Source organism: Panicum virgatum, chromosome 5N, assembly GCF_016808335.1.
Source record: "Panicum virgatum strain AP13 chromosome 5N, P.virgatum_v5, whole genome shotgun sequence".
Taxonomy (NCBI): domain Eukaryota; kingdom Viridiplantae; phylum Streptophyta; class Magnoliopsida; order Poales; family Poaceae; genus Panicum; species Panicum virgatum.
This window is the reverse complement of record NC_053149.1, coordinates 9,952,481-10,092,250: the sequence shown is the minus strand read 5'-3', so window position 1 is coordinate 10,092,250 and position 139,770 is coordinate 9,952,481. Positions and strand designations below refer to the sequence as shown.

The 139,770-nt window shown below is 47.1% G+C and overlaps 12 protein-coding genes, 2 long non-coding RNA genes and 2 pseudogenes across 19 annotated transcripts; 13 read left to right on the top strand and 3 right to left on the bottom strand.

Annotated features, from left to right (window-relative positions):
• The first annotated feature begins 19,136 nt into the window (after positions 1-19,136).
• Positions 19,137-20,431, top strand: LOC120671901 (2-oxoglutarate-dependent dioxygenase 11-like). Its single transcript, XM_039952163.1, has one exon. The coding sequence runs from the start codon at positions 19,169-19,171 to the stop codon at positions 20,321-20,323; it is 1,155 nt and encodes a 384-aa protein (XP_039808097.1). The 5' UTR covers positions 19,137-19,168; the 3' UTR covers positions 20,324-20,431.
• A 6,037-nt stretch (positions 20,432-26,468) lies between these two features.
• LOC120676615 (putative E3 ubiquitin-protein ligase SINA-like 6) lies at positions 26,469-30,909 on the top strand. Of its 3 annotated transcripts, XR_005675921.1 has the most exons (4): positions 26,469-27,711; positions 27,914-28,620; positions 29,292-29,385; positions 30,408-30,909. XR_005675921.1 is itself a non-coding variant. In XM_039957930.1 (3 exons), the coding sequence occupies exons 1-3, from the start codon at positions 27,454-27,456 to the stop codon at positions 29,302-29,304; spliced, it is 978 nt and encodes a 325-aa protein (XP_039813864.1). In that variant the 5' UTR covers positions 26,469-27,453; the 3' UTR covers positions 29,305-30,909. The 3 variants fall into 3 exon arrangements, 2 of the variants coding, with proteins under 2 accessions (XP_039813864.1, XP_039813863.1); XM_039957930.1 differs by having other exon boundaries at positions 29,292-30,909; XM_039957929.1 differs by lacking the exons at positions 29,292-29,385; positions 30,408-30,909 and having other exon boundaries at positions 26,501-27,711; positions 27,914-29,058.
• Positions 30,910-34,161: 3,252 nt separating this feature from the next.
• LOC120676082 lies at positions 34,162-35,733 on the top strand (annotated as a pseudogene).
• A 220-nt stretch (positions 35,734-35,953) lies between these two features.
• On the top strand, positions 35,954-39,543 carry LOC120676083 (E3 ubiquitin-protein ligase SINA-like 10). The gene is made up of 2 exons (XM_039957299.1): positions 35,954-36,585; positions 38,552-39,543. Exons 1-2 carry the CDS (start codon positions 36,448-36,450, stop codon positions 39,242-39,244), a joined length of 831 nt encoding a protein of 276 aa, XP_039813233.1. The 5' UTR covers positions 35,954-36,447; the 3' UTR covers positions 39,245-39,543.
• Positions 39,544-41,678: 2,135 nt separating this feature from the next.
• Positions 41,679-43,284, bottom strand: LOC120671836. The gene is made up of 2 exons (XM_039952090.1): positions 42,855-43,284; positions 41,679-42,760 (listed from the first exon to the last, which is right to left on the bottom strand). Exons 1-2 carry the CDS (start codon positions 43,152-43,154, stop codon positions 41,960-41,962), a joined length of 1,101 nt encoding a protein of 366 aa, XP_039808024.1. The 5' UTR covers positions 43,155-43,284; the 3' UTR covers positions 41,679-41,959.
• A 403-nt stretch (positions 43,285-43,687) lies between these two features.
• On the top strand, positions 43,688-44,518 carry LOC120674531 (annotated as a pseudogene).
• Positions 44,519-49,182: 4,664 nt separating this feature from the next.
• On the top strand, positions 49,183-50,332 carry LOC120674530 (E3 ubiquitin-protein ligase SINA-like 3). The gene is made up of 2 exons (XM_039955697.1): positions 49,183-49,470; positions 49,583-50,332. The coding sequence occupies exons 1-2, from the start codon at positions 49,183-49,185 to the stop codon at positions 50,330-50,332; spliced, it is 1,038 nt and encodes a 345-aa protein (XP_039811631.1).
• Positions 50,333-59,986: 9,654 nt separating this feature from the next.
• On the top strand, positions 59,987-61,521 carry LOC120674529 (putative E3 ubiquitin-protein ligase SINA-like 6). Its single transcript, XM_039955696.1, has 3 exons — positions 59,987-60,087; positions 60,475-60,724; positions 60,766-61,521. The coding sequence occupies exons 1-3, from the start codon at positions 59,987-59,989 to the stop codon at positions 61,519-61,521; spliced, it is 1,107 nt and encodes a 368-aa protein (XP_039811630.1).
• Positions 61,522-63,888: 2,367 nt separating this feature from the next.
• Positions 63,889-64,633, top strand: LOC120675558. The gene is made up of 2 exons (XR_005675391.1): positions 63,889-64,157; positions 64,357-64,633. It is a non-coding gene; the product is annotated as an uncharacterized LOC120675558 (long non-coding RNA).
• Positions 64,634-75,078: 10,445 nt separating this feature from the next.
• LOC120674528 (formin-like protein 18) lies at positions 75,079-75,826 on the top strand. Its single transcript, XM_039955695.1, has 2 exons — positions 75,079-75,384; positions 75,695-75,826. Exons 1-2 carry the CDS (start codon positions 75,079-75,081, stop codon positions 75,824-75,826), a joined length of 438 nt encoding a protein of 145 aa, XP_039811629.1.
• A 13,987-nt stretch (positions 75,827-89,813) lies between these two features.
• LOC120674527 (putative E3 ubiquitin-protein ligase SINA-like 6) lies at positions 89,814-92,677 on the top strand. Its single transcript, XM_039955694.1, has 2 exons — positions 89,814-89,869; positions 91,939-92,677. Exons 1-2 carry the CDS (start codon positions 89,814-89,816, stop codon positions 92,495-92,497), a joined length of 615 nt encoding a protein of 204 aa, XP_039811628.1. The 3' UTR covers positions 92,498-92,677.
• A 10,234-nt stretch (positions 92,678-102,911) lies between these two features.
• LOC120673799 (heavy metal-associated isoprenylated plant protein 32-like) lies at positions 102,912-105,484 on the top strand. Its single transcript, XM_039954809.1, has 3 exons — positions 102,912-103,182; positions 103,294-103,369; positions 104,022-105,484. Exons 1-3 carry the CDS (start codon positions 103,144-103,146, stop codon positions 105,215-105,217), a joined length of 1,311 nt encoding a protein of 436 aa, XP_039810743.1. The 5' UTR covers positions 102,912-103,143; the 3' UTR covers positions 105,218-105,484.
• Positions 105,307-106,484, bottom strand: LOC120673800. Its single transcript, XR_005674851.1, has 2 exons — positions 105,860-106,484; positions 105,307-105,656 (listed from the first exon to the last, which is right to left on the bottom strand). It is a non-coding gene; the product is annotated as an uncharacterized LOC120673800 (long non-coding RNA).
• Positions 106,485-109,673: 3,189 nt separating this feature from the next.
• Positions 109,674-115,049, bottom strand: LOC120672347 (nucleolin-like). 3 transcript variants are annotated; one of them, XR_005674078.1, is made up of 6 exons: positions 114,722-115,049; positions 114,370-114,478; positions 114,112-114,280; positions 111,971-112,780; positions 110,456-110,495; positions 109,674-110,359 (listed from the first exon to the last, which is right to left on the bottom strand). XR_005674078.1 is itself a non-coding variant. In XM_039952688.1 (5 exons), exons 3-4 carry the CDS (start codon positions 114,251-114,253, stop codon positions 111,987-111,989), a joined length of 936 nt encoding a protein of 311 aa, XP_039808622.1. In that variant the 5' UTR covers positions 114,254-114,280; positions 114,370-114,478; positions 114,722-115,049; the 3' UTR covers positions 109,674-110,495; positions 111,971-111,986. The 3 variants fall into 3 exon arrangements, 2 of the variants coding, with proteins under 2 accessions (XP_039808622.1, XP_039808621.1); XM_039952688.1 differs by having other exon boundaries at positions 109,674-110,495; XM_039952687.1 differs by lacking the exons at positions 109,674-110,359; positions 110,456-110,495 and having other exon boundaries at positions 111,791-112,780.
• A 146-nt stretch (positions 115,050-115,195) lies between these two features.
• LOC120672346 (actin-interacting protein 1-2-like) lies at positions 115,196-120,680 on the top strand. Its single transcript, XM_039952686.1, has 6 exons — positions 115,196-115,645; positions 116,339-116,500; positions 117,260-117,446; positions 117,981-118,406; positions 119,117-119,524; positions 120,049-120,680. Exons 1-6 carry the CDS (start codon positions 115,254-115,256, stop codon positions 120,304-120,306), a joined length of 1,833 nt encoding a protein of 610 aa, XP_039808620.1. The 5' UTR covers positions 115,196-115,253; the 3' UTR covers positions 120,307-120,680.
• Positions 120,681-121,973: 1,293 nt separating this feature from the next.
• Positions 121,974-130,147, top strand: LOC120676973 (probable ubiquitin-conjugating enzyme E2 23). Of its 2 annotated transcripts, XM_039958318.1 has the most exons (8): positions 121,974-122,160; positions 123,364-125,398; positions 125,617-125,751; positions 127,018-127,434; positions 128,537-128,606; positions 128,693-128,832; positions 128,964-129,275; positions 129,546-130,147. In XM_039958318.1, the coding sequence occupies exons 2-8, from the start codon at positions 123,416-123,418 to the stop codon at positions 129,813-129,815; spliced, it is 3,327 nt and encodes a 1,108-aa protein (XP_039814252.1). In that variant the 5' UTR covers positions 121,974-122,160; positions 123,364-123,415; the 3' UTR covers positions 129,816-130,147. The 2 variants fall into 2 exon arrangements, with proteins under 2 accessions (XP_039814252.1, XP_039814253.1); XM_039958319.1 differs by lacking the exon at positions 121,974-122,160 and having other exon boundaries at positions 122,285-125,398; positions 129,546-130,062.
• Positions 130,148-139,770: the final 9,623 nt, after the last annotated feature.

Here is a 139,770-nt window from a genome sequence, read left to right as displayed (position 1 = left end):
TATTTATATTATCAGTTTTATAGTTAGTTTATATTTAACACTTTTAATAGTGTTCAAACATCTGATGTGATGGCTATGACCAATAGCCTCCGCGATTTGTGCTCCTGCGGGCTAGTCTTTGTGAATTGTGATCGTGTCCTGCACTTAGATGGCGCCGGAGCCGCAGACAGCAGACCAGCAGTGACTTGGCAGCAACAATCCGTTGAAGTAGGACTGGCGCTCGGGTGCGAACCCAAAGGCCATGAGCAATAAGAGAGCGCTTGGGTGCGAATCCAAAGGAGAAGGCAGGTGCTTAAGGCCTCAACCCTCAATTTTGGTAGATGATGCTATATTAATCATCCGCTAATTATAAATTAACATATCTTATTGGATTCGTCTCACCAAGTAGCCTAGAGTTTCTATGAGTAGTTTTCTACATAAACTTAAACTGGGCGTAAAGCTAGGGCCTTTTGTAGAGAACTTTCCTCTCAGAGAGAGAGGTCGTCCCTCACAATCAAAACTCTAGAGCTATTTTTTAGCTCCTTGGATCCAAATGATCCCATGGTCTGCCAGTGTCGAAGGTGAACCGGACAAGCTGTTGGTACAGGACTTGGAACGTTATGCACTGGTTCGACCGACTGAGTGGAGAGAGAGAAAGAAGAATGGTAGTTTTATGTGGGAAGAATTGTTGTATTAATAATTTTTGTAGGAAGAAAATATGAACATTTATTTATTCGTGTATGAAGATGTTCATAGATAATGGAGGAACTCCGGTGGAAAGATGAACCAAATATACCTTCTAGGGGCAAAAGAACACACAAGTGAAATTTCATTCAAAATGGGCAAATGGCACTATATGGGCACAAACTCTTCTCCAAATTTCCAATGACCTCTAGACAATCTGTGGCGATTAAACATCGAGACAAGTTGGGCCGCTGGCTGCGGATGCTGGAGCCCACCTTAGTTTACTGATTTAGCCCAATAAATGTCCGTGGGACGGTGATAGTGCGTGCTTCTCTTCCTGCGTGTTCCTTCCTTTAATTTGGCTCAGTTTGAGCTTGTTTACATACTACTCGTACCATGTGTTGCATGGAGAACTGCGTGTTCCTTTACTTTGCATTTCCTTTTGGGAATAGTTTGCATGGACATTTAGATTTAGGTTTCATGTGTTGAATAATTCGTAATGCTCCTGCTTGGCGGTGGATTCCCTTGAATCAAATTGAATGTAGTAAGCGTTGTAGTCATGTGCTTAAGAGTAATGAAACTGTTTGCCTACCCTAGTCGCAGGGGCGGAGCCAGGATTGAAACATAGGGGTGCCAATTTAGATCAGGAGATACACACTTTGTTAATGAGCAATATTAGCAATGAGATTATGGGGTTTTACGTGGAGTTGCAACAACGTTAGGGGGTCCTGGCCCTGCCCGCCCCCCTTGTCTCCGCCCCTGCCTAGTCGGTGCCTCATCACAACATAGAGAAGTACTCCATAGGAAATTATCGTACTTTTACCTTCTTTCTTTTTTTATCTTAGACATGAAGTACGCTGAAAAGATCAGTTGTTCCAAAAAAAAAAGAAAATATCAAAAAGGCAAAACGAAGGACCGAAACTGGCGACCAGAGGGGGGGAATGGGAGCCGATCAAAATTTCTCTCGAAATCGATCTGTCGGCCTATATCCCGAAAATCACCACAAGTCCTCGAACCTAGGGTGAGAGAGTAGCTATGAACTAGCTATCTCTAAACAAAAACCCCTAGGAAGAGAAACAGAAGCAATACGTAAAAACTCCCCAAACAGCAGCTCTGCTGAGTCAGACCGGTCTGACCGCTAGCACAGACCGGTCGGGCTGGAATTTTGAATTTCCAGACCGGTCAGACCGGTTACACAGACCGGTCAGACCGGTCGCTCCCAGACAGCCCGCAACCAAAGCTCCAAATGGCAAATCTCGAGCAAACGAATTATAAATCCAGTGAAACTTGGAGGATACCTCCACAACTAACCTGCGAACATATCCCCAAGAGATCTTTCCCAAAAGATCAAAGAATCTTGAGAATTTAAGGGAAGATCAAGAAGTATTGGGGTTTTCTCAAGAACTCAAAAACTTCAATTCGTGAGAACTCGTGATTCCAGAGGATTTGGGACAAGGCTAGGGGTACGGGAATCACTACAAAGAGCTCTATGAACCGTCACGATCATGTGCACCAAAAATGAAACGAAAATCCATTACAAAAGAGCACAAGAGGGACGGGATTGGATTGATTCAAAAGCCCAGAGGGCACAAGGAGGATGGGGCCTCCTTTCCCAATCAAATCCAATACAAAGTCTCACAAATCCATAAGCAAATCCTATTCTAAAGAGAAGAACAGGGGGGAGAGACACAGGGGCGGCGGCCTGGAGGAACAAGCAATCCACTGACAAGTTACAAAAGCTGCAATAACCTAATACAAGTGAAGGGGTATTTATACCCGCGGAGACCGGTCAGACCGGTGCCAGGGACCGGTCAGACCAGTTGGTCTGCAGCATCCCCCTGTACACGATCCCATCTGACGGCTGAGGTTCTTTCTTCGGAACAAAGTCTTCTCCATGATGCCGCCATCTTGATGAAGATCTGGTCCACGGTTTTGGAAGGTCCGTGAAACCCGGGTAGATGGCCGGTTTTGAGAAAATCGCCAAAACTCCACGCGCGGGAAGATTCCTGCCTCCACACCGTGGCCCTAGACGCCATTCCCTCCTCGGCCTCCTGACGGCCCTAGACGCCGCCCGACGCCCGTCACCTCCTCGCCCGCAGCGAGGCCCTAGACGCCGTCGACGCCCGTCGCCTCCGCCAGTCTCGAGACCGACGCCCGTGCCTCCACGACTTGGCGTCTTCAACCGCCATCCGCCTGCTTGGTTTTATGGCGCAAACCAAGTAACCCGCATTCCGTCGTCGCTTGCGCCCTCGATCCAGGAATGGACGCCACAGTTGCCGCCCGGCCCAAGCTTGAATCCCGGCTGCCCTTCACCGCTGTCCACCGCACGGTCCATCGGCCACAGCACCTCCACGGCAGCTCTCCGTCGACACTTGACGCCCATGTACCTGCAGTCCAAAGACCAAGCACACGGCGCAATCTCCACAGAGTCGCGACTACACCACGGTTAGTACATTCCACGTGTTGACCACCCGTCAACACCTAACGCTCCACACGGGCACTGAAGAAGGAAACACAAGAACATAAACAAAACGCACACACAACGGTTAGCCTGACACAAACACAAGCCAAAATCAAGCTAACACGCCAAAACCTCCAAGTCATCACGACAATCACTCATCACAATATATAAGGTTAAGGTACTTGTCAACTTGACCTCTCACAAAACCGCAAAAGTGTCCACCCACTATGTTAAGGATGGATCTAGACATCCGAATTCTTAGAACAAATTTGATATTTTAAAATAGATATGCTTAAAATTTTATGATAATCTTTTTTTATATTATCAAGCATATTATTACACATAAGAATAATATTTTGTATAGATTTTTTTATATATTATTTGCTCCCTACAATTAAAAAGGTGAAAAAAGATTCGAATCCGTATCCGATCCGTATTCGAATTTTTATATCTATTATTTGAGAATATATATATGATAAATTTGAGGTTTAGTTTTTATGAATCTTTACAAGATCAATGTTAAATACAAGGCTATGAATTTACATAGTAAATTATATATCTTTGTAAGCATCTAGGCCCTCAAGGTATGTTTCGGTGATTAATGACAACCATTATTGTGACTAATGAGTTTGTGCAGCTTAATAGATCATTATCGCTCATTTGGTCATATGTCAAAAGAGGCCCCTCAATTTCATTATTCAAAAAGGCGATCTTGGTATTCAACTCAATTATATGTCAAGACTAAGGATCTTTCTAGTCCTAAGTGTCATAAGGTTGAGAAGGACACTTAGGTTAGTATAGGTTTTATAGTTTTGTAGTGATCGCACTATTAAGAGGGGTTAAGGCTAAGTAACTTGAGCATGGACATGGTCATTTGAAAATGGATGCACACTATGGTCACTCAGGTTTTTAGAAGTTCAAATAAGTGGTTCTCAACTCATATCTCAAGAATATTTGGATTTCATTTAAGACTTAAATCAGAAAAGGCAAAATCAGAAAAAGTCTTTAACACCGGTTTAACCGACGACCTCAATTTTCTATACGTCGGTTAAACGAAGTCAGCAGAGTCTGGACAAGTCAATACACCGGTTAAACCGACGTGTTTAAATTTAACGTCGGTGCATTAGTCCAGAGTTGGTTTTTCCAGGGTATTTCATGTTCTATACACCGGTTAAACCGATGATGTTTGAAATGGGACGTCGGTGCAATTGACCAGTGAGATGGTTTTTCCAAGGAATTCAGAAATTGTACTCACCGGTTAAACCGACGATAGGTTTGAGTTAACGTCGGTGCAGTTGTCCAGAGACTTGGTTTTTCCGTTGATCAGAGGACAACTACACTCACCGATTAAACCGATGATACGTCGGTTAATCTGCCCAAGTTGTAACGGCTAGTTTTCAGAAGGGGCAGTTTACATTCATCGGTTAAACCGACGATGACTATTGGAGGTACGTCGGATTAACCGGCGCTACGCAGTTTTCTGGCAGCTTTTCTCCAACGGCTCTATTCGTGTGAGCTGCTTATATATACCCCTCCAATGGGTCATTTTGCTACTCTTGACACCAGGCAACATCCAAACACTCATACTATAGTCAAGAGCCACCTTGAGCTTCATCATTTCACATACTTGTTCATTCAATCAATCAAGAAGCAAGATTAAGGACTTGAGTAGAGAGAAGCTTGTGTGCATCCGTTCTTGGTGATCGGTTCTTGCTCAAGTGAAGGCCTTAGCTTGTTACTCTTGGTGATTGGCATCACCTAGGCGATCTTGGTGATCGAGGTGTTTTCTCGCCGAGCTTGCCAAGGATTGTGGGAGCCCGGAGAAGAAGATTGTACGTGACTTGATCTCCACCACGCCGGGATGGTGAACGGAGACTCTTAGTGAGCGCCCAAGTCTCTGTGACATGGGAGGTGACAAGACTCTTAGTGAGTGTCACAACGTGGACTAGGGGTGTGTGCCAACACATCGACACCACGGGAAAAATCCGGTTGTCTCTTGCACTCTCACTCATTTCAAGCACTTACTTTCATGCAATCTTTCATGTGCTTGACCTTAGAGATCATAGCTTAGCTCTACCTTGCTTAGTTTCTTTTCTTAGTTAGCTTGTGTAGTTTGCTTTGTTTAGCCGGTTGGTGAATTGAGCCTTACTAGCTTTGCATAAGTTAAGGTTGTTTTAACTATCTTAGAAATTTGAAAAAGGCCCAATTCACCCCCCTCTTGGTCCATCGATCCTTACAATTGGTATCAGAGCCTCGTTGCTCATTTGGATCATTAGGCTTCACCGCCTAGAGCTATGGTCAATATGGGTGGTTCGCCGCCTCACTTCGAGGGCAAGAACTTTGCTTATTGGAAAGTTCGCATGGCCGCATACCTTGATGCGATTGCCCCCGAAGTGTGGTTGGCAACTAAGACCGGGTTCACCGGAACTCCCACCACCGAACAACTAAAATGGAATGCTAAGGCTAGAAATGCAATTTTCGAAGCCATTAGTGACGAAATCTTTGCTAGAGTAAATGGCATGGACTTAGCAAGTGATATATGGAAAGAGCTAATTGAAATTCATGAAGGCTCCACAAAAGTCCGTGAACAAAAATATCACTTGTTTAGAGCAAAGTACGATTCTTTTAAGATGCTTGCTCATGAAAATTGCAATGATATGTATTCCCGCTTGAATGTCATTGTCAAGGACATTAATGCACTTGAAGTTTCTAAAATTGACAGTGGCTCCATCAACCGCAAGATTCTCATGCTCCTTCCGAAGTCCAAGTACAATATTATCAATGCTATGCTTCAAAAAGAGAATCTTGATACAATGGAAGTTGGAGAGCTTGTGGGCGAAATTCGCGCTCATAAAATGAGTATCCTCGGTATGACCGAAGAGCCAACAACAAGCAAATCAATTGCTCTCAAAACTAAGGCCAACAAGCACCGCAAGGTCAAGATGGTCAAGCAAGAATCTAGCTCAAGCAATGAAGAAGAAGATCATCATGAAAGCTCATCCGATGTTGAAGATGATGGAGAACTTGCTCTCATGATGAGAAAGTTCACACGCTTGAATGACAAGATCAACAAGAAGGGTTTCAACTTTGACTCTAAAAAGGGAATGTTCCGGCCAATGGATGTCAAGAACAAAATTTGCTACAATTGTGGAGAAAAAGGCCACATCCGTCCAAATTGCCCCAAGCCGGACAAAATAAATAAGGATAACAAGAGCAAGCATCGCCATGATTCAAGCGATGATGAAGAAGAAAAAAGGAAGAACAAAAACAAGAGACTTGGGAAGAAGAAGAGCCATGACAAGAAGACCAAGCTCTTCCCAAAGAAGAAAGGGCACACCAAGAGAAGCTTCTTGGTAGAAAAACAAGAATGGGTGACCGATGTCTCATCAAGCGAAGAGTCAAGCGATGAGGAAGAAGATATCATCACAATCGCCCTCACTAATGAAGAACCATCACTACCTCCACCTCCAATGTGCCTCATGGCCAAAGGTAACTCTAAGGTATGTGAGGGTGAAGATGATAGTGATGATGAGCTTGACCCTAATGAATTTGCTAACCTCATTAATGAGTATACATCCGTCATCAAGAGCATAGTACAATGACTTGCTCAAAAAGCACAATGAGTCACTTGTACTTGCTAAGCAAGTTGAAGAGAGCCACAAAAAACTTAAACAAGAGCATAGGGAGTTGGCTCACAAGTATCAAGAACTTGAATTTGCCTATGAAGCAATTGACCCAAGTCTTGAGAACTTTGCTCATGAAACTATTGAGAAGGTCAATGCTTCTACTTCATGTGATGACCTACTCATTAATGCAAATGCTACTAATGCTTTGCCCGAGCTTGCACCTTCTAGGGAAAAGGAATTGATAGATCAAGTGGCAAGCCTCAAGAGTAGTGTGGAGAAACTCTCAAGAGGAGAATACATCCACAGGGAGATTCTCTTCAACAATGCCCGTGACTATGGCAAGAGAGGTCTTGGTTCATTTCCGGAGCCAAACATAGCTACTACTCCTTCTCCGGAGATCAAGATTAGCTTCATCAAGGAAGTTGGTTCATATTGCCAACATTGCCAAGTCAACGGGCACCACACTAGGGAGTGCACTTTACCATCACGTCCTCTTCCTAATTTACCAAAGAATTACTCATCAATGTTTCAAAATAACCATTTTCTCTTGAGTAAAGTGAAGGGCAAGGTGAAGGCCAAATTCATTGGCAAACTCATTAAGGAGTCAAAGAAGAAGCTCCCCAAGCAACTTTGGGTCCCAAAAGCTCTTGTCACACATGTGCAAGGCCCAAAGCTTGTTTGGGTGCCTAAAACTCAAAAGTGATTCTCATGTTTGTAGGTGAACTACAAAGCCGGTGGAAAACATTGGGTACTTGATAGCGGTTGCTCTCAACACATGACCGGCAATGATAGCATGTTCACCACTCTTGAAGACCCCGGAGATCATGAACATGTCACCTATGGTGATAATTCAAGGGGAAAAGTTTTAGGTTTCGGTAGAATAGCAATTTCTAAAGTTTTATCTATTTCTAATGTTTTGTTTGTAGAAGCACTTAGTTTTAATCTTATTTCAATTGCTCAATTGTGTGATCTTGGACTAACGTGTGCCTTTGACAAGAATGGTGTTGTAGTAACTCATGAAAAAGACAAGTCATTAGTATTCACGGGGTTTAGGCATGGCAACATTTACTTGGTGGATTTCTCTTCAAAGCAAACAAGCACCATGACATGCCTCTTCACCAAGTCTTGTCTTGGGTGGCTTTGGCATAGAAGAATTGCTCATATCGGCTTGAGCAACCTCAAGAAAGCCCACAAGAGAGGGATGATCACCGGCTTGAAGGACGTTACCTTTGACAAGAACAAATTATGCAAAACATGTCAAGCCGGGAAGCAAGTTGCAACACATCATCCCATCAAGACAATGTTGTCTACCTCCAAGCCGCTCGAGCTACTACACATGGATCTCTTTGGTCCAACTACATACAAGAGCATTGGTGGTAACCTCTATTGCCTAGTAATTGTTGATGATTTTTCACGTTACACTTGGGTCATGTTTCTAGGCGATAAGGGTGAAACTCCGGAAATCTTCAAGACTTTTGCAAGAAGAGCTCAAAGGGAGTACAACTCCCCAATAGTGAAGATCCGGAGTGACAACGGCACCGAGTTCAAAAATATGAAGATTGAAGAATGGTGCGATGAAGAGGGCATCAAGCATGAGTTCTCCACTACCTACACGCCTCAACAAAATGGAGTGGTGGAAAGAAAGAACAAGACACTCATCACCCTAGCAAGAGCAATGTTGGATGATTATGGCACGTCCGAGAAGTTTTGGGCGGAATCAATCAACACGGCGTGTCATGCATCCAACCGAGTATATCCCCACCGACTCCTCAAGAAAACTCCATATGAGCTCATCACCGGAAAGAAACCAAATATATCCTACTTTCGAGTCTTTGGTTGCAAATGTTTCATCTATAAGATGAAAAGGCTCGGTAAGTTTGAGAGTAGATGTGATGAAGGTTTCTTTCTTGGTTATGCATCAAACTCCAAAGCATATAGAGTATTCAATCAAACCTCCGGGTTAGTTGAAGAAAAATGTGATGTGGAGTTTGATGAATCTAATGGCTCCCAAGAGGAGATTGTTGGCTATGAAAATGTAGGTGATGAAGAGATTGATGAAGCTTTGAAAAATATGTCCATTGGGGATATCAAGCCGGAAGAGGTGCATGAAGGCAATGATCAAGGGGGAGGACCTTCCTCATCTACACCAAGCACCTCCACAGCACCCCAAGTGGATGAAGATCAAGAAAAAGATGATCCACTACCTCAATAAAATGTGCCAACGCCAACACCCCAAGTCCAAGAACAAGAAGAGTAAAGTGTTCCACCACAAGCACAAGTCACCCATGATCCACCCCAACAAGCATCCACGCAAGTACCGCTAGTGAAGCATGGTCGCATCTCCAAGGATCATCCAATTGGTTAAATCATTGGTAGTCCATCAAAGGGAGTAAGAACTCGTTCTAAACATGCTTCATTTTGCGAACATCACTCGTTTGTTTCTTGTATTGAACCCACTAGCATAGAGGAAGCACTTGAGGACTCGGATTGGGTGATGGCCATGCAAGAAGAGTTGAACAACTTCAACCGCAATGAAGTTTGGGTCCTCGAAGCTCCTCCGAAAGACAAGAACATCATTGGCACCAAGTGGGTCTTTCGAAACAAGCAAGATGAACATGGGGTGGTGATACGCAACAAAGCAAGACTTGTGGCAAAAGGGTTTTCTCAAGTCGAAGGTTTGGATTTTGGTGAAACTTTTGCTCCGGTCGCAAGACTTGAAGCTATCTGTATCCTTCTTGCTTACTCTTCACATCATAACATTAAGTTGTATCAAATGGATGTGAAAAGTGCATTCTTAAATGGCGTTATTAATGAACTTGTTTATGTTGAGCAACCTCCCGGGTTTGAAGATCCGAGGAATCCTAACCATGTTTATAGATTGCACAAGGCACTCTATGGGCTCAAACAAGCTCCAAAGGCTTGCTATGAGAGGCTTCGTGACTTCCTAATCATGCAAGGCTTCAAGATCGGGAGGGTGGACACCACGTTGTTCACAAAAGACGTCAACGGGGATCTTTTCATTTGTCAAATTTATGTTGACGATATTATCTTTGGCTCAACTAATGATTTACTAAGCCATGAGTTTGCTACCATGATGTCTAGGGAATTCGAGATGTCCATGATTGGCGAATTGACCTTCTTCCTTGGTTTTCAAGTCAAACAAATGAAGGAAGGGATATTCATCCATCAAGAAAAATATACTAAAGATATCTTTAAGAAGTTCAAGATGGATGAGTGCAAGCCAATCAAGACACCCATGGCAACTAATGGGCATCTCGACTTGGATGTGGACGGTAAACCGATTGATCAATCCCTCTATCGTTCTATGATAGGGTCTTTGCTTTACCTTACCGCATCTAGGCCCGATATAATGTTTAGTGTGTGCTTGTGTGCCCGCTTTCAAGCTAACCCAAAGGAATCACACCTTTCGGCTGTGAATAGGATCCTTCGGTATCTCAAGCACACCCCTAGCATAGGCTTGTGGTACCCTAAAGGCGCTAGCTTAGATCTCTTGGGATACTCGGATTCGGATTTTGCCGGAAGCCATGTGGATCGCAAGAGTACCTCCGGGGGTTGCCACTTGCTTGGGCGTTCTCTAGTTTCTTGGTCGAGTAAGAAGCAAAATTCAGTGGCCTTGTCCACCGCAGAAGCGGAATATATAGCGGCCGGTGCATGTTGTGCCCAAATCCTATATATGAAGCAAACCCTTTTGGGCTTTGGTGTGAAACTAGATAGGATCCCACTCCTTTGTGACAATGAAAGTGCCGTAAAAATTGCCAAGAATCCGGTTCAACACTCTCGCAGAAAGCACATTGATATTCGCCATCACTTCTTGCGTGATCACGAAGCCAAAGGAGACATATCTCTTCAAGGTGTGAGATCCGAGGAGCAATTGGCGGATATATTCACAAAACCTTTAGATGAGAGTACTTTTGTTAGGCTAAGAAATGAGCTTAATGTGTTAGATGCGGCAAACGTCATGTAAGTTGCCATGTCATATAGGAAAATACATATATATAGGACACTTGTCTAACCATGGTAAGATAGTGATGAGCGAGGGTTTAGCTAGAGGTGGTGGTCCACGTGTTTTCCTCTAGGCTTGTAGAAAGTCTCATCATGAAGAAGCTTTCCGTGGGTTCAAACTTGACAAGTAGATCTTAATTTCTTGTTATGCATTTCTTGTCATATAGATGTGCACTTCATGTTTATTTTACTTTCGCATGTGGTTGTAGTTTGCTTTATCATTGCATGCGTAAGGGTCACAAAGGAGATCACTTGATGAAAATGAGACTTGTTTCATATACAAGATCTTAATTCATGAAAAGTGAAAAGAGCAAAATGTTAGGTACGTTATTGCCTAGTGAGCAATGTCATGATGAGTTTGAAGCTTTCTATCTTCAATATTCCTATGACATGGCTCATACATTTTATTTGGCGTTTTGTCTCTCTTGCGGCTTTTCCTTGTGTTTAAAAAGAAATTTATTTAAGCAAGTGTGCTATCCTATTTATTTTGAGGGGAAAAGTTGCCTATGCAAGTCCATTAACTTGAGTTTATTTGAGTTTTATAAGTTTATTGGACTAAGCATAGAAGAGTGAGCTGAGTGAGGAGTTTTTGGCTTCACCGGTTAAACCGACGTTCAATGGATCAATACCCATCGGTTTAACCGGCGTTACTAAGTTGTGTCTCAGCTCAGTCAAGTTTCAGGCGTTCAACCGGCGTATATAAAAGTGACAGCATCGGATCAACCGGTGAACGTAACACAGTTTTGACCTGTCAATTAACCGGTGTTAGCAGCAATCAACCGACGAGTACAAATTGCATATCATCGGTTCAACCGGCGTTCAGTTTCAGTTCTGCAGGAGTCTCGGGTGAAGTGCACCGACGCAATCAACCGGCGCTCAAACCCTAGGCGTCGGATCGACCGGCGTTAAGGAAATCCGCGGGGTCCACCTGTCATATATCTCTCTTGCCCGCCGCCGGTTCCCTTCTTTCTCTGTTTCCCCCGATTCATCCCGACTCAATCTGCGCCGCCGCCTCTCCATCGCCACCCCCGCTTCACACCGCGCCGCCGCCGTTCCACACCACTGCTGCCACGCGCCGCCATTCCAAGCCGCCGCCGCGCGCCCTCGCGCTCGCCCAGCGCCGCCCGTGCGCACCTGCACCGCCCGCACCGCTGCTCGCCGCCACGGTCGCCAACCGTCGTGAAAACACGCCGCCACTGCAGATCCTCACCACCTCAGCTCCACGCCAGGCAAAGCTCTAGCCATCCCACGCTGCTTCACTCACCCCCACGCCGCAGCCGCAGCCGCAGCCGCAGCGTCTTCTCGCCAAGCGCTCACCAGGTGTTCGAGTTTTTGCCTGATAGAGATGGGTCGCGAGAAGAGGAAGGGAAAGGAAGTTGTGGTCGAGAAGCCCGCTCGCAAGCGGACTCGTGCAAAGAAGGAGGCCGAGAGGGCCGAGATGGTGGCCAAGGCCACCGAGGAGCAGGCATCAGGCCGTGCTCGTCCGTTCCAGATCAGGGAGGATCCCAGAGGCAGAGGCAGAGGCAGGGGTATGGGCAGAGTCAGAGGTGCCAGGGCCACCAGAGCCGCAACAGCAGTAGCAGCAGCGACAGATTCAGATGGTTCCGACTCAGAGGCAGCACAGTCAGAGGGGCAGAGTTCTCCACAGCAGTCGTCTGAGGGAGGTTCCCCGCCAGCGACAGAGCGTCGCACTGGACCGAGGACTCGGGGAGGACACCAGCCACAGGAGACCCGCAGGTCAGCAGCAGTAGCAGCAGCAGCTCGCAGAGCCGAGGCCCTAGAGGCCGAGCGCGCAGTGTTCCGTATGGACACTGTTGTGCGTTTGGAGCCAGGTGTGATGCTCCAGAACTTGACCCGAGCCAATGCGTCCAAGGTCAAGAGGATCAGGTGGAGTGTTGAGGAGGAGGTCTGGTTCCCAGTGACCCGAGACAGCAGAGTCGACAGGAGGTTCTGGACTCTGCTACAGGCCAGCTTCTACGAGACTTACCAGCGGAGGGGCCACCGGATCTTCTCGCACAGGGTTCTTGACTGGGTCTCACTGAGGACAGCCGCAGGGGGAGCAGACGTGAGAGCACACTTCGCTCACTTCAGAGGACTGCCCAGGCTGCTAGAGATGGAGCAGAACTGTTATATCGAGGACTGGGTCAGAGTGTTCTACGCCACAGCTTGGATAGCACCCGAGCGCAGAGCCGTGCACTTCATGTTTGGAGGGCAGGACTTTTGATTGTCGAGGGCGACCATTACTGGTATACTTGGAGTTGACCTGGTCGACGTCTCGCTGCACGAGAGGGTTTACGGGGACTCAGATCCACCCCGCAGGGCGATGGTTGGCGGGATTGCTCCTTCTCACGAGGCGATCTCTCAGTGCTTCCGCCAGCCGTTCCCAGCCTCTTACGCCAGAGTGTCGAGCTTGCTGACTCCAGAGGCATACGCTGTTCACATGGCACTCCGGAGGACTCTGTTACCGAGGAGTGGCTACCCAGAGGGGTTCACAGGTTTGCAGCAGCTCTTGCTCCTACACATCCTCACTCACGAGCCATTTGACATAGTTGACTTTATTCTGGCTGAGATCGAGGATGTGATCACTGATGGGATGGGTGTGGTGCGACAGTTTCCTTATGGGCACTGGATCAGTAACATATGCTCTATGATAGTGCCAGCAGAGTCACCCATCAGCGCCCCTTACCGTCACGACGAGGCTCTCAGGTTCCCTGTCTACCGACCCACAGCTCCACAGGATAGGAAGAGGGGCAGACACGCAGATAGAGCTGCGATGGCTCGACTGTCACCGGAGGTACAGGCACGAGTGGCAGAGGAGGATGAGGCACTCCTGGCAGCGGAGGCACAGCTTCCCGGGGGAGATGATGAGATTCACTGGTCTGAGCTTGAGTCAGACTCCTCCGAGGACGTAGAGTACTTTCCTCCAGCTGCCCCAGCCAGTCACGACCACGAGGCAGGAGGGTCCGGAGAGCCAGCTCCTCTGACTTCAGCAGCTGCTACAGTCTCTGAGTCCCAGGTGACTCAGCCGTCCGAGCTCACTGCACTACTACAACAGCTCGTGACTCAGCAGAGGGAGGACCGACTTGCTCAGGAGGAGGCCAGGAGAGCCCATGAGGCTCAGATTGCGGCTATTCAGAGAGAGGCAGCCCGAGAGCGTGCAGCGACAGAGGAGCATTTTGTCGACCTCATTGACAGAGTTTCACAGAGGACATACGCTCAGTTCCAGCAGATGCAGCAGGGCATGATGGCGATGTTCGGGATGATCTCCCAGCTTTACTCTCACACCGGACTCGCCCCACAGCAGCAGCAGCCCGGACTTCAGGGTGTTGGAGCACCTCAGCTTGCAGTCACACCAGCTCCTCCTCCTCCAGCCGCTACTGCAGCTCCAGCTACTACAGCGACACCGGAGACCACGTTCTCGATGTCCGCACTCTTTGGATCTGCCGGTCGTCCGCTCTTTTCACCACTGCCAGCGACCACACTCTTTCAGGACTCACCGTCAGCAGTTCAGTCGGTCGCCCTCCCTACCTCACTTCAGGCAGCACCTTCAGGGGGAGGAGCAGTAGAGGAGTCCCTGCTTCCACAGTCGACGCAGCCGGCAGCCTCAGCGGTCACTTCTTCAGATGTTGATACTTCTTCTGCTGACCCGGTTACGACTTCTACGGATCCTCTACCAGGCAGTGCCAGCACGAGAGCCTCCACGACAGTCACTCCCCCAGTGAGCTCAGTCCCAGACCAGCAGCTTACGTCTGTCACCGAGGGTGAGGGTTCTCCGTCCGACGACGACGACGACGACCCGGACCGCTTCCTCGCCGTACCACGACAGCACAACCCGTAGCTCGCCTTTTGGTGCTTTGATGCCAAAGGGGGAGAGGTGTTAGGGGGAGCCACAGAGTTAGGGGGAGGGTAGAGCTAGAGAGAGCTCGTAGTTATCAGGACTTTGATACTTTGTATCACATTTGGTGTTAGTTCATGGATATGTACATTTGTCGCTTGAGTATGCCGTGCTTTGAGACATATCTATGGATTTCGTTTGAGCCGTTGAGCTCTTTGGTCCTTTTTCGAGTTTGCTTGTGTTTATCCTGTTTTATCTTTCTCGCTCTCTCGTTTTTTATGTTTGTGTTGTCATCAATCACCAAAAAGGGGGAGATTGTAAGCATCTAGGCCCTCAAGGTATGTTTCGGTGATTAATGACAACCATTATTGTGACTAATGAGTTTGTGCAGCTTAATAGATCATTATCGCTCATTTGGTCATATGTCAAAAGAGGCCCCTCAATTTCATTATTCAAAAAGGCGATCTTGGTATTCAACTCAATTATATGTCAAGACTAAGGATCTTTCTAGTCCTAAGTGTCATAAGGTTGAGAAGGACACTTAGGTTAGTATAGGTTTTATAGTTTTGTAGTGATCGCACTATTAAGAGGGGTTAAGGCTAAGTAACTTGAGCATGGACATGGTCATTTGAAAATGGATGCACACTATGGTCACTCAGGTTTCTAGAAGTTCAAATAAGTGGTTCTCAACTCATATCTCAAGAATATTTGGATTTCATTCAAGACTCAAATCAGAAAAGGCAAAATCAGAAAAAGTCTTTAACACCGGTTTAACCGACGGCCTCAATTTTCAATACGTCGGTTAAACGAAGTCAGCAGAGTCTGGACAAGTCAATACACCGGTTAAACCGACGTGTTTAAATTTAACGTCGGTGCATTAGTCCAGAGTTGGTTTTTTCAGGGTATTTCATGTTCTATACACCGGTTAAACCGACGATGTTTGAAATGGGACGTCGGTGCAATTGACCGGTGAGATGGTTTTTCCAAGGAATTCAGAAATTGTACTCACCGGTTAAACCGACGATAGGTTTGAGTTAACATCGGTGCAGTTGTCCAGAGACTTGGTTTTTCAGTTGATCAGAGGACAACTACACTCACCGGTTAAACCGATGATACGTCGGTTAATCTGCCCAAGTTGTAATGGCTAGTTTTCAGAAGGGGCAGTTTACATTCATCGGTTAAACCGACGATGACTATTGGAGGTACGTCGGATTAACCGGTGCTACGCAGTTTTCTGGCAGCTTTTCTCCAACGGCTCTATTCGTGTGAGCTGCTTATATATACCCCTCCAATGGGTCATTTTGCTACTCTTGACACCAGGCAACATCCAAACACTCATACTATAGTCAAGAGCCACCTTGAGCTTCATCATTTCACATACTTGTTCATTCAATCAATCAAGAAGCAAGATTAAGGACTTGAGTAGAGAGAAGCTTGTGTGCATCCGTTCTTGGTGATCGGTTCTTGCTCAAGTGAAGGCCTTAGCTTGTTACTCTTGGTGATTGGCATCACCTAGGCGATCTTGGTGATCGAGGTGTTTTCTCGCGGAGCTTGCCAAGGATTGTGGGAGCCCGGAGAAGAAGATTGTACGTGGCTTGATCTCCACCACGCCGGGATGGTGAACGGGGACTCTTAGTGAGCACCCAAGTCTCGGTGACATGGGAGGTGACAAGACTCTTAGTGAGTGTCACAACGTAGACTAGGGGTGTGTGCCAACACATCGACACCACGGGAAAAATCCGGTTGTCTCTTGCACTCTCACTCATTTCAAGCACTTACTTTCATGCAATCTTTCATGTGCTTGACCTTAGAGATCATAGCTTAGCTCTACCTTGCTTAGTTTCTTTTCTTAGTTAGCTTGTGTAGTTTGCTTTGTTTAGCCGGTTGGTGAATTGAGACTTACTAGCTTTGCATAAGTTAAGGTTGTTTTAACTATCTTAGAAATTTGAAAAAGGCTCAATTCACTCCCCTCTTGGTCCATCGATCCTTACAATCTTATTTGTCCATAATCGAAGAAAAATGGCCAAAAATCTGACATTCGAATAAACATCAGAATCCATCCTACTGTGTTGCCATTTGGGTCCACCAACTTTTTCCCAAGTGCCTGGAAGTGGGCCCAAGACAAGGCCCACAGACCACAGTACTAGCGGCACTTATGCCAGCTTGAAAGCTTCCTGGTACGGGGGCCACGAGCTCAGGTGGTTTCTGGCTTTCTGCTGCGCAGATAGCCCAGCTCACCACCAAGCAGGGTTTGGCTGCGTTTACTCTTTTTTTATATGTACAGATTTATCTGCTTCTACTCCTGTCGCTTGGTAATGCTGCATTGCTGTTTGTCCTTGATCAATTATTCCATTTTGAGTTTTGAAGTTTCTTTAATTCTGTAAAGTACTTAACTCTCTCTCTCTCTCTCAAAATTCAAGCCATGTTTCTAAAAAATATTCCTACAGTATCCATCACATTGAATCTTCGGACACATGCATTAAGCATTAAATGCAGTTGAAATAATAAATAATTACACAACTTAATTGTTTCATATGAGATGAATCTTTTAAGTCTAATTAGTCCATAATTAAATATTAATTATCAAATAATAATAATATGTGCTAAAGTACTAAAATCTATTTTTTTTTCCGCGAACTAAACACAGTCTCAGTCCATCTGCCCTCTGAATGAAACTCTAATTTCGCTCAGTTAGATTGACTTGCATGTCTCCAACAATAGGAGCACACACTGAAATTAACTCCAAGTCACCCCGAGTTTGTTGTTTCTGCAGGCACATTCAGAGTGCTTGTGCCACCTCAGGAGAAGTCCGACGAGGGGCTGGACGGGCCAACGTACCACGCTGCGCCACTAGATTCTCCCTCCTACCTGAATATACATATGAAACTTGTCCACTCGGCTGCCGGCTAGCGCTCCTTTTTCATTAAGGCCGCGTTTAGTTTCTAAAAATTTTCGCCTCAAAATTTATCTCTTTTTTTAGACACGTGTATGGAGTAATAAATGTAGTTAAACAACAAAACTAATTGCACAATTTGGATGTACACGGCGAGATGAATCTTTTGAGCCTAATTAGTGCATGATTAACCATAAGTGCTACAGTAACCCACTTGTGCTAATGATGCGGTCAAAGACCTCAAAAGATTCGTCTCGCGGTTTCTATGTGAGTTCTGAAATTAGTTTTTTAATTAGTGTCCAAAAAATTCTCCCGACATCTGGTGAAACTGTTGATTTGACAATAAAAAAATTTTGATTTGGAAACTAAACGCGCCCTAAATTACGCACACTCCGCCGGTCAGCCATCATCATTGATCGGGTTAGAAAAGACGGCAACCTTTAGTCCTTTTTTTTTCTTCGCTGACAACGGTTTTCGCGCTAGTTGCCCAATCCATTGCTTGTTTGGTAAGATTACCGGATCTCATTTAGTTTTTTTAAGTGGTTGTCCCATCACATATGAACAAGATTTATTGCCTATTTCTCCGAAAAAGAAACCTCCCTCCTATCTGAATATAAAGGTCTCAGTGGAAGTGTCGTCGACACAATTATCAAAACCAAAAACTTGATAATTGTGCTAGTGGAGTGTCATCACACTCCTCTCACATTTTATAATACTCATCTCTCCTCTCTCTTCATACTATTGATACATGTTAGTAAATTTAATATTCATGACACTCATGTAGTACTCCCTATCAGATGGTCTGAGAAACTTGTCCACTCGGCTGGCGACTGGCGCTCCTGTTTCAAATTATGCACGCTCCGCTGGCCGGTCGTCAACTCGTCATCTCCACTCGGCTGGCGACTGGCGCTCCTGTTTCAAATTATGCACACTCCGCTGGCCGGTCGTCATCGTAGACCGGGTCAGAAAAGGCGGCAACTTTTAATCCTTTTTTCTTCGCTGAGGTCTTATTTGGTTTTTAAGTAGCTACTACATCGAATATTCGAATATTAATTTAATATAAAATTAATTATATAAGTTATAATTAGAGTTCTAGATGAATCTATTAAGTATAATTAATACATAATTACTGGATGATTATTATAGCAATTACTAATTAAATATAAACTAATTAGACTTAATAGATTTGTTTTGTGATTAAGTCATGACTTATGAAATTAGTTTGGTAATAAGTCTATGTATAGTACTTCTAATTGGTGTTTAAATATGCGATGTGACGGGACTTAAGCCATGCTTAGTTCACGAAAATTTTTGGGTTTGAGTACCGTAGGACTTTCGTTGTTACTTAACAATTAATGTCCAATCATGAACTAATTAAACTAAAAAGATTCGTTTTGTCATTAACAGTTGAATAGTGTAATTAGTAACTATATTTAATGGTCTATGTATATACTTGAAAATTCGATATGATGGATACTGTTGGAAATTTTTTAAAAACTAAACATGACCTTACGACTGAAACCAAATCGGGCATTAGCTTGTTTACTACTACGGTACTGTGCTGCTGGTAGGTAGCTAGTGGTATGTTCTATATCATCCATCCATCGCATCGAGCCATCGCTGGATGCACAGATTATTACCTACTCAGCCAGGTCGGCCGGCCGGTCATGGCTGATACATCGTCCAAGCCGCGCAACCTGGGCGCCTCGCTGCCCGTCCCCAACGTCCAGGACCTCGCCGCGCGCCCCGCCTGCCTCGACCACCACGTCCTCCACCGCTACCTCCGCGACGATGACGACGCTCCGGCGGCTCTGTCGCCGTCGTCAACCAACTACGCCGCAGCACTTGCTGCTGCCTCCTCCTCGGTTCCCGTCGTGGACCTCGCCAGGCTGCTCGACCCGGCCCACGCCGACGACGAGGCCGCCAGGCTGCGGGCCGCCTGCGAGGACTGGGGCTTCTTCCACGTCGTCAACCACGGCGTGCCCGACGAGGTCATCCACGACGTCAAGGAGGTAATCAAGGCCTTCTTCCAGCTCCCGCTGGCCGACAGGCAGGCCCTGGCACAGGGCCCCGCCGGCGTCGAGGGCTACGGCCAGGCCTTCGTCGTCTCCGAGGACCAGAAGCTGGACTGGGCGGACATGCTCTTCCTCTACACGCAGCCGCCCGAGTACCGCTCCCTCAACTTGTGGCCGTCCCGCCCCGCCACGTTCAGGGACTCCCTCCACCGCTACTCCCTGGCGGTGCAGCGGGTGGCCACCCACCTGCTCGCCGCCATGGCCAGGAACCTGGGCCTACTGGATCATCAGGACACCGCCGCCGGGAACGGGAATCAGAATCAGATGACGGCCATCGCCGCCGCGCAGGCCGTGCGGATCAACTACTACCCGCCCTGCCCGCAGGCGCACGACAGGGTGCTGGGCCTGTCGCCGCACTCGGACGCCGTCGGGCTGACGCTGCTGCTGCAGGTGAGCCCCGTGCCCGGCCTGCAGATCCGGCGGGGGGGCGCCTGGATCCCCGTGGTGCCGCTGCCGGGGGCCCTCGTGGCCAACGTCGGCGACGTCATCGAGGTGCTCACCAACGGCAGGTACAAGAGCATCGAGCACAGGGCGGTGGTCAACGCCACCCAGGAGCGGGTCTCCGTCGCCGCCTTCCACTCCGCCAGGTTCGACGCCGGCACCTACGGCCCCATCCAGGAGATCATGCGCCCCGGCGAGGCGCCGCTCTACAGGACCATCGCTGTCGAGGACTACGTCAAGCTCGTGCTGTCCAACAAGCTCCAGGGCAAGAGCTCCGCCATCGACGCCATGAAGATCAATTACTAAGGCCCTGTCAGATCTCATAATGTAAAATATAAAATTTTTGTAAATCATTTGTATGGTGTATTAAACGTAATCGAAAAATAAATCGTATTATACAAATGGATTGTAAATCGCAAGACAAATCTAATGAGTCTAATTAGGACGTAATTAGACACTAAATTACTATAATAATGCTACAGTAAATATGCTCTATTAATGAATTAATTAGGCTCATTAGATTCGTCTCATAGTTTACAGACGAGATTTATAATTAATTTTGTGATTAGTCTATATTTAATACTTCAAATATTAAAGATTTTCTTCCAAAAATGTAAAAATGCAAAATGCAAAATGAACTAAACAAGACCTGACTCTCTTGATGAACCTGTTTAGATCAAAAAACCAAAATGCAAAATTTTTGTAAATCTCTTGCATGGTATATTAAATGTAGTCGAAAAATAAATCACATTACACAAATAGACTGTAAATCGCGAGACGAATCTAATGAGCCTAATTAGGGTGTTATTAGATACTAAATTGCTACAATATATCTACATTAAACATGCTTTAATGATGAATTAAGTAGGCTCATTAGATTCGTCTCGTAGTTTACAGACGGGATCTATAATTAGTTTATATTTAATAATTTAAATGTGCAAAATTTCCTTCTAAAAATCCAAAATGAATTAAACAAGGCCTCAATGAATGGCCTGGTTTCATGCATAACAGCAGCAACTGAATGTGCGTGTCTCATCACAACACTTTAATTATACAGATTTGCAGTGGATTTAGATGAGAGAGAGGAGAGTATCCATGTCAAAAATTGTTACAGTATCTTTCTACTATAACAAATAATAAAAAAGGCATGATGAACTCTGTTTAAGGCCGCGTTTGGTTTCTTGTCACATCAAGATTTCACAAAAAGACAAATTTCCGTATGGAGTACTAAATGTAGTCTATTTGTAAAACTTTTTCAGAGACGGATGTAATTTTTTGAGATGAATCTAATGACGGTAATTAATTGATAATTTGCTACAGTGGTGCTACAGTATCCATCCTCTAATCAGGCGGTCAAAGACCTCATTAGATTCGTCTCGCGATTTACACGAGGGTTGTGGAAGTGGTTTTGTAATTAGACTTCATTTAATACTCTAAATTAATAGTCAAAGGACCAAAAAATTTTTGCGAAATTTTTTTGAGCCTTAACCAAACACAGCCTAACTTTAGAAGTAGGCCCAAGACAAGGCCACAAGGGCCATAGTGCTAGCGTACTTTCACAGCAGGTCTGGGCAGATTGCGCAGCCCAGCACGCCAACGCAGCACCACCCACCCATCTCAGTCCAGTTTTGGCTGGTTTTGCCGGGTACTCTCAGCAGTTTTAGTGGAAGTGTCATCGACACAATTACTAAGACTTAAAATTTGAGAAAGTGTCATCGACACAATTACTAAGACTTAAAATTTGAGAACTGTACTAGTGAAATATCATGGTGATGACACTCATCTCATATTTTATGGCACTTCTCTCTTCTCTCTCCTCATACTATTAGTACATATTAGCAAATTTAATATTCATAACACTCCTATAACACTTTGACTGAGATTTACCTCATTCATATTCTCTACAGCTGCATGTTGTCCTTGTCCTCCTTTTTCCAAAAAAGGTTGTCCTTGTCCATGGTGCTGACAGCTGGCCCTAGCACAAGGAAATCCAGCAAGCAACTCTGATACAGGCATGACTGCCATATCAAACAAGGAATAAAATGCATTCATTAGAAGCTCATGAATAAAAGGACGAAAACTTTACTTTATATATATATTCTATTACAATATGTTTGGAAACTGAATTGGAATGATAAATATGTTTTCTTTTAGGTGAAATTTGACGGTCGTTCGTGTGACTACTCTTTTAATCCTGGGTTTAACACCCAGGCGTGGAAACTTTCTCCTCCAACCGATGGACAGCTTCTTCGGCTGGCTTTGGCTCATTAGAATACTCGGTTGGGAAAGTAGATGGCTGGCTTGCTTCGCTCTTTCATAAAATCTTTGTCTAAAGATATGCTCGTAAACAAATTAAATCTTATTCGATGGCCCGGGAGATGTGGGGAGAATTTGCAACTCAGCAGTCATTTTCTCCGGTTTGTTTCAAAAAAAAAGCAGTCATTTTTCTCTGAGCAGTATTTCCTCTTGGAGGAAAAATTAGATTTGTACCATTAAAAAATCCAAAAGTTAGATATACCTAAAAATTTCCCTTCCTTGGAAATGTGCATAGAAGTGAAATGATAAAGCACATTAAATTGGTTCAACTCAAATTTATGAAAAGCTACTGTCTGATCTTAAATTGCCACAGTTAATGGGATACATCATGTCAGCACGGTAGGGTTATCCTACTCGATGCATCACGCCAGCATCGCAGGACAAGAAGGGTTGGTATGATGGGCATCACGGTCATGGTAGCATTGCTAGAGTCCAGTGCATTTTTTTCCAGGGATCAAATCTTTTGTTTCATCTCCATAATTTAGTTCCATTTCTTGGAATTGATTTGATGATTTTTTTATGCTCAAAACAAGTAGGTATCTTCTTGCATTGGCACTTAAAATCACTTTTTTTAATTTGTTTTCTAGGTATACGCCGAATGTGAATCAAACAACCAAAGATTTTGTAAGAACAAATGTATATTGGTGAACCCAACAAACAAAGAGACACAGATGATGCTTTTAACAGCGTATATAGTAGGCCGTGCTCGCGTTCTCGATCCATAGCGACGGCTCCCCTCTTGTTATTCTGTTCATACATAGTCTTTCCTCTTCTAACTTCTAAGTGACATCCTTGTGGCCTGTTCGGAGGTTGTTAATATATGCTAATCCCTAGCAGCAAGAAACCGCGAGGGCGGCGCACGCGGTGGTCAAGCGAGACGTAGAGGAAGGAGAAGTACTATACCGAGCCAAGGAAGTGAGGGGGAGCCTGCGATGACGGCGGTGGAAGGCATGGACGAGGCCCAGATCAACTTGAGGATGTCGGTCTCCTTGTTCCATTGCGGAGCTTGCTTCCGTCCCCTTAAACATGGAGCAATCGGTCCACTAGATGAAGTATAATTACTTTGACTCGATTGCTCTTGATGTCTTGACTATGATCCCGTATCCTTGACTTTACTTGGTGGCCCCTTCTGTCTCTGAGCACTCCCTTCCTTCTCATATTTAGCCAAGAGTTCTTTAAAACTCGGTCTTGTCTTAATTTTGGAGGAGTTCCCAGATTTATTGGGCGCACCGGTCAGACCGGTCCCATGACCGGTCAGACCGGTCGAACCGGTCAGACCGCCGCTATGGCCGGTCAGACCGGTCGACTTGTTGTCGGCCTTCTTCTTGTCTTGCCCCCCGAGTGTTTTTGCACCTTGAGGGATCTTCTGTGTTCTTTTCAGATCTTTCATCACCAATAACTACATTCTTCCTCTTGGTTGATTCGGCTTGACTCGGCCGAACTAGCACTTTAGGATTTTTCAATTCCAACACATGCACTGGGAAAGGATTCTGATCAACCTGCATATTAGGAGTAACCATTCGTCCTTCATTAATGGCCGATTGAATTTGTCTACGTAACACATTGCAATCATTAGTAGCATGTGAAAAAGTATTATGAAACTTGCAATATGCTCGCCGCTTCAACTCTTCGGGCGGCGGTAGAGTATGTGACATCTTAACATATCCAATCCTATATAACTCATCAAATATTCTCTCGCACTTGGACACATCAAAAGTAAATCGTTCATCTTGCCGATTTTTCTGAATCGGCTTAAGAGCAGAACAAGTAAATGGTTTATTCTGAGATGGCCAAGCAAACTCCGCAGCATACACATCATTAGATTCATCGTCCGAACAATTTGAATTGCATTCTAAAGTATGCACACTAGAACGATGATGTCTTTGAGACTCCTGAGGCTCTTTGCTTCGGCTTTCTATAGCCAAAGCTCTTTGATGCACCTGAGTAACGGTAAAGAAATCATAGCCCTCTAATCTTTCTTTAATATGAGAGCGCAAGCCATTAAAAGCCAAATTAGCTAAATCTTTTTCTGCAATATTCACACTAAATCATCGATTTTTTGTATCGCGGAATCGTCTTATATAATCATTGACAGATTCATCACGCGATTGTCTAACCGATGTTAAGTGAGACAATTTAAGCTCATCATGCCCACAGAAAAAGTGCTCATGGAACTTCTGCTCTAATTGTTCCCATGAGCCAATAGAATTAGGTACCAAAGATGAAAACCATGAGAAAGTGGTTCCAGTTAGAGATAAAGAAAATAAACGCACTTTCAACTCGTTTATTGAACCAGCTTCTCCTAATTGGGCAAGATACTGACTAATATGCTCAAATGTACTCCTAGTATCTTCCCCACTGAATTTAACAAACTCAGGCAATCTAAAACCAGCAGGGTATGCAACCGAATCAAACGAAGTAGGATACGGCTTTTGGTATGTGCGGGTTTTGCTTCTAACAGCCACTCCAAAACTTTCTCTAAGCAGATTAGCCAAATCATTCTTATAACCAGTAAGCATTTTATCAAAATTACTTGAAGAATTTGGCTTTGTGGATATAGATACTTCTCGCTGGTTTGAAACAAACTGACCGGATGGACCGGTTGGACCGGTCGGTACGACCGGTCGAACCGGTTGGGGGGAACCGGTCTGACCGGGCTGATATACCGGTCTGACCGGTCTCTGCCGGTTTTGCCAACGCTGCACATATCGGTCAAACATCTCGTCGGAGATAGGACCGGGGTGTGGCACTGAATTCCTGTAGATTTCTGGTGGTGTGTACTGAACAATCTCGTTCGTTCGGCTAATGTTGGCCGAATCAGGAATACTCATAATAGGATCAGTGTATGTGGGTGTAACAGTTTGACCACTGAAATAATTTATCGGCATCCCATATTGAGGTTGACTCGTAGGAGATGCTGCCGATGGTTGAGGAACATAAAATTCAGAAGTAGAAACAGATGGAGGTTCATCGGCTGATTCTGGTTTCTTACCAGCCGATTCCCTTTCCTTAGAGCTAAGCCAATTAACCCAATAAACATCACGCTCAGCTAACAATTTCTGAATTTGTTCCATAACACCAGAAGGTGGAGCAGTTGCAGCAGGTGTTACCTCAGTAGATGCATCCGAGGAGGTAGAAGTGAAGTCGATCTCTTTGATCTTGGTGACCTTGCCACCTCGACCGACCTTGATGCTCGCAAGCGCCGCTTGTAGATCTTCTTCATCACGCTTATTCTTGCGCTCCTCCAGCAGCAAACGAACGTCCTCCGGAAGATGCTCATATAAAGGGATGATGTTCTCCTTGTCGATTTCTGTGTTAGAGCCCATCTTCTTGGAGTAGATTAGATCGGTTTTATTAACCAAGATCTTTCTTCCCCAGCGGAGTCGCCAAAAAGTATGTTGACGCAAATCTCAGTCAACACACGAACGCACTAGATCATGCGGCGCGAGAAAGAGCTCGATGCAGCTCTTCCTGCGTGGAGCGGTCAGACCGGTCTAAGGGACCGGCCGACGAACGCGAACCCGGGAGGGACCCAGTCAGGGTAAGCGCACGTAGGGTTGTTCTAGGATCGGCAGGCCACCTAGAACGCCTTCAAACGTCGCGGAGACGAAGGAAAAACAGCAGAGGGAGTTGGAAAAGCTAGGGTTTGGAGAAGAGGATAAAAAGTAGAGTTTGTATTGATTTTGTTCGATTGTCTTCTCTAATCGGCCGTGACCCTTTATATTTATAGGGTGGGGTGGATTTATCCCGCAAGAAATCTTGTTTACAGATCTAAATCTATAAAAATCTCTAGTTGTACTCGAACTCTACCTAGACCGGTCAGACCGGTCGAACCTACCGGTCAGACCGGTCGGCCCATGCCGGACAGGCCACAGTGCCTCGACCGGTCAGACCGCTCGGTCAGACCGGTTGGTGCCAATTTTGGCTGTCAACGCAAACATACTGGACAAGAGGTGCCCAGAAACGGAGACTTCAGGCCTGATGCCATTGACACTATTCGATCGGGAATTGGACACAACGGTTACTTACAAGTTTGAGCGATGCCTTGCCTGTGCTTCTCCATGAGACATGGGCGAAGAAAAGCAAACATACTGGTGAAGAGGTACCCAGAAATGGTGACTTCATGCCTGAAGCCATTGGCACTATTGGATCGGAATTTTTTTTCCACCGAAAATGGTTCGATCAGAAATTGAACACAATGGTCACTTTTGAGTTTTGAGCTATGCATGTACTGATTTACTGCTTTTATTTACGGTGTACTGCATTCCAAACCTGACTGTTCGTATTCGAGTTGTGTGGCCTGTTTGGAACAAAGGATAAAAGGAAGAAGTTGAAGGGTGATGGGAGTGTAAAATAGATTTCAGAAATTTGAAAATTATATGCCAATAACAAGAATTTTGGAATCCAGAGACATATATCCATATATTCTGATTTCACAGTAGAATTTGGACAAGCCGTCCTACTAAAGTAGAATTATAGGTTCTCCTCACAACCAAGAACCGAAAATCGAGAAACTTCAAGGATCTAAATCCTATGGAAAAAATCTATGATTAAGATTCTGTTTGGATCCATAGGCTAAATTTTAGCCCTCTTATTTGGATACCTAATTAGCCGCAAATGATCCATTGAGATTCTCTCACTTTTGAATTTGAATTCTTTCTTTTTTGAAAGATTAGTAAGATGTTGCCTTGTCATTTAAGTAAGAAGCAAGTTCGGAATTGTATAGTTTTTATAATACATAAATAACCACAGAATTCAAACTCTTACAATAACACATATTTTTTGAACTCTTGTGTATTTTATTTTACACTTAATTAAAAAGTGCCATTCATGTGGTTCCGTGGTGTTTTTGTGATATGCTCTCTCTCTCTCTCTCACTCGAACCATAGTTCCATTTAGCGAGTACAACTAACTTGATCAAACGCTGGAATACCAAAATATCCCCATAAGATTCGCCTCCCCGTGGTCATGTGTCTCCTATAAATGACCTGAGCTGCAGTTCCGCTTCTGCTACCCAAAGGTTCAGAGTTCAGTGTCCAGGCTCCACGCGACTCCACTAGTCCACCGAAAGGTGTCGGCTACCCAAAGAAGAACAAGGTCTCGGCTCTTCCCCCTTGGCCATGTCTGAGCAGAGGAGGGTTTCCACGCCGGAGAGCGGCCACGGCGGCAAGAGGCCAAGGGAGCAGGCCACGCCCGGCGGCGGGATCAAGCAGGAGCGGCGAGGGCAAGAGCAAGTGGAGGCGAGCCAGGGCGGCGAGGGAGTGGGAGCAGTGGTGACCGTGCAAACCATGGAGGAGCTGGAGATGAACATCAGGATCCCCGTCGCACGTCTCCACTGCCACGCCTGCCTCCTCCCCTTCAAGCCCCCCACCTTCAAGGTCAGTTTTCTCCGAGGAAATCTCAACCTTTGTTTCTTCCTGGATGGATGGGGTTTTCTCCTAGGCAATTAACAGCTTGTTTTGGATTGGAGCTTTGTTCTACGAAATCCTGAATCTTTGGACGGAAAGAAATCTGTGCAAGGAAATGTTGATGTCATGATTGACCGAATCCCTCAAAACTGTCTCTGGTTTTTTATTGCAGTGCGAGGCCGGGCACGTCGTGTGTTCCACCTGCCGCGACGGCCACGGGCAGGCCTGCGCCCACGCCACCATCTACACCTCCTGCGTCGAGCTTGATGACATCGTGCGCGACGCCAAGGTGCCCTGCGCCTACTCGGAGTACGGGTGCACGAGCTGGGTCGTCTATCACGAGGTGGCGGACCACCACCGGTCCTGCCGCTGCGGGCCCTGCTTCTGCCCGGGCAGCGACTGCGAGCTCTTCACCTCGCCGGCGAGGCTGGCCGAGCACCTGGGCACCCACCATGCCTGGCCCGTCACCAAGATCGCCTACGGGAAGCCGAGCAAGCTCGCCGTCCCGGGGCCGCAGGGCGGGCAGGTCCTGGTGGGCGAGACCGACGGGTGCGTGTTCCTGGTGTCCGCGTTCGCGTTCGGCGGGGCCACGGCCGTATCGCTGGTGTGCGTGAGGATGAGCGGCGACGCGGCCGCGGGGGTGCCCCAGTTCCGCTGCAAGCTCTGGGTGGAGGTCGACAGCAACAAGGAGAACCTGGTGCTGGTCACGTCCATGGTGGCCAGCAGCGACCTGTCCGGCGGGTTCGTGGCGGCCAACCAGGGCATGTTCCTGGCGGTGCCGCCGGAGCTGCTGCACGACAGCTCCGGCGAGGCGCCAATCCTCAGTGTCCGCATCGACAGGGTCACCGCAGCTGCTGCCGCTGCCGCTGCCGCTGCCAGGTCCCCGTCCGCCACTCCGCCGTCGAGGTTCACCAAGAGGCTGTAGTAATGGGAAATCGGAGACTAGGCAGCAGATTGATTGGTTTCAGCAGTGCCTTCCATCTATTGCGTGTGCATTGGCAACTAGAGTTTCAGTATGGTGGCATGGATGTGTATACTCTGAATACTCTGTCTGATGTTAGCAATCATGGATTATCGACCTGACAAATGTAGTCTGCTAGTATTTTCACGTCTTAACTCTTCAGTATCCATTGGATTGTGTGAATTTCCTGTTGGGAATTTGTTTTTGAGTGCTTGATGGGCCTAGAAAGTTTTGCACTCTGAAATCAAGTAGATTGTGATCACAATTTCACAAGGGGAAGGGAATAGCAATATAGATGTACCTGTATAACACCATTTCTTTGAAGAAGTAGAACCTGACGTGCAGATTAACCAAAACATTTGCAATCTCTCTACGCACAGATCCAATGAGAGGATCATGACTTACAGATGATGTTAACTTAGCTTGTTTGAATGTTTCCTTGGAAGGGATTTTCTCCTCCATTGTATTTTGTGTATCTTCTCTATTAATTGCCACACCCTGTATTACCTTTCGTTATTGTGAAATTACTACTTTACATTTGTTAGACTTTCCTCATTACTTTGCTTGGTGCATACTATTTGTTTTTCAGGCTACCAAGCTAATTGGAGAAGTGCTGCTGCTGTAGAGATAGTATGATCCACTGAATGGATCCATGGAGAAGATTAATAAGGCACTCTGAAATGGTAAGAATCCCTTATTGTTTAAATAAATGTGCTGCTTCCGACTTGGGTTGTTTCATTTACTAACCACAGTAAAATGGTACATACGAATATAATATTCATGCTTATGACTGCCATTCTGAACTCTTAACCTATTGGTTACTGCCAATGTATGGTTTCCATGAAGAAAAAACATGCAGCTGAGATTTGATGCTCCTATTAAATGTTTTTGTTCTAAATTTCATACTGCCAATCTATTTTGCTTTTGTTTTGCCAAGAAGTGCTGGCAGAGAGATCACATATTGTTATGTGCTATCGTTGCCTGTGTACATTTTGGACGTCAAGTTTGAGCTTTAACAATTAGAACTTTTCATTGCTGGTCAGAGCGATGTAGTATTAACAGGGGTACCTATTGTTCTTGGACTATTAGGAGGCATTGTACTATTCCCTTTGTGCTTTTAACTGCTACTTAGTATGGATTTGTTCCAAAAATCATCTCATAGCCTACACCTGAACTGTTGCTCTTTAGAGTTTGAGGTTTAGGGCTTCAAGCATATTGTAGCTAGAAAAATATGACAATAAGTGACCTGCAAATCAACGTTGAAGGTAATTTTTCTCTGTAGTGTTTGAGCAAACAAGGATTCAACTTTAGGATGCAAGTTGTAGTAGGCTGGATATTTACTCTCTTCATGGTGTTCAGCATTCAGCTTTAGCCTAAATGGGCTCTGATTTCTGAGGATTTGGTTGCTCTTATGGCTGGTGTACCAAATGTGCGACCCAACGAATTTGATTATTTTCATTTCGAGACTACCGAAGATGGCATGGTGGCCTATACTATCTCTTAAGAAAGCAGTTATCGCGGCTATGTATGATTTGGGCACGACACCAGATAGCCATGTTATTGTCACTTAACTAGCAATGCACGGTTGGTGACCCCATCTTTTGCAAACAAATGCAAGATCTGTGCCATCATTTGCTTGCTCATTGAATTCAGCGTATAAGAGGAAAGGTTCCAAACAAATGCTGAACCACCCTGTGGACTGCAGGACATGAAATTCAAAGAGCCCCTCAAATGTTAAGTTTGAGAAGTGCACCGAAATTCAGGGGAACAGAAATTTTCAGTTTTTTTTTGGTGAAAACACTGGAGGGATCAAAACACTGACTGGTAATTTTGCATTTTACTGCTCTGCCCTCTGCTCAGCATCAGCCTCAATCGAAACCAATCACGCCCTTCAGCAATCAGCATTTGCCCGTCACCAGCACACCACATGACTCCTCAATGTAGTACATTTTTCTGTGTGGTGAAGCACTAGGTAGATGGTGGTAGTCTTTGCTGGATCAGATCGAAGAACAATGTGGCCATGGCCGTGTACTCCATTGTAGACCGTGATGTAGAATGTACTACTCCACAGTTCTGCTTTTTGCTTGTAACTCTTAACAAGATAATGGTACTTGTACTCTCTAGCTAATATTAATCAGCATCCCATCTCTGTATTCTACATCTAAGCATCCGTTTGTAAGCTGTGGACTTGATATGATCATGTAGTTCGAAACTTCTGTGAAATTTGTTCGTGTGCTTAAATTGGGTTTTAATTAAATTGGGTTCTTAAAAGGTTGCGCTGTGACAAAGGAGACACTGATCTCATGGGAGGAGAATGCATGCGAAGTTACCAGTATTGTGAAGCCACCTCTTAAATTCAATTCAGAAGTTGACAATCATAACGAGATCAGTTGTGCAGAATGCAGACCACCCAGACCATTCGTAGTTTAGTTTTCTTTTTCAAAAGAACGTTATATCTTTCAACATTTCCTAATGGAAAGGATCGTGGCTCATTTTATTTTACTAGTAACTTGTTGATGGTGTGGCTTGTTTTCTCTTTGATAAGCACTGATCATGAACCGAAGGGCGAGACTGAGATGAATTCTTCTTCTCTTTTTGAAGAAAAAAAAACAAGTGAGAGATGCGTTGATCATTGATCGCGATGCACCGACCGCCACCGGTGCTTGAAGAACATTGTCTGCGCATTGTAAAAGCGTGACAGAGTTCCTGCCACAGCGTGTCAGAGTTCCTGCCACAGCAATGCGTTGATCAATTGGATTGTGATCCTCCTTGTTGCTTGGCTCCTGTAGCACTTTGGTCTTTGGATTGTCTTTGGATTGTGAGAAACAACATAAACGTTGATCCAAGTAGTGCAGGACAAGTTCAAAAAAAAAAGTAGTGCAGGACAGCAGGACATGTGAAAACTTTCAGAATTCAGAAATTTGCAAATACTTACCATTCTACATGCATGGTTGCAACTCGGACTGAGAAAGGATGGTCCTTGAATGTTGAAAAAGGAAACTCTTTTACTGTGTTACAGGCTTTATTATGTACCCAGTAAAAATCTTTTATCTAACATTTGTCGTACTCCGCTCCCACGGATTGCTCCACGAAAGTGAACTACAATCGCAGTTGAGGACTCGAAGCTGCAGTCCTTGCGCGGCACCACCGCACCAGGCACCAGCACACAGAAAAGCAGCTTCAAAGCTGGCACTAAGCCTGGTGGTTTCCGCTGGGTAAGTGGGGAGCGGCCCAGCACATCTATCAGCCTAGAAGCAATGTTTTTCCGAGTTCTTCCAGTTCATTGGATGTTTGCCTTTTTTTTCTTTAACTCTTCAATATCTTTTTCTTTGGCCTCACTTAACTGCTAGTGTTTAGTGTCGGATTTTGACTCTACGTCCCTTGATTTGGACCCAGATAAACTTAACAGTAAAGGACATCAGAATTCAAAAGAATAATGAAACACTTCTAGGGCATGTGACTACTCGTATGTGAGAACGTAAGAGGCCGTCGTGCCCCTGTGCTGAACTGCTGCTGAACAGTAAAGCAGCGTTCCCGCACAGCTGACTGCTGTGCTGCCTTCTGATCATCTGCTTCCATCTGCCTTCTGATCTTTCTGCTCCTTAGCAAATGATCCTTCTGATCATTTGCTAAGGACCTATGGAGAGGGCGGACTGTCCGCTTGATCGGACAGACTGTTCGTCGGTCAGAGAGGAAAAACTACCAGAGAGGGGTGGGCTCGGTTGGGTCCTGGGTTCGTCTACGGCGGACCGTCCGGTTCAAGAATGCGGACCGTCCGTCGGTGAAAAGCTGAAAACTTCAAATGTCGGGTTGGTTCTATATAAATTTGGACAATTCTATTGCGGACAGTCCGCTAGTATTTGACGGACTGTCCGCCGGTCTAGTTGGTGGAACAACAAGTTTTGAGAGGGTTTTGGTATAATGTTTGGTACTACGGCTGGAAACACAGAAAAAGTGAATTTGGCTTGGAAGCACAGAAAAAGAGATAAAGCGTACTAGTGCAGCAGTAAAAAAACCGCAGCCTGCTGGAATCGGCCTAGTTCTAGTTCTGCTGCTGCTTTACTGTTCTTTTTCACATCACATTTTTTTATAAAAAATTGCAGAGTCTACCAATTGTTTGAAGAGTAGTAGTAAGAAAGTAAGAAAGGTCTTTCGAAGAAATCTTACTCCCTCTGTCCTAAAATAAATACAATTCTAGAACCGAATACGTAAATCAATATTAGATGCAAATTATCAAATTTATTTTTTGTAAAAGAAATCTAAATATTGGCTTGTATTTTGTACGAGAAGTTTCTGAAAACTATTATTTTTTGTGATTGTTAGGTCGAAATTGCATGTTTTTTGAAATAAATTTTGAACCATAGAATTTGTTTTTAGACGGAGGGAGTACATAACTGGTTGGCACTCAAAATTGTTTCACGTCAACAGTTACTTTACTTGACCAGTAGAATTTCTCATCTTTCCGGTGTCAAAACTCAAAACCTGTTGTGGTCGTCGACTTCCCCGATCAAAATGGTATCCAATTACAATGGCTTCTTTTCCTCTCTCGAACTCTCCAGTCAGCTACAGTTGAGAGAGGCGACCGAGAGGCGCTCTGTGCTCCCGCCGGCGAGAGCTCCGGTCCTCTCTGCCTCCGGTGGTCCTCTGGGCCTCGGATGTGTGGGGGACCGGTGCCTCCTCGACCGGCGGTGTAGATTAGGTCTTAGCTTGTCTAGGTTTTGTGTCCTGGGTGGCGGCGGCGAGACGGCGGCGGCGACGCCACTTTGGAATAAGTCCCACCTATCCTGTCCCCGTTTCACCGGCGTTTACTCCGGCGTTGGTGAAGGATCTGTGTGGGCGGGGTCATCGGGTGAGGAGGGTCTCGCTGGTGCGGGGTTGTCTCCAGATCTCGAAGTCTCCGGCGTAGGAGTCGACTCCGTGGTGTTGTTCACGTCTACGGAGTGGTACAGGCTAATGGCTGCTGGGCTCGGGGTGGTGCGGCGGGTGGTTCTGCTCTTCTTCATCGGCGCTTGCGGGCGGCGGGCGCAGGACCACTGCCAGAGGAGTACGGGGTGCGTCCCCGGCCGATGTTCTTCCACTGTCATCTTCTTCCTTTGCGGCTCGTTCAAAGCCATCGCGCGAAGGTGCTTCCTCTGGCTCTATTGCTCTCGCTCTTCTCTGGTGTTGATGGCGACGCCAGAGGTGAACAGGAGCAGTTCTTGGATTTGGGAGGTGCAAAAGATCTTGTGGGTTCTTCTGTATTTTTCTGGTTGTACAAGGTCTTTTGTGCAAGTTGGTGGACAGCTGTCCCTGTACTTGTTTCGTATGTACCTGTATTTGTACGGTCCTGTGTATGTTCTTCATCTGGTATAATACAGGTTCGCATGCTGATGCTTTCAAAAAAAAAAAAACTCAAAACCTGTTCACTTGACCGCCGTTGGACCCTTGGAATTCACAAGCCACCGAGAACGCAAGACACGCGTCCTGCAACTGTGCTTCTCGACTTGTCTGTCGCTGCCTCGCTGGGACGTCAGTGGCAAAGGGGATGGACGGAGGGAGTACCGAGTGGGATTGCCTGGCTTCGCCGTCCTCGGGCCTGCCCCCTGCGTTGCCCATGAGCGGATCGGAGAGCCCGTCGCCCATGGAGAACGGCGAGCGGAGCAGCGCCAAGAGAGCGAGGGTGCGGTCGCCACCCGGGGATCGGGTGAAGCAAGAGGTGCCGGACGGGGAGGAGGAAGCAAGCGTCGGAGGCACGCTCGTGGCGGAGGATGGCGCCGCCGCGAGGGCGGAGGTCGTGGTTAGGATCGACAAGGAGATGCTCCACTGCCCGATCTGCACCTTCCCGTTGAAGCCCCCGATCTTCCAGGTCTGCTCGACCACCTCGTTCTCTAGTACTAGTACTACTCCAAATCCATTCCTCGTTCTTGCGTTACCGTCGAAATGGAGAGAAAAAAACCGAATCTTTTTGCAGTGCGTGGTCGGGCACATGGTCTGCGGCGGCTGCCACGGCCAGCTTCCCACCAACCAGTGCCACTCCTGCGACGGCGGCGGCGGCGGCTACGCTCCATGCCCGGTCATGGACGCCTTCGTCGCCAAGGCCGTGGTGCCGTGCCCGCACCAGGCGTACGGCTGCGAGGCCTCCGTCGCCTACTACCAGGCCAGCTTCCCACCAACCAGTGCCACTCCTGCGACGGCGGCGGCGGCGGCTACGCTCCATGCCCGGTCATGGACGCCTTCGTCGCCAAGGCCGTGGTGCCGTGCCCGCACCAGGCGTACGGCTGCGAGGCCTCCGTCGCCTACTACCAGGCCGCCGACCACGGGAGCGCGTGCCCGCACGCGCCCTGCGCCTGCGGGGAGCCCGGCTGCGCTTTCGTCGGCTCGCCGGCGGCGCTCCTCGCCCACCTCGCCGCCGCGCCGCACTCCTGGCCCGTGGATAACGTCCGGTACGGCGAGACGATCCGCCTCCGCGTGCCGGAGCTCGAGGCGCGGCGCCTGCTCGTCGCGGAGGAGGACGACGGCGGGGACTGCAGGCAGGTGTTCGTCCTCGCCGTGGGCGACCGCACCGCGCGCACCGTGCCGGTGACGGTGTCGTGCGTCAGGGCGCCCGGCGCGGCGGCGGCGGGGCCGCAGTACACGTGCAAGTTGTGGGCGACGGGGGGCAAGGCCCCGGCCACGGGCAAGGTGGAGAGCGTGCTGGTGGACATGGAGGTGCCGAGCGCCGCGGCGGCCGGCGCGGTGGCGGCGGACGAGGAGGAGGCCACGTTCCTCGGGGTGCCCCGCAAGATGCTCCGCGGCGCGTCGAGGCAGATGCTCCTCAGCGTCCGCGTCGACAGGGCCTCCGGCTGACGCCCATGGGCTGCTGAATTCACTCGAGCATTTTGATTATCGATCGACGATCAACTAGGTCATGCTAGCATAATCTGGGTTTTGTTGGGCAAGTGCTAGAGCATTACATTGTCTGCTACTCGCTATATGTGTTCACTCGTTGAGCAACTCTTCTATGACTGTTCTGATGCTCTCATCTCAACATGCTGAATATTGTTGAAATTCAAGTTGGGTTGTTCTTGGTGCAAGTTCATGAATTGCGACTGCTGGGGCTATTCAGGTTTCTTCCGGATCCAACAATGCTCGGCTCAACGACAGATATGCTCTGATAGTGGATTGGGACATCTCTTTCTGAACAAGCCCTTGTGACTATTTGTTTCTTTCTACAAGATTGATTGGGGTGGTTGTCACGAACATTATGGTTTATGGATGGATAACACACAGCGTACTAATATTATCATTTTGCTTGCTGCAGGGCTGCTTGCACATTATCTCTTTTTTTACGCTACAGATTACAAAATGCCTTGCACAATATAGGGGGGCCCTAGTTTCTCAGTCAGGACTTAGGAACCCACAACTGTGACAATTCTCGTTGGCCACTGTACTTGCAAATATGAAAAGATTATGGTAGTAAATCAAATACAAATTTCGGTGTTATTTGCGATAAAACTTGAGACATTCTGGAGGACGAGTTGTCAGTGAGACATGTAGCAATTTCGGTAGGAGTCATCCAGTAGGGGTAAAATGAGGGGTGGTTCTGCTGGTATGTTGGTGGTAGGGGTACGCCTGCGAATTTCTCGTTCTCCGAGGGCAGTCGCTCAAACCTACACAAGCTTTTTAGTTTCAGTTCCTCTCATCAAACCCTCGTTTTGCTCTGCTCCCATCCAGCCAGTGTAGTTGCTTGTCTTCAAGAGGCACGGCGCCAAGAACGGCGAGTGGAGATGAGGAAGGAGGCGGTAGGAGGAGAAAGAGCGGCGGGTGCGGCGGGGAGGCAGGAACGCGAGATCTTCGTCAAGATGGACTCCCAAGTTCTCGACTGCACCATCTGCTTCGAGCCCCTCCGGCCACCAATCTACCAGGTGACCACCACAGCAACCGCACACCACATTTGTTGCATCTACTGCTTCTACTACTACTGCTTCAAAATTTAAGTATTGTTCCAAATTTGCAATTCTGTATGTGGATGTTAGGCTGCATCTTGTTCAGTCCCCTTCCTGAAAGGTAAATGTAGTTTCTTTGTTGAATGTTGAGGTTAGCCTGGCAAGCCCAGAATGAATAAATAGGGGGAAATGCTGTACTATTTAGCTTATTCGATTGTTCGGACAAGACGAGAAAGGTGTTATTATGGATCTGAATTGTCAGTTTGGGTAGAGAGCTCAGATGATTGGCTGTGACCCTTAATTTTGGCTTGTGCCCAATTCGATACTCCACAAATATTGGTTGGTTCAGTAATCCAGCAATGGACAAGCAAGTACAGAATCAGGTAAGGTGGAAGTATTTTCTATAAAATTTGAAATAAGGTGAGCCACGTTCCTCTGTCCCTAGAAGTTATAAGATATTTTTTTGAAAGACGGAAGTTATAAGATATCAATGCATTGATATTTGGCTGTCATAAGGAGCTTTATACTGCAATTGCTCCATTAGTTGCTTGATCACTGCTTTTCCTATGATGACCACAACTTTTAGGATCCTATTGCTGGTGGCCTCAACACACAAGTTTTGCCCTGGATTTTCCTTAAGGTTGAGTAAACAGCAGATGAAGACCATGTTTCTAACTTAGTGTGTTCCAGACTTATGGTTGTATGCTATAGTAGTCGCCTCAGAAAAGAAATCACAATATATTTTTGGTGTATATATGTTTAAGCAAAAAAGAGAAACTTTAACCTTATGGAATGTGCTGCAATTTGACTTTTCAGACACTAACAGCATTTTTATGTAAACTTGCTTAGCACTCTTGCAGTGCAGGTATAGAATATTAATGCTTTTATGGGGTCCCTTTTTTTGGAAAGGACTAACGATAACGAGGTGTTGCACTTCTTTTTTTATCTACCAATCTTCCATCTTGCTTGTCATTTATACTTGTGTACTTCCGGACAACAGATAAATAGCTGCAAATAACATATGTGGCACAGTATGAGTCCTTATATGTGTCATCTAAAATCTTTTAATGTTGAGATTGGCCATAGTGGGAAAATATATTTGGCCTGTTTGATGATTTGTGGTATGATTATATAGCTTGGCACAATACAAGTCCTTATATGTGTGAGCTTGATTCTAGCAAAAGACATCACGGATGACAATTATCAGTTTTAATTCTGCACCAGAGATGCAAAAGAAAAAAAGAGGAAAACAATAGGGCATACTGATTCCATGTTCAGTAAATGTAGCCATGTAGGCTAGGTTGATTCCAACATCCAACTGAATTGATAAGCAAGTACAAAATTAAGTGATATGGAAGTTCTTTTCTTTAACCTAAGAATTAAGGTGGCTGCGTCTTTATTTGTCCCTTGAAGTATTGAGACATACATAACTGAATCGACATTTTCATGACACAAGGAACTTTGTTACTGCACTTGTTTCGCTTACTTGCTTTGGCTGCTGCTCTTTCCATGATGCCCAACTGGCACATTTTGGGTTCCCATAGCCAGTGCCTCTAAACAGAACATTTATAGCCTCAATTTTTCATGAGATCGAGTACACAACCAAGGAACAGTATGTTTCTAGCCTAGTCTGCTCTAGACTTCAGTTACGTGCCATAGTTGAAAGTTCACTCTGCTGCCTCAATAAAGAAACTACACATATTTTTTTCTCAAGACACATACCTTTTTAAAAGAAAACGAAAGTAAAACATTAACCTTGTGGCCATGTAAAGCTTTGATTCTTAAGGCATGGTTAGCAACCTTTTGTTTATGAAACCTTTAATAGGGTGTTATGAACTGAAAGTACTAAGAAGGCATTGCATTCTTTACTATATATTCAAATTCTGTCATTATCATTTTACTCGGTGGGTGCTGTTGGATAACATGTAACTTTCTTAATCTTCAGTGCGAGGTTGGACATGCTGTATGTTATGTATGCCGTGGAAAGCTTTGCAATACATGCCCGATCTGCTGCAGAGGAATTGGCTTCTCCCGCTGCTTTGCGCTTGAGCATGTGGTTGACACAGTCAAAGTGCCATGCGCAAATGCAAATTATGGATGCAAGCAGTTCATCATATACTACCAGAAAGAGAAGCATGAGAAGACATGCCTGCATGCTCCATGCTTCTGCCCAGAGGATGGCTGCTCATTCAAAGGATCAACAGGATCGCTCCTCGATCACTTCGTCATCGAGCACAAATGGTCGCCGACAAACTTCCATTACAACGAGGCTCAGAGGATCTCCATCCCACGGCACTGCCGGTTCACGCTCTTGGTTGGAGAAGAGGACCAGTCCATGTTCCTCGTGGTGAATACTCTCATCCATATGGGCAATGCCCTCACCACAATCTCCATCAGGCCCCATGAATCCTCTGGGTCATGCTATTCGTCCAGGATCTCAGCTGTCCACTGTGCTGAATCTGACAAAGGGAGGTATGTGTTTCAGATGGATCCTCATGTGGGGAGCAGCTCGCTGCATGATGGGGCTCAGTTGGGAAGCTTCTTCCTGCTAGTACCTCCTGAACTGGTCGATGAATCGACCGATGGACTCACCATCAACATTCGCATTGACAAGATCAAGTGTGTCGTGCATCATTGATCATCGAGCATCATTGATCATCGACGTGGTGGCAAGACTGGTGGCCTTAGACTATTGATCTTGCAGCAACTACACTTTTGATCTTGCAGCAACTAGACTGGATGCTGCTGCTCTCTTATCTAATGTTGTAGGTAGAATTTACCGGAGTTAGGAACCATACCGAGCTATTTCTGTGATAGCAGAGATTATTTGCTCTGAATGTTTGCTCTGTAACTAGTGAACTGATCTGTGTTGCATGTAATGTACTGTATGGCAGATTTGCAAGGATCTAACTTAGTATGAAGCAAACTCGTGCTATACTTGTTCCTTTTTTCTGGATGAAATACCAACAATCGCCCCTTTCATTTACTTTCAGCTTTGATTCAACCGTGGACGCATGATCCACTGATCAGCTGGTCCATGTAGTATAAGTTTTTCTTTCTTTTTATATGGGTCTGTACTACTGTATGGCTGTTTCAGGAGCCATCACAGAGTATTATGTTGCCACGTTGGGTGGGTTTTTTTTTTGAAAAAAACAAGGATGATGGGCGAGTGCAGTAGGCAAGCCCAGAAATCATTGGCTGTCGTTGATCCTTGTGATACCATGACTCTGTCGTTTGAAACCCATCTGAAATTTGGACCCTTCATTGTTTTCGTATGGCGCTGGTCTGATAGATCCAACGTGCTTTGCAGGAGAAACGAAGGACATTTTTAACAACTAATAGGAGAAACAATGAAGATTCAAAGAAACAGCCAGACTTGCAAAGACAAAAAGAGCAACCGAAAAAAGATGTGAGAAATGACAAATCGAAAGATTTGCCCTCAGAAGATTTGGTACTGTACAATGTCGCAAGACTTAATCCGTAGTGTAGGAGTGATACTGCACTAGCACTACCGCTACCGCTTGTAGCAGGTTCAGCATTGGTTTGCTTGCAAATACCCCGTCAAAAGTGCCCAGGTTTGCTTGCAGCACCACGTAAAAGAAATTTGTATTCCATTTGCAGTTTAATTTTGTGATTTTCTTATATCTGAAATGAAATGTATACTTTTAAACAGAGGGGACAAGGACATAGACCATACATAACCTTCATTTTCTTTTGATGAAGATATAACCTTACTTTATCTCTCGCCAGTTTTTCTGAATTGACCAGGCTTTCAGCATTTTCAGCGATCTTTTCGAAATGCTAGACCGTGTTAAAGCTCCGTTTAGTTTCCAAAAAAATTTGCAAAGTCGAATCTTCGGATACATACATGGAGTATTAAATACAGTTGAAAAAATAACTAATTATACAGCACGAACTGAATCTTTTAAGTCTAATTAGTCTATAATTGGACTTTGTCAAGTACCAAAACTCAAATTTTTTCACCAACTAAACACAACCTAAGACTGACTCCAACAAGAGATGGCATTTTGGAGAGGCAAAATGACGTTTGCATCGCGTGAACAGTAGCTGCCTATCCTATTTTCGGTGACGGTCTCCAACAGAGAGGAGGCAAACGCGAACGCCCGCCGAGCAAGAAGACGCCCACCGTTCCGCCGTCGACGGCCGCCGCCGCGCGGCCGCCGCTCTCCGCCACGCCGCCGCGCGCCGCCGCTCTCCGCCACGGCCGCGGCGTCGGCGACGCCCGCCACCGAGCGCGTCCGTCGTGAGCTGCTCCCGCAGCGCGGCGCTGCGGTCCCGGGCGCCCAGCACCGCGACGGCCGTGGTCGAGGGCGGCTCCGCCTGCTCCCGTCGTCCCAGCGCGGCCGACGTCCTCCACGCCACACCATCGGTCGCTCTGTGCGCCGCCCACCTCGTGAACGCCGGCTCCGCCGCTGCCCCGTGCGCAGCCCACCTCGTGAACGCCGGCGGTGAGGAGGCCGCGGCCAGTGCGCGGGTAGTCGAGTCGAAGCCGAGCTCGTCGGAGCTGCAGAGGAAGCCCTACCGCTGCAGGAATGCCGGCCCGGAAGCGAGCGCCGCGGCCAGGAGCGCACCCACAGGAGCACCGCCCCCTTGTTCTTCCGCCTCCCCCTCCATGAATCAGACCGGCAGCAGGGCAGGGGGCGAGACCGCGAGGGGCTGGCCGGCGGCGGCAAGTGTTCCGCTCCCGGCCGCGGAGGTGGTGCCGCCGGCCGTGTCTGCTCCGGCTCCCGCTCCCGCTCCTGCCGTGGCGTGCGCCGGGTGCAGCGCGGACGGTGGACGGGTGCGCCACTGCGCCGGCGGGTCCGACCTCCTCGCCGCGGTGGGAACTGGGTCGAGCAGCTCGGGAGGCGGCCGTGGCAGCACCGGCCGCTCGTCACCGCGGGCTCGCCTCGGCCTGGAGAGGGAGGGAGGCGGCGGGAGGACGAGCCGGCGGAGTAGCACAGCCTCCTTCACGCCTCCCGCCCCGTCGACGAGGTGGAGGCCGCCGGTCCCCGCTCCGGCCGCTCCCCGCCGGCCTCCTTCATGCAGAATCGCACAAGCAAAACCAGATCACACGTCGAACAATGCGTCATGCGATTTCGAATGTGCCGGGATTTCCAAATTACTAGTATCCCCTGAAGCTCAGTTCACATAGCACGATACCAGTTTGGTATGCTAGTTGCCATTGTGCAGGTTCAGAGGCTAGTTCATATACCAGAGCCAAAAACATGATGGTCATAAGCATTCGCAATCTTCCAGATGGATTTGTAACACCTGAAACATCTTCACCCTAGCTAATCTTACTTAAGAGTATCATCCCAGAAGCCTGCGATTTGGTGCTAGCGCTTACTGATCAGCTCTCAGTGATCATCTTCTTGTCTTGAACAGGTGGTTCAGGTCCCGACGAGCGATCGATGCGGACGGAGAGGAGCAGCTCCCTGCTGCCCCCGCACAGCATCTCCCCGGGCACGGCGAAGTAGAGCTCCTTCTCCGGCGCGACGCCGGCGCCGTCGGCCAGCGCGCTGCTCCTCACCGGCACGGTCGCGAAGAAGTACCCCCCCTCGAGGTCCGCCGCGCCCGGGGGCGGGTTCGCGTAGAACGTGCACGTGTACCGCGGGAGCGCCGGGGGGCTGGCCGTGGCCCGGACGAGCACCACCGACACAGCCGCGCCGTCGCCCAGCGGGCCCGCGGCCATCAGGAACAGCGACGCGTCGTCGCCGCGCAGCAGCCGGAGGTCCCGCACCGGGGCCGAGGTCGGGGCCGGCGACCCCGAGGCCGGCGCCGCCGCGGGCACCGGGACGGCGACCGGGAGCGGCGTGCCGTAGGCGACCTCGTGGACGGCCCAGTAGTGGTCGACGGCGAGGTGGGCGGTGAGCGTCCGCGGCGAGCAGAGGAGGGAGCAGCCGGGCTCCGGGCAGTGGCACGGGGCGTGCTCGCACGTGCCCCTGTGGTTGGCGCCGTGGAAGTAGGGGACGTAGGCCCTGCAGCCGTACTCCTCGAAGTTGCACGGCACGCGGAGGTCGCCGAAGAAGAGGTCGAGGCCGGGGCAGTGCGCGTAGGCGGAGGACGCGGTGCCGCGGTCGCGGCAGGTCCGGCAGCGGCGGCCCGGGAGCTTCACGCGGCAGCTGCAGCACGCCAGGTGCCCCACCGGGCACTGCACGCCAACAGGAGACGGCGACCATGAACCACCTGGCAGATTGCAGAGATGGGGGGAAGCTAAGCTTTCACACAGAAATCATGAACCCGACCTGGTAGATGGGGGGCGTCAACGAGCAGGCGCACAGCGAGCAGTAGAGCTTGGCCTTGTCCACCTGAACGGCCGCCGCCGGCTGCTTTTCCGGGGACTCCGATGGGACGATTGCTTCTGCTCCTTGTGGTGCGGCTTCAACCACCAGTTCGTCGTCTTTCCCTTCGTGCTTGACCAATTGGGTGCCGAACAGCAGCGGCCCGTCCCTTGCCCTCTTGCCGCTGCGCTTGATCCTCTCCGGCAGCGGTGGAAGCGGCGGCGCGAGCAACTCGCTGGTCGGGCTATCATCTCCTGCCTCCATGGTTTACCTCCAACAGGCGTTCCAGGCCGGACGCCTAAAGAAAAGGGTTTTCTTGGATGCTCACCGGAGAGGAAAGAGGAGGTTCGACATTTGGATCTCAGCTTGGACAATTTTGGCTTTTAGTGGACGACATGTCTCGTAAATAAACTTTTATTCTATTTTTTGTGCTGAAAATAAACTTTTTATTTGCACCCAAAATTGTGATTGTCTGATGAAGTCAATTTTTTTTAAAGACAACAACAGTAGCAAAAAAAATAGAGAGTAAGATTTCAATTCCCTGTTACTTGAATATTAAATAATTCAAGAAATGATACTAAATAATTTTAAAATCAACATTATTGTATCCTTTTGATGGCAAAGGCTTTCTTCAAAGGGGATTGACCCATTTAAGTTTTCAAATCCTTTTAAAGATGAATTGTAAGCCATTCTTTTTTTTTGTAAATATAGTATACTATTAGAGCATAAAATCAATACCACACAATGCAAGTATGTAAATCCATATCGCTCGAAGAAAGCGAGAGCATCCAGCGCCTATGCGCTGCAAGCTCGCCGTGTGGCTTCCGCGCCGTCGTGGCCGCGTATCCGGCCGTTCTACAGGCACGTCGGTCGTACGCCGCTGGCGGCAGAAGGAGGCCCACGCGTCAGACCTGCGCGTCGTCCTTGTGCGCGGACCAAATCGTGTCCACCTCATTCGTCGCATCTTAGCCTCGCCTCGCTGTCGTCGCCTCGCACGCCGTCGCCTCCTCCATCTCGCAGTCGCAGCGCCGTCGCCGGCCCTTCGGCTCGATCCCGTGTCCCTCCTCCCCTATTGGCACAGCAAGCCGGAGGACGCCCCCAACGCCGCAGCCGAGGGCACCCAGCCCGCGCCCCCCGAGGGATCCGCCGACGCCGCCCCGCCGGCCTCAGGCGCGAAGGCCGCGGAGGCGCTGCTCCCATCGCTCACCATCTGGCTGCCGTCGCAGCGCACGCGCGACGCCATCGTGCGCCGCCTCGTGCAAACGCTCGCGGCGCCCAGCGTCCTCTCCCAGCGCTACGGCGCCGTCCCGAAGGCCGAGGCCGAGCCTGCCGCCGCCGCCGTCCAGGCCGAGGCCTTCGCCGTCGCCTCCAAGTCCGCCGCCGGCGCGTCCCCAGCCTCCGTCGACGAGGGGATAGAGGTCCTCGAGGCGTAGTACTCCAAGGAGGTCAGCCGCCGCCTCCTCGAGCTCGCCAAGTCCCGGTCCGCCGCGGCCGCCGCGCCGATCGCCGAGGCCAGCGCGCAGGAGACGGAGGAATCATCGGCGACCGTCTCCGGCGCCTGACCGTCGCCTAAAGGTGACGGCTGACGGCGCCGACTCGCGCATGGGCAGCGGCGGCTGCGATGGCCGTGTTCGTGCTGTCCGTGCGCGCGCGCGGCGAGGCCACCGCCGTCTCGGTGGCGTGCCTGAGGGCGAACGCGAGGGCGGGGCCGCAGTACAAGTGCGTGCTCTGGGCGAAGACGCCCGCGCCGCGTGGCGCGGCGGGGCGCGCGGGCCGCCGCCTGTGCATGGAGACGGACGTGCCGAGCTGCGCGCAGCCCGGCGAGGCCGCCGTGGAGGACGGGATGTGGCTGGGCGTGGCGCCGGTGATGATGCTCGGAGCGTCAAGGGAGATCCACCTCAGCGTGCTCATCGACAAGCTCTGATCCGGCCCCGGGAGCGGCTCTGCCCATCTCCACTGGGAGGGATTAGTCGTATCTTTAGGTGTAGGATTAGATAGTGGGTTGTCTACCAAATCCGGGGATCGTCGCTGACGGCCGAGGAAACTGTGGTCGACTGTGAAATTAGCTCCAATCCAAGAACTTAATGTTCTCTCTTCTGAAGCACAATTTTTTTTCCTCTGGTGATAGTGTGGTATAATTGCGATTTTTTTTGAATTTATATAGAAGAAATTTCCAGAAAAAATTGCACTTAAATATCTAATTCTTCAGAAGAAGTCGACGAAACTTCTGATGATCAGAAATCATGAAATCTGGATGAACACCAAACCATATCAGAAATACTAAAGGGAAGAATAAGATCCCGTTTGGATCCAAGTGTTGGGTGAAAGAGCTAAACTTTAGCACTAGTATATCTTAAAAGAGTACTAATATAGTGTGGGCTATAGTTTAGCTAAGATAAAATTTTAGCAAAGAGATACAAGATACTAGTATGTGCTAAAGTATTCAAATTTAGCATCTCCGAACAGTCACTAAGACACGGCCTTGGAGAGGAGTGGTTAGTGTACTAGTATATTGGTAAAACTAGAACACCATACGACGATCGGAGATGTACCATGTTGGTCAGTACTTGTTTTTTTTTCCTTGCTTGCAACCGATGTCTTAATCTTAATTGTACAGGTTTGCACGATGAAGAACATATGACTGATAGTTGTAACAATCACTAGGTTCTAGAATTAGCAATGTTGTTGAACATCTTTATCTTATTATTTGGCTAACAAACGGAGTCTTCACGTTCGCTCTCAAGGTCTAGAAATTCCCACGTTAATCGGAGAAAAAAAGAAAAATTAAAATTACCCACCACTGGCATTACGAAAAAATTAGTCTAAAATACCCCTGTGCCTAATTAAAAACCACCCACCAATGCCATTATGAAAAATTAAATATAAATTTTCATTCAGCTATGTATTAGTTACAAACATATACTATTAATAAAAACTAAAGCTAACAACAATCAGTCTAAATAAAACTAAAATATGAATAATTATATGCATAATATTATTAAAGCTCAACAAATCAAATTGTTATTATGGATAGATCATATTAAATTATTTTAATCAATTTATGATAATGAGCAGGATAATAAATGGTAAAAATAGTATTTCTTTAAGTAATGATACAACGGCATGCAAATGCGCGGGATATACGCCTATTTCCATTGATTCAAACTATGTAAGTTTCAACCAGCCGCGCAATTATACGTGCGACACTGGTGCTTTGTGCGTTTGGTGCGTTGGGGTTATGACTACTTGATCAACTTCAATTAAAAAATAACTTATACTACACCGTGCAATTACACGATGAAGATGACGGGGCATCAATGACAGCATCACCGGGGCAGCAATTTCGTGCCTGAACTGTGAAGAAGACAACCATTGAAATTATCATGGACTGGGCTTTCTTTCTATAGGCCTAATGGTCCGTCTCCATAAGATTGGGCCCCTTTTTTTTTTCCTCAAGCAAGATCAGTCAATAATACAACTCATACTACATTCTCAGACAGGACACATCTTCCGCCACACTGACACTAGTTACATTTGAAACCACTTGAATTATAAGCGAAAAAAAAACCAAGAGCACGACCAAACGAAACGACCGCGATACGATTAGCCTCACGGCCACAAACCACTTGTGATACGAGTATCTTGCAAGATGGCACTAATGACAAGTCATGATTTCGCAACATACATGCTTGCTGTGAGTGTTGAAGACAGGAGGAGGTGGGTGCCCTCGGAGGCGCAGGCAAATAATGGTACTCGCTTTATTCGGCTAGTTATGACTTATGACTGGTAGCAGGTGTTGATTTAGAAAAATATTGCTGGCTGGATATTGTCTGGTGACTAATGCTGATTTAATGTGAGAGAAAAATATTGCTAGCTGGCTGACTGACAAGCTAGCTGAACAGAGCGACTGTTTGGATCCGGTAAGTTAAAAGATAGCCTTCTGGAATACTGATATTTAAGAGTGTTAAACGTAGATTACTGATAAATCTATTCCATAATTTCTAGGCTATTTTGCGAGACGAATCTAATAAGTCTAATTAATTTACAATTTGTTTCGGCGATATTACAGTAATTATTTGCTTATTATAGATTAATATAAGTCGTTAAATTCATCTTAAGAAATAGATTAGAGGTTCCGCAAATAGTTTTGTACATGAACTTTATGTTTAATTCCTTCCCTAAAAGTCTTTTGAAAGTGAATCTGGCTATTTAGGAGTATTAAATAAAATATGTGTATAAAACATTTTTCACGGATGGATTGTAAATCGCAAGACGAATCTATTGAGGTATATTGATATATGATTAGCGGATGGCTAATGTAGCATCACTGCTGCAAATCATGAATTATGTAGGATAATTAGATTCGTCTCGCGATTTACAACTCATCTATATAAAAAATTTTGTAACTATAATTTATTTAATACTTCTAAGTAGCAAGATAATTAGATTCGTCTCGCGATTTACAACTCATCTATGTTAAAAAATTTATAACTATAATTTATTTAATATTTTTAAATAGCAAAATTTTCTTTGATGTGACGGGGGTAAAATTTTTAGGGCCGAAACTTTTACACCCATTACATCAAAGAAAACCTTACTGTTTAGGAGTATTAAATAAAATATGTTATGTTTACAAATTTTTTTATACAGTTGAGTTGGAAATCGCGAGACGAATCTAATAAATCTACTTAATCCATGATCTACAACAGTGATTCTATAGTAACCATTCACTACATGTGGATTAATTAAGTTCATTTTGTACAACATATCCGTAAAAAAGTTTAATATATTTTATTTGCAAGATTCTCTTAAATTTTTTTTTGAAAGGAACTGCACCAGTCGTGACCCTCCTGACCCTCCTCTTCATCTGATCTCTTAGGGCATGTGCAACGATCAGCCGAGGTCCGTTTTGTCTCGATCCCCCTAAATAAGTCTTTTCATCGGCAATTAAACAAAGAGAGAGAATAGAGTCATCGACTATTTTGTCTACAATGTGGGTGCGTGCTCCCAGGCGAGCGGACAACGCAGCCACGCGTTGTACGGGTCGATACTGCCCGTCGACGACTTGAAGGATCCCGTGCGGGGGCACCATTTTCCTCACCCCATCCCCTTTCTTCTCCGACGACTCAAACATGAGCACTATAGGTAAGGAGGAGAACTGAGCATGAGCACCATGGATACCCGTCACCCGCGTCCATGTCCCTGACTCCCTCAGTCCCTCCCCTGCGCCATCCGCTTTGAAACCCGACAGGAAGGAAGATGATAAGTACAAGCTAGCAAGCAAGGGATGCTTAGTAATACTTATGTGTTTATGATTTTCTGAAATTCATGGTGAAATAAATATAGGTCAAATGATCTTAAACTTGTTTTGTTGAATCTGTCTTGTTATGCTTTATATTTAAAAAATATGAATACCCATGCTACTGCCATGTGTTTTTATCTATAGATTTATTTGTGCTTGGGTGTTTAAATACATATTAAATTATGTATTGATCCAACATAATGTGAAACAAAGTTTGTTAGACTCCTTTTTAGATTTGCATTTCAAAATTGTAACCTTTACTCTTAAGAAATGTTTTTTCTGATTTTTTCAATGTATTTCTTATTTACTGAAAATTGATGTCTAGTAAATTACAAAAGAATAATAAAATGGCAAAACCACTCTTTTCATCTTTTTTCTTTGTGTGGAATATGAAAAAAATAAGTTTGCTATGTTTTCTGTTAGTTTGTATGCCTTTTATGATTTATTGTGTTATAGGTGGCTTAAAATTTGCTACGAAGAGCTATGCGAATTAATGTTTATATACATTTTATAATTTAATATGTTATAGATATAAGCTTCATGCGAATTATTTGAATGCATTATGCATTCTCTCATCTATGCAACAAAATAGGTAAGAAGATCAGTTATCTACTAGATCACTATGATTTTGTGTGTTAAAAGATAAAATAATCACCCTGCAGGCTACTAAACACATAGCTCATTGTGCTAACAGTCTGTTCAGTTGTCTGTTTGTGATAAAAACATCAGCGACACCAGCTATATGCACTGTACTGTACTTGTCCTTCAAGATTCGGCATTGACGGTTCTTAAAAAAAAAAGATTCGGCATTGACGAAGAGCCAACTAGCTGCCTTCCCAGTCGGCGTATCGGCGGCCGAAGTAACAGGAGCGTGTCACACACAGGTGAAAGCCTCATTTCGTGACTTTCGTTCACGGTCCACCGCTAGTCCTCCACTCCACTCCAGTTCTTGGAGCTCGAGAGGATCGGAGCCTCTCAGCCTCGGAGGAGATGGCTGAGCAGCCCAAGAGGGGATCGCCACTGGGCAACGGCGAGCACGCCCAAAGCAGCAAGAAGCAGAGAGGGCAGGCCTCGCCCACCGCCGTGGTCAAGCGCGAGCTGCCAGAAGAAGGGCGAAGAGGAGAAGAGCTAGAGGAAGAAGTTGGCCAAGGCGGCGGCGCCGGGGCTGTGGCGGCGACGGAAGTCATGGAGGAGCCGCAGCTCGACAATTTGAGAATGGGACTCACCTTGTTCCACTGCCGAGCTTGCCTGCTTCCCCTCAAACCTCCGACGTTCAAGGTGAGTCTGCACTGATCACTGATCTGTTCGTAGGCTGCAAACAAATCTTAATCTGCTCAAATTTATCTATCGTCTCCGTGAAACAAAATGTTTGATTTTTATCGAACTGTAGTGCGAGGCCGGGCACATCGTGTGCGAAACCTGCCGGGTGAGCCATGCCCAGGCGTGCGGCGGCGCCGCCACCTACGCCGCCTGCGCCGACGTGGACGCCTTCGTGCGCGACGCCAAGCTGCCGTGCTGGTTCAAGGAGCACGGGTGCGCGAGCTACGTCGTCTTCTACCAGGCCAGGGACCACGAACGCGCGTGCCCGTGGGCGCCCTGCTACTGCCCGGACCCCGGCTGCGGCGCCTTCACCTCGACGCCGAGGCTGCTCGAGCACTTCCGCGCGGACCACCCGTCCTGGCCCGTCACCGACGTGAGCTACGGGAAGCCGTACAGCATCGAAGTGCCGCGTCCGCCGCAGGGCCTGCACGTCCTCGTCGGCCAGGAGGACAGGTGCGTGTTCCTCGTGTCCTCCTCCGCGCTCGGCCCGGCGACATGCGTGTCCGTGGTGTGCGTGAGGGCGAACGGCGACGCGGCGGCTGGCGTCCCCCAGTTCAAGTGCAAGCTCGGGGCGGACGATACACGGGGTAACGGGATCATGGCGATGCTCGCGTCCGTGGAGAGCAGTAATCTGTCCGGCGGCTTCGCGGCCGTGGAGCAGGGCTTGTTCCTTGCGGTCACGCCGAAGATGGCGCAGAACGCCTCCGGCGAGGAACCTATCCTGAAGGTTCGCATCGACAAACTTGGCCACGCTGCTGCAAACTCCACCCCTTCTCCAGCAGCGAGTTCCTCCGGCAAACAGCTGGTCGCAACAGCGTAGGGGACCAGGCAGCAATCAGAATTTAGCTGTGCGTTTGATCTTTTGCATGTATAAACTACTATCAATGTTAATTTAAGTTCACCATGAGACGATGGATGGTTTAGGGACTCCAATTGTCCAACCAGTGACTGAAGATCTGAATGTTGCTATAGGCTATAAGCATATTTTGAAACATTGATCTGAAATTCTGAATTCTGCTAGTATTTCAGCAAGCTTTCATTTCATCCAAACGTAAGGCCTTGCATGCTTTTTCGAAAAAAAACAAAGAAAGGTCTTCCCTCTTGGTTCTCCAAATTATGTCATGGGAGGCGGTTAAATTAATGACTCCCATTTGCTGATGTGCAAAGCAGTCTATGAAACGATGTACAAGGACAAGTGCAAACCATTCAATACTGAAATAAATTTATAATGAATTGATGCAAGTATTGAATGGTTTGTAGTCATGGCCTACCAGCATCCATTCATTTTCATTTAATTTCCTTCAGAAATTTGATACTGTATTTTGCGTTCATCACAGTCTACACTCAACAGGGTTTGTAATCATTCTGTACTTGCTAGGTTTATTAGAGATTTCCAATCCTGCTGTTCACAAGTTTGGGGAGCGGATAAATGGTCCAGGAACAGAATTCGAAAGCTTAAATGTTGATGATTGGAGCGACAGCTCTATGTATGGAAGAAATGGCGTTTGTTTTCTGTAACAAAAAAAATCAACTACCTTATACGTATTTCATCTGGCTTCGGTTCTAGATCGAGACGGCGATGAACAATGGCAGGGTACAGACGAACACGGTGACATGGTGTGCTCTAATTCCGTTACCGGAATGGCTAGGCTGCTACTGTATATGAGCAAAATCTACAAGCTCCGGGACATAGCGTGCTCATCGACAAGCTCTGATCCGGTGGTTCCGGGAGCGGCTCTGCCCATCTGCACTGCCGCCGACTCCCCACCGAGATCGTGGGAGGGATTCGTCTATGTTTGTAGGGTTGAAAACGGGACGGGAAAATCCCGTCCCGACTTGCGCTGTATTCCGTAAAAACCGATCGTATATTGTTTCGGCAAAAAAACAAGAACAAAAAAAACAGAAAAAAATCGGCAGGAACAGGAACGGAAACAGGAAAGGTCTTTTCCCGACCGTTTTCGCGATTACCGTATTTTATACAGGAATTCCCGTCAGTTATTCCCGTTTTTAGCCTGTAGACCAATTAATCCCAATGCCCACAGCCCAAGCGCCTCCCGACCTCCCCGCGATTTCATCTCAGCCTGGCCCAAAATCGGCAAACTCTAATCCCCAACCAGCCAACCCACCCGCCCCGTCCTCCTCGAGTCCCAGGCTCCCAGTCCCAGCCGCCACTCGCGCCTCGGTATCTCCCAGGCTCCCAGCGCCGCCACTCACCAGTGCAGGAGCGCCATGCATCCTCTCCGCACGGGCGACGACCGACCTCTGCGTGCCTCTGCGCCAGCCGCCAGGCCGCCACCCGCCAGCGCCGCGCGCGCCGCCCGGTGTGCGGTGGCCGGTGGTGCCGCATGCTGCGACGCCCCGGCTCCGCTACGCCCGGACGGCTGGATACACTCCTGAACGAGTCTGCATGTGTGGTGTGGTCAGGTGATGTCTAATGGAGATAGTGACAATACGATGCATGCATCTGTCGTTTGGGTGGAGACAACCTGCTAGTATGATGCATTGATGCTTATTTATCGAATCAATTATCTCATCTATTCTATGTATTGTTTGCAAGTGAATGATGTTGGTTGTAATTATTGTGCCGAGCGGAATGTTTTGAGTGGTTACATGTGTTGTGTTCCTGATTTGAGTTACCGCTTCCCGACCGTAATCGACATATTCCCGACCGATATGTTCCGTTCCCGATATCCCGTAATATCGTTCCCGTTTTCCCGTCCGTCTTTCCCGTTCCCGTTTTCGTTTCTGGCAAATAAAAACAGGAACATGAATGGTTAGGAGGTTTTCCCGACCGTTCCCGACCGTTTTCAACCCAATATGTTTGGGCGTAGGATTAGATAGCTGGTTTTCTAGCAAATCCATGGATGGCGTGGATAAAACTGTGGTCAAGTATGAAGCAAGCTCCAAACAAAGAACTGATTACCTAGTTTTTTTTACTGGTTTTCTGTGTATAGTTCTATAATGTTCTCTCTCCTGAAGCACACTCCCCCCCCTCTGGCCGTGTTTGGTTACTACATGATTTTTTTCCGCGCACGTTTTCCGAAAAAAAATCTCGTATGCATGGGGTATTAAATGAAGTTCATTTGCAAAATTTTTTTAGGGATAAGTGTAACTTTTCGAGACAAATCTAATGACGGTAATTAATTGATGATTTGCTACAGTTATGCTACAGTAATTATCATCTAATCACGCGGTCAAAGGTCTCATTAGATTCGTCTCGCGATTTACACGGGAGTTGTGAAGGTGGTTTTGTAATTAGACTTTATTTAATACTCTAAATTAGTGGTCAAAGGTGAAAAAAAATTCCATGAAATTCTAACCAAACACGGCCCTTAGTGATTCTCTCTGGTACAAACTTTCTGACAGATTTGTACCTATTTTTCAGAAGAATTGGACGAAACATCTAAGGTTCAAAAACCATGGAAATTTGAACTAATAATCTGGATGAAACCAAACCATATCAGGAATACTAAAAGGAAGAATTAAGACGCGGCCTTGGAGAGAAGTTGATCCGGTGTTAGTACTAGTATAGCTGAAATTGAAGCAGGAAACTTAGGTAAAACTAGAACACCATACTTCATGATAGGAGATGTTGGTACCCTGTAGTAAGGATACACACTCTTACTGCGGCAAGACAGGACTCGCATAGTGATCCGTAACTACGCCATAAGGGGCGGAGCAGCCGGGCCCCACGGGTCAGGCTCTGACCTCACCGGGCCAACGGCCCCAGACCCGCTCCCCGCTCTGGGACGGGTCCGGTGACGCCACGTGTCCCTGAGGAAGGGAAGCTCCGAACCAACAGCCGAGGGCCCGGACCCCCCTTAGGGGTCCGGGACCTCCCGCGTCCATCCGGACCTCCCACGCGCGAAGAGCCAACATACCGCCGGGGGGAGTCCGGAGCCGCCACGTGTCCCGCAGGCACAGGCGCGGGCGCAGGGCCCACCCACATGGTGGAGCTCCCACAATCTTCTTCTCCGGGCTCCCACAAGGCAAGCTTCGCGAGAAACACCCCGATCACCAAGATCGCCTAGGTGATGCCAATCACCAAGAGTAACAAGCTAAGGCCTTCACTTGAGCAAGAACCGATCACCAAGAACGGATGCACACTAGCTTCTCTCTACTCAAGTCCTTAATCTTGCTTCTTGATTGATTGAAAACACAAGTATGTGAATGATGAAGCTCAATGTGGCTCTTGACTATAGTATGAGTGTATGGATGTTGCCTGGTGTCAAGAGTGGGCGAAATGACCCATTGAAGGGGTATATATAGGCAGCTCACACAAATAGAGCCGTTGGAGAAAAGCTGCCAGAAAACTGCGTAGCGCCGGTTAATCCGACGTCCCTCCAATAGTCATCGTCGGTTTAACCGATGAATGTAAACTGCCACTTCTGAAAACTAGCCGTTACCACTTGGGCAGATTAACCGACGTATCATCGGTTTAACCGGTGAGTGTAGTTGTCCACTGATCAACTGAAAAACCAAGTCTCTGGACAACTGCACCGACGTTAACTCAAACCTATCGTCGGTTTAACCGGTGAGTACAACTTTTGAATTCCTCTGAAAAACCATCTCACTGGTCAATTGCACCGACGTCTTGATTTAAACAGTGTCGGTTTAACCGGTGTATAGAACTTGAAATACCCTGGAAAAACCAACTCTGGACTAATGCACCGACGTTAATTTCAAACATGTCGGTTTAACCGGTGTATTGAATTTGTCCAGACTCTGCTGACTTCGTTTAACCGACGTATAGAAAATTGAGAGCGTCGGTTAAACCGGTGTATAGACTTTTTCTGATTTTGTCTTTTCTGATTTGAGTCTTGAATGAAATCCAAATATTCTTGAGATATAGTTTGAGAACAACTTATTTGAACTTCTAGAAACCTGAGTGACCATAGTGTGCATCCATTTTCAAATGATCATGTCCATGCTCAAGTTACTTAGCCTTAACCCCTCTTAATAGTGCGATCACTACAAAACTATAAAACCTATACTAACCTAAGTGTCCTTCTCAACCTTATGACACTTAGGACTAGAAAGATCCTTAGTCTTGACATAAAATTGAGTTGAATACCGAGATCACCTTTTTGAATAATGAAATTGAGGGGCCTCTTTTGACATATGACCAAATGAGCGATAATGATCTATTTAGCTGCACAAACCCATTAGTCACAATAATGGTTGTTATTAATCACCGAAACATACCTTGAGGGCCTAGATGCTTACATTGTGGTAGGTTACTTGTCATTTGTTTCTATAGATATTATTGATGTGAACTTATTATGTTTGTGGGTTCCATAATGCTCGTGAAATAAGGGAAGTTCTTGCGATTTTTTCCGTGATTTAATGAAGGACAAGTTACGTGCGGTAGGAGTTAGCGGCCGAGATCTTGCCGACGATGATGACGAATACACGCTCGAATAGCTCAAAATAGGTACCTGGAAAAAAAAAGTGCCTGGAAAAAAAAGTGCGTGTCGCCCCCCCCCCCCACGGGCGACAGACCCTGTCGCCCGAGGGGTGGGCGACAGGCCCCCCCTTTTTTTTTCCTCCAGGGACTTCGTTGCAAATTTGAAGAAAAAAAATTACACTTTGGGCCTGTCGCCCTATGGGAGGGCGACTGGGGTATATTTTTGAAAAATTTCAAAACGGACATATATTTTTGAAATTTTAATTTTTTTTTAAATATAAAAAAGAAAAAACCGCCTCCCTCGGTTCCAAAAGAAAAAATGGTCGGCCCTGGTCGTTCGTGCGCCTCAACGGCGGCGACGTCCTGGAGGAATGGCCAGGCTATCACTGTCCCGGGTGTCATGTGCTTCGGCCCGCTCCCCCAGAAGGACGCCGACGAGCTCTCGTGCACCATGGAGAATCGGAGATGGAGCCTGGAGGTGAGTTCGCTCTGTCGGCGTCGGGCACACCGGCACGGTGTGCCTTTCGCCCCGCCAGCTTGAGGGATTCCTGGCCACGGGGTCTCCCTTCGTACCGGACGCGTACTGGGGCTCCACCAGCACCGTCTCCGTCAGGGTTCGTGTCCTGCACCCGCCCGGTGTTTTCCACAGGGGTTTGGAGATGAAGTGCAATTCTGTTTAATTTCAAAAAAAAAGTGCAATTCTGCCCGTTGTGCTTAACTTGCGTGATTGCATCTAGCTTCAGAATTGCTCAAACCACATGCAGGACTAGTAGTTGTTTGCATTGCATCGGCAGAAACTGTTCGCGCTGCTCTGAAATTTGTACACCTATACAAATTATTAGCGTTACTTCCCTGGGACCATGGCTTAATGATTTTTTTAAGGGAAACAGAAGGAAGAATAAAGGTGAAAACCAATTACAATAAGAAAAGGAGACAAAAAAAAAAGAAAAGAACTAAAATATAAAATGCAAAGGGTTCACTTTGATTACACATGAGCTCTACACAATAGTGATCCAATCTTGAGCAAACCGCTTGCCCTTAACCTCTCGCGAAAGAAAGGAGACGCCGCCGCTGCCGCCTGCGGCCCCCGTTCCCTCGCCTCCGGCCTCGCTGCCGGTGGTGACGAGGAACGGGGGTCCGTCTCTTCAACAGATCGCTTGTCTTCGTAGGGTTTTGTCGAGTCCACCTAGGTCTAGGGTTTGCTCGCCGTCGATGTTCGGCGGTGGAGTTAGGTTTTGCCGGAGAAGTGTGGCTCCTCTGCGGCTTGCTTTTCCTAGCGACGCCGGCGATGCGGAAGCGACGGCGGCGCAGCGGAATAATTTCTCCCAGCCTCTTCTATTCTCCGATGGCGATCTACTCCGACGTCAACGGAGAGGCTGGGGAGACCTGTCAAGGTGTCGAGGGCCGGCACATCGTCGTCTTCTTCAGGTGATGATGTTGTTGACACTGTTAATCTCGAGGAAGATGATCTTTGGTGAAAATCTGAGCTTTGCTCGGGTTGCCGGCGGTGGAATCGAAGGATGCGTCGTGGATACGAGAGTTGGCCGATGCGTCTGGGAGGCAGTGTACTCGGCTGATTCGCCTAGAAGTAAGCCCTCCTCTGCGGCCTCCACCTTGTGGAGTTTGGCTCTGGTGTCCGACAACGATTGGGAAGCGGCTTCGGCGGCGGTGACGAACGGATCTTTGAAGGCTTCGAGGAAGATGAACATGAGTTTTGGACTTCTTTGTAATTTTCCTTTTCTTTGGGGTTCTGTTTGTGAAAGGACTGGTGTAATGTGTTAAGATCAATATATTTTCCTTCTAAAAAAATAGTGATCCAATCTTCCATCGCCTGCACCATGCTCGGTTTGGCCCTCAAGGTTACCAGCCCAAATTCTGATTTGAAGCGTTCTCTACCACTGGGTCCACATTATTGAAAAGCCAATCATTCCTTGTGGTCATTCCAAGGAGAGATTGGTTTTTTTTTTGCAAAGGAGAACAACTCAGGAAACATTAGTTTTGGGAAAAGGTCATTCCAAATATCTAGCCAGAACAAGGTATACTAAGGCCCTGTTTGGCAGAGCTCCGGCTCTGGCTCCAACACGGGCTCCAGCTGGAGCCCTGCCAAACGGGTGCTCATGCTCCGGCTCCGGGGCCGGAGCCCCACAAATCACGCTCTCTGGAGCACTTCGGCAGAGCGGGAGCCAAAGAAAGGTGGCTCCGTGCGGCTCCTCCCGTCCTTGGATGCCCTTGTCCTCGCGAGGCGGTTGACAGCGGACGGAGGGAACGAGGCGCGGCGGGGGGCGAAGGGAGCGAGGCGTGGCGCGCGGAGGCGGGCGGGACCGGCAGCGCGCGGAGGGGGGCTGGACCGGCGGCACGCTGAGGCGGGCGGGACTGGGCGCGCGCCCCCGCTGGAGTTTGAGGAGGCGGCGGCGGGGCTGGGTGACGAGGGAGTCGCGAGGAAGGAGGAGGCGGGTGCGGGCTGGGCGAAGGGATAGGAGGGGAAGAGGAAAAAAGAAAAAGAAAAGAAAAAGAAAGAAAAGAAAAAGAGGAATTTAGACTTTTTACAATTTCAGTCCAGCAGGTGAAGCTGTTTTGCCAAACATTTTTCAAAACGGCTCCAGCTCCACTAGAGAAGCCGCTCCACCAGACGCTGTGTTCGCTTGGCTGTGGCTGATGGCTGGTGCTGATTTGTTATGAGAGAACAATACTGCTGATTGACTGGTAGCTGGTGGCTGGTGCTGATTTAGTATGAGAGAATAGTACTGCTGGCTGGTTGGCTGACAAGCCAAGCGAACACAGCGAGAGTAGCCGGAGCCGGAGCTGTTTTTGAAGGAGCCGGAGCCCTACCAAACAGGCCATAAACTATCCATCCTTCACATTGACTTTGGCCAGCCGGGTTGCTGCGGTTCAATTTACGTGGGCAAAACTTGCAATTATATTCATATGCTGGGATCTTGCGATGCAGGGAGCAAGATGGACATCTTGGTGAATGCGTTTGATGGCAATAACGTTGGCGGTAAATAGCCTTTACAAATGTAGCAGCTAGAAAAGCATTTGCAACAAAAAAAGAAGAACCATTCACTTCTAAAATCGTGCGCATAATAATAGTTGCTTGATATGAATAAAATATAGGAGAATTGCATAAGGGGGGACATAAATGGTTTGTTGTAGTTTATTGTTAAGTATTCCCTCTGTTTTAAAATATAGGTAGTTTTGATTTTATTAGATTTATAAATTTTGTTATACACATAGACATACATTATTATATCTGGATGTATAATAAATACTAAATACTATAAATCTGAAAAAAGTCAAAATGATCCACATTTTGGACTAGAGATAGTAGGGATAACTAAATCAGAGGAGCTTATTGCCCATGGTCGTGTTCATGGTTGCTGTATTTACTAGTTACCTTCAAAAAAATTAAGCGGGCAGCGTCCAGTTGGGATGCTCGTGTTCTTCCCGCGATTCCAATCCAGCACGCGAGCGCCAGGGAGCGTCCTCGCGCTCGATTTTCCGACCGCGGCCCTGCGTGACTCGCCGTCTGTTGCGTGTATAGCATTTCGTGACTTTAATTTCTTTCCTTTCATGAGTCCACGTGATCAAGCAAGGTACATTATCTCTTTTTTTTCTCTTAACCATTTATCTTTGTCCTCCTCTTTAGACTCGGTGGGAGGGAGCGACACAGGTATTTATTTTCTTTTTTCATTTCTATTTTTTTCCTTCACATTCCATTGACAACTTTTGCATGAAAATCATACTAAAAGATTATACCGAGACTTGTGTTCCGAAATTGTATGATAAATTTGAGCGTAAAAAGTTATACGAGAAATCTTCCAGATAACATCTTTATACAATTTATGCTAAAATGTTGTCCTCTGTAAGTTATATTTATAAAAGTATACATTAAGTTATATATGTATCATGAAAGTTGTGCTAAAAATTGTATTTCAAGTTATTACGAAAGAGTTGTATGTAAAAGTTATGTACACCATAAAAAGTTATGATGATAATTTTTCCTTTTCAGTTGTTCTCTTTTTTTTTATGTTCTATTATGTGTTGAAGTTCTCTTGACAACTTTTTTTTTATAAAAATTGTTGACTATTTGTACTCAAAAGTTGTATGATGAATTTCATGCGTAAAAAGTTGTATGATGAACTTGTGTAAAAGAATTTGTACGAGAAGTCTCCCTGATAAAGATAACATTCTACAAGTTATGCTAAAAGTTAAGTATAAGTTGTACTAAAAAATTATTCCTCAAGTTGCTAGAAAAAAGTTATACGTAAAAGTTATGTATATCATAAAAAGTTATGATGATTATTCTCCACTGAAGGCGCGCAAAAATTATACTAAAAATTTATATTTACAAATTATAAATTTCCAAAAATAGAAAAATGCAGAAAAAAAAACTTTCCAAAAAAGGAAAGGTCGCTGCTGTCGGAGATCACGCGCCAGGAAGCCTCCTGGGGCGCGCGCGGACTAGCATGGCCCTGTTCTTCCACACCGTGGCTTTGAGCAAACACAATATGTGCCAGGGATTTCCAGTGGTTAATTGAGCTTGATAAAATGTTTCCAGGAATTAGCTTAGCTACATGCCTTGTCGATCGTGCCGTCTCATGATTTGCCACGATACTCCTAGGAGCGCTACAGTACCGTAATAATCCTAGGATTCTACTGCCCTAGATTTCTGATGGGGTCGGTCATATCTTCTGATTCTGATTGATGCATGTTTGTTCAGAATCAAACGGAATTTGGAAAATATTTTTTAAAAATAAACGGAATTTGGAAACATACCAGCATGAATGGAAACCATATATTACTTGGCAAAAACAGAGCCCATTTTTCGAACGGGATAAAAACAGAGTCCTTTGCTGACACGGGAAACAGGAAAAGAGTCCGAGATGGAATCCTTTCCGGAAAATCAGGAGTACTTATCTTATCCGCCACGATCTCCTTCAAAAAACCAATCCGCTATCTCCAGGGACCCGGGCTATAAAACCTCCAGCCCGGGCGAGATCTTCCTCCTCCAAAACATCAAACCCCTTTTCGCCAGCCGGGGGCGCGAACGATCGAGACGCCGCCGAGATGAGCATCATGGACGGCGAGAACCGGAGACCCTCGCGCTGGGACGGCCCCGCGACCAGGCGCAGGCCTGGGAAGGCGAAGCGCGACCGCGACGTCCTCAGGTCGCCGTCGTACCTGGCGTTGTTTAACCATGGGGTCTTCAGCGACGACGAGGAGGGCGACCGCCGCAGCCGCAGCCGCAGCCGCAGCCCCAGCCCCGCCCGTAGGCGTGCGCGTACCAACCGCTACTTCGACGGCAATGGAGATCGTCGGCGTGTTAGCCGCACCCCCAGCCCCAGGCGTCACCGTGCGCGCTCTAACAGCTACCGCGGCGAGGAGGACGAAGACGAATCAGACCGCAGCCGCAGCCGGAGCCGGAGCCCCAGCCCCAGCCGTCGTCGACGTTCGCGGTCCAACAGCTTCCGCGGCGAGGACAACGAACCAGATCGCCGTAGCCGCAGCCGCAGCCGCAGCCCTAGCCCCATTCGTCGCCGTGCGCGCTCTGACAGCGACCGGGACGAGTACGACGAGCCGGATCGCCGCAGCCGCAGCCCCAGACGTGGTCCCTCGCCTCGGAGTTGCCGTAGCCGCAGCCGAACCCGCAGCCAGGAGTGCGAGGACAGGGGTTGCTGCCGGCCGAGGCCAGCAGACGTCTACGCGCCGCCACAGGACAACGACTTCTACGTGCGCATCGAGAGCCCGGACCGTCTGTTCAAGTGCGCCCGTTGCCGCGACCTGCTCTCCTCTACCGTCTACGAGGTGACCCATCGATCCAAACCACCATGCCTTACTATTTCTAGATAGATTTTCTCATCTTTCCTAACCGTCGTGTCGTCGTCGTCGATTTGCAGTGCGCCTCGGGTCACGTCACCTGCGCCACCTGCCACGGCTCTGCCAACGGCGGCGAGGGCGGCCATCACAAGTGCAGCCACTGCGGCTCGCCGGACTACGGCCCCAGCCGCGCCGTGGCCGACTGGCTGAGGTCCGTCCGGTTCTCGTGCCCCAACTACGAGCAAGGCTGCCCGTCCTTCCTCCGGAGGCACGAGATGGAGGGCACCCACAAGGCCACCTGCCCCTACGCGCCGGTCTTCTGCCCCGTCCGGAACTGCTACTTCCACGGCGGCCCGGCCGACGAGCTCGAGCGCCACCTCACGTCGCACCACGCCTGGGACGTCGTCGCCTTCCGCTACGACCAGCCGTTCAGCGTGCGCGTCCAGCCGTCGTGGTCCCTGCTCCGCGCCGAGGACGGCGAGATCTTCCACATCCGCGCCGAGGTGGAGCGCGGCTGCACCGCGCTGTCCATGATCCGCATCCGCCCCGAGAACGCGGCCGCGGCGGAGTTCACGTACGAGCTGAGGACGGCGGCGGCGGCGGGGCTGCAGCACCGGCTGCAGATGCAGTCGACGGTGTGGGCCACGTCGCTGGGGCAGGGGACGGAGGGCACCAACCCCGTCTGCGTCACGGTGCCTGACGACATGCTTGAAGGACCCGAGCAAAACTCCGTCGAGGTGCGCGTCCACAAAGTGGCGCCCGCCCCTGCCCCTGCCAGGGACTAGTTAATTAGCCATGTTTAGCCAGCATCATCTCGCATGATTCATCGATTTTGCTCTGAATTTACCCATAGCAACTTAAATATCTAAGTTAGGTCCAGTTTGAAACACGATTTTTTCTCTATTCATTCATGTGAGAATTCAAATGTTCTCATCGAATTACTATTAAAGTTTTTTTCATGCTTCCAGTTCAAAGCCTATTCGTGCTTTTTTTTATGTGTAGCTGTCTCAGTTTCTTTCATCCCACTATTAAAGGAAAAAAAGACTTACATACCCGTGTGGATTGTCATGGTTCTAACCTGAATTCAAAAAATTCCAACTTTATCTTGAAATACAACATTTCTAACATTCAGGCTGCAAAAGAAAAATTAATCACGAAATCAGAATTTGGAGCTAGAAAGAACCCAGTGAAGGGTTATCTTGCGTAACAATAATCTGTGTTCCAAACCGAGTTTAAAAACTGCCAACTATGATTGATATCACGAAACTTAGAAGAAAGTTTAAAAACTTCCAACTATGATTGATATCACGAAACTTAGAAGAAAAAGCTAAAGATATGTTATTTATCTAGGGGGTGCATATGCACCCACGAGAAAATGAAAAATCAGTGATTTAGGGGCTGGTCGGCCCGTACCTGCCTACCTGGGAGGGGGCCTAGGGCAGCCGCCCCGCTCGCCCCCCTCAGGGCCGGCCGGGCCTGCTCTTGATTGGAGCAAGAGCTACGCGCAGATTGGAGCAAGAGAGGCAGCATGAGGAAGGCCGAGCCATCCTCGCCTATTCCAAAGGGCACTCACATCAATTAAACCTACAAGCTGTGAATCACATACTACCTGCTTCCTTTTTCATTGTCAGGTTCTTTTTGCTAGAAATAAATTTCTATTAGAATAAAATGTGATTAGATCTGATTCATGTTTAATTAAGGTTCTGGATGCATGGTTAGATCTAAATCATGGTTAATTATGTTTCTGATCATGCAATTAGATTTAATCTAATTCGGTTTAAGTCAAGTCTTAAATGCAATCATGCCTAAGTAATGCATCAGATTAAGTTAATGTCATGATTAAGTTAACTAATTAATATTAGGGTTTACGATTGCTTATTGTTTTCCCCAAATTAGCCCACTGATTAAGTTAAATTCAGCAAAAATTAGCACTTGATTCATGCCTAAGTAATGCATGATTAGAGTAATGCATCAGATCGCATCAAGAAATCCCCAAATTTCATGAACCCTAACCCTAGGTGAATCAGAATTTGGAGCTAGAAAGGACAGTTCTTTTCAGTGAAGGGAATTTGGAGCTAGAAAGGACAGTTCCCCAAATTTCGTGAACCCTAACCCTAGGTGAATCAGAATTTGGAGCTAGAAAGGACAGTTCTTTTCAGTGAAGGGTTATCTTGCATAACAATAATCTGTGTTCCAAACCGAGTTTAAAAACTTCCAACTATGATTGATATCATGAAACTTAGAAGAAAAACTCAAGGTATGTTGCATTTAGGGGGGTGCATATGCACCCACGAGAAAATGAAAAATCAGTGATTTGGTCATTTGGATCAATTTTTCATATATGTACCCCCTGTTCTAAGTTTATGCATGACAAATGCACCCCGGCTAACTTCCTCTGATTTTGCTACTGTGCATAGCGGCCCCATGCTTGTTGAAACTGAAATCATTCTAGACCATTACTAACTTTAAATCTTGTATTATTGGGATAAGTACATTGATGTTATCTAATAGACAGTCTTGTAAAATACCACATAATTTTAAGATAATTTAATAGAAAACATATATAATAAGTTGTGTTTTAAGTTGTGTCGAAGTAATTATTCAATCTCTTAATTTTTGTATGGATAAACAAACTTGTATAATGGTGAGAAAGTGGTGAATTCCTAAGTTTCGCAAAACAACCACATTGTTTTCTCTTCTCTGTATCATCAAAAATTCTATGTTAATCTGCACTGGATAATCTATAAGACTATTTGCTAATCTACACTAGATAGTCTATAAGACTATTTATGTGTAGCCATGTACTTGATATTACAGATCGTGTTGAAAATTCTCTCCCTCACTTTATATTCAAATTTCAATTTCAACTTACTCGTATTGTTTGAATAACAGAACAATCGGTTTTTTTTCTCGGATAAGATAAGAAAAGGTGGTAAGGCAAACGCGTTAGCGTCTTTCGAGTGGCAGCAATCCGTTGAGTATGGCGTGGCCGCTGCCGGGCCTTTTGGGCCATCGCGGGCTGTGAAAAGAACGACGAGGCCTCGTTGGGCTAGATCTTAGGTTGCATTGCAGATTACGGCCCAAAATAAGCATATTCAAACAAGCTACCGGCTGGTACTGTCGATCCTTCCGTCCTTATCCTCTACCTACATCATATCGAGGCGGAGAGGAGGCGATTGGCTTCTCGGCGTCGATTCCGCCGGTGCCTCCTCGCCTCCGGCAGCTGTTCCGGCGCCGGAGATGGGGAGGGGCTGCGGGGTCGGTGGCCGATGTATATTACCTATCCTATTACCCTAGGGCTTGCTAGGTTAGGGTTAGTATTCTTTGTTTTGGTGCTGTCAATGCGAAGTCTAGTTTCCCTCCATGGTGATGTGGATGAAGGCGACGGAGGTGGCGGCTTCTTCTGCATCACAGGTTGGAGGTATGTTGTCCACTTATCCGAGGAATAGGGTTGGTGTTTGCTTTCTCGCTGCGGCGGTCTTTTCCCCTTTTGGGTTGCTCTATCGGCCGATGACTCGGGGTCGCCTGCGTCGCTTGAGGCGGCTATTCCTGGAGCTTTCGGCGATGCAACGGCCAATGGCCGTCAAAAACTGCCTGTGCGTTCAACGTTCCAAGTGCAGATCGAAGCTTTCGATGTGCCAATCGTTGCGGCATCAAAAAACTTTAAAGCTTCTTCGTCGAGATGGGGACCGGTTTCAAGATGCAAGCTCGTCGTGTTCATCTGTCAGCAGAGGTGGCCCGATGAGTGGTGGCTCCGATCGTCGTTGATGAAGATGACTAGGTGGAGCTTACAAGGACCTACATGTATGTTTAGTTTTACCTGGGGACGTCTTTGTAAGCAATGGAATGTAGCTTGTTATATAAATAAATGAAATACAACTTGGTTTCTAAAAAAAAGCTACCGGCTGGTCTTGCTAGCGATGCGCACGTGGTCTGCTCGTGCTGCCGCGCCAAGCTCCGGGGGACAGGTGCCATGTTGGAACCAATGATCGACGAACGATCACAGGAACACGAGACATATACACAAGGATTTCCGGCGACGAACGCCACGGCGACGAATGCCAGTATCTTGGCCTGTTATTCACTCATCTCTGCTCGGCTCGAACCGAACGAAGTGCATACATGGTTGTTTTATAGCCGCAGCTCCTGGCAACTAACTCCTGCGATCACGCGTGCGCACGTACGCACGAGCTCCTAGCGATCCGGTCTTCTCGTACGTGAGCCACTGCTACAACCACAAGACCTGGACGCCCTCCAAACTGATCGTGAGTGCATGCCTGGATGCTCTGCAACTACCTCACGCAAACACCGCAACTATCTGCATGCCTACAACGCACTAATCTACGGACTAAACCATGCAACGCACGCACACGCTAACTATCAAACTGACTCGAAACAAACTCAAGTCATGATTATCCTAACAAACTCCCCCTAATCATGACTTCCATTGCCGGAGTTGCTGCAGCTCGCCGTCGTCTTCATCGCCACCGGCCGCCGCTACGGCCGCCCGACCGGACTCAGCCATCGCTGCATGCCTCATCTCCACACGTACGCCGCAACCTTCTTTTCAGCGACACACGCTGTTGTTTGTTCTCCAGCGGCACACGCCATCTTCCGCAGCACCCACTCAGTGTCGCCATGAGCCACTAGCTCGCCCGAACGACGCGGCCTCCTCCATGCGGATCGACGCCACGCACCTCCATCTTCTACCTCAGCGACACACGCTGCAATTCCAGCTCCGGCGACACAGACGCCACTGACCGCATCAGGCCGGGCAGGATCGACACACGATCCACTGCCACAGCGCCACCATTGGCGATCACGCACAGGCCGACACACTGCCCGGCGACCTCGCCTCACTGCCGCAAGCGCGCTCCTTGCTGCGCCAAGCCACCGCTGCCTTGCCGGTAGCACACACCGCTGGCCGGTACGTGTGCCGCACCCGCGCCGAGCATCACACGCACGCCATGTCGCAGCCCTCCAAGCCGCCTCGCGCCGCCGCTCACGCCGTGCGCCACGCCTGTGGCGCCCGTGCCTGTGCCCACGTGCCGCCACCGGCGACTCGCAGCACGCCGCGCCCGCGCCCTGCAGCGTGCTGCAGTGCAGCCCGCGGCTCTGCTGGACGCCCCGCCGCCGGCCGCCTCCCCTCTTCTCAACCAAGATCTGATACCAATTGTCATCCCAAAACCAGGAGAGTTGGCCCAACCGGGCGCACACCCGGAGGAAGTCCTGCTACATCCCAAAAGCTAGACCAAGAGCTGAGAGACTCCCCCTACTTTTATGTTGGTTCAACTGTCCCCCCACAACCAATGTGGGACTAATCCCAACAATTGTTGGAACCGAGGATCGACGAACGATCACAAGAACATGACGAACACATGCAATTGGCGACGAACGCCCCAGCCACCGAACGACCTGTATGTTGGCTGTTCTCTATTACATTTTGACTCGGCTCTTGTGATCGTTCGTCGATCCTCAGTTCCAACAATTGGTATCAGAGCTGGGTCCGCAATCCTCTGTCCCCATGCACACTTGGGTGGTGTAGGCCCGAAGCCCAGTGGACCGTGGGTGTGAGGCCCGTGTGTGCTCGTGTGTCGGGCCGGTCAGTGGTGGACCTGCGGGTGTGAGGCCCATATGTGCTCGTGTGTGGAGCCAGTCACTGGTGGACTGTGGTGTGGGCCCAGTCAGTGCTAAGGGGCACCAATGTGTGAGGGGGAGATTGTTGGGATTAGTCCCATGTTGGTTGTGGGGGGAGAGTTGAACCAACATAAAAGTGAGGGGAGTCTCTCACCTCTTGGGCTAGCTTTTGGGGTGTAGCAGGACTTCCTTCGGGTGTGTGCCCGGTTGGGCCAACACTCCTGGTTTTGGGCTGACATGCCACATGAGCTCTGCCAGCCCGGCCACCGCGTGCTCCACCCACTGCCGCGCGGGTGAATGGAATACCTAGAATTTGTTTCCGGAGTTCTAAATCCTTAGGTACCACCAGCCGGTTCTTAAACCATAAAACACCCTCGCCATCTAAATGGAAGCATGCCACTCGAGGGTCATTTTCTCTGAGTCTTTGCCTAATCTTTTCCATGCCAATATTGTCTTTCTGAGCCGCAAAAACTTGATCTCGAAGAGTTGGAGTGAGGACAATGTTAGCAAGAGTACCCTCAGCTACAATAGCCAAATTCATCTTCTCCATTTTGTGACACAAAGTTTCATGCCAAACTGTAGCTGAGACGCAGTTGCAACTTGCCTTGCGACTCAATGCATCGGCAACAACATTTGCCTTGCCCGGGTGGTAATGAATCTCCAGGTCATAATCCTTAATTAACTCTAGCCACCGTCTCTGGCGCAAATTCAGCTCGCTCTGGGTGAAGATATACTTAAGACTCTTGTGGTCTGAGTATATATGAACATGATTGCCAAGAAGATAATGGCGCCAGATTTTTAATGCATGCACCACTTCTGCAAGCTCCAAATCATGAGTAGCATAATTCTCCTCATGCCGCCTGAGGGCTCTCGAAGCATAAGCAATCACCCGCTGTTCTTGCATAAGGACGCAGCCGAGGCCCGTACCTAATGCATTACACAAAAATGTCCAGGCCAGAGCAATATCTGGCTAAGCCGAAGGCAGGAATGAGAACACGGCCAAAACTCGTACCTGATGCATCACAGTAAACACCAATAGGACGAGTAATGTCCGGCGGAGCCAAGACAGGGGCCGACGTTAAAAGCTTTCTCAACGTCTGGAAAGCCTGATCACATTTGCCGTCCCAAACAAATTTCACCCCTTTCTTAAGCAATTCTGTCGTGGGCCTAGCAATTTTGGAGAAATCCGGTACAAACCGGCGATAATAACCTACTAGCCCAAGAAAACTCCGGATCTCTGAAACAGGCTCTGGAGTCTTCCAATTCAATACGTCTTGAATTTTGCTGGGGTCCACAGAAATACCCGCCTCAGAGATAATATGGCCCAAGATTTGAACCTCCTTGAGCCAGAAATCACATTTGCTGAATTTAGCATATAACTTGTGCTCTCTGAGACGCTGGAGAACAATGCGAAGGTGCTCAGCATGTTCTTTTTCATTCTTGGAATATATAAGAATGTCGTCAATGAAAACCATGACAAACTTATCCAGCTCAGGCATGAATACCAAGTTCATGAGATACATGAAATGTGCCGGAGCGTTTCTTAACCCGAAGGACATCACCAGATATTCATAAAGTCCATATTTGGTAGAGAAAGCCGTCTTATGAATATCTTCGGCTCGGATTTTGATCTGATGATAACCCGAGCGGAGATCAATCTTGGAAAACACTTTGGCCCCGAATAACTGATCAAACAAAATATCAATCCGAGGAAGTGGATATTTATTCTTAATTGTGACGGCATTCAGAAGTCTATAGTCCACACACAACCTGAGGCTTTGATCCTTCCTTTTAACAAAAAGTGCTGGACAGCCCCAGGGCGAAGTACTAGGACGAATATAGCCTTTGTTGAGAAGCTCTTGCAATTGCTTCTTTAATTCCACCAGTTCATTGGGTGGCATCCGATAAGGTCTTCGGGAAATTGGTGCCGTTCCCGGTTGCAATTCAATTGCAAATTCAACATTGCGATCCGGTGGCATCCCGAGTAAATCCTCCAGAAAAACATCCGGGTACTCACACACCACTGATATGTCAGCCAAAGCCTTGCCCTCAGTGTGATTCACAGTGGAAGTGGCTAACTCAAGGTTCTTTAAAGACAAGGTCATAGACCCATGGTCAGATGGTTTTATGTGCACAGAATGTGCATTAGTGTCTAAAAGGACTCCTTGTTCCTTCATCCAGTTCATGCCAAGTATAATATCCACTCTTTGAGTTGGGAGTACTATAAGATGTGCTATAAATTCTTTTCCTTGTAACTGGAGAGGCACTCGCCTGACAATTTGGTTGGTAATTAATTGACCCCCGGGCGAATGAATATTGTATGGATTTGGCATGTTTTCTATTTTCAATCCAAGTCTAATGGCGCACTCCTTGCTAATGAACGTATGAGATGCCCCAGAGTCAAACAATATGGTGACGGGATGATCGTTTACAGAAAACGTACCCGCCATCACTGGAGCTCCCTCAGGAATACCCTCGAGGGTGGTGTAGTGCACTTGCCCCGGCTTGAAATGAGTCACATTCTGCTTCTGGCTCTGCTGACCGGACTGCTGGCCCTGCTTAGGTGGCATCGGACAGTTCCGTGCAAAGTGACCCGGCTGCCCACAGCTGTAACACGGAAACAAATTAGGGCGCACCCCCAGCTGCTGCATCCAGACCTTCTGCTCATTCTGCTGAGGGGCAGGAGGCCTGACTGTCCCCTGTGGCTGAGTGTACTGAGGGGGCATGTATCCCCACTATTGTTGTGGCTGGTGCTGAAAGGGGCACGCTGCGGGCCCGACTGCACTAGGCGGAACCACTGAGGAGCACTGCTAGAAGACCCCACTGCCGGTGACTTTCTCTTCTTTTTTGCTTTATGAGCTAGATGGGCGTCCTCCTGAACGATAGCCCCATTGACTAGCTCACTAAAAGTGTTGAATTGGAACATTGCTAGGCAATCTTGGAGCTTGCTGCTAAGCCCCTGCCTGAAGCAAGCCTACTTCTTCTCATCCGTGTCCACGTGGTACCCGGCGTACTGTGAGAGCGTGTTGAAATTCTGGGCATATTGCATCACGTTACTGTTGCCCTGCTTCAGAGCCAAGAACTCTGTAAGATTCCTTCTGATCACCCCTGCGGGAACATGATGTGCCTTGAAAGCTTCTTTGAACTCCGCCCAAGTGAATCGAGTGCCAGCAGGAAACATGGCCACGTGGTTGTCCCACCACGTACGTGCGGGACCCCTGAGCTGCTGAGCTGCAAATGCTGCCTTGTCCCCCTCATTGTATAGGTACAGAGTCAACTTGGACTCTATGGTCTTAAGCCAGCTGTCGGCCTCCAACGGCTCGTCTGCCTTGTGAAACAGTGGCGGCTGGATCCCCAGGAACTCCTGGTACCCAGGAACAGGTGGCGGGTGGTGTCCTGGCCGTGGTGCTGCCTCCTGCTCCACAAGCTGACGGAGGAGCGCCGTCTGCTCATCACGCCCAGTAAGTATGGCCGCAATAGCCTGAACCAAATCAGGAGGGTTCGGGGGTGCCGCCATTCTGCATTTAACCATGACAAGATTAGTTCCATCATTCAGTTTAATTAAAACAATCCCGATAGTAACTAATCTTTCTATTCATGGCACAATGCAGAATGTAGAGCTTCAAAACAATTCTGGATGATGCTTGCAGGCGGGGCCAGGCGGTCCGACTTGCTCAGTTCAATCGGTCTGACCGGGTTGTCCTGGTCCAGCCGAAAAATGTATGGCAGACCGTCCGTGGTACAAGGGCGGACCATCCGCAATGAAAGAATTTCAGCTCACCGGACCATCCGCTGCCACTTCAGCAGACCGTCCGCTTCACATTAAATCTACCCAACTCAGTTTCAAATAGGTCTGCGTATTTTTCCTTAATGTCCGGCGGACCGTCCGCGGGTCACGACCGGACTGTCCGCTGAACATGTTTTGAACTACCAGACAGTGTCTTTGGCCCGGCCGACGATACTTCTGTAACACTTCACAGCAAGTCTATGAAACCTTACGACCCGAACTTCGTCTACAAAGGTCCTTAGGGCCATAAACTCGCACTCCCAACAACTCCTACGAGACAAAGCCCAAAACACAACAAAAAATATGATGCATGCTGTCCCTACGCAAAAACTTCATTTTTATATTTTTGGAAAACTTGAAATTAGTCATGCCTGTACCACCCTCAGTGCGTTTCGGCTCTGATACCAGCTGTGACGGAACCGCTAAATTAAAACTCTAATTAAACGTAATGGCCGTCATTTGAATACACCCGGCGCATTAGGTTAACGGCTTAATTTGGCGATTCTTTCTCAACCCACGTCCCGGTCGAAATAACACCGATAGTCCCACGCGAAGGTGGACACAGATGGTACAAAAACGACATACATTTGAAAATAAAACAATATATACAAGACTCAACCGCAAGTTTTACAACCAAGTTTAAAACATACATAATTTACACACTTTGTGTTACTGAAACTAGGGTTCAAACAGAGGTAAGAGTCAACGACTACCACACTTATACGCCGAGGCGACCCCTAACTAAGTGTCTGGCTCCACAACCTCCCATCCCTCTGCATCCCGACGGATGAACTTGATGCAACAGGGACAGAAGTCTACGACTGAGTGCCCTGAAATAATATTTCAACAAAAGCCCTGAGCAACTAATACTCAGCAAGACTTATCCGACCAGTGGGTATAACCTAGCCCACATATCTAGACATGCAAGGCCTTTGGCTGGTGGTTAATTTGTATAAAATAGCGACTAAAGTAAATCCTTAATTTCTATATTTTAGCTCCAGATTCTATATAAATTAACTATAGTCCAGTATTTGCTCAAACCAACTATAGCAATCATAGAGATGCAATCCATAATAATTCAATATGTTAATTATCATATGTATAAAAATATACTCATCATTCCATCATAACACTACGATACAACGCAGTGATCAAGGTGCCCATATCCGAGAGCGACTGACGGCGAATCAATTCGATTTAACCTTGTAAGGTGGACCTAACCAACACGGCACGCAAAAGCCCCGTCGGACCCCACGCACCAACCCTTCCCCTCCACGCCTCGAACTACAGAACCGCCCTACCTACATATAGTCAGCCGAGCTCAACGAGAGACCACAAAAAGTAAACATATGCATTCCGTTTCTCCACGACTACTCGACTCACCCTAAGGGGTGGTGATGAAGTTCTGTACTTTCGAAGCGAGACAGTACTAGGCTTACCGGTTTCGACTATCTCCTACTCCCGGCATGCGGTTAGTACAGTTCAAACATGATCAGCAGGGCCGACAACGGCTCAGTCCTTAACCGACACAGGCGGAACTACACCTCTCCCGCCCGGTCTCAGATTCTATTCTTCCTTTCATTCCATGACTTCCATGCCAAGATGAGTAACTCATATATGGAAACATAAAAACATCCTATATCTCGCGAGTAACCAAAAATTACTCGACTTCTACCGAACCCGATTTAGTATAGCATTTCTATCGTCCTATACATACTAGTATAACTCAAGGAAACCTAAGGTTCATGCAACTAGGGTTTCAAACAACTCTTAAACATAATGCACAAGTAATAAATACATATCTAGGTGTCATAATTTAAATTAATAGGATGTGCACCGGGGCTTGCCTTCAGGCTGCTGCTCAGAGCTAGGGTTAGATGGGCCTTGGGCCGGGTTCTCACGCCTCTCCTCCTGGGCTTGCTCCGGCTGCTCCTGCGGTGCCGCAATCACCTCGAACACGACGTCCTCAAAGGCGGATGCTACACGAATGCATATGAAATATTTGAGTGCAACTCAAGGATGCAACTATTATACTTCAACTGGAATGCCCTGCGGACTGTCCGCGCCCAAGTGGCGGACTGTCCGCAGTACAACTCTATCGACCCACTAGAACCAACTATCTCTCTGGACAAATTTCAATCTATACGGTGGACCGTCCGCTCCAACATAGCAGACTGTCCGCAGTTTAACTTTGCAATACTACCAGAGGCAACGACGCCCCTGGACAAATTTTAATCTCTACTGCAGACCGTCCGGCCCTCCTTGGCGAACCATCCGCAGTTCACTCTGCCAATTCCACCAGAGACGATAACGTCTCTGGACAAAATTCCAGACTATACGGCAGACTGTCCGCTCTCCAATAGCGGACTGTCTGCAGTTCAACCCTGCGAACCCCACCAGAGACAACATCGTCTCTGGACAAATTTTGATCTCTACGGCGAACTGTCTGCTCTCCAATAGCGGACCGTCCGCAGTTCAATCCTACGAAAACACCAGAGACAACATCATCTCTGAACAACTTCTAACCTGACCGGCGGACTGTCCGGCCCTCCTAGGCGGACCGTCCGCGACTCACTTTTGCAGACCACCCGACAGGCGGCAGTAAGCACGGTGGCGGCGGTTCACCGGCGCCGGCGGCGCACAACGGGAGGGGGAAAGAGGCCAGGGGGCACAAGTTACTCACCACGAATCCATTCCCGCGGTCGATTCGGGTGGGGGATGACCGGAGAAGCAGATCGACGGTGGAGCAAAGCTTCAAGTGCCTCCAATGGTGACCGGCGGTGGTTGGACGATTCCGGCCGGGGAGAAGCCGGGCTAGGGGTTGGGGAAGGTGGAGGAGGTGCCGGGGAAGGTTCTCGTGCGAGGAATCAAAGTATGGTGGCCGGAGGAGGGAGATCGACGGAAGGGGGCGACGGCGGCGCGAGCGGACGAGCTGCGCTCGTCTCTGGTTGAGGTGGGAATGAGGAAGGAGGAGATGACGACTGGGCCCACATCCAGCTAAATATCTAGCGTTACTTTGGCGGACCGTCCGCCGCTCCCTAGCGGACCGTCCGCGAGGGTGTTACAGAGGTGGCGTCGGGGTTAGGCGCGTCGCGAGGGAGGACCGGAGGAGGGCATCGTCTGGGGAGGCGCCGTCGTCGGGAGAGGGGGATAAGAGAAATCGATGGGAGGGGATGCGAAGAAGGAAAGAAACGGAGGAGAGAGGTAAACAGATGAGCGTGCGGCGTGATTCGCGGGAGGGACCGGAGGTAATCGCGAGGATGGGTACGTAGGGCGGGTAAAGCAGATTGTGGTGACACAAAAATTTGATTTTGGGCAGAAATATTTTTTTATGATATTTTGTGGTTTGGTCAAGCACTAAGATCTTTCATGTGGATCTAAGAGAGGTATTTTGTGAGAGAGATGGGTGGGTTAGAGTGGGCAACAATTGTTTTTAATTTTTTCATCCTTTATAGTATTATAGATATAGATACTGATAGGGGTGTCGAACTCTCGCATCCTCTAAGCAGTAGCGTTTAGTTTCAAGTACACCACCAATAAATAAGTGGTTATTTTTAATATTTGGTACTGTATATTCATCAGTAGCTTGATAAACGTGTTTTGTCGTAACAGACAAGAAAAACCAATATACAGATTGCAAACTACTTCCACTTGAAATTCCGGTAGTTTGTGTGTCTGGTGATTAGAAATGCCTTACACGGCCGATTACTAGAATCTCCCGTAAACCTGGAATTTCATAGCATTTGTTTGAAGTGGTTCAAGTTCTTTTGCCTCTTGGGCTCTTGGCCCAGCTTCACGTTCACTCTCTACTTGGCCCAAGACACACCCTGCGGGCTGCGACCCGACAGGAGGCGCCAATCCTAGTATCTTTTAGAAGTTTTTTACTTTTACACGTCACCAATAATATTGGCTCCCCCTCAAAAAAAAAACCAATAATATTGGCTGGCAACAACGGAGAAAAGACGCCAAGCGCGTGTCGCACATGGGTTGGCCGGTCATATGTCAGGTTCTAAATAGCTCATGGATTTTTTGGAGCATAAATGATATTCTTTCTCTAACCATGAATTATTTTTTGAATCTATTTTAACCACCGTGTTGTTGAGAATTAATCATACTAATATGGATATATTTTGTATTTTCTAAAAAAATCAATATTTTAAATGAACTAGTTCAAAATTCTTAATATATTAATTCAACTTTTACAAGTAAAATGTTGAATTTTCTTATTCAAATGGTTGAATTAACTATTATACATTATTGAATCCAAGTTTAAGAATATGTAGAATGTATATCGGAGTGTCACTGTTGTCATATAAAATCTTAAATCTCTCATTTTAAATTGTCATAAAAAAACATGAAAACCTGCTTGCCCAGTTAAAAAAGTCTTTCTTATTAAATTCAGGTCGCAAATGCAAGATACATGCTGGACTATAGTTGTCAATGCAGCCCGCAGCCCGTTGGCCCGGCCCAAGCATGGCCCGGCCCGCTCTCCACCGTGCCCGGGCTAGCCTAGCCCGTCAACCGTGCCCGAGCTTGTGCCGTCACCGCAGCCCGTGGGCTGGCACGGCTCGGCACGAAATTAGTAGGTCGGCCCGATATTAGCCCACTAACTCCAATGATCTACCGTCTACACAGTCACACCGCCCATCCCATAGGCCACATGCCACAGTGCGGCAGCGCCCCCCTCCCCCCAAGCAGCTAGGCTCCAAACCCTAGCCCCCAAGGGCGGCTCCGACCTCCGAGCCTCCGACCCCGTCCGCCCAGCGGCCAGCATGGCAGCGCCCCCGGCCGCCCCCCTCCCCCCACGCAGGCGGCACAGCTTCACTAACCTGAGCCGGATTTCAAATCCGATCTCACCGCCGCCCTCCAGATCCACGCGCCGACACCGATCCCCGGCGGCGCGGCCGCAGCGTTCGGCATGGAGGAGACGCCGCCGGGGCAGCGGCCGCAGCCGCAGCCAGCGCACGCGTCTCATCCCTTCCCCGCGGCGCCCTTCACCCCGCCACTGCGATCGCGAGAAGGCGACCGCGAGTCTGCAACCGGCAGCGGCGCCGCAGACTCGCCCCCTCCCGCTCTCCTCTGCGCTTCTCCGCCGCCGTCGCCGGTCCGCCGCCCCTCCCGCGGCCGAGTACCGGCGCCCCCATCGTGGGCTGCGGGGGAGGGGGGCGAGGCCGACGAGCAGGCTGAGCTACACGGGCAGGCCCGGCACGAAACAGACCCGTGGGTCTGTGCCTGGGCCGCCGGTGCAGCCCATGGGCTGACTCGGCACGGCCCACTAAGAAATAGAGCAGGGCCAGGCATGACCCGGAGGTGACCGGGCCAGGGCGGGCCTGGACTCGAGCCGGGCTGGGCGGCCTGAATGGACATCTATATGTTGGACCACGTTGTACATCAGTACATGAGCATCTTTTAACTGGGCAAGAACGTGGCCAGAAAAAATGGATAAAAGTTATCTGCAACGTGTTGAGCTATATTCTTGCTAATTGGGTTTTACTGGGCTTTACTTATATATATGTCTTAGGCATTTCCGGTAGATGCATAGCGACCCCGGCCGGAGGAGACCAGCGGCCGACGCCGACCGTGCGGCCAGTCCCCTCCACCTCCGCTGCACCCTCCTCTCCACGCTGGGACGTGACAGGAGAACGGAGATCCCCGAGGCTGCGTAGCCGCAGCGTTCGTCCGAGACCACCATCGGTTTGCCGTAGTTCCGGTGAGCAATTTTGTGTTATGAGTCTAGGATCGACTAGTACACGGATCGAGCGGGTATTTTCTTTCTCTTTCCTTTTCATGAGTACAAAGGGGGCCTAGATCTAGAACAAAAGGGATGGAAGAGTACACAGAGGGAGAGAGGGAGAGACCATCACCACCAGCGCTTGAACTCGATCCGGCGGCCATCTCTGGTTCGCTGATGAAGATCTGCTCTAGGGCAGCGGCGAGTGACGCAGCAGCTTCACGGTCGCGGCGGCGTTGTCGTGGACGGCGGCGCCAACGACGACGAGTCGAGGACGATGGCGGCGGCGGCGGTGGAGACGCCAGTGGAGTCGAGGATGACGACTGGCGTGGCGCAGAGGCGGCGGCTTCCCGTTGCTTCTGCGCACCCTCAGATCGGGCTAGGGTTTTTCGGTGGGTTTGGCGGCTCCCGGCAAACCTCGTGCAATGTGCCGCCGGCCTCCACCTCTCTTTATAGCGCAGCGCAACGGGGGCCCACCAACCATGTGTTGGGTTGGGCGCCCCCGATCAGGGCGCGGATTAAGGGCCTAATAGGCCGTTGGGCCTATTAGGAAAAAGATCAATCCAACATTCTCCCCCTTGATCTCACGTTTTACTTTAACTTTATACTTTAACTTGAAACTTTTTCCTTTAGTTGTTCCATCACAGATTAATGAATAGAGCATGCTTTATCGTCACGGTCCAAGACCGATAGACTCAACAGCTACCACACACATCTCTGTTTTGAAACAAATTCTTTATCTTTTGGGCCCTTTTATTCTCCAGAAATCACAGGCTTTCCCTTAAACCCATACCGGCTATGTGTTCCACGAACACATTGGGTGGTAAGCCTTTAGTGAGCGGATCCGCAATCATTTTCTTTGTGCTTATATGCTCGAGTGTAATGGAGTGATTCTGGATTTTCTCCTTCACAACATAAAATTTTATGTCAATGTGTTTGGCAGCACCACTTGACTTATTGTTGTGAGCATAAAACACTGCTGGTTCATTGTCGCAGTACATTCTGAGTGGTCTTTGAATGCTGTCTACCACTCTTAAACCGGGTATAAATTTCTTTAACCATTCAACCTGCCCCGAGGCCTCATAACATGCCACAAATTCAGCGTACATCGTCGATGATGCAGTGACGCTTTGTTTGGAGCTTTTCCACGATATAGCTCCCCTGCGAGTGTGAACACATAACCGGACGTGGACTTTCGGTCATCGATGTCCCCCGCAAAATCCGCATCTGAGTACCCTTCTATCTATAGGGAATCGGATTTTCTGTATGTTAGCATGAGGCCTTTTGTGCCTTGCACATAACGTAAAGCTTTCTTTACCATGATCCAGTGTGTCTGTCCTGGATTACTTCGATATCTGCCAAGTGTCCCGGTAACAAATGCTAAGTCAGGGCGTGTACAAACTTGAGCATACTGTAGGCTTCCGACAGTTGAAGCATATGGAACCGCTTTCATTTGATCGATCTCATACTGGTTCCTGGGACATTGAAATTTCCCAAATCTATCGCCCTTGACTATTGGAGCAGATGAAGGCTTGCACATATGCATACTGTACTTCTTTAGAATCTTTTCTAAGTATGCATTTTGTGATAGCCCTAATACCCCATTTGTTCTATCTCGGTGAATTTCAATTCCCAAAACAAATGAAGCTTCACCGAGATTTTTCATATCAAAGTTTGAGGACAAGAATTTCTTTGTCTCCAATAGTAGACCAACATCGCTACTAGCAAGTAGAATGTCATCCACATACAGGATTAGGAAAATAAATTTTCCACTTCTGAACTTTGCATAAATGATATTGTCCTCCTCATTTTCTTTAAACCCAAATTTCCTTATAGTTTCATCAAACTTTAAATACCACTGCCTAGAGGCTTGCTTTAATCCATAAATGGATTTCTTTAAGCGACACCCCATATGTTCTTTTCCTTTCACGACAAAACCTTTCGGTTGTGCCATGTAAACATTTTCATACAGATCCCCGCTAAGGAATGCCGTCTTTACGTCCATCTGATGTAACTCTAAGTCATAATGTGCCACCAATGCCATTATGATCCTGAAGGAATCTTTACACGAAATCGGAGAAAAGATTTCGTTATCGTCTATCCCTTCTCTTTGCGTAAAGTCTTTTGCCACGAGTCGTGCTTTGAACCTTTCTACATTCCCTTTGGAGTCATGTTTTATCTTGTAAACCCATTTACAGCCTACTGTTTTGGCTCCTGAAGCATCCCCTCATAAGAGAAGACTTAAATGTGATACAAACATCAGTCCTAGGAGGCTGATGACACATTTATTACATCAGATGGTTCATTACCGTACAACTCTACGCGGTAGTTAGCAGAGAAACGTCACTATCGCGAGGATTACAATCCACACACACGCAATGATATTAAATAAAAAAGAAAGTCATTAGAGTCTTGCGCCATGCAGTATCTCTTGCGGGTGACCCTAATTCACAGGCAAGGCTGGGTGCAGGACGGTACACCTACTCAACGTCGTCGGGTACAAAGTCTGGATCTTCTTCTATAAAAATAAATAATGGGGTGAGTACAAACGTACTCAGCAAGTCCAACCACACCCACGGAGGGGGTATAACAGAATATAATGCACAGGGTAAATCAAGGATAAGGTTAGGGTTTACTTTTGTGGAAAGCAATATTTTATGCAAGGGTTCATTTGAAAAACAAGTATTTCTAAAACCAGTTTTATTGTACCGAGTAACACCAAAGGTTGATCCTCACAGGATCCAAATTTTAAGACTGCTACTGGACTCCTCATCCGCCGTAGCACACGGCACAACTGCCGGACACATCTCCAAAACAACTCACGCCAAACCATCCCAAAGTAAACACTAGTTGTGAGACCACACCGTAACTCGCCCAGTACCGTGGGCACGGCTATTCGAATAGATTCTTAACTCTGCAGAGGTGTGCAACTTTACCCACAAGCGGGGTACCGCAACTCGATCACCTTAGTGTCGGTGCAGATCCCAACAAAGCCATTACCCACCTTAGCTAGACCTGACTAGCCATCACGGGATGCACCAAGGGGTCATCGACCATTCACCTAGGTTTAACCGGGGCATAAGTCACTCGGGGCTTATCCCTTCTCCTTAGTCACCCGTTGCTCTCAGCTCACCTGATGGCTATCAGACTAACTAGTGGGATTTATGCTAAGCCATGGCCCATACAACGGTCGAGTGGTTTGCACGATAGTGGAGTTAGGTGAGATGTAACACCAACTCGGTCCTTAGGGGTGACAAGATGGATATCTCCCTTCATTGCCCTGCCACACTGGCACGAGCACACCAAACGGCAAATCACACTGAAACGCCATCAATCCCGTATAGACTCATCTTTCGAAAATCCACTTTTATCCCTTCCCACACTCACACACCTTTTCTTTATAAAACAAGTTGTATAAAGTAGCAGGTCCTAAGCGTTCTAGTATCGATTAACGTCCAAGCAAAATCTAGGTGGTCAAGGAATGGTTATCACAAATCAAGGGGTGGCTATCCAACCGTGTTTTCATGCAAGAAAAACATATGCAATTTTGTAAAATAGGCCAATAGGTTGTGTTTATAAAAACTAGGACAAGAACATGCATCAAAGGATGGGATTGAACTTGCCGTCTTCGTAGCCTTCGGGGAGGTCTTGTCCTTCGGGCTCGAGGTCACGGAACTGGTCCTCGTTCACCTGCTCGCAGTACTTCTCGTTGGTGGGCTCTCCTTTATTCACACCGTGGTCTATGACGCATGCAAACAAGCACACAGTCAAGACACAGAAAAATAAAAATGTATCGTTGAGCTCGAATCGGAAGCACATAAGATATGGAGTGCGGAGTAATATTTTCGAACGGTTTCCTAATGGCTTGGTCAAAACTAAGTTATGAAAGTCGTGGTAAAGTTTCGGGTTGATCAGAGTTCATTTGGTGCATAAAATGATAGGTTTTATAAAGGTTTAGGGGCTAGATTAGGAATCAGGGACCTAGTTGTAATTATTCTCGAGAAGGCAGGGGCCTGTTTATAATTTTTGGAAACATCTGGATCATTCTGGAAAGGTCAGGGGTCTATGTAGAATTAAGTTTTTACTAGAGAGGGGTTTATTTGCGAACGTATTAAGGGGTGGGGGTGTTTCTGTAAAAAGGCCATAATTGTGGAGGGTTTCCTTAACAAATAAAGGGGAGGCTAGGGGGTTTTGGGCAAAAAGCCCTCTCTTCTTCCTCCCCCTCACGCTAGAAAACAGGGGAGGTGTAGGGGGCGCCGGCGGCTCTGAGATCCGACGTCCCAGGCCACGGCGACGGCTGGAGAGGAGGGGAAAATGGGCAGCGTGGTGCAGGGGTTCGATTCCCCCTCTCACCTTGGCCTGAGGTGCGGCGAGGAGGCGGGGCAGCGGGAGCAGGCGACAGCGGCGCTAGGCGGTTCCTGTGGCGGCGCTAGGGAGCTCGGAGAGAAGAGGCACGGGGTTGTGTAGCTCGGAGTGGGGGTCATGGAGCTCAGGGGTGCCCCTCGGCCCCTTTTTATAGGCGGTCAAGGCGGTGGAGGTGGGAGCGGGGCGGTGGCCGGCGGGGCAAGCTCTGAGGGCGGCGTTAAAGGTTTAGGGCGGGTGCTGCCGGAGTGGTTACATCGCCGGGGTGGTGTAGCGTTGACGCGGTGAGTGTGCCGAGGCGAGCACAGGTGACGCGACTCCTCGGGCAGGCGGGCGTGGGGTAGGCGGCGCTGTGCCAAGGTCGCCGGTGTTGTGCGTGCACAGGGTGACGGCGCGTGAGGCGAGGCGGGATGGGACGCGTCGGGCAGGCGGCGACCGGCGCAGGCGGCGTTGTGCAGGCGTCAACGGCGGGCAGTATGTGTGCGTGCAGCGGTCCGGTGCCGTGGCTCGGTGCGCCGCGGCGCGGCGAGCGCGGGCACGCGCACGCGTGCGCACGGCCGGCCTGGGCGCGAGGTCGGGGAGCAGGGCCGGTTAACGTTCGTGTGGGTGGTGCGCGTGAGGAGTGGCGTGGTGCGGCGTCGTGGTGCACGCGGTGAGCGCGTGCACGGGGCCGAGAGCGTGGGCGAGCGGGCGGCCGGTGCGAGAGCTGAGCAAGGGCAAGGCGCGGCTCGGGTGCAGCAGGGGCGCGGGCCAGAGGGAGGGGAGGCGCACGTGGGAGTGGAGGCAGGCCGGGAGCGGGAAGCGGCTCGGGCGGAGCGCGCGGTGGCGAGTTGCACAGCAGCGTGTGCGGGGAGGAGAGAGGGGCGGCGCGCTGTGCGGGCAGGCGACGAGGGGGGGGGGGGTGCGCGGCAGAGAGCAGGGAGAAAGAAGAGAGAGGGAAGGGAGGAGGAGGAAAGAAAAAAAAGAAAAAGAAAATGGAAAATAGAAAAGAGAATAGAAAAGATAATGGGAGAGAGAGAGAAAGGGAGGGCGGGATTCACGCCGATCGCGGCGCCGACCGCGACTTCACGCGCACGCACGTTGGTCGGGCGTGGCGCGGCGGTCGGTGGTTCGTGACGCGCGACACAGGAAAAAGAGAGGGCCACAACAGGGATTGGACATCGGGATGTTCGGAACAGGGAAGGCTCCCGAAATATTAGGGTTAGGGCTTTAGGGAAAAACTGGAGCTCAACGATGAAAACGGTTTTTGAAAATATTAAGCGTATGATTTGATTTGGTGAATTTTTGGGATGTTACAGCTCCTTTAGGAATTTCCTCTAAGTCCCAAACACCATTGGAACTCATTGATTTCATCTCATCCTTCATAGCTTCCAGCCATTTAGATGAGTGAACACTTCTCATGGCTTCTTCATATGAAGTGGGATCACCCTCCATATAAACTTCTTCTGTATTATAAACTTCATAGTCGCTAGAAATAGCCGACCTTCTTTCTCTTTGTGAACTTCTAAGGGCCACTGCTTGTGGCACATTTTGTGCCTCAACTTTTGGCACATTTTCCATAGGGGGCTGTAGCTCCTCCTCCTCATGACCAACCGCGGGTTCAGGCGGTTCCTGGATGACAGGTTCCAAACCTTCGCTCACTGTTGGTATGGGTGGAGTTGCGACAGGTGTTGTCACCGTAATATCTGGAATAGTTAGCGCAGCAACAATCGAAGAAGGTATTGGCGTCACTATTTCAGGAACTTTTGGTGCAGCATCAACAGGTAGTGAGAAAAATGGCTCTTGAATCATAGGAGTAGGCACATACACCCGCTTCTCCTCAAGGTCAATTTCTCTAGGTACCATGCTCCCCCTGATCATTTCATTTTCTAGAAAGGCAGCATGTCTCGTTTCTATAAACTTTGTTTGTCTGTCTGGATAGTAGAAACGAAAACCTTTTGACTTTTCAGGATAGCCGATAAAATGGCAGCTTACAGTTTTGGAATCCAATTTTCCAATACTTGGATTAAACACTTTAGCCTCAGCTGGGCTCCCCAAGACCTGAAGGTGAGTCAGTGAGGGTTCTCTTCCTGTCCATAGCTCATACGGTGTTTTGGGCACCGATTTGCTTGGCACTCTGTTGAGAATATAGATGGCGGTTTTTAACGCCTCCATCCACAGACTCAATGGCAGTGTGAAATAACTCATCATACTGCGCACCATATCCATCAGTGTATGGTTGTGCCTTTCAGCTACTCCATTTTGTTGAGGCTCCCCCGGTGTGGAATATTGGGCAACTATACCATTTTCCTGTAAAAATCTTGCAAGAGGTCCAGGAACTTGTCCATAAGGGGTATGTCGACCGTAGTACTCCCCTCCACGGTCTGATCTTACTATTTTAATTCTTTTGTCAAGCTGATTTTCAACCTCAGCTTTGAATATTTTAAATTTATCCAATGCCTCAGATCTTTCTTTAATTGGATAAATGTAACCATAGCGGGAGTAGTCGTCTGTGAATGTTATGAACGAATCATAGCCATCCACACTTTTCACAGGAAACAGGCCACATATATCAGTGTGGATTATTTCTAATGTTCCTGCACTTTGTTTGACACCCTTTTTAATTTGCTTTACAAATTTTCCTTTAATGCATTCAACGCATTGTTCAAGATCAGAAAACTCTAGCTGAGGAAGAATTTCACTCTTCACTAATCTTTCAATTCCCCCCTCGAAATATGGCCTAAACAACAGTGCCATAATTTCGATGAAGTATCTTGAGTTCTTTTTCTTTTCTTTGGTTCTTTCTCTGATAAGGATTCATTCACATTCACATTCACATCACACACAAAATGTACTTTATCACGCATAGATAGTAAATAAAGATCATTGTAAAGGAAAGCATCACCAATACAATTATTATCAAACCATAGTTCACATTTGCCATTCGCAAAATAACAACCAAAACCATCTGTGTCTAAGCGTGATACACTAATCAAGTTTCTTTGAAGCGAAGGGACAAATAAAACATCTTTTAATACAAGCATGAAACCATTAACTAGCTCGAGGGAGATATCGCCAACAGCTTCCACATCTGCTTGTACTCCGTTCGCGACTTTAATGTGACTTTCGCTTCTTAGCGTAGTCCTTGTCGAACGGAATCCCTGTAAAGAATTTGCAACATGCACAGTTGCACCAGAATCAATCCACCAAGTAGATTTAGAAAACTGTATATACAGGGATTCATTAACAAATGAAATTACATTCTCACCATTCTTTGTCATTATCATCTTTAAGTAGCCGGGACAATCTGCTTTACGATGCCCCTTGTCATGGCAGTGGAAGCACTCATCTTGAGCTGGAGGGCGCTGTTGCTGATACTTCTGTGGCATAGGGGCTTTGTCTTTAGTTTTAGAGGAAGAAGCAGCAAGGAAGGGCCTTTTCTTGTTATTATGCACAAAATTGATAGACCCACCATTCTGTTCCTTGAGTCTATCTTCCTCTTGCGCACACATGCCAATTGCCTTTTCCATATTCCACTTCTCTGGCTATGAGTTATAGTTTACAACGAATGTTGCAAACTCTTTTGGCGGAGAGGCGAATACCAGGTGCACCATAAACTCTTCCTTGAGATCCAAGTTCATTGGTTTGAATTTGGAGTTCAAGGCGCACATCCCCATGATATGATCTCTTATAGTACCGTCATTGCCATAGTACCTCTTTGTGACCAACTGCTCTATGATCTGTGTGGCATAATTCTTTGAAAAACCAGTAAACTAGTTCTTTATCTTTTCAATGTACTCTGCAGCTGAATCGCACTCTCCAATTGAACCCAAAATGTTAGGATCAATTGTGTTCTTTATCACTGCCACACATTTCTTGTTGGCATTATTCCACTTTATCTTTTGGAGATCATAAGCCATCTTTAAAGGAGCATAGTCCCTTTCCTTTTCCTGCCACTCAGCATCAGTGTCAGATTCTCCTCTCACTGGAGCTGGTGGCTCAGTGGGCTTTGGAGTGGTGATCATCTCATCCACCTCTCCATAGACGAAAGCAAGATCAACCTTCTTGATCCATTCACCATAGTTGTCTCCTTTTAGAGTTGGGATGTGATTGATGAATCCCATCAAGTTCATCCCCGCTGAAAATTTCAAAAAATAGTGAGAACATAATAACAACAATTGCATGTAATAATTCCAACGTTGGTCAAAATAGAACATACAATTATTTATGCAATTAAATCTATATCGCCGTTGGGCAGAAATAGAAATAAATGCACAAGAACTATACCAAAAATTATAATACTGCTATTAACAACGTTGGTCAGAAAATAACAATATCATAATTCACTTCTCAAGAAAACTCTTTAAACATGCTCTTAAATTTAATTGTCTCGTTGGTTCGAATTAAATTAAAGAGCAATAACTTTAATCTTTGTAGCGGAAACATAAAAATTACATTTATTCAGAAGCAATATGACTGTAAAACTTTGCTTTTCTCTAAGACAAATTATCCCGTTGGTTCAAATTTGAATAGAGATCAAAAGACTACAAAAAACATCAAATGAATGCTTCTGAAAAATAACAAAAAGAATTAAATCTTGCACTGTTGAAGCGGCCTGGGCGAGAAATCAGCCCAGTCCACTCAGCGCGCGCGCCACTCGGGCCTTCGGCCCAACAGCCGACGGCCAGGCCGCCAAACCGGTCCGGCGCCGCACCCCTCTTGGGCCAAATCTGGCCCTCTCACCGCCGCGTCGCCCCCTTGCCGTCGGAACTGAATCCGACGGCCGCCCGCGCGCGTCGCGCGAACAAAACCGGCGACGGCCGGCGCTCCCCGAACCCTAGGGTTCATTCTCTCCCTCCCCCTTTCCTCTCGCACACGGCGGCGGCCATGGGTGGCCGGGGGGAGCGGGCGAGGCGGCGCCACCGCGGCTTGCTCGCCGGTGCGCGCGCTCGCCGGAGGGGAGCGTGCCGCCGTCGAGCCGGCCGTGGACGGAGCCATGCTCTCGAGCCCCGCGCGCGCGACCCCGGCGTCCCGGAGCAGCGAGCCGGCGGCTCCTCTGTGCCGTGAAGTCCGGCGAGCGGCGGCGCAAGCGCGTCCCGCGTACCGGCGGCGGCAGTGGCGCGCGAACCAGGTAGGTCCCGCGCCATTTCATCTCTAGGGTTAGGGTTAGGGTTTGAAATTTCTTTTCTTTTTCGATTTGCATCGATTTGCCTTTTATGTGCTTTATTCCTTTCGATTCGAGGATGAATCCGTCTTTTCCCCTACTGGATCTATGCGCTAGCAAGGCGACTGATACCATTGTTATGAGTCAAGGATCGACTAGTGCACGGATCGAGCGAGTATTTCCTTTCTCTTGCCTTTTCATGAGTACAAAGGGGGCCTAGATCTAGAACAAAAGTGATGGAAGAGTACACAGAGGGAGAGAGGGAGAGACCATCACCACCAGCGCTTGAACTCGATCCGGCGGCCATCTCTGGTTCGCTGATGAAGATCTGCTCTAGGGCAGCGGCGAGTGACGCAGCAGCTTCACGGTCGCGGCGACGTTGTCGTGGACGGCGGCGCCAACGGTGACGAGTCGAGGACGATGGCGGCGGCGGCGGTGGAGACGCCAGTGGAGTCGAGGACGACGACTGGCGTGACGCAGAGGCGGCGGCTTCCCGTTGCTTCTGCGCACCCTCAGATCGGGCTAGGGTTTTTCGGTGGGTTTGGCGGCGCACGGCGAACCTCGTACACAGGGGTGGATCTAGAGGTGGGTCAAGGGGGGCTCGAGCCCCCCCTACTGCCACCGGAGCCATGGAGCCCCCCTGGAGCCCCTCCATGGATTTTTGGCCTAGGTACAAGCATTAGGGGAGGCTGGAGGGGTCTGTCTGGAGGTAGAAGACGACTGGTCGGCCGTTGGGGCGTCGCGTTGCTCAACGAGTTAGTCATCACGGCTCCGGCCCACTAAAAATTCCAGCCACTTAAGCCCAAGTGTCCACCTGCTGAACTGCCAAGGCCCGAGGCCCAATCGCACAAGCACAAGGCAGGGATAGAGCGACGACAGGGGCAGGCAAGGCGAGTGGCCCGCGGCCAGGCGCGGCTCGCGCCCAGCCGGCCAGGCGGCGGCTCGGCGAGCGGCAGGCGGCCCGCGGCCAGCCGGCCAGCAGGCCAGGCGCGGCGAGCGGCACGCCCGTGCGTCACAGCAGTGGTGCTGCAGCCTGTAGCTGCAGGGGGCCAGCCGGCCAGGCCGCCAAGGCGAGCACCGAGCAGTGCGCTAGCATAGCAGGAGAGCTGGATTTTGGAGAGGCAGAGCCGCAGAGGCAAGAAATTAGGTGAATAAAATCCTTGTTTAGTTTTTTTCTTATTATCCGTGAATCTGTAATTCAATTTCCATTTTCAATGATTTAATATATTTGATTAGTACGATAGACTTCATGTCGAAAAGAATCGTACACACATAATTTTCAAATTCAAGTGCTTCAACTCCACATACTAATGAGAGCACATCTCAACCAAAAAAATCTAGAGCAGAGTTTAGTCATTTGGATTTAATTGGGGACCTTGAAAAGTGCAAACCTATTGATGATTAACAACATGAAATTAGAGCTGAAACTCCACCGTATGTTATTGCCTAAAAAATTAATGGTAGGCTCTGTTCTATTTTAAATTCATAATTATTCATAATTTGGAGGTCCATATATGTTTGACTAATTAATTATGTCTATTTCTATAGATTGCTTCTTAGGATGAACAATGGGTGTCACTGACACGGTGGCGTCTAATTAGTTTCATAATTTGGCTTTTCGGTTTGAATAAACTACATCCTTTATTTTTCATGATGTATTTTGTGATTTTCATCGTCCATCGATGTTTTAATATAAAACTACTTCAAACTATCATATTTGTCTTTGTGGGGTGTTTTTTGTGGGATTTTCATTGTGTCTTTTTTTATTTCAGCCCCTCCTAAATTTTTTCTGGCTCCGCCACTGCTCGTGCAATGTGCCGCCGGCCTCCACCCCTCTTTATAGCGCAGCGCAATGGGGGCCCACCAACCATGTGTTGGGTTGGGCGCCCCCATCTTGGCGCGGATTAAGAGTCTAATAGGCCTATTAGGAAAGAGATCAATCCAACATTTTGCACATCACATTGCGTCGCGCTACACCCTGTACAAGCTGTCGTACCATTGATTTTGTTCTATTTCTCAGTGGCCGCAAAATTTGATCCTTTTCCTCCTCCGGCCTCGCCGAGTTTCACCGCCGCCGCACTTCCCGTGCCCCTCGGCGAGCAGCTCTTGCGTGATCGGTGGGTTTCAAGCGGTTGGGAGATGAGCGACACCGCCCCGGTAAACGAAGAGCGGAACCGCAGCAAGAAGAGAGTTGCCGCAAGAGGAAGGATGGCTCCCCCACCAGCGTCACTGTGGAGCTAGAGGTCCTGGACTGCCCCGTCTGCTATGAGCCCCTGCGGCCTCCAATATTTCAGGTGCATTCGTTGTGCCCTAAAGTAATCATCAGCTTTTCTTTTCCTTTGTTGCAGTCTCCTTTCGTTAGTGGTCGCACATTAAGACGATAGTTCTCTGAACCTTTTGGTCAATTTGATAATGCAGTGCTAAAAATGTTTTCTGACCATTTGATCCTATTTGACCATGTCATTCTTGCACAATCTAAGCATCATTAACAACACATTGTTTTGACGATATACTATTGGTTTGCAACTTCCATAGGTATGGGGCAAAATCCCCCTTTCCAGATAGGTCCTACTGTTTTGAGAAAGCTACTAAACTTTGGACTGGGTAGTAGGCTTCATAACCTCCCTATTGATGGTGCTATGCTAGGGATGCTATAATCAGAACAACTCAGGGGTATCTTACCCTCAGCTTGCATTTTTATCTTCAATGCTCCTACCTACTTATTAGTTTGAGCGTATGACTAGCAGTTAAAAACGAATGTAATATGCTTACCACAATCTTTTTGATATATGGGGGCAAGTTCAGTTACATGCAATTTGAAGCCCATTATATTTATTGCACTACAAGTTTCTCTACCAATAAGTGCATAAATGAGTTCTACTTGTTCATCCATGTTGACCTTGCATTTATAGTTACTTTGTTCATTACATATATGATCTGCTTGAGTCTTCTAACTACAAACCTTAGTTACTTCAGCTACGGTAATGTTTATATTGATATATCTTTAATCCTCAGTGTGATGTGGGGCATCTCATATGTTCATCCTGCTGTGGCAAGCTCCCAAGACCTAAGAAATGCCACCACTGCTCTTGTGAAAGTGACTACAACCGCTGCCATGGGATCGAAAAAATCATTGGATCTATTCAAGTTCCTTGCTCCAACACCAAGTATGGATGCTCCATGAAGACAAGCTACTACGAAAGGGAAGATCATGAGACAACATGCCCACATGCACCATGCTTCTGTCCTGACACCGGCTGTATCTTCACCGGATCAACTGAAATGCTCCAAGAAACATTTCATTGACGAGCACCAGTGGCGTTCCACCAAGTTCAGGTATGGCCGGTGCTTTTACACCAACATCCAGGAAGGGGTTCATGTCATCTCTGGCGAAGACGACCAGTTGTTCCTGCTCAACATTGTATCAGAGCCGTTTGGCTGTGCCATCTCGGTGTTCTGCGTGCAGCCTCATGACACGGACCTGAAATTCCGGTGTGCTCTGTCCTTCACCTTCTGGAAGAACAACTCGTACCATGCCCAGTCTTCAGAATTCCAAGTGCCAAGCTCGACACTCTCTGATGGGCTACCAACGGATTGTTTCCTGTTCATTGTGCCCAAGTTTTATCTGGACGAGGACAGCAGAATCTGTGTCACTATGAAGAAGCCTTCAGCATGAAAAACCTGACTCCACGCCCTCGGTGCTCAATGTCACATGTACTTATATTGAAGCAAAAACTTAGATCTGCTGGATGTTACTTATATTCTAATTTAGATCCTTTAACATGAGGCTTGAGATCTTTCAAGCTGGCACCAATGGTTCGTCCAAAACAAATCAAGTTTTCATCTGTCATACTACTTTTTATAAGCGCCTTAATATAATTGTAGCTTTTTTATCTAAAACATTTTTCAAACTTGTAGATTTCTAAAATGTACTTCCTTTATGTTAGATTTTTTCTACCCATCGGTTATTACTTTGCTTTTCTATCGGATTATAGTATGGAAATAACTTGGTGTTTTTTCAAAAACAATGGGCATAACTTAGTCGGATGCAGTAGATGTATTTGGATGAAAATACGATATGCACATCTCCAAAATTGCCTTTTCTTTTTCTTGAGAAAAAAACATGCTTTTCTCTCTCTTTTTTTCAGATTTGAAGGAAAACTTTTTTTGAGAGGGAGAGGAATCGCAAAATTCTGGCCGGCCCGTCGAGGCCCAATTCAACAATTCTTCGATTTCCGGCCTCCTACTGCCTTCCCTTCTCTCTCTTCTCCCAGTTTCGAAATTTTCCTTGATAAAAAAAAAAGTTTCGAAATTTTCCTTCCGCGGCGCCGCCATGGAACACCCCTTTCCCCAGAAGAAGCTGGTGCTTAGGATCCCCCGAAGGGGGGAGGCGGAGGACGAAGCCACAGAAAAAGCAATGGCGCCGCAGGAGCCGGAAGGAGGCGAGCGCGGCGGCGTGAAGCGGCGGAAGGTGTAACAGCCATCGGGCCAGATGGGCCGGGCCGAATCCCGGGTTAGTCCCATACTGAGGAGAGAAGGAAACCCAGACCAGCTTGAATACCAGGCGTCGGGTAGTTGAATAACTCCGGTTGCAACCTCTTGTGCGAAGCGAGTACGAAAGCGCAAGAGAGTTATTTAGCAGGTGTGACTTACTCAATGTGCAGAGTAGATCTTAGCCGTTATCCCGGGTCAGGTCGTTACTCTGGTATCAGAGCCGACTCTCGCGGTTTCACACCACATACGGGCATAAGTGCGCGGACATGAGCACGGGAGCGTGGTCGCAGATGCCACCGGCATGTGGGCGGGCGCGTGTGGGCACAGATGCGCGGGCATCGAGGATGCGCCGGCACTGGACGCACGAACGTGGTACATGAGACCGTTAGCACTAGACGTATGGGACGTGGCCAAGAGAGGAGATCCTGGTGGTATTTAGGTTGGTCTGGTACTCGACAAAGACGTCGAGTCCTAAGGGGGTGATTGTAACAGCCCACGGGCCAGATGGGCCGGGCCGAACCCCGTCCTAAGGGGGTGATTGTAACAGCCCACGGGCCAGATGGGCCGGGCCGAACCCCGGGGCTACTGTAGCTTGGCTACTGTAGCTTGGCTACTGTAGCTTGGCTACTGTAGCTTGGCTACTGTAGCTTGGCTACTATGGTGCCGAAAAATACTGTAGCGTCGGAGGTTTAGTCTGCTGAGGAGAGATGGAAACCCAGACCAGCTTAAATACCATGCCCAGGGTAGTTGAATAACTCCGATTGCAACTTTTTGTGCGAAGCGAGGACGAAAGCACAAGAGAGTTATTTAGCAGGTGTAATTTACTCAACGTGCAGAATAGATCTTAACCGTTATCCCGAGTCGAGTCGTTACACAAACCCATCGCGGCCACCGACGTGAGCATGGAGCTCGGCATCCTCAACTGCCCCGTCTGCTACCACCCCCTGCGGCCTCCGATTTTCCAGGTACACGCGTACATACATCGAGTTTACTTTGCTTGATATTTCGCCACGAGTTCATCGGCGTTGTTGGAACCTGACATGGTGGATTTGTGCGATGTAATGCTGTTGCCCTAGGTTACCGCGCAGGATTTCACTTGGATAATTAAGTATATAGCTTTGTTTGATTTCTTATTATATAATAAATAACAAACTCTGCTTGTATTTTAATTTTGGGTGTACTACACTACTACTCAGTTAGAATGAGCGCTCCTATCATCAACAGATTCTTGGTTATCTTGGGGATGAATATAATAGCCTCATATGATTCGAAGAAATTTTGTGGGATTCAGAATTTGGTTCAGTATATTACAGATTTCATTGTATTGTCCTGCTTAACATTCGGCACCTTGCTTAGCTGTTGACCAAACTCGAGTAGGCTACTGGAATTGAGCGTTCATTTAATTTGACCGATAATTTCGTCTGAAAATTAATTGATCAGTATATGGAGCAGGGATATATGTGTGTTACAGACTCACATTGTCAGTGTCCTCAAGTTTCTTTGTAGCAGTAAAGTGTCATTCGAATTTCGTCATTATGAATAAGTTAAACAACAGGATTCAGAATTGTTTCTTTGTCCTAAGAATTATACGGTCCAGATTGAGCAACATGATTGCCCAAATATTTTGATTTTCTTCTGTATGCAACTGCTCATAGGTTTCTACTCCCTCCGTTCCAAATTATAGGTCGTTTGACTTTTTCAACTCCAAATTTGACCACTCGTCTTATTCAAAAATTTGTGCAAAATATCACTTCTTTTGTTGTGGCTTGCTTTATCAATATAAGTATTTCAAGAATGACTTAAATTTTATTATATTTGCATAAATTTTTTGAATAAGACGAGTGGTCAAACTTGATGTCAAAAAAGTCAAACGACCTATAATTTGGAACGGAGGGAGTAACATTGAATTGAGAATGATATGGTTGTAGTTGCAATAAGAACTGACATTGCTTGCCCCACATTGACTGCATCTACTGTTCAAGTCGATTCAAATTCAAAACAGCCTAAAAATTCATGTGTTTATGCCTTGCAGATAGCTAAAATTGGAGTAACAATTGTGTTTATGACTCCACTAAAGTTTCTTGCTTCTATGGCGACCTTGGATGCACTAAAAAGATTACCTACTACGAGAAAGAAGACCATGAGAAAGTGTGCCCTCATGGGCCGTGCTTCTGCCCTGAAACTGACTGCTCCTTCCGCGGATCAACTGTGATGCTCCATGAGCATTTTGCTTCAGTTCACAAGTGGCATTGCGTCAGGCTTTCCTACAACAAGGCATTCCGATTCCGCATTGCCCAGGGTTCAACTGTCCTCCAGGGTGAAGATGGGCACCTGTTCTTGGTTAACATGGTACTGGAGCCCGTTGGAGGTGTCATCTCAGTTTTCAGCATCCAGCCTAGCATCAATGAATCAAAATTCATGTGCAAACTGGCAATCTCATCTCCTGAATTGAGCTACTCGCAGGTTAGTCAGTTCCAAACGAGAAGCACTAATCTGTTTGATGGGCTACCGAAGGATTGCTTCCTGTTTGTTGTGCCAAAGGTGCTGCTCCGAGATACCGGTACAAATGCCACAGCCAGTGTGAGTGTGACACTCATCCCACCATAAGTATCATGCACAGGTTACAGCTTATGATGTACGTACCACTGCCTGTTCATAGCTGAGATATGATCAGGGTGTCTTTCTGACCATTTACTAGGTCTAGGTCTTCTTATGTACAAAAATTGAAAAAGTTGATTGAATGTGGATGCTACATTGCTACCAAAAATGAGAGAAGAGACTTGCGTATTTGTGATGTCCTGGGATGTTTTTTTGTCGGATATGCCATGCTTCTTGCTCTGATCGTCTAGATGCATTCAGAGCAATTTGGTTTCTTTGTTGAACATTGACATGACATTCTTGTCGAAAGGAACAATATGAACATCTGTGTGGATGGTGAAGCTGTCCTCAGTCCTCGCTGCAAATTGGAAAGCACCATATAAGCTTACTGAAAAGTGAAGGATGTTATGCTCCCTGTCCTTTTTGGACCGGTTTTTAATACTTTGATTTGGATCCATCATGTTCTTTTTCAGGTTCATGGATTTTAGAATTCTCCCCAAGTTGTAGCTTTTGGCTGTTCCACTAATTTTGCGTTTATTTGCCCTTGTTGTTTCTCTTCCTTTTTGATAGAATGATACATATCCTTCGCCTAATGTGAAACTTCACTTCACCATGTGCTCTCTGGATCATCCAGCTCTCTGAATTACAGTAAGCTAAGAATGTGATAGTCAGTATAGAAAGTGATGCATATCCTTCGCTACCGGCTGCCAACTTTTGTCCCAAAATTAAAATACACGCCGGAATAACTAATCCAATAATCCCTCTGTCCCACAAACATTATTCGTTTAGTCTTCAAATTTTATTCCACAAAAACTGTTTGTTTAGATTCTAGTGAAGTTCATCTAATTAAAACAATATTAAATACCAAGAAAAAATTGCATAGAGAAGGGCATGAAGCCAATCAAATGGTTAGTAAATGTTATTTTTCTAGTTCCAATGCATCTGCATTGATTAAGGATCTAGAAAACCATATAGATCATCACAACTGCTATGTTTAATTAGGGGTAATATGATTATTTTCTACTTCTCGTAATACTCCCTCTGTCATGAAATGTAGCTCGTGATTGGTTGGTCATTGATGGGACTTTTGCCACCTGAATGCGTAGCGTCCAGCCGTTGCCGTTCCCTAGGGGGTCTCTGTCTTTGGTTTTTTGCTTACCAGAAAAAGTATCGTCATTAAAGAGTCTAGTGATCCAATGAGACGAATCGTGTTGAAAATGGACTGAAGTTGCTGTGCTCACACTTTTACGCGGTTCATTTCCTTGCTGTGCGCCTGTGCTTTTGGTACGCTGCTCAGTGCTCACCTGTTGGACATCTTTTTTTGGGCTTCGTCAAATTAGGTTTCGTGGTTGGCCCGGCTTGCCAGGGCGCCGACTCGCTTCGAAGCCCAAAACGGCGGCCAGCATCCCGGTGGGCCGTGCTGTTTCCTGTGCTCACCGGGATGCCAGGCCTCCTTCGATCGAATTGGGCCACCTGACATGTGACGGGTGCCAACGAATCCAAGTGGCCGCTTCCATCCGGCCCGTCCTATCGGCGGGCCTCAACCGTATGTTACGGCACCGCCTCGCCGGCCGTTGGCCGATCATGAGCGCGCCCGCCTTTTGACGCCGGCCCAAAGCAAGCATGCCACCCGGGCGCATCCCTGCCGGCTACCGCAACAGCATAGCAGTGCCTGCGGGCTGCTGCCTCGCTGGTCGCCATTGGAAAAGCTAGCGGTGGCAGCCTGGCTGGCGCTCCATGGACGGTTGCCGGTTGGATTGGATTTGGCCGCATCATGACGTCGCCGCCCAATCGCGAACGCCCGGCCGTCGCGTCGCGCACCGAAAGCGAAGGACGGGCGAGGGGCCGAGGAGGTGCCGGAGAGGAAAGAAAGCGACGCCGACGCCGACGCGCTCGCCGGCCGGCACGCCTGCGTGCACAAACCACAAAAGCCTATATCTGCTACGCGCAGTATACTAGCACCGCATGCAACAGTGCGCCTCAAAGCCTCAATGCTAGCCTCGTCCAGCTCCCCACCTACCTTCCTACTCGTGCTCCTACCACCCGGCCGGCACAAGGACAGAGACCTGCCCGGTGCCCACGTGCACTGCCTTCCTCCGTGACCTCACCGGCCTGTCCGCACGCAACAGGGCCGGGCGTCGTCGTCGTCGCCGCCGTCCCGTCGATACGGGCGCGCCGCACGCGCGTACGCGTACGCATGTCGTCGCCGCCGCCGTCCCGCCGACCCGGGCACGTACGCGCCCACATGTCGTCGCCGGCGTCGTCGCATCCTTCCTCCAGCCCTCTGCCGCTGCTGCCGTGCTGTTGCAATCACACACACGAGGGGCAAGTACAGCAGCGCGACGTGTTCGACGCCTTGATGGGGCGGCCCGGCCACGAGTGACCGACCGCTCGGTCGATCGCGCCACGCCACGCCTGGTTCGTGCAGCGCCGTGCAGCGAAGGCAGCAGGGGGTGCGTCGGTTTTTGTTTGTACCGCGGCCCTGCGACGCCACCGGTGCTGCACCTGCACGTCGTAACTGTGTCGAAAAGACCTGTGCATGGCAGCAGCACCAGTAAGGCTGCGTTTAGTCTGTGAAAAAAATATGTCACATCAAATTTTCGAACACATAGATAAAGTATTAAATACAGTTAAAAAAATAACTAATTAAATAATTTAACTGATTACCACGAGACGAATTTTTTAAACCTAATTAATCTAAAATTATATATTAATTATTAAATAACAACAAAATATACTACAGTATTCAAATCTAAATTTTTTCACCAACTTAACACCCCCTAAACAAAGCGTAAAAGGCGCCGTGTACTTGGGATCTCTCAAGTCGAGTCCTTTTGGCTTGCTTGCTACAGGGCGCTAGAGGCAGACGCGGCCTCCGCTGTCACGGATGGAAAGGGCTACCGGCCTAGGCCAGCGAAATTTAGGCCTTGTTTGGTTCCAGGACTTTTTTCAGAAGTCCCTATCACATCAAAAGGAATCTTACTATTTTATAGTATTAAATAAAATCTGTTTATAAATGTTTTTTGACAGCTGAGTGCTTTTTTGCGAGACGAATCTAATGAGCCTAATTAATTCATAATTTGCTACAGTGATGCTACAGTAACCATTCGCTAATCATAGATTAAGATACCTCATTAGATTCGTCTCGCAGTTTAGCCCCAGGGTTCTGCAGTTAGTTTTATAATTAATATTTATTTAATACTTCTAAATACTAAAAAGTCTCTAGGACTTTTTTGAAGTCCCTGTTCCTAAACACCCCATTACTTTGCATTGCTCTAAGAATTCTCACGGCTCCCGTGCAAATTCCACCTAGTTCTACAAATAGGCTCAAAACCAAACTATATCCACACCAATTCATTCTCATTAGAGAAATTAATATTACCTACATCACTCCAAACCACCACCACAAACCAATCCAACCCAAACATTTCAGCTCATGATATAATAAACTATTAGTCAAACTATGATTACAATCCAAACTATTAATCATTTTGAAGTTGCAATCTTCCTGCACGAGGTCTCTGGGTGAAAACTCGGTCCAGCTCCTAGACGAGCGACGGCGGCACCTGTGGACGTCGTGATCTCCTTGGAGGCGTCGTCTCTAGAGACACCGTTCGGCGCGATTTACTTCGGCCAGTGGTGACAAATCTGTCGGAGGACGTGCGGAGAAGGGGTTGCCTACCTCACGCCAAGACGCCTGCTCTTCTGTTGGTGGCCAGAGGTCATCACTCGGCTGTTGTTCGCCTGCTTCCAGCATTCCGCGGTGCCTGGAGCTGCGTGGCAGTCTCCAGTGCGGTGCGGGACAGCGTTTAAAGGACGGCGCTAGCGGCAACGACAATCAGTGACGACTTGGCCTGCAGCGGATCGCGGCGGGGTGCTCAGCACGGCTGAACCCTTCTGGTGCGGTCTGGCGGCATCGTCGGTCTTCTGGCTCGAGGGCGGTATCTTCGTGCGAGGGAGAAAGTAACGTGATGATTTCGAACCACGGCGGTGGTCTGGCGGCTTGGTTCAGTTCCCGGGAGCGTCGGGCACCTCTTCTTGTTGCCTCGACGGCAATTCTTGAAATGAGTACGGAGCGTGGTGCCGTATGGCGGGTTGGAGGTCCCCGCACACGAGAGAGGCGTGCTGAGTGGCGGATTGGAGGTCCCCGCGCACGTGAGAGTGACGTCCAATGGCGGAAGTGGCGAGGCCCCCGCGCGTTGGGTTGCTCCGGACTTGGTGTTTTTCATGCCATCGGGCGGTCGGTTTGGGTGCAGCAGCACTGCGGTGTTGGGTCCTGCACGGCAGTGGCCTCGTGGTGTGGTGGTGTCTGTCTCTTCTGCTCCTCTATCAATGCTAGAACACTTCAGTTGTTTCGATATCCGCAAGAGTGTGATGGTAGGTGAAAGCTGCGGTTGTGCTTTTTCCCCTCTGTCGTCGTTGTGAATAGAGTTTGGTCGTGTTGATGTCCCAATCTAACCGGCTAGTGAGTATAGTTGAGCGGTAACCCGTGTTGACGTCACAATCCAATCGGACGAGTTTGATGTTTTCTTTTCTTTTTGTTTCCTGTCTATGGCCTCCCAGGGCCGCAATCTTGTATTTTTCTACTATATCAATAGAAACGCACTCGTAGAGTGCCGTTCGTTAAAAAAAACAATCCAATAAAAACCCGTTTCTCCAAAATAAATTATAGTGTAGATTTTGCCACACCGTTTTGCACAGAGTAGCTGTCAGTTATACTGAGTCATCTCCAATAAATTTCGGTTAATTTTGATAAAAATTTATAGTGTGAACGCGAGGTTTTATTTCTAGGGTCCGGCTCTTGACGTGTGACTCATGTGTAATTCTAGCCCACTATTTTGCACAAAATAGCGGCTAGTCATATCGAGCCATTTCTTACAAATTTTAGTTGATTTCGATAAAATTTTATAATGTGAACCCGATGTTTTATTTCTAAGGTTCGGATCTTACGGACCGATATTTATATATAATCATACTGTTTTGTTTTGTATAAAAAATCCATTTCAGCCCACTTCAAACCACTCCAATTCATATTTATATAGAACACACTCCACCTCACCCCATTAGTTGATACAACTCATTTAAATCCACCCAAACACAATTAATATCAAAACCCAATCCATTAAACTCATTTCAACCCAAACTATTAGCAGGGTGAATTCCACCAGTAGTGATGACAGCATGTGTGTTGCAATTTTTTTCTTTCTTAATCGCCAGCACTCCAATCCTGTACTACTCCTGTAGCAGTGACTCCGACCAGCTCCAAAAAAATTCGTTAGAACAAAGCAGGGTCTACGGAGTGCGGGAAAACACCAAAAAACCGTAGGCCACACACACGCTCTCCAAATCCCAACAGCGACGTCGCAGACTCGCAGCGGCGCCCACGCTCCTACCGATGCGAACGTGCCATCCGTATGAAGAGCTACCATGGATGTTGCGGGTGCCTACGGTGTAGACTGTAGAGCGCTGCACGTGTTGCGTGCGGCATCTGCATCTCCATGTGGGCACCGGGCAGGGCGCTGCCCCCCGTACGCTGCCACTGTTCGGCGCTGAGCTCACTAGCTGGCTAGCTGCTCTGCTCACCTCAGGCTGCGGACACGCTACTACTGTGGGGGCGACCTCTGATCGACGATTGCGTGCGAACACGCCTGATGTTACCGCAAAAATGTTTCACCTGATTGAACACGAGCGGTGTTGTACGATACAGTAAAAAGAAACACTGCCACTTCACAGGCAAATGTCCAGCTATTGGCGGACGGTATTTTTTTTTAAGACCAAAGTGCCCAGCAAGAGCAGACGGCATCAACGACGAGCACACCCTTGAACCGAGGTTGAGAGGAGAGACCATGCATTATGATCATGGTGCTTCTTCGTCTGAATTGTTGCTGTTATCCTCCTGCGAAGCCGAGACCCTCGGTCACATCGACACCGAGCGAGAGATCACGGATCAGAACCTCAGCAATCGGTCCCATCGGCTCTGGAACAGCTCGGACGGGACTGCCGAATTATACGCGCCAATGGCTGTGTTTACATCTTGAAAATTGACACTGTTCTGAATTGAAAAACACTGTAACACTTTTCTTTTATTTATGATAAATATTTTCTTATTATAGAGTAACTAGGCTCAAAAGATTCGTCTCGAAATGTACATCTAAACTGTGAAATTAGTTATTTTATTTACCTACATTTCATACTCTGTATGCGTCTTTTGGTATATTTAATGATTCGATGTGATGGAAATTTTAGAATTTCAAGTCAAATTTTGGAGATGTAAACACAGCCAATGGAGAGTACTCGTAGCTTCGTGCAGGATGCAGGCATGCTGTGGCGTCTTTTCAGCAGGACTTATTCGCACAAAACGAGTCTCACACTGGCACGCTTCCCTTCGTCCCAGATCGACACTCCTGCAACTGCTGACCTTTCAAATCACCTTCAATTCCCCGGCAACCAAGTTCAGAGAACCAGCGGCTGCCCGTGCGCCCGGTGGTGAAAAAGTGAGTGCTGGCTTCCTGCAGGTCGAACCAACATCACCTCTGCAATCGACTAGCCAACAGAGTAGAGCCTTTTTGTTTTCCCCCGGATCAAAACATTAAACACCAGGGGTTACCAGCCATCCATGGCATGCGTGTCACACGGATGGCATGGCATTCTGCAGGGGGGGTCCGAACCCGGGATTACGAGAAGCCGTTGCCCCGCCGCGCCGTGCCACGGGGGGACAGCCCCTCTGCCGAGCTGTTGGCTCGCCCTCGCCGCCGGCTCGCCCCGCCTGCACGGCGAAACCGGCCCGGAGGCAGGCCGTGTCGGCACGCGCTTGTACGGGCGCGGGTAATGGCGGGGACGGGCACGATACAGAAGCAGAGCCCCCTCTCGTGCAGTCGTGCGCGGGCGCGGCCAACGGGGAGACGCCAAGGGCGAGCCCCGAAATCCAGCACGAACTCACTCGCTGCTGTTGGGTGCTGTCACGGGCCCTACGCGCGCGGCTGCACGTCCCGGGTCGTCCCCCAGCTCGCTTTTACCCTGCCCTCCCTCGGCTTTCACCGCCCCGGGAGGGGCAGGCGGGCAGCCCAGGGCACGCGCAAAGCGGGGGCAGGCAGAGGCAGCCGCGTCGGCGACGGGCGGTGGCTGCGCGGCGCGAGGACACGGGCAACAGCTAGCCGTCATTGGAGGTAGGCGCGGCCGGCCGCGCGCCGAGGGTCCCAGCCTCCCAGGGCTCCCTGCCGCCGCCGCGCCCTTTTACCCGTTGGAGGGAGCAGGGCGCTGCCCATCTAGCATCGATGCAGGTCGAGGCTGCAGTGCGGTAGGAGCGGCTGGCTGATCAAGGAGTTTGGATCGCCCTCCCGTCGCCGGCACGCCGCTGTGGCGCGCCAGTGCCGGAGCAGTGACGCCGGCCTCGTCCACTCCTAGCCGGCTCCTAGCCGTCACGGCCTCGCCTAGTCGCCTTTGCGCATGCACGCATGCATTGGAGTGGAGCGAAATGGCATGGTGAGCGTAGGGTTGGTTGTACACCTGGCAAACTTCACTGGAGGAGATACTACTGCAGTTATCCGCTTCAAAACAAAAAATGGAGGGAACAGTTATCCGTATGCGAATTCTTTAGACCATGTTTAGTTTCCAAATATTTTTCTACTGTACTCATCAAATCGAATCTTCAGATATGCATGAAGCATTAAATGTAGTTGAAAAAAAAACTAATTATACAATTTAATTGTAAATGACGAGACAAAATTTTTAAATTTAATTAGCTTATGATTGAATATTAATTGTCAAATAACTAGAAAAGTGTTACAGTACTAAAATCCAAAAAAAAATCGCAAACTAAACGTGACCTTACCCGAAACTCAAGTGCTTGTGTGCACTTCCTTCCCTGCTGGAGTGCTGGCTGCTGCATTAGTATCTCCACAGAAATCTTTCGCAAACCAAGGCAGCAGGCCGCCGCTAGCAGCTGCTGCTGGGAATCTACGGTTCAGCGCAGTACAGTAACAGTACAGCGGCGCGGATCGGATCACGTTTCGTTTTACGACTCCCCAGACCCACCCAGAGCATTTACCGCGAGTTCACCGGCGCCCGCAGCCCGCAGATGCGTCGGGAGATCCATCTCCGAGGCACGATCGATTGCGATGCAGATGAGCAGATCCGATACGGTGCAGTGCAGGGCCGGGCGAGCAGCGGCCTGAACCCCTGCTGCCTGCATCTTCAGTGGCGTGAAGCAAAGATCTGGGCCGAGGCGAGGGTCACCGTCGCGTCGCTGTTCGCTGGCTTTCAATTCCTCCTCCCCTTCTTCCCCTCCTCGCTCACCGGCTGTCCCTTCCCCCTAGCTCCCCCTCTCGTCGGTATTAAACGTCCGCATCGGCCTCCTGCAGTGCTGCTCCCTCCCACCACCACCTCCTCTCTCTGTACTCTCCATGCAAAGCAAAGCAGCTCACTGCACCCGAACAGTGAGCTGCGAGGCATGGCTACTGTTCCGCGACCGACACGTGGGCCCACGTTAGTATCCCCCGGCGTACGTGCGCCCTGTTCTCTACTGTTGCCGTCGTCGTCGTCGTGCGGACGACCTTGCATTGCATTGCATTCCATGGCTGCGTAGCGCGTACTGTCGAAGAGATCGCATACTGTACGCGGCAACATGCAATTTATGGAAAATGCAGCAACGCGACAGCTCCATGGTTGTTGGCTACTTGGCTTGTCTCGTTGCTCCCTGTAAATGCTGGGGCATCGATTTGGAGTACGGTTTTCTCCGAGGACGATGGCATGACTCTGAAGTCTGAAGAGGAGAGGGCAGATGAGAAATAAGATGGATGGCTGGCTGGCTGGCTGCACACTGGCTAGAAAATCTTGGTGTGCCGTACTATACGTTTAGCACAAGTAATACCCTACCTAAATGTATAAATGGTAGTACTACTGTACCAGCACCATCTTCTCATCTACAGTACTGCTACGGCGAGCATAAAGCCTGCAGCTATGGCAAAATGGCAAGGCAGGCTATGCCGCTATGGCGTGTTCTTTCTTCTTCACCGGAAGCTAATCAGGGAGAGTGTGATAGCCTATTTATTTGAGCTACAGCTTTTGAGTTTTTTTTACCCGCTGCTGTTTTTTTAATCCAACACTAGTTTTTAGAAGATGTGATTAGCTTACAAAGCTCACAAACTAAGCTTTCTTCCCATATAAACTCAGTTTTCCTAGACTTTCAGCTTTCCCAAAGCTGCATGATAAATTCGCTTTTTGTTTAAGCTTCTAATTTTGCAGGCTAAGAAGCTGTTTTAGGAAGTTCAAACAACAAACAGATCCTGGGACGCTACTGGTACCGTACAGCATGCAACACTTGCAGCTGAAAAAAGGCTGAAGAGAAAACAACGCAGCAGATAAAAAATACGGTACTGTAGTTTGTTGGCTGGACCGTGGTGCTCCGTGCTCCCTCCCTCCTTGGCCTCGCTTTTCAGATACAGGCAGCAGCGGCATACTTTTCGTTTTTGCTGCGGAGCCCAAACTCCGACGCGCAGGCGCAGGCCTCCCTCCCATCACGCACACACGCGGAGACACGGCGGCAATCCAAGGACCACGTCACCACCCTCTCCACAAAAAAAAAAAAGATCACGTCACACTCATCGCTCGGACGGGTTTGCCATGCGCGCGCGCCCATCGGCTCTATTCCCCGTCTGCTTCGAGGAGCCTCACCACGCCAAGTCGTCGGGAAGGGAAGGGAGAGCGCTCGCAAAGTCGCAAACAGAAGCAGAACCAGCAGCGGGAGAAGCTGACTGGTGGTACGTGGCACGCTCGCAATTTCCACTAGGGGTGGTAATGGCTCATGGCCCTAATGGTCTTTTCACAGCCCAATAAAACCTTTAAAATTTTTAGTTCAAAAATATATATGTTTAGAGCCCGGCTCTTTTAAAATCCGATCTTTAGATTTTCTAGTTCAAAATGTTGGGCCCTTTACCACCCCTAATTTCCACCCTACTTGATGGCCACTTGGCAGTTTGCACCCTGCTGAAAGTTAGTGGTAGACTGGTAGTACTTGGAATTTCCAGGCGCGTATATTATATATTATTATGCAGGGGGGTCCCTAATGATGAATTAGCCTGCAAATCGCACGCGCGCTCTGGAGTCCGAGTCCTGGAGGGGCTACAACGGCCAGGTTTTACCGCACTTTTTTATTCCAGCGAGAGAGGAGGGAGGAGACCGCACGATGGGCCCAGGGCATGGAGGGCGAGGGAGGAGAAGGCCACGCCGGGCCATGTGGGTGTGGGTGCGAGCGAGAGTGAGGTCAGTGAGGTAGTATAGCGAGAGCGAGCCAGGGCCCAGGACAGGAGCGACCGTCACCGTCTGACCGAGCCAAGCGAGGAGCGGGGGGCGGGCGCACGGCGCATGCAGGCAGTAGGGGAGGAGCCAGCCAGACCAGCCCAGCCGGCCTCCCATTCTTAAATGCGGGAGGGAAGTGAGTAGGAGTGGCTTCTCCTGCACCGCAACGGCACAACAAGAACCACCACCACCACCTCCATCACTCTCCAGTCCTCCCCCACCCCGTCCACTGAGCCACCGCCGCTGCTGCTGCTGCGAGCTCGGCTGCAGCTCCTCTACCTCCTCCGGCCCCCCGCCCTCTCTCCTCCCAGCAGCCTTGCACTTGCAGCGACTTGCTAACAGTGCGCTCCCCGGGCAGAATGACCAAAGATGAGGAGTTCAAGCTGGTCAAGATCCAGGTTCCTTTCTCCCTCTCCTCTCCTCTCTCCTTTCCGCATGTCAACATGTGGCTTCGTGAGTGAGAGCTGACGCAACTGTTCTTGGGTCTTCGCCTTGCCCGCTCTTTGCAGAACCATGTGCTGAGGGTGAACATACACTGCGACGGGTGCAAGCACAAGGTCAAGAAGCTGCTTCAGAAGATTGAAGGTACTTCTTCCCCATTCTCTCGCAAGCACGCCCCTCAGCTTTGCTGTTTCGCCGTCCCCCCATTTCTTTGCCTCCTGCAGAGGAGCGCTCGCTCTCTCTAAGCTGGTGCTAGTGGTAGGTGCTTGTTTTTTCAGTTCTCCCTTTTCTTGACACAACCACTTTACTGGAAATTATCTTTCTTTCTTTTTTCCTGGCCGGACATAAAAACTGAAGGCTTTGTCCACTTGCAACTGAAGGCACCACCCTGTGTCTTGCTCAATGCGTTGACACGACAAGAAATCCCGGCTTTTCATGTACCACACGCACCAAATGCCCAGGCCAATTTGCTCACTGCTAGTATTGTAGTTCGGAGGAAAAACAAAGAACAGAACGGATCAAAACCTTGCTCGCCACTTCGTCTGCTTTGAGCTGATGTGCATTTTTACCGACACCTGTGGTAAATAGGCCCCGGAGTTTTACCTCAGGTTGAGGTGAAATTTCCAGCCAATCTTTCAAGTATGCGGCGTGAAAGGACTCTGGATCGCAACCCCACTCACCGCACAAGCCACGTATCTTGTGATCCCTAGCTATAACGTTATAGGTGGCCAGTGCTTGGTAATTTACCGTGGCTCACGAGCCGCCTGTGAACCAACCTCTGTTGCATCTCGTGCAGGCGTGTACTCGGTGGCCATCGATGTGGACAACCACAAGGTCTCGGTGACGGGGGACGTGGACGCCGAGACCTTGATCCGGAAGCTCACCAGGGGTGGCAAGCACGCCGAGCTGTGGTCACAGCACAAGGGCGGCGGCAACCAGGGCCACAAGGGCAATAACCAGCAGAAGCAGCAGCAGAACCACCACCAGCACCAGCAGCATCAGCAGCAGCAGAAGCAAGGTGCCAATCTGAGCAAGGATGGCCACAACAACAAGAACAACAATGGCGGGCAGAAGGAGCAGGGCAAGCAGGGGGGAGGAGTTGGAAGCCTCATGCAGGGCCTCAAGGCGTTCAAGAGCCAGCACAACAACAAGCACCAGCTTGCTGACCTCAGCTCCGAGGATGATGACATGTATGATGATGAGGATGACGAGTTCGACGATGACTATGAGGAGGAGCTCCGCTTCCTGGGGGACAAGATGAGCCAGCTTGGGTTCCACAGCAATAACCACCACCAGAACCAGAACAAGAACGGCAACAATGCGGCTGTCAACAATAACCACAACAATGGCAAGAAAGGTAATGGCGGCGCTGGAGGCGGAGCCAATCACCACCAGAATCAGAAGAATGCGAATGTGATCAACATGGCAGCGGCGAATGCCAAGATGGGTGGTGGCGTCCCGAACCAGAAGAATGCGAATGTGATCAACATGGCGGCAGCGGCAGCGGCAAACGCCAAGATGGCCAATGGTGCCCAGAGGAACACCGGTGCCATGTCTGGCATGCTGGGCCTGAGCCATGGCCTGGGAGCGGGCAATGCGGCTCCTGGCATCCAAGGCTACACAGGCTTCAACCATCCGTCCTATGCTGCTGCCGGCTATGGAGGCCTTCAGCAACAGCACCACCTCCAGCAGCAGCAAAACAACAACCTCATGGCGAGCATGCAGGGGTACCATCATCACCCAGCGGCGACGGCGGCGATGATGAACAATTTGAGGGGCCTGAACAGCAACATGATGATGATGCATCAGCCCCAGCAGCAGCCGCAGATGATGTACCACTCCTCTCCCCAGATCAGCCCCTACACTGGCTATTACAACCCTTACAACTACTACTACCATCCCCATCCTGGCAGCGCTGGTTACCCGGCCAGCAATGGGGATGTGGAGACCATGTTCAGTGATGAGAACACCAAGGGATGTGTTGTCATGTAGGGATGTTGCTACAAAGCTAGAATCTAGAGGTTGTTGATGAAGGATGGTAATGGTGATGCAGTCCTGCTACCTTTTCTTTTCTTTTTTCCTTTCCTTATTTTTCTGCTCTTCTGGTTTCGCCTGTATCAAGAATGAATCATGGTGTTGACTTAGATGTGCTGTTCAAAGTAGGGGCAACTTGAGAGGGTGATCAAACAGTGTAATGTAATACCTTTTACTGCCTAGTGCTTTGCCCTGACTGGCTTGCTATAATTTGTATATTGTATATCTGGTGTGGACTTGTATCCTGTGGCATGTGATCGGTGATCATGGCATCAGACTAACAGTGGAGAGGTTGAACAACTGTTAGCAGTCAAACATTGGGGGTGATGTATTACTGGCAGAATTTGTCCATCACCACCCTGCAGATGGTCATGGGCTCATGGCATTTGGAGTGGAGCTGGTGAGCGTGCCATGTGAGGAGAAAGTAAACATTAACTGGCTAGCTAAGCATAGATGACTTGCGAGTTTTTAGGGCATGACACCATACTTTAGGCAGCACAATTTCCCATAGTAGTGTTTTAATGTTGAAAATAAACATTAGGAGAATAGACATACATATTGCAAATGGATTTCAAGAACCAAAAGGGGAAGGTTGCAAACCTGTAACACTGGGTGCAGTTTTCCTTGCAAGAAAGCTGTGAGCCTGCGGAACCCAAAGATGCCAACCATGATCAAATTCCATGATGAAAGTGTAAGCTGGTAAAGGTAGTTGAAAATGAATGCGCATCATAATGGTTGTGGCTCACTTCATGACCGCATTGGTCCCTAACGAAAATAAATTCTGATTTCTCACCAGTCCTCCATACCACTTTTGACAGACTATAGTACAGATACCATAATGCATCCAGACATATAGTAGATAATTGATAACTGTTGAGAAAAAAACAAATTCAGAAACGCTGGTACTAAGATTTTTATTATACTACAAATGGAATCTTTGTGACTGAGGTGAGCATGGCACAAAAGGTGGAATGCACAAACCTACATATCCCTGTATTTATATTCTTAAGGATTCCATGAACTTTTAGCGCACAGTTTATCCAGTTTTCAACTAGTTAGCTAACTGTACGAACATCAAAAGGCAATACTTTTGTGGTGCACAGTAGGCAGTTTCCCCACTTGATCACATGTATAAAGAATGTATAGGATTCTCGGGAAGGGAGGTTGGCAGACAAATGGTTTGTTTATTCTTCCATGGATGGGTGGAATGGTTGATGTGTGTATAAGGCTGGTTCCAACGGGGTCGGTACCGACCCCCGCCGGTCGGTACCGACCCGGCTACCGACCCGCACCGGTCGGTAAGCGCGGAAACCGAGAGCGCGGGGCGGTAGCGCTACCGACTGGCCGGGCGGTCGGTACCGACCGGCGTTGGAGCCGCGCGCGGTCGGTACCGGCCGGTCGATACCGACCCGGCCAGTCGGTACCGACCCGGCGTCCGGTCGGCTGCCACATGGCGCTCTGTGATTGGCCAACGGCTACCACGTCAGCTAGCCGTTGCAATTAGCCATTTTTGACCGTTTGAACTCCAAAAAATTCGAAAAAAATTCCAAAAAATCACAAATTTCGTCCTCGATTTTTATTTCGAAATTTTATGTAATTTCCGAATTTTTAAATTTAATAAAATGAGGTTATTGTGTCCATTTAAATTATAAAAGAACGCGTTCTGAAATGGTTAAGTCTGGAATGGAAAAGCTGACGTGGCTGTGGGCTGAGGCTGCAGGCTCACTGATGGAGCGCTGGGGTCGAGTGGGCTGGCGAGAGCTGACGTGGCGCTGATGCGGCTGTGGCTGCGGGCCGGGGCTGCAGACCCACCGTTGGAACCAGCCTAATACTGCAAACACTTGCAGGGGGCGTGCGGCAACCCCGCCTGCACGGCTGCAGTAGCAATGATGGTCAACTCAATGCAAGATCTTGATGGATCGTGCAATGCAACAGCAGCTGAACCTGTGAGGTGCAGATTAACCTGCAGGAAAAAGGAAACCCATGAAAACTGGACTATTGGAGTTGAAATGCACGGAAGTATGGAACAAGAGTTAGGATGCAGCCATGCAGGTATGCAGCTTTCAGCGAAAAATAAACATGCACGGTAACAAGCACATTGACCCAATGCGTATGCATAAATTAGTAGATCGATTTTCCACCAAACTAATGGTCCTGAATGGCTGAAGTGAAATGGCCAAGGACAAAGACATATGCGGCCACCAAGCAAGCCAAATCTGGATCACCACCCAGTTTTCTTTCCGTCAGGAATGTAACTAGGGCTACGTGCCCCTTGCCGTATTGATACCCAACACACCAGCTTTGTGGAAAAGAGGTTTTTCCCCAACAGAAAAAGCTGAGAGAGACACTAAAGCAGAGCCAGTACATCATGCTAGTGTAGTTGAGATGATGCTTTTCTCCACTTCAGTCTTCAGTCAACATCTCTCTCTTGCACACACATGCACATTTGTGTGTGTGTGAGACAAGGTTCACCTTTTCGTTTTTCTACCGAATCCCGCCCACTACCGGAAACGAAATTTCGGCCGAAATTTCGCCGAATTTCGCTAATTCCGAACGGAAAGAGAATTCAAATTCAAAAACCGAAATTTCGGTGAATCCCGACCGAAATTTCGGTGATTCCGACCGAAATTTCGGTTATTTCCACCGAAATTTCGGTTTTGTCACCGTAAAATGATGCAAATTAACAGAAAATGATGTGTATATATGGAAAAATTGAAAATTTTGGCAAAATTTCCCCTGATTATGTGTATATTGACAGTTCATAATGCATAACATATATATAACTCCACAAAACAATGACAAATACACCATTTAACACATAACTCATGTCCAAAGTCCACACATACAACGTAATACATCCAAAGTCCATTAGAATTATTACACATAACTCATGTCCAAAGTCCACACATAGAACGCAATACATCCAAAGTCCCTTAGAATTATTACAATCGAAAGATACAACAGAGGCAAAGACATAGTCCAGAATAATCCATGTAGCATATTCTCTGCATTTAAATATTTATGTGAAATAAATTGAATAAGTAGAGGAAGCAAAACGTATAGATAAGTTCTGTTGATAGGATAAGTACCTGCATTCTTCAGTTGTATCTTACACTACGTCTGGCATTATCCTACAATTACAGAAAAATAGCACGATGTAAGTTCATGAATATCATATAATAACATAATGCAAGTCCATATATATAAATACTTTTATGGTTACATACTATTCTATATCACTTACTACCTAGGTGACATGAATCAATCGGCTCTTAATTTCATCAGTAATATTGAATACAACTCATATCCAAAAGGTTGGAATAATTTTTTCTATACATTACATTTCACATTGTCGCTAGAATATCAAAACAACTAACAAATCCTAACATTCCCTCTAACCCTAGCTTCCCCATTGCAAAAATAGTATGAAGTTCATCATTTATCAAAACTAACTCACTTAGATCAACAACAACAAGCTTCACCATCACAAAATAACATCTCATACCTTTTTTTCCGGTGTCCGCGGAAAAATCCGGCCCGAAGGGGCGGTTTTCCGCCGGGATTTCACCGAAATCCGCCCGGGATGTTGGCGGAAAACCGCCGCGCCTTCCCGGCCCAGAGATCCGGTGGATACCGGTGGATACCGGCCGAAATCCGCCTCCTTACCGCCGAAATTTCGGTCCAACTCGCCGGAATCACCTGCTTCGGCGGCGGGCGGCCTGGGAAACGCAGGAGCGGCAGAGCTGAGCGACGAGGGGAGTGGGGAAAGGCTGTGGGCGGAGTCACGGGCGTTGGGTAGGTTAAAAATGTTAACGGGTCTCTTAATTGTTAACGGGTCCGAACCCATTTAGTCAATTTAACCAACCAAATCAACTTATATTTCAATTATTTCAAGTGCTACTCGCTCAGAAAAATACCTAGTTTTTTATCATATTTTTTACATATTTTTTTACAATTTTTTTTGAATTTTTAAATTTCGAAACGAAAAATCCCGAAATCTACCGAAATTTCTGTTCCCGGTGTCTAGCGAAAACGGGAAAAATACCGAAATTTCGCCGAAAACCGACCGAAATTTTGAACCCTGGTGTGAGAGTACTCCAACAACCATGTGAAGCTGAGTATGTACAGCACTACAGTAGCAGACCTCTAAGCGAGGGACGAGCTATGCAATGAGGACTGAGGAGGGACCAGAAGTCCAGAACACAGGGAGCGGTGGACAAAAGCTGGAACGCAGCTGAGCTGCTGAGAGCATGGAATGCCATGCACAGCAAACTATAAACACAAACGACCATCTTTAGACTTTATCAAGCAGCTTTGGTATATAACTAGAATAAAATTGATGCTTGCTTTTAGTACAAGGGAGTATGATGACGGGTGGAAGCATGTAAAGGAGAAAAAACAAACTGTTCAAGAAAGAGGGAGCTCTGTGACGGCAAGCCCAGAGCAGGGGCATCATGACTTTTTGACCTGCAGGTGTGAAGCACAGTGAAATGGTGCTTGCAACTACCAAGAAAACTTGGCCCCTGCGAGATGAACAAGCGAGCAGAGAACCATTGGGAGAGGTGATGAGATTCTTTTCTGGAATGCCAGCCTTTTGATTCAGAGCTTTGGTATTTGGGTGATGTTTGCAACTAAGTTGTATATTAATAAACATAAAAGAATGATTTGCAGTTTCAGGGGTACTTACCTTATTTTGAAGAAAGCATGGCTTGTTCATCACGAATAAACATATCCCCTGGGTTCAAAGTACCTTGCCTTTTTGTCAATTAAAAACCATAGATGAATCCTTGCTGTACGCAGTATGTTCGCTGTCTTATTGCATATTTTTTGGTTTAGCTTTATGTGAGTAAAAGTGGAAGATGAAACTTTATGTTGCCAATGGAAGAAGTCTGAAAGCTTACAATAGATCATTAGGTTGTGGAGCCAGTCAACTACAATACTCAAAGGGAAACTTCAGCAGTGGATGCTTTTAACTTCAGAAGTGGATGCTTTTCAGATCGACTAATAGCATTTCAGCAGTAGCAACAGGTTCAGGAACTTTAATATTGATCAGTCACCAATGCTTCTAGATAAGAAACTAGCCCAGCGAATCTAATAATTCTGTTCGGCAGCAATTAAATAAGAGCAGAGCTATAATTGAGGAGAGATGGATAATAAAGTAAAGATTAACTACAAGTTGAGCACGAGCATGCTCACCTGCATGATCCAGCAAGAAGCTTCCTTTCCTTTGATCTTCCTGAAAAGGAGAAGTGAACAAAAGAAGGTAAATTATTTGCAAGACACACTTTCACAGTCCCAAGCACTCCAGATCAAATATACTACAAGCAATTGTGTTTCAAAACCTTTATGCTAAAATGGCAACTTCTCATAATAAATCCTTGTGCTAGGTGGTACAAAATAAAGGATGCCATGCCGCACCAAAAGTTTGATGGCTTTGTTGGCACAATATTTTGATGCAAATCTGTAACCTTTGGCTAGCTTAGTTTTGCGCTCAGTTGTGTTTGGCACAAGAATCAGATCCAGCCAGCATGATATGCAGGGTTTTAGCAACCATGGATTGCTCTAGAACAAATTAAACTTTTCAATATGCAGGCTGAATCTCCAATTTATCAAAAATAGGTTAGTGGAAAGACAGCATTAGTCTTACACAACGATTGCATTAATAATAATCTATTATATGGATTACAAATAAAATGGGTAACCTTAGATCATACTTCAGTGAACAAACATCCAGAAAAATGTTGTTTGCCATAGGATCGACAATCGTTGTATGACCCTCCAAGAGCATAAGCGTACTACATGGGACAAATAAAAAGGCCAAAAAGCCAGCAGTAACCAGTCAGTTTGAAACAAGTCCAAAACAAGTCACTGAAGTCCAGACAGCTACAAGTCACACCTGGACGGTAAACATTGTACCAGGGGATGATTTCAATTGGTTTTGACATAAACTGAGTATTAATGTTTATGAAAGACCAAACAAACATAATATTTTTGAGAAAAGATATCACTGCATAATATAATACAGAAGTAAACAACGGGATGTAAATATAATTCTGCTCATTTGCATGCATCTGCACAAGCACACTCAAACAATACGAAGAAACAAATTTACGTCCATGAATCTATTATGGAAGATAAACAGTTAGTAATGACACCAGAAGGGAGAGATGTAGAAAGCTTCTATTAATATAGCTAATAGGTTATACAAGTCTGCAATGTAAAGTCTGACCACCATAACCCTCACTTCCTCAGTCAACCAACACTAACTCAGCTAGTACTACTACCAAGGTTACTGATAAATCTGTCACTGTAATACTAAAGCTGATCCCACTAATATACATTGTGAAGCTTTCAAAGGACATTAGTTATTCGTGTCAAATGCAAGAGAACTATAAGCTATCAACAATTTTATCATTTCCTCCCACGTTCCAATCCATAAAAAAACGATGGACAACATCAAGACAGTCATGTGTTGAAGAGTGAAGAGAGTAGAGGTCTGATGAGAGTTGCAGAGTAAATTCGCATCACTCATGTGTGAATGGACAATCATAGTCCTGCTTCTTACTGAACTTGGATAGACTACGCAATCCAGAACTTCTTTAAATAGCCAAACAGAACAGACATCACATGGGAAGATATGAACATTCAGATAATACATCTACCATCTGAAGAAAGCATTCTGATGAGAGGAAAAAAAGATGAATACATTACAATGTACGATGTCAGCTCAACGCCTGTCATTTTTTCTCTTCCTTGCTTTTGCTTTCTGCCACTTTTTCCTAGACACTAACTTACTCTTTGGTTTTAACTTCAACTCTGGAGAAAACTTGAAATTTGGGTCCCTCATGCGTGCTTGTATATCCTTAAAGAACTGTATATTGAGCTTTTTTGGTCCACCCTCCCGCAGCTCTGCATATTCTGGTCCTGAAACAATATTCTCAAATGCTCCAATAAGGATATCTATATCAGTGACAACATCAAATACATTAATGTAGCGTCCATCAGGGCCTTGCTTCAACTTCTTAAGAGCATTTTCTACAGCAAGTTTTCTAGCTTGCTTTCCTGGAGATAGCTCTGGTGGTTCATTCTCCGCTTTCAACAGCTCTGAAATTGTGCGGTACTTTGGTGACTCATCAAATTCAAACACCTTATCAATATATGAATCGCTGCGTTCACTGGGATGCGCCTCAGAGGGAATATCATCGTCGTCATCGTCTTCACTGCCACTCCAAAGAGTCATATCATCTTCATCACTCTCAGGGCATATGCTTCTTAACTCATCACTGTCATCAGCATCAATAAGATTTGCATTTTCCTTGGCTTGCCTCTTTACTTTCTTAATTTCCCTCCCTAATTTTGTATCACTCTCTTCCTCCTCCTCATCATCATCTTCACTACCTGTCCACAAGCAGTCCTCTTCATCAACATCCTCTTGCCAAGCTTTTCTGAACTCTTCATCCCCTGGTCTTCTTTTACCAAACAGATCGTAGTGTGAGCGATCATCGGCAAAGTATCGTGTTCCTGGACAAAGAAGATGCCTTCAGTATAAATTATACTCCTCCAAGGTTCATTCAGACACCAAAACTGCACTATTCTAGACTGATCGAATATGAAATATCTATTAGTTGCCTCTACAGCCACCTTAATATAATCTAATGCTCCTTTTATTAAATCAATTTACCATTTGTCAAGTTATCATTCTTTAACTGAAGCAGTGGAAGATTTCAAACAAATTCCTTACCTTCTGGAGCATATGTAATGGCCAATGAATGACAATATTATAATCTCCTGAATTTTATAACCCATTGTGCACATAGGTACTATCTCTATGCATCAACAACCTAGTACTTCAAAAGGAATAGAACAGGGAAAAATGCACTACCGAATAACTTACAAGCGCAGGTAATTGATATACTACAAGTAGTGTAAATCCATTCCACCCAAAAGGAAGAAAGTGCTGAGGTTTATTAATGACGTATTCCGAATTTTAAACTTGTGATGTGCATATATATGTTCTGTTAATTTTTTTCCATCTTGCCTGGAAAATAAGTCCAACATTCTGTTGTCTTAAAAAAAAAATAGAGTCATTTTCTCCACAATTGGGAATGTACAGTCTAGAGTTTCAGACTTTCAGTTGTATAGCATCTTTTCCCAAATTAGGTAACCAAAACGTAAGCAGCCACATAACTTTGGCATGCACTGAGCACACAGTAACGTAACTAAGCATAAAGCCCCAATCAATAGTCTCAACAAAACAGATTTGATACTACACAATTAGAGTTTAGGGTTTAGGTGATTTTCTGTACAGAATACAGTTGTTTTTTTTTTGGCGAAATGTTATGGAGCAATTCCATACGCAGCACCTCATTTTACAGATTTTTAATATGTATATAAAAGAGTCAAAGTATGTGCAGAAAAGAAAACAGAAAAAGATCAGACTATAAAATTGTTTCTAGACATTGAAAAATCAGAAGTCTAAGTTCCTCTCCAACTCAGTGCATCTGGAGTACCACTTGTTCATTGAATTCACAACCCTAAGGTCATGACTAACGCTGGAACCTTCTAAGATTTTCCCATTTTGCATTTTCCATATTTCCCAACTAGCTGTAATATAGATTTCCATGAAGAAAGGAAGCTGGACAGAATTCCTGGTAAAAATTGTTCCCCTATGATTATCAGCAACATCAGTCCATTGAAAACCCCAAGTCACTATGCAGGCAGTTTCAGGTGCACGTAATGGCAATGATACATACGTCCCCTGGTGCTTCATCACACTAAAGTCACATGATTCATCGCCACATGAGATTAACGAGGAAAGAAGGTGGAAGTGGTCGAATTTGAACAACGCGCACCTTGGTGCGCCAGAACCAGAGAAGACGACGGGCCGACACAGCGCGTAATCATGCCCAGAGCCGGTGGTGGAACAGGCAGGGGCCGCGGCGCCTGCAGGCGCAGGTGCGGGAGGAAGTGGCGCGTGACGAAGCGGCGATCCATGGATACGAGGGGGTCCTGACACCGCTACTGAAGTGGAGAAAAATCATGGCAGGAATCAGGATGGAGGATATGGGTTGTCGTAAATGGGGATGTGGAGCGGGGGCGTCGATCCTTACCTAGGTTCCCCGACGGCTTCAGGAGTTAGCAGGCGAGTTATGATGGCGGCGGGTGGTCGGCGCTGTGGTGGCCACCTCAGTCCCCGTTGGGTCGTTGCCAGTGGCGAATCTAGGATTTAAAATTAGAGTGGTCCAACAAAGCAAAAAAATTTAAATACTACAATCCCTTAGTAAATTAACAATCCTGCAATAAAATGACGCAAGAAGCTACAAATTGCAATAAATACTAAGGTGGCTCAATTACTCCTAATGTTACCATAATTAATTGGGCTACCAATCTAGAACTAGCAGGTAAGAATTGCAATTTTGTAGTCATTTTGTAGTATTGCAGTGTAAGCAGCAAGCTAATTACCTTGCCTCCGTGGCTGTGTGGCAGTGTGGCTCCGACGAAGCTTGCACCTTGGCACCGTGCAGTGGCAGGACGCGCTCCGGCCTCCGGCGGTGCCGCGGTGCTCGCTGGTCGCAGCACGCAGCTCCGGCCTCCGTGCGGCCGTGCCCTCCGCAGACGCCCGCCGCCCGCGTACTCCCGGCAGGCCGGCTCCGCGTTGTGCGCGCGCTGCAGCCTCCAGCGCTGTGTTCCTGCGTGCCTGCGACGCCAGCAGCTCGGAGCAGCGCTGCCGGCCTGCCGCAGTGTCGCCGGCCGCCGCCCCCAAAACCTAGTAGGCGACTCGCGAGCAGTCGCGAGGGAAACGGTCAGGCCGTCAGGGGCGGCGTGTCAGGCGGAGGCTTGGGCTTGGGAGTGCTGGGAGGTGGGCCATTTCTTCGCGGCCCACTCGGCCCACCCTCTAGAATCTAAGATCCGCCCATGGCCCTCCACTGCTCCACCGCTACCCTTTCCCTCTCGCGACCTCAGATCACGCGAAGAAAAAGGGGAAGGGAAAAAAATGGCGCAGCTGGTGGAGACGTACGCGTGCTCGCCGGCGACGGAGCGCGGCCGTGGGATCCTCCTGGCCGGGGACCCGAAGACGGACACGATCGCCTACTGCACCGGCCGCAGCGTCATCATCCGCCGCCTCGATGCGCCCCTCGACGCCTGGGCCTACCAGGACCACGCCTACCCCACCACCGTCGCCCGCTTCTCCCCCAACGGCGAGTGGGTCGCCTCCGCCGACGCCTCCGGCTGCGTCCGCGTCTGGGGCCGCTACGGCGACCGCGCGCTCAAGGCCGAGTTCCGCCCCCTCTCGGGACGCGTCGACGACCTCCGCTGGTCCCCCGATGGCCTCCGCATCGTCGTCTCCGGGGACGGCAAGGGCAAGTCCTTCGTCCGGGCATTCGTGTGAGTAGAAACCGTAGATGCTCTTCCTGCCCTTCCACCTCGATCTCGTTTCAGGATTTATTAGGGGTAGGGGTGGAAACCAACGGTGCCTCCCATTTCGCGGTAATGCGGTATGGCTGTGATCGGGATTCGGATGAGAGCATATCAACCATTCTATGGTTCGAATTGGGATTGGCCATTGCCTGGTGATCTGGCAGTATGAGGTCGTTTGGGGCATGTATTCTATTAAGTGCTTTACAATTAGGATAAAGGTATAGCCTTCGTCATCAGTAGTTCTTCTAGTGGAAATGAATTGTTTGGACTTCTGTGAATTGGATGAGCTATTTGATGAAATCTGGCTGATTTTATGGATTCGTCATGATCAAACTGTTTTGAGCAAAACTGTAACCTGAAAAACAGGAGTACAGGACTACTGGAGCCTATCAGCTTTAGTCCATATTTTTTTTTGTCTCATTTCGTATAACCTCCTCACTTCCTAAGCCAGAAGGATAATTTTCAACTGGTTTTAGGTTGGACTATGCATGTATTTTTGTTTGTTTGAATGATGATGATTTGGTTGGAATTTAGTGCAACATAATACTTAATTGTATAACAATTCTTCCTCATAGGAACAGGCACAGGCTTGGACCGTAACGATTTTGTCTTGTAGTTTTGACATGTTATATACTTATTCAAGTTGTCTGCATTGTGTAGGTGGGACTCTGGCAGCACAGTTGGTGAGTTTGACGGGCACTCAAAGAGGGTCCTGAGCTGTGACTTTAAACCAACACGGCCATTTCGCATTGTTACATGTGGTGAAGATTTTCTGGCTAACTTTTACGAAGGACCACCGTTCAAATTCAAGCATTCCATAAGGTCAGTAATGATTGCTGATTCGTGGACCTACTTAACAATGTGCTGCTGTTACTCTTCTGGCATATTTGTTTGCTTCGTTCTCCTTTTGTTTTGCAATGGACTGGATATATTCACATGATATGGTTTGCGTGAATCAAAACCTTCATTTGCTTCTGTATCAGTCATGCATTCATGTCTTTAACAGAGGTTGGTATCTACCAGAATGGCATAATTACTTCTGTTTTGCATCTGCTTACAATATAACCTATACCAATATAGTTTTACCTTTTTCTTTATTCCTTTTGTCTTGTTTTGGATGACACTATGTGATCTTTATGACTTTGCGTATATGGGGCTGACTGATTAAGAGAAAAGGCAATCGGAACCTGACAACATGTCCTGAGCACAGATTTTGATTACTGCAGGATCTGTTTTGAACACTATATGCTATAGCAATGTCTTTTTCCTTTCCGCTTTACTTTTTGAGCTATATATGTAGAAAATAGTGTATGCCTGTAGCCGCGAACTTACTGTACATTCTAGTGTGGTAATTGAAGCTGATACAGTGGAATGACGGGTACGTAGAATTGCTCTTCAGGCATTTAAGGAGAATGTAATTCCTGATGTACATGCTTTGTAGGAATAATGTTCGCTAACTATTTCACAAGCACTTCTTTTAGTTGTCATTCATTATACACTTATGCATCATCTTGTAACATTACTTACTTATGGTACTTCCTGCAACATATTTCACATTTCCCTGTTCACTCTGAATTTCAGGGATCACTCGAACTTTGTTAACTGTATCCGGTATTCTCCTGACGGAAGTAAGTTTATCACTGTGAGTTCTGATAAGAAGGGTTTGATATATGATGGCAAAACTGGAGAAAAGATTGGGGAGCTTTCCACTGAAGGCGGTCACACAGGGAGCATATATGCTGTTAGCTGGAGTCCTGACAGTAAACAAGTAATTTTATATTAATTGATCTCTGTTTTTCTTTATTGTACCATAATACTAAACATCCTTATTTATGGCTTGTCCAGATTGTCTTGGGTTTGATGTAGAATTCTTTGTTAAGCACGATTGATGCACACACAAATTCAGAAAACACCCTTCCTAAAATGTAACATTGTTGATTGTATAGCATGATCCACCTATAAGGGTATTGGATCATCTATAAAGTATTTTTCGTTCAACAGAGATGTAGAATGATCTAGCCTGTATATTACAAAAATTCTTTACCTTGAATATGCATCATCTCATCTCTCAATGGAACTCTTGTCTGTGCGACTTTTAGATTGCATGGAACTAAAGCCATTTAGCCCCTTTTCAATGGATATTTGGTCCCCATAACTCATGCATGTTTATCTAAGCACCTTCATTCCATTGCAATGGATGTTTGGCACAGATAATCCTTGTACGTCTATCTAAGCAACTTCATGTGATTGACGATGTGTATCCACTTCTAATGGTTTTCTCTTCTTTAATTGGTGTTTTTAGGTTCTAACTGTTTCTGCTGATAAGACTGCGAAAGTATGGGATATCATGGAAGCTGCAAGTGGGAAATTTAATAGAACTTTGACTTGTCCTGGTACAGGAGGTGTGGATGACATGCTTGTAGGCTGCCTCTGGCAGAATGACCATCTCGTGACAGTCTCTCTTGGTGGGACATTTAATGTGTTCTCTGCAAGCAATCCAGACAAAGAACCAGTTACGTTTGCAGGACATTTGAAGACTATTAGTTCTTTGGTTTTGTTCCCTCAAAGTAGCCCAAGAACTATATTGTCTACAAGTTATGATGGGGTCATCATGAGATGGATACAGGGTGTTGGATATGGTGGCAGATTGATGCGCAAGAACAATACCCAGATCAAATGCTTTGCTGCAGTAGAAGAAGAGCTTGTTACCTCAGGGTATGATAACAAGGTAAAAAAAAATCAACAGGCTGTGCATATACCTATCGTTTATCTGAATATTTAATAGGATATAAACGTAACTTTTTTATCTGGGGCTTGTTTGGATAAACAGTGATTAGACTAGTCACTAGTTCCTTCATTATAACTGTTTCCAATTCCTTCTAATTTGAAGGCTTTTAGCTTATCCTTAACTATCCAAATAAGATCGACTGCTTCCTTTTGATGGTAATGGTATTGTAAGTTTCAGTCCAAGGTGGTGATAATTTGCGTGTGTGCTTTTATATGCTATAGGTTTATTGAAGTATCATGTCTTAGCTTAGCTCATATGAACGTTGATTGTTATCTAATTTGGAAAGTGCAAGTAATACCTTTGAACCTTTTGAGTTATCACTGAACAGTTGTAACTTGAAATAGCTTTTCTCGAACACGTAACTTGAAATAGCTACAATCTCTATCATTCTTTAAGACTATATTTACATGAGTGCATCTCTAGTCAAGACACGATGAGAGGCATCTAATTAGATGTTTAGCAATTTATTTTAAATCCTGTCATGAGAAGTAGAGAATGGAAGTGTGTTTTTTAAGTATGTCTAGGTAACACTCATGAAATCAACTACTGAGTTTGAAGTTTTGAGTGCCATCTTTTCTTTTCGTTTTAATGGTTGAAACATGGTTAGGCTCAGTTACTATGGGCAACTTACAGTTTTTCCTCAAAAGCAGGTGTTCAGAATTCCTCTCAATGGAGACCAGTGTGGAGATGCTGAGTCAGTTGATGTAGGAGGTCAGCCAAATGCTTTGAACCTTGCAATTCAGAAACCTGAATTTGCCCTGATTACCACAGATTCTGGGATTGTACTGCTGCACAACTCCAAAGTTATTTCTACAACAAAAGTCAATTATACTATCACTTCTTCTTCTGTTTCTCCTGATGGCACTGAAGCTGTTGTTGGTGCACAAGATGGGAAACTGCGCATATATTCCATCAATGGGGACACAGTTACAGAAGAAGCCGTGCTTGAGAAGCACCGAGGTGCTATTACTTCCATACATTATTCACCAGATGTTTCTATGTTTGCTTCTGCTGATGTCAACAGGGAAGCTGTTGTGTGGGATCGGTCAAGTAAAGAGGTAATGCCAGTTTTCAACTAGATCTTTTTTCAGTTGTTAAATGATGAATATTGCACTCCCCAATTTCTTCTTACCTATGAGTTTATGTTTGAAAAATGTCCAGTAATGCACTATGTAGTGTCCACATTATATGTTTGTTGTTAGTGACTTAAACTCATTAAAACTTCATGCTCCTGTACTGCCATTTTTGCTGCTTTTCCATCGATTTATAGTTTTCTGGACTCCGTGTGGATATTTCTTTTGGTAAACACACTCATGGTTAGGTACACCTTACTGTGCTTTGTTGTGTCACATGAGCTGGAATTATAGCTTTCTCTTGATTATTAATTTTGTTCGTCACGATTTCATAACCATATAATAGTTGCTAAAGTAAATAGAAACTATGCAAGGCTCTTTATCTAATGAGAGGTGGGAGGCTATGTGCCCCTTGTACGACTTCCATTTGGGCTTTTCATTCAGTTGCATAGCAGTTGTAGTCTATTGGGATGAGATAAGTTTAATTTGTATTTTTTTTTCTTGAGCAGATCAAGCTGAAGAACATGCTGTACCACACAGCTCGGATCAACACCGTGGCCTGGTCACCTGACAGCCGTTTGGTTGCCACTGGCTCGCTGGACACCTGCGCGATTGTCTATGAGATAGACAAGCCAGCAGCCAGTCGCATCACCATCAAGGGAGCACATCTTGGTGGAGTTCATGGTTTAACCTTTGTCGACAATGATACTCTGGTGACTGCCGGTGAGGATGCTTGCATTCGTGTCTGGAAGGTGGTGCAGCAATAGGTTACTCTCCAGTCTTCACTATGGTGTGCATTGAGCGTGTCTTCCCTATTGATTGGAATAAATGTTTTTTTTTGTTTACCTTGTTGGTATGATGCTTGTTACTCACAGGCCATAGCATCATGCTGCCTTCTTTGCATCCAGAGTTTTAAGTTTGCTGTACAATTCGTTTTGAGTTGTATTCTTCCCCTGGTTTTTCGGGAAAGGTGTTTTTTGTAATTGTATCCCTACATCTGATTTTGTTAGATACTGAGAATATAGGGATACTTATTGTTGTTGCATTCCCCCCTGTCATTGGACTAGTTGTTAATAACTGACTTATGTGGTGCTGGAGCTTTCATGAATCATGAATGGCTGGATGGTTGTGCTTTCGGCAACAGATTGCTAGCTGGGTGACCTTATTTCTACTGTTGTTGTTTTCAACCATTTGTTCGTTCGAATGTAACTGGCAAGAAGTAATGCTTTCTGCCTAGCAAGTGGAATATCTTTATTTTACTTTTGTGAGAGAATACAGGAAAGCCGTTAACTGTGGCAAGAATTGGTGTGTCCGTGTGTGGCTTTCAGCCTATCGAATGGAATAACTTATTTTGTGTGAGAATACAGGAAAGCCGCTGTCTGATACAGATAAAATTCTCGCAAACGAAAGGGCAAAGGAAAGAACATCAGTTGGTTGGACTGCAAGTTTTTTTTTTTTTGAAAAGTTTTGGACTGCAAGTTATGCCGGCTTCTTTTCCCTCCACACCCTTCTGTCCGTGCGCTTTGGTATTGCGCCAGTACTTGCCCTTCATTCCAGAATCAAGTTGACCTTCGTTGCACAAAGATGTGGACCTCCTATGTGACGTGATGTTGTATTGTTACAACTCACCACTTCTCAATCCAACGAACACGTCTCGTCTTGCTTGCAGGGCACTACCCTTGCAAATTGTAGGCTGTATAGTTCTGTTCTAGACCAAACTTGACTAAGTTTTATTATTAAAAAAACTTGACCAAGTTTATAAAAAAAATTCACCGATATCTTCAACATCAAATCAGCATGATTAAATTCTTATAAAATATATCACCATGGCTTGTCTGTTTTTGGCTTTTTCCGATTTATTCTCTCACAGAACACTATTGAATTAGCCGGTTTTTCCCACTAGGCTATAGGACACTTGGTATTGTAGATGATAAAATCTTTTTTACATAAATCTATTCAAAGTTAAAGCTGTTTGACTTGCTATAAACTTTAAATGACCTACATTTTGGAGTTGCGGGAACATTTAGCCTATGAGTTGAGTGATCGTTGCATTTGTACGATGCTAGTCGCTAAAATAGTCTGCACATTTTTCCGCAACATAATGTAGTGTGGATTCATGCCTTTAAGGGCAAACAAACAAATTAGAATTATCGTGTACCACGTATCTGGGTATAAAATTTACCCAATGCACTAGTGCGACGCAAATTACAATTCGTGCACAGTCGATTTGTATCGAACCCGTTTTACAATCAAGAGCGCACCAAAAAAAACCCGTCACCGTCAAGGTGCGAACCGGAACCAGCCAGTCGGACCGGCGAGCGAGCGCCGAACCGCTTCGTGGATCTTGGTACTCGGCCCGGACTACAGTCTCCACTCTCCAGACCTTTCTCCGCCCGTTTCGTGTTTTGTGTTCAGCTGTGCTTTCCCATTTTTTATTAATTAATTATTATACGTTTTTCTTTCTTTTCGTCTTCTGCGCAGCTCGCCTCGCGTCCGCTTCGACCTCCCTCCCTCTCTCTCGCCCGCCCCCGTCTCATCTCCTCTCACCTAGGGCACGCGCGCCGCCTCGCCGCCGCCGCCGATCCGGCCGCCGTCGATCCCCGCGGCTCCGATCGCCCGAGGTCAGTCCAATCCCCTCCCCAGCTGCCTCCCCCCTCGCCCCCTCCTTATCGATCGCTTCCGGCTTCCCGGGGTTTCCCGGCGCTCCCGCCGCCGCGCCGCCCCTGATCTTCGCGTGCAGGTTCGCGGCTGGGCAATCCTATACTCGGCGAGGAGGACGCACGCCGGCGGACGAGGTTTATATCCGCGTCCCGATTCGGCTTCCGGCGAGTGCGGCGGTCGCCGGAGCTGGATGGATGGCCAATGGGACTGTCGCCTCCGGCGCAGATTGGTTGCGTCACGACGGGGGGCTGCTGGTCCCTGTGCGCTGGATTGGGGTTTCGTCGGGAACTAGATGGACGGTCGCTTGTTTGTCCTCTTGATTCCAGCATATTCGTTGCGTGCAGAGTTCCCTAATACTTGGATTATAATCGCGGTTATGGATGGCTCTTTTGATTAGGATTGTCAAAAAGAATAAGCACGAAAGATATGAACCTCTGAGCTCGTCCAGTATGGGCACCTTGCTAGTAGGGGGGTCCTCCATTTTGTTAGGTTGCTAGTCGCAGTTTGTGCTTTTAATGCATATTGGTGAATTATAAGCAATATTTATGGTTCCAAGTCTTCAACTTACTTCTATCTGGTTCTTGCTGAAATACGCCATCCTTCCTCTCCATACAACTCTGCATCAGCAATTATCCAATTCACCAGTCATAGTTATAAAACTGGCTATTTGCATGACTAAAACTATACTTTGAGCTTCAGTTTCTGAATCAAAAATACCCTATTCCTATCTATTTCCCTGGCTGTAAATGTGATTGATCTTCGTGAATGAAGTTATTCACATGTTTGAAGTTCAAAAGTTCTTTGATGACTAGGAATTAGGATAATTCAAAACCAATAAAGTAACGTATCCTATTTGCCCCTGAATTATTTACTTAACTCCACTCTGTCTATATACTTTGATTTAATGGATTCGTGTATTTATGGGAGCCAGGTCCTTGCTTATTACATGCATTCCACTGGTGATACTGTTCCTTGTGCTGAGGAAAAGCAGTGTTTTTTAGGCAACTAGGTAGTGGCGATCCGAATGATTTTGTATAATTTAATGGCAGCCAATCATAGATGGGCAGGGGGTTGCATATGTTATGATTTTTAATCTATTTTTTCTTTGAATGTTTCATGCTTGGCCTCCTGTTCTTTTCTGAATCATGTTTTATGGGTTTCAGTTGAATAGGCTGCTTGGTTGTTGGGAATATACTTTTACAGTTGGCTCCAAGCATGGAAAACCTACCAAATGGCTCAGCAAATACTGCTGAGCATAACCAGGAAAATGAGAAGTCCATGGATGCTAGTGAGCCTGAAGGAGTTCCAGATGTTTTTGTTTACAGAGAAGATGTTGTCAGCTTGAAGTCCAAGGAGGATGCCCGTGGATTAGTGTTGGAGGTAGCTGGGGAATATGATTCTGAAGGTAGCATCACTGACGATGATGATACAGATACTGAGAAGCATGAACATAAGGCTGCTCGTGGGGCTGAAAACAGTGGTCCTGATGGTGATAATGCGAGTAATGGAGCTGAAGTCGACAGCCAGAGTTCTCTGCCTGATAACAAAGTTCGCGTGTTATGGATAGATGGTAGTGAAAAGACAGAAGATATTGACGATGTAGTTGTAGTTGACAGAAGTTTCCTTCATGGAGATTTAGTTGCTTCTGCTTCAGACCCAACTGGTCAGATGGGACTTGTTGTGGATGTCAATCTTGTGGTTGATTTACAAGTTCCCAATGGAGATCTGATAAAGGGTGTATCCTCTAAGCATTTGAGACGAATCAGGGAATTCAATGTGGGTGATTATGTTGTCTCTTGTCCATGGCTTGGTCGAGTTGATGAAGTGCTAGATAATGTTAATGTGTTGTTTGATGATGGCTCTGTCTGCAAGGTGAACAAGGCAGATCCTATGCGCCTAAAGACAGTGTCAAGCCCAATTCACCCGGATACAGCTTGCCCCTTCTATCCAGGACAGCGTGTGAAGGCAGTGTCATCATCTGTTTTCAAAACATCAAGGTGGCTTAATGGATTGTGGAAAGCAAGTCGTCTTGAAGGTACGGTTACAAAAGTGGAGAGTGTTGCTGTTATAGTCTACTGGATTGCATCTGCACACTTTGCAGAACAGCAAGCTGTTCCTTCGGAGGAGCAGAACCCAAAGGACCTGACTCTTTTGTCTTGTTTTTCATATGCAAACTGGCAATTAACTGACTGGTGCCTTCCCTACCGATACACTTCATGTGCTGATGATGCTGTAGCTGAAAACTCAGAGACAAAAGAGTTAAACTCAGATGAGCATACAGGAAACAAATGTACATGCTCAGAGATCTCAGCTCTACTGTCTGATATTCCTGAATCTCAAGATGATTGTAAGACTGAACAAGATCGAAGGACTGATACAGATGCAAATTGTAGGCAGACAGATGTTGATTCTTCCGCTGATGGATTGAGCATGTCAGATGGGGATAATTCTTGTGTAGCCAAAGAATCCGAATCAGGAACTAGTGTATCAGCCATCCCAAAGGAGAGCTCACAGGACTATAGAAAAAAGTTTAGGAAAGTGTTTCTTAAAAAAGACAAAAGAACAAAAAGAAGAGATGAGAGCTTCGAGCGAGCTCTACTCATAGCAAATACATATACCAAAGTCGATGTAATCTGGCAGGATGGGACAAAGGAATGTGGAGTAACCTCAACATCACTGATTCCTATCCACAGTCCAAATGAACATGAGTTCTTCCCAGAGCAGTATGTCGTCGACAAGGTCACACATGATGTCGATGATTCTGCTGAACCGAAGCATGTGGGTCTTGTTAGAAGTGTTAATGCCAAGGATCGAACTGCATCCGTATCGTGGTTTAAGCCCTCGCTACACCCAGAGGAGCCTAAGGAGATTCAGTCTCATGAAATTGTGAGTGCATATGAACTGGATATCCATCCAGATTATGATTATTGCTATGGAGATGTTGTTGTCCGCTTGCCATCTGTATCACCTCTGATTGAATCAACCAATAGTGAGGACAAAATGGAACTGGATAAGAAGTTAGATTCATCAGAAGGATTGGCTGCTTCAAATGTGGCACCCCCTGACGCCAGTGCAGATGAACAAGTTTTACAGAAGGAATCCTGTTCGCAATTTACAAGCCTTTCATGGGCTGGAAATATAGTTGGCTTTCAAGATGGTGAGATTGAAGTTATTTGGGGTGATGGATCGACTTCAAAGGTATTTCACAGCTCTTGAGTGCACGACACACACATTTACTTGAACTATAGCATTAGGAGTTTCTTGCTTGGATCAATTGCTGCTGGATGCTTGTCATCATCTTTTTTGTTTGGTCAATCTGGAGCTGGAGGCTTGCAACTTTTCCTTATACCACCTCACCTTAGCCTCACCTAACTATTCATGCACTATCTTATCTTGATGATCTCCTGTTATTTCAGGTCGGACCTCATGAAATATATGTTGTTGGTCGTGATGATGATGGTGGCTCACTAGACGATGGAACTGCCTCTGACGGTGCTAGCTGGGAGACTGTTGATGACAATGAAATAGATTTACTTGATGATTCTGCTAAGGTATTTTCTACTGCTTGAGTGTCATTATTATTTATGAGTAAAATGCACTGTGGGTACATGAACTTGTAGTGCTGTGTCAAATAGGTCCATAAACTTAGAAACCGGACATCTAGCCCCTCGAACTTGCGAACCCGTTCACCCCAGGTCCAGTCCGGTTTTGCATGGCTTGCATGGCACTGTGCGCCCGCGATTTGCTACAGTAAACCCGGATTTACTACAGTTACCGCGGTTTTGTTTTTTCTTTTCTAATTTATTTCGGCTGAATCTTTGAAAAATCATAACTCTTCGATACAACATCGGATGAAGATGATTTTTATATGAAAATTGTAGCCCTCGACGAGATCTACAACTTTCTAGTTTTGAGTTTTTTCATTTGATGAAGTTAAGTTGCCCAAAAAAATTATAAAAAAGTACAACACCATAATAATCACGTACTTCTGCTTGTCGCACTAGAAAATTAATATATTTTTCTGTTTGTTGTCAAATGAAGACAATTTGTATACCAAAATTTTAACACTTTTAACGATCTAGATTCTTGTAGTTTTGAGTTTTTACATTTAAAGTTGTTAAGATGTTGATAAAATAGTATAAAGCCTCAACGTCTTTTGCGTACTTAATATGCTGCTTTATACTGTTTTATCGACATTTTAACATCTTCAAATATAAAAACTTAAAACTCTAAGAATCTAGATCTTTTAGAGTACTAAAATTTTAGTATACAAGTGTCTTCATTTGACAACAAATAGAAAAATATATTAATTTTCTAGTGCGACAAGCAGAAGTACGTGATTATTATGGTGCTTTACTTTTGTATAATTTTTTTGGGCAACTTAACTTCATCAAATGAAAAAACTCAAAACTAGAAAGTTGTAGATCTCGTCGAGGGCTACAATTTTCATATAAAAATCATCTTCATCCGATGTTGTATCGAAGAGTTATGATTTTTCAAAGATTCAGCCGAAATAAATTAGAAAAGAAAAAACAAAACCGCGGTAACTGTAGTAAATCCGGGTTTACTGTAGCAAATCGCGGGCGCACAGTGCCATGCCAGCCATGCAAAACCGGACTGGACCTGGGGTGAACGGGTTCGCAAGTTCGAGGGGCTAGATATCCGGTTTCCAAGTTTATGGACCTATTTGACACAACACTACAAGTTCATGTACCCAGAGTGTATTTTACTCATTATTTATTATTCTGATTGGTTATCTCAGAAGCACCTTTTAGTTTCCTTCTATTTTATTTAATGATTCATGTACCCTCTTTCAGGATGATTCACAAAATGTGCATGAGAATAGTATTGAAAGGGAAAACGGTTCATTCAGTTCCCAGGATGGTAGTTCTGTTGCAACGGGTCCCCTATCTGTTGCTTTTGGCTTTATGACCCGATTGGCGAGTGATCTTTTGGCTCGAGGTAGAAGGCATTTAGATGGATCAAACTCAGATGTTATGGATGAAGTTGAGTCTCATCAGTCTAACGAGGTTTTAGAAACTGGTGATGACAATGATGAGGAGAATCATGTCGAAATGGCCGAGCATACCACAGATACAGCAAATGATTCTTCTGCTGACAAGACTGTAGATGTGATTATGGCTGAGAGTCCTACAGATTCGGAATGCTTCAAACAACACTTCGATGTTCTGCAATGTCCTCCAGACCATCACTACCTTGAAAGCACAGCACAGGTGAAGTCTTTTATACTGCTGTGCATGGATAATACTTGGTGTACACATGTGCACTTGTTTTTCTGATTGTGAAGGCAATTATTCTATCCTTTTTTTTCTCATTGTTAAATCCTTGAGGGGGGAGACGTTAGTCTAGATGGGCAAGTGGTGGTCCAGAAGGATACTTTTCGGTATTTAGGATCGGTGCTACAAAAGGATGGCGACATTGATGAAGATGTTAGGCATAGAATTTCAGCTGGCTGGTTGAAATGGCGGCAAGCTTCTGGCATCCTTTGTGACAAGAGGGTGCCACAAAAGCTAAAAGGCAAATTCTATAGGACAGCAATTCGTCCGGCGATGTTATACGGTGCTGAATGTTGGCATACAAAAAGGCGACGTGTGCAGCAACTGAGTGTAGCAGAGATGCGGATGTTGCGGTGGTTTTGCGGGCACACAAGGAGAGATAGAGTCCGGAACGAAGTTATTCGGGATAGGGTCGGGGTGGCACCAATTGAGGAGAAACTTACTCAGCATCGGCTGAGATGGTTTGGACATGTCCAGCGAAGGCCTCCTGAGGCGCCGGTGCGTAATGGGGTTCTTGAGCGGGTCGATAATGTAAAGAGGGGTAGAGGTAGACCTAAACTGACGTGGGAGGAGTTGGTTAAAAGAGACCTTAAGGATTGGAATATCTCTAAAGAGATAGCTTTGGATAGGAGCGCTTGGAGACTAGCTATCAATGTGCCTGAACCTTGAACTTATTTCTTTCGGGTTTCATCTCTAGCCTACCCCAACTTGCTTGGGAAAAAAGGCTATGTTGTTGTTGTTGTTGTTGTTGTTGTTAAATCCTTGGTCATAAACAGATGGCTTCTTTGGTTTGGTTGCATGCAGCCAAAGTAAATAAATTTTGACCATTGGAATGTCTTTGTATATCTAAAATTAACATTTTAAAATGATAAGTAGACATGTCTAGAAGATTAGTACTTTTGCTGTATCTTTTAAATATATTAGAACAAGGAATAGTGGCCAAATTTTTGGCAGCTTTTATTGGTATTTCACTGCTGTATTAAAATACATTTCTGTATGAGGTTTATTGCTTACATATAGTTAAACAATGTTCTCGCAGGGTACGGGTGGAAGAAAATGGGTCAAAAAAGTACAGCAGGAATGGGGCATACTTGAGAAGAACCTACCAGGTCTGTTGTTACTCAATACAAATGCTAAAAATGGCTAAGGACAATAATTTTGTGGTTCGCTGATGTTCCTTTCACGGCAATTGCAGACTACATTTATGTCAGGGTATTTGAAGATCGCATGGATCTCTTAAGAGCTGTGATTATTGGAGCAAGTGGAACACCGTACCAAGATGGCCTGTTTTTCTTTGATTTCCACATTCCACCCGAGTACCCGCAAGTTCCTCCGGTAATTGCAATAATTTTGTCATCCTGTTGTTATGGCCTGTTCTTTGTTTACATTTAAAAGCTGTGGATGAACCCATTTGTCTGATTTTGCTGATATTGCTGCATTTGTCATCTGTGTTGTCAATTGTGCAGTCAGCATATTATCATTCTGGTGGTTTGCGTGTAAACCCAAACCTGTACGTGGATGGGAAGGTTTGCTTAAGCCTCTTAAATACTTGGACGGGCAGAGGGAACGAAGTGTGGGATCCATCATCATCAAGTATTCTCCAAGTACTAGTTTCACTTCAGGGATTGGTTCTTAATGAAAAGCCCTATTTTAATGAGGCTGGGTATGAGAAGCAAGTTGGTACTGTTGAAGGGGAGAAGAATGCAGTGCCCTATAATGAGAACACGTACCTGCTGAGCTTGAAATCCATGCTATATATCATGAGGCGACCTCCTATGGTAATGCAACTTCCCTTCTTGAGAATTATACTGCATCTGTGCTGTTACTTAGTTATAATCCAGTTTGCCTGTGCATTCCTTGTCTAGCAATTACTAAGTTTGTATTGTGTCATTCTCTCACGAAGTCTTAAGCATGTAATCAAATCATGAAAATTGCCATGTTGCATATACTGGTCATTTTTGTGTCGCATTATACCATAAAAGCATTGAAGAGTAACACCTACTTCATATTTATATATGTTCTGATTGTTTAATGCATGATCACTGCAGCATTTTGAGGATTTTGTGAAGAGCCATTTCCGGAAGCGTGGCCGCTACATCCTTAAAGCTTGCGAGGCTTATTTGCAAGGGAATGTGGTTGGCACGCTCACTGACGATGCCTGCACCACTGACAGAAGCAAGGAGCACTGTAGCTCTGTTGGCTTCAAGCTTGCATTAGCAAAGATTTTACCACGGTTGATCACAGCCCTGAAGGAAACTGGAGCCGACTGTGACCAATATGAGCACCTTGGGAAAACAGAAACTGTTCGAGAAAGCTGATCTCACGCATAGTGGCTTCGACTTGGATCCTTTTTTTTTTTGGGTTTCAGAAAGATGGTGTCTCTACCACCCACTGGGCCTGTTTCCGTATAAATGTACATTCAACATTTGTTTCAATTCGTACATTTGGAAAATGTGGTTCCAAATGAGTTATTCTGAACGTGGAACTGAGCTACCCTGTACAGTTGATGTCTTTGTTTAAGCTTGCAGGGTTATTTCGAAGATCAGGGTAGCCTTATGATGGAAACCAAGAGTAGACACTCTTGGATGGAGGTGTGGATGTTGTTTTTGGTTTCACAAATTCACACCTGTTCAAGAAATTTGTCATGCAATTCCTTGTGTTCTTTGTTGTGAAAAATATACAAATGCTATTTTTTGGAAATAACCTTTAGGATACTTTGTTATTCCTGCCTAAACGCTGAGTTGGGATGAATAAAAGGCCAGACTCGGTGGGGAACAATCCCAGAGGCCAGAGCTGATCTTTTTTATTTTTTTTTGAGAGGAGCCAGAGCTGATCTAGTGTGCTGTGGTGGACGCACTCCTGCAGCCCAGTACACATAGATATGGAGCACTACTAGATCAGCTCCTGCAACACGGCCCGAACAGTTTTCCTGCTAGAGAGCCGCCAACAAATACGAAGGCCCAAAATCCCAAACCCCCCGGCCCACGGCCTACGGCCCCTGATGGCCCGATCCCTCTTTAGTTAGCGCGCCTCTTTTTTATTTTTCTATTTTTTTCCCGCCCGCCCGCCTTCTCTCCGCGACGACCGCCGCGGCCTCCGCCCCGCCCAGCTGGCCCGCTCCTCCCCGGCTACGTCAGATATGTGTTCCTCCACACCGCTGATTTCGTTTTTTTTTGCCGGATCTGCCGTGTCCTGTCCATGCTACTTCGATTGGCAAAACTGGTTGGCGCCTGTGCAAGCAGGCAGCTGGACATGCACCTTCAGACTCAGTTCAAACAACTGCTTTCATATGCTCCAGCTAACAGTATCATGTTCATCGAATTGACGTGGGCTATGAACTGCACATAAACCTGTCCATTGGCTAACATGTCTTCAGGTGTTGCCAGCACCCAGTTTGCAATCTACAGTTGCAAACAAGCCATTCAATCAAGTTTATCAGCATCGTTTAGGGCCGGGAGAAAGCAACGTGATTGCATTCGGGAACTGAGAGTTCAGACCGCCCAGGCCAGGCGTCGAAGAACTCCAGAACGCCGGCGCGGCGCATCCGTGAGCAGACCGCATCGAGCGCCGTGGTGACCTCGGCTGCTGCGTGGCGCGCGAGCTGCTCGGCCTGCGACGCCCACGCCACACCCTGGGCGCGCGGGGACTCAGGGTGGCGTCTCCGATCCTGTTGACCGCCGAAAAGACTTGCAACACCACCGCGAGGTCCGTGGTGGGGGAGCGCAGCCCCCACATCGCCCCGCCGGTGTGGCGGCCGGACGGCCTCGGCGCGGTCTCCTTCCCACGCCCGCAGCAGCGCGCCGGTGTCTTTGTCCCCCTGGAGCGTGGTGCTTCCACTGCTGCGCCGGCGTCGAGCTCTCTCTCTCTCTGCCCCAGGATCTGCGCGTGCCGTGTAGTGCCGGCTGGCGACCATGGTTTGAGTTGCGACGTGTGATGGAACGGGGCGTAGAAGACGTCTGGGTATTTCCATTAGTTACTATAGCTCTGGAAGAAGGTTATCGAGCACAGTCTAAAAAAAAGTGACAAGTGTGATCCAAAACTAGTTTGAGTTCATGCTTAAAAGGTCGACCATGGAAGCAATTTTTCCTAATACGACAATTGATGGAGAGATATAAGGAGCAGAAGAAGGACTTGCACATAGCCTTTATTGACCTCGAGAAAACGTATGACAAAGTACCAAGAAATGTCATGTGGTGGGCCTTGGAGAAGCACAAAGTCCCAACTAAGTACATTACCCTCATCAAGGATATGTATAAGAATGCGATGACGTTTGTCCGGACATGTGGTGGCGACACCACTAACTTTCCTATTAATATAGGCCTACATCAGGGGTCGGCATTGAGCCCTTATTTATTTGCTTTGGTGATGGATGAGGTCACAAGGGACATATAAGGTGATATCTCTTGGTGTGTGCTCTTTGCTGATGATGTGGTGCTAGTGGATGAGAGTAAAGCAGGGGTAAATAGAAAGTTAGAGCTGTGGAGACGCACGCTAGAGTCAAAAGAGTTCAAATTTAGTAGGACCAAGATCGAGTATATGATGTGTGATTTCAGCGCATCTAGATATGAGGGTGGTGATGTTAGTCTCGATGGGCAAGTGGTGGCCCAGAAGGATACTTTTCGGTATTTAGGTTCGATACTACAAAAGGATGACGACATTGATGAAGATGTTAGGCATAGAATCTCAGCTGGCTGGTTGAAATGACGTCAACCTTCTGGTGTCCTCTGTGACAGGATGATGCCACAAAAACTAAAAGATAAGTTCTATAGGACAGTGATTCGCCTAAAAAAGGCGACATGTCCAGCAACTGAGTGTAGCCGAGATGCGGATGTTACGGTAGTTTTGCGGGCACACAAGGAGGGATAGAGTCCGGAACGAAGTTATTCGGAAAAGGGTAGGGGTGTCACAAATTGAGGAGAAACTTACCCAACATCGGTTGAGATGGTTTGGACATGTCCAACGGAGGCCTCCAGAGGCACCGGTGCGTAGTGGGGTGCTAAAGCGTGTTGATAAGGTAAAGAGGGGTAGAGATAGACCTAAACTGACTTGGGACGAGTCGGTTAAGAGAGACCTTAAATATTGGGATATCTTTGAGATGTTAGTTTTGGATAGGAGCGCTTGGAGACTAGCTATCAATGTGACTGAACTATGACCTTTATGTCTGTTGGGTTTCATCTCCAACCTATTCCAATTTATTTGGGACAAAAGACTATATTGTTGTTGTATATACTGGTGTCTCTAAATCCCGGTATCCAGCATGGCGACTCAAAAGGCCGACGCGGAGGGCGGCGGGGCTGTCAGCTGTGCCTGCTGCTGTCCTGTCCATCGGCGACCTGGTTCGCGACGGCGCCGACCTCTCCCTGCGCCTCGCTCTGGCCAAGCTCTAGGACGCCCGATCGAGCTCGCGCCGAGGACGCGCTGAGCGCCGTGGGTACGTGGGTGCTGCGGCCACTTGGGCTGGGCGCCGCCAAGGTGCGGCATTGCAGCTAGTTCATCCGGGTGTCCCTGGCGATCACCGCGCTCGAGGGCGCGTTGTTGCAGGCGGCGGATTGATCGGCGCCGCAGGCGATGCTATCGCCTTTGTCTTTGACTCTTTGCCAATGTCAACCGAGCGCGTCGATTATTCCGAACGAACAATCTGCGTCGGTAATTGGCCGCGTGCGTTTTGCCGTAGACCTGTGTCTGACCGTCTTGATCAGTTCATATCTTGATGTCAAATAGATGGGAAATGGAGTGATGAACTACCCAGCATGGTTAACATTGAACTCTTATGTGCCAAACGCTGTGAACATCTAGCTGTTATGTGCCAAAAACAAGGTTCTAAATAGCCGGTTATATCCACTGCTATAGCAGCTTTTAGTAGAGGAGAAAATTAGAACATCCGTCTCTTAGCTCTAAAAGACTAAATCCACTAATAGCGGACTATACCCCGCTATAGTCGCTAAATTAAGAATTATTTTGCCAGCTAAATTATATAATTAGTCTTTATTTATTATTATTTTAGTATTGAATTTTATCATTTATAAAATTTAGTATTTCGTCAATGATATAATGAGAGAATGAAGTTCAAGACGTACTTCAGTTCATGAAATTTTCTGGATTTCATGTTTATATGCAAAATTACTCAGAGATTTATGCATGATGTTGAAGTAGAAATGTATAATTGTGAGAAGCTCCTAGAAGATTAGAGAGAGTGCATGAACTATGGTCACCATGCTTCTTGGTGAAATATGTAATACTCTAGAAGTTAGATATTTGTATGGTTAGATAAGTATGAAGAAAAGTCTAGGATTAGATATTTGTAAAGAAGTGTGGAGAAGATGAACATATGAAAAAACCATATGAGTCATGGTGTCCTATAAATAGGGTACCCCTCCTCTCTTGTCATACCATGGCATAAGAGGTCTCAAGTAGGAGATGGCAAGGTTGTCATGTAGTGTAGTGGTGTCATGGTATAGTAGCTACATAAAGAGTGCAAGAATCATGTGTTGTACTAAGTTATGGTGAATAAAGAGTTTTCATATAGAGTTGTTCTCTCATATTAGTGTTTATGTGAATGTCTTCTTGGTGTAGTGTCAGCATAGGGTCCACGGAAGAAGTAGTATCAAACTACTTCGGTACAACTTCTCGTAAGTCGGTGTCAAGGTTAGGAGCGCCGATTTCTCAACACATGGTATTTACAGAAATGCTAAATGGATTAGCTAGGCTATAGCCCACTATAGCCTTTCTTAGTCTCTACAAACACCAAACACTAAATGTTTTAGCCCGCTATTTTAAACGCTGGCCAAAAATAATGAAAATCATATGGGGGAGCTGTTGACCTTCAAAAAAATATTGAACTCTTGCTAACTGCTGCAACTTCGATGCTTTTAACGGGTGATGTTCATGTATCTTAAATATGTAGTAGGACACTAATCCTCGCTACCTATTCATACAGGGATAGTATATACGTACTTACATATTACTATATTTCTAGCACAATCTAGTATTCTAGTATGAAGAGAACAAAAACCACATGACTGGTCCTCTCGCCAAGGTCGATCGATCTCCAGCAAATCTGACTGATATTTATGTACGCCTTAAGTGGGGAGCGCCATGATCACTGTAGTCGATTCACATGCATGTGGGTATAAACTTCAATCAAGCAGAACTAATGTGGCGTGACATGCTCATCAGCTGCTTCCTGCTAGGGGTCGGCAGCGGCGACGGCGGCTGCTGCTGCCTGCGGTTGTGGCCGCGGCGGGCGGTTCCTCCTCGGCAAACGATGACGAAGAGCGGGTGTGATCGCAGGGCACCCATCGTGCAAATGCTCCACCATGCGATTCTTGGGGGCGCTGTGGAAAGCATGCAGCTGGTGGCATACCAGGCAGTGGTACTTGCGGTCGCGAATCAGCTATCCAAATGCCTCCGTCGTGTGCAGAACCTTCTTGGATCTCGCCATGGACACCGCCACCTCAGGACTCCTGAATTATGTGTGTGCATGCTATCAATACAAATTCTACAGTTTCAGAAAAGAAAATGGTGCATAGTTAGAAATTTGCACTGACCTGTCTAGCGTCGGGAAGTAGACACGCAGGTAGTCCTGTATGTATCTCGATGTCTAGTCCGTCTCATCAGGTAGGTCTCTATACCAGACATAGAAAAACACACACTAAGCACAAGGTACAATCACAAATCTTCACTTCAGCACAAATTATTAGCAGAGTGTAGGGTACTTACAGCTGAGTAGCAGCCCCTTCCCCAACGATAGTGTCCTGAAGGCATGCGAGAAGGGTGTCCAAGTGAGGCATGCGGTGGGCGGCGCGGGTCAGCTCAAAGATGTTCTTGGTGAAGTACTTCTGCGCGCCTCTGCCTGGTTGCCGTTGCCCAGAAGCTCCAGCACGTGCTGACGGCGCGGCAGCACGAAGAGCTTGGGGTGAGCACGGACCATGTCATCGGGGGGCGGAGCGTCATCCCCATCCGCATAGGCCACATCAGCTTTCACCTGCTAGCAGTGGAATCTAAGGCCCCTCTGTAAGTAACCTGCAACATCCAGCTAACGTCCTGCAGCAACAAGAAACTCCAGAGTAGCTAGGTTGTTCAGGGCCCCCATAGGAACAAGCACCCTGATTAACACATGGTGAATGATCATCAGCCGTCAGGTAAACACACAGTAACATAATATAGTGGTACTGAACTCAACTGCACTAGTATATATACCAGCTAGACTAACTTACTCAGGATTGTCTCCCACGCCTATCATGTAAGGCCAGTAACATGCTGACCATCCTTTCTCCTCAGTGAAGAGCAACCTACACCAGTAGGTAATGCATGCTTGCATTGTTAGAATTAGCTCAACAGTTAAGTCATGCACGAATAAACTAATTAATTCCATACATTCATAAATCTGTTAATTTACATTTCATTCAATCTAGTGCTGCAGTAAATTATGACTTTGCATATTTGCCAATAAATCTAATAGAGCTTTAATTTCTCTGAATGCATCTCCATGACCACCTATCGAATTTCGTCCTCAGTGAATTCTTCTTCCAAGGACTCTAAATTATGACTTTGTAGATTCAGCAACTCCCAATTAAGTGTCTCGATTCTTTCTGCAGCCTGAACCAAAATGCCCTCAAAGTGTTTCAGCACCTATCTTTGCTATATCAATTTTTTTTCTCCTTCTACCATTTACTCCCTGAAAGGAATCGGGTGCTCGTAGCCTAAGAGGGGGAGGGGGTGAATTAGGCAAACTAAAAACCTTAAACTCAAGCTCCAACTACTTGCACATAAATTAAACTAAGATCATGATATCTAGATGTGCAACTAGTGTGAAAATCCTCATCCCAAAAGAGTTATGCAACCTATAGCCAATCCTATCAAGATTCTACTCTAGAAAGTAAAGGCAAACAAAGATTGCAATAAGTAAATGCGGAAGCTTAAAGAGGGAAGAGAGAATGCAAACTCTTGTGACACGAGGATTTATCCCGTGGTTCGGTTAGCCACAAAGGCACACCTACATCTATATTGTTGAAGCACTCACAAAGAGTATTGCTTCTCAGCCACCAAGTCTCTTCCGTGAACACTCACGGTCACCTTGGCCCCGGGTTCCACTAAGGAGCTTCTCCACCAAGGAAGGGGGTCTCCACGTCCTCCGCACAAAGCTTGTCGTCGCCGCTCCACACCAAGCCGGAGGGTCGAAGACGTGCCGGTGAGTCACTAAGACTCCAAGGATGGCCGGCTCACCGAGATCTTCTTGTTGGCTCACTCAAGAACCAGCCACAAGGTACAACACCTTGCTACTACACTCACTCATGAGCTATCCTAGCACTCTCACTTACAAGGATGTGCTAAACCTAAAGAATTTGATCACTTTGTTCTTGGGTTGTCTTGGAGATGTTCTTCAATGTGTCTAGGTCTTCACTGAACTCCAGCAAGCTTCAAATGATCGGGGGAACCCATATATATAGCCCTCAAAGTTAACTAGCCGTTTTAGAGCCGTTAATCTTTTTCTACGCAGGGCGTCGGATAATCCGACCAGGTAGCGTCGGATCATCCGGTCACTCACAACCCTGGGTTAGCCATTGAGTTTTCAAACATTGAAAACTACTGACGTGGAGGCCGTCGGATAGTCCGACCCATTACTCCGACGGGGCTTCTGATCATCTAGTTCTGAAGGGTTTCTCTGATGCCCCTTTGACATGCTCTCTGGTACACGATCCGACCCTTTGTCCGACGCTCATCCATTTGTACACGTTGGATCATCCAGTGCCTCTTGGCCTTCTCCAAACAGGTCCTGCAAATTGCACCGATGCCCCATGGTCGGTTTATCCGGTGCCAACCGGATACTCCGGTGACCATGCACCGGTTCATCCGGTGCAACTCTGCGATTTCTTCAGCTGGCGTCTGAACCTTGTCAGAGTTGATCTGGCTCCTTTGGTCGGATAGACCGACGCTACAGCTTCGGATCATCCGGACCTACTGTGTTTTGCAGAACTCGTCTAATTCGGCATTTCTTTGAGTTCTTTCTTTGTGTTTTGCTTGGCTAGGGCTTTTTACTTCATTCTAGGGACCTGATGAGATACACTTGACAAATACATTAGTCCCATTGATTGCGTTGTCACTTGATCATCAAAATCACTCGAAATGGCCTAAATGGAGCCATATTCGCTACAATCTCCCCCCTTTTTGGTGATTGATGACAACACAATCAAAGCAAGCATAAATTTGCAAAGATTAATAAATTGAACCACTTACACTTGCTTGGATGCTTACCACCATCTAATGTCGGCTTGGTCTCCCCCTTAATCCATGATTTCCCCTTTTGCTTCTCCCCATATTTTTCCCCCATTTGGAAGACATCCCCCCTTTGGGAGATACTTGCTTTGAGCCACATTTCTCCCCCTTTGGAGTCAAATCACCTAAAAAGGCCTTGCAAAATAATAGAGCTCAAAGGGAAAAGTTAGTAGCCTATGGAGTTAGTTCCATGAGTCATGATCCATGTGTATGATATCGATGAAGATACCACTTGAATGATTACTAAGGTGGACCACAAATCATGAAACTTGCATGATATGAGCTAAGCTTTCCATAAGTGTGTGCATAAAATGATAATGTGAAAATCAAGTGCACAACTAGGTATTTAGACCAAGAAAGCTTAGACCATATCATACACGAAGGTTGCTCTAAAAGGATTAAGAAATGACAATGATTCCATTTGAAAGAGTTTTAGAACCTTGCATACCTCCGGGGGTCACTTAGTTACCTTGGTTGTACCACTTGAAAGAAGAAGAGAGAGAGCCACTTGGGTACACCAAGGAGAGCAAATATATGAGCACATAGCCTATGAACTTAGATATGAAAATTACGTTCAATAGAGCATGACTCAATATGCATGAAAGCACAAAATTTATTTAATCACTCTTATAGAGTCGTTAATTCACATTGAGCGTGAGCAACATTCTCTTAGAGTGTTAACTCCAGAAAGAGACTACAAAAGATAAACTTGCAAACATGTTAGTCTCCAAAATCACAAACCATAGGTTGAACTCCCCCTAAAAGTGTGCATTTAGTGTTTGAATCACCAAGCAAATGTATGCACATTGTTTATGACAATAATGAGAAGTTTACCCTATAGCTTGTGTTCATGGTACAAAAATAAAATACATACCTCATGAAGTCCAAGTACCATGAAGAGGTGATCTTGTGTAACTTTCTACACACTTATTAAACCATGTAGGTTGCTCATGGGTTAGAGCAAGACATAAGCAACCCACCATATATAACACTAGGAAAATGCAATGCATGCAAATATCCTAGCAAGAGTAATAGAGCTACATGATGCATGAATTGAAATTTAGCTACCATTACCTTATGGGGGACTTGGGCACCAAATGTCTAAGTTGTGAGCTTAGCTTCTTTGACTTGAATCTTCTCATCATTTTGTGAGCTAAGCCTCCAAATCCCCCGAAGCCAATCTTGAGCTTCAAGTATCTTTTGGTACCCACACCATTTGAGGCCCCTTCATGTTGGTGATGACTTCCTTGGGCACCCAAATGAAGCGGTTCCAACTCCAATCCTTCTTTCCAACCTTGTGAGCAACCACCTTGCCATTGTCCTTCTTCTTGATCATATAGGTGGTGCTTTTGCTCTTGTTCTTTTGGTTGGGCTTGGTGTAGATGAGAGAACTCTTGATTGTGATTTTCTTCTTGTTCTTTTCATCTGGAAGCTTCTTCTTTGGTTGAGAGCACTTATTGAACTTGTGGCCTTCTTGATGGCACTTTGAGCAAGTCACGGTGGACCCCTTCTCAAGCTTCTTCACCATGTCTTCACGGTTATCTTGAGAAGGTTGGACATGGCTCTCTATGCATTTGCCCTTCAATCTAGCCAAGTACTTCATGAGCCTTTCTCCTCTTGCTTGAGCTCATCATTTTCCTTTGCTATGAGATCATCACATGATTCTACAAAAACATTCTCATGGCATTTCTTGTTGCAAGAGTTAGAAGTTTCTAAAGAGTCATTAGTTTCTTTAGTGATGCTCTCAATTTTTAATTTGAGTTCTTCATGCTCCTTGCTAAGCAATTGGAATTTGCACATCAAATTATCATAATTTGTAGCAAGGGTAGCATTAAGATTATTAAGAGCATCACATTTTTTAGATTGTTTCTTAATTACTCTTTGGCGCTCATGTACTAAGTCAAGAAGTTCTTCATAGGAAGAAGAGTCAGAGTCATCATCACTTATATCACTTTCCATATCTTTAGCCATAAGGCATATGTTGGATGATGAAGCCGC

Excerpts from the sequence above, each read along its gene's own strand:
- LOC120672347 (XM_039952688.1), bottom strand. The coding sequence starts at position 114,253 with ATGGATCGCCGCTTCGTCACGCGCCACTTCCTCCCGCACCTGCGCCTG. Across the intron at positions 112,781-114,111 it reads TCTGGTTCTGGCGCACCAAG|GAACACGATACTTTGCCGAT; the intron begins GTGCGCGTTGTT and ends TTCTTTGTCCAG.
- LOC120676083 (XM_039957299.1), top strand. The coding sequence starts at position 36,448 with ATGAGGAAGGAGGCGGTAGGAGGAGAAAGAGCGGCGGGTGCGGCGGGG. Across the intron at positions 36,586-38,551 it reads TCCGGCCACCAATCTACCAG|TGCGAGGTTGGACATGCTGT; the intron begins GTGACCACCACA and ends CTTAATCTTCAG.
- LOC120671836 (XM_039952090.1), bottom strand. The coding sequence starts at position 43,154 with ATGGAGGCAGGAGATGATAGCCCGACCAGCGAGTTGCTCGCGCCGCCG. Across the intron at positions 42,761-42,854 it reads TGACGCCCCCCATCTACCAG|TGCCCGGTGGGGCACCTGGC; the intron begins GTCGGGTTCATG and ends GTTGGCGTGCAG.
- LOC120674529 (XM_039955696.1), top strand. The coding sequence starts at position 59,987 with ATGAGCATCATGGACGGCGAGAACCGGAGACCCTCGCGCTGGGACGGC. Across the intron at positions 60,088-60,474 it reads CGCGACCGCGACGTCCTCAG|CGACCGGGACGAGTACGACG; the intron begins GTCGCCGTCGTA and ends GCGCTCTGACAG. Across the intron at positions 60,725-60,765 it reads TCTCCTCTACCGTCTACGAG|ATAGATTTTCTCATCTTTCC; the intron begins GTGACCCATCGA and ends TACTATTTCTAG.
- LOC120674528 (XM_039955695.1), top strand. The coding sequence starts at position 75,079 with ATGGAGGAGACGCCGCCGGGGCAGCGGCCGCAGCCGCAGCCAGCGCAC. Across the intron at positions 75,385-75,694 it reads GGCACGAAACAGACCCGTGG|ATGCATAGCGACCCCGGCCG; the intron begins GTCTGTGCCTGG and ends CATTTCCGGTAG.
- LOC120674527 (XM_039955694.1), top strand. The coding sequence starts at position 89,814 with ATGGCGCCGCAGGAGCCGGAAGGAGGCGAGCGCGGCGGCGTGAAGCGG. Across the intron at positions 89,870-91,938 it reads GGCGTGAAGCGGCGGAAGGT|TAACAATTGTGTTTATGACT; the intron begins GTAACAGCCATC and ends CTAAAATTGGAG.
- LOC120672346 (XM_039952686.1), top strand. The coding sequence starts at position 115,254 with ATGGCGCAGCTGGTGGAGACGTACGCGTGCTCGCCGGCGACGGAGCGC. Across the intron at positions 117,447-117,980 it reads GGAGTCCTGACAGTAAACAA|GTTCTAACTGTTTCTGCTGA; the intron begins GTAATTTTATAT and ends TGGTGTTTTTAG. Across the intron at positions 119,525-120,048 it reads GGGATCGGTCAAGTAAAGAG|ATCAAGCTGAAGAACATGCT; the intron begins GTAATGCCAGTT and ends TTTCTTGAGCAG.
- LOC120676973 (XM_039958318.1), top strand. The coding sequence starts at position 123,416 with ATGGAAAACCTACCAAATGGCTCAGCAAATACTGCTGAGCATAACCAG. Across the intron at positions 125,752-127,017 it reads TACTTGATGATTCTGCTAAG|GATGATTCACAAAATGTGCA; the intron begins GTATTTTCTACT and ends ACCCTCTTTCAG. Across the intron at positions 127,435-128,536 it reads ACCTTGAAAGCACAGCACAG|GGTACGGGTGGAAGAAAATG; the intron begins GTGAAGTCTTTT and ends ATGTTCTCGCAG.
- LOC120673799 (XM_039954809.1), top strand. The coding sequence starts at position 103,144 with ATGACCAAAGATGAGGAGTTCAAGCTGGTCAAGATCCAG. Across the intron at positions 103,183-103,293 it reads TCAAGCTGGTCAAGATCCAG|AACCATGTGCTGAGGGTGAA; the intron begins GTTCCTTTCTCC and ends CGCTCTTTGCAG. Across the intron at positions 103,370-104,021 it reads GCTGCTTCAGAAGATTGAAG|GCGTGTACTCGGTGGCCATC; the intron begins GTACTTCTTCCC and ends CATCTCGTGCAG.
- LOC120671901 (XM_039952163.1), top strand. The coding sequence starts at position 19,169 with ATGGCTGATACATCGTCCAAGCCGCGCAACCTGGGCGCCTCGCTGCCC.
- LOC120674530 (XM_039955697.1), top strand. The coding sequence starts at position 49,183 with ATGGCTGAGCAGCCCAAGAGGGGATCGCCACTGGGCAACGGCGAGCAC. Across the intron at positions 49,471-49,582 it reads TCAAACCTCCGACGTTCAAG|TGCGAGGCCGGGCACATCGT; the intron begins GTGAGTCTGCAC and ends ATCGAACTGTAG.
- LOC120676615 (XM_039957929.1), top strand. The coding sequence starts at position 27,454 with ATGTCTGAGCAGAGGAGGGTTTCCACGCCGGAGAGCGGCCACGGCGGC. Across the intron at positions 27,712-27,913 it reads TCAAGCCCCCCACCTTCAAG|TGCGAGGCCGGGCACGTCGT; the intron begins GTCAGTTTTCTC and ends TTTTTATTGCAG.